Source organism: Mastacembelus armatus, chromosome 3 (genome assembly GCF_900324485.2).
Source record: "Mastacembelus armatus chromosome 3, fMasArm1.2, whole genome shotgun sequence".
NCBI classification, from domain to species: Eukaryota; Metazoa; Chordata; class Actinopteri; order Synbranchiformes; family Mastacembelidae; genus Mastacembelus; species Mastacembelus armatus.
In genome coordinates, this window is record NC_046635.1 from 27996078 (window position 1) to 28130073 (window position 133996).

General features: G+C 40.7%; 6 protein-coding genes across 10 annotated transcripts; all 6 read left to right on the forward strand.

Annotated features, from left to right (window-relative positions):
- Nucleotides 1-12456: 12456 nt before the first annotated feature.
- dok4 (docking protein 4) lies at nucleotides 12457-59777 on the forward strand. Its single transcript, XM_026293795.1, has 9 exons — nucleotides 12457-12691; nucleotides 35155-35527; nucleotides 51208-51315; nucleotides 52383-52497; nucleotides 53320-53439; nucleotides 54057-54246; nucleotides 55933-56071; nucleotides 56720-56837; nucleotides 57236-59777. Exons 2-9 carry the CDS (start codon nucleotides 35462-35464, stop codon nucleotides 57379-57381), a joined length of 1002 nt encoding a protein of 333 aa, XP_026149580.1. The 5' UTR covers nucleotides 12457-12691; nucleotides 35155-35461; the 3' UTR covers nucleotides 57382-59777.
- Nucleotides 59778-63234: 3457 nt separating this feature from the next.
- On the forward strand, nucleotides 63235-72858 carry nadsyn1 (NAD synthetase 1). 2 transcript variants are annotated; one of them, XM_026293232.1, is made up of 21 exons: nucleotides 63235-63451; nucleotides 64842-64902; nucleotides 65084-65200; nucleotides 65384-65437; nucleotides 65532-65621; nucleotides 66317-66368; nucleotides 66461-66549; nucleotides 66644-66761; nucleotides 67055-67186; nucleotides 67533-67604; nucleotides 67804-67928; nucleotides 68007-68055; nucleotides 68412-68514; nucleotides 68884-69052; nucleotides 69328-69463; nucleotides 69626-69732; nucleotides 70267-70398; nucleotides 70812-70881; nucleotides 71489-71617; nucleotides 71928-72104; nucleotides 72306-72858. In XM_026293232.1, the coding sequence occupies exons 1-21, from the start codon at nucleotides 63367-63369 to the stop codon at nucleotides 72336-72338; spliced, it is 2100 nt and encodes a 699-aa protein (XP_026149017.1). In that variant the 5' UTR covers nucleotides 63235-63366; the 3' UTR covers nucleotides 72339-72858. The 2 variants fall into 2 exon arrangements, with proteins under 2 accessions (XP_026149017.1, XP_026149018.1); XM_026293233.2 differs by having other exon boundaries at nucleotides 63309-63514.
- Nucleotides 72859-74127: 1269 nt separating this feature from the next.
- tpcn2 (two pore segment channel 2) lies at nucleotides 74128-91082 on the forward strand. 3 transcript variants are annotated; one of them, XM_026293229.2, is made up of 26 exons: nucleotides 74128-74469; nucleotides 75993-76089; nucleotides 77211-77266; nucleotides 77692-77768; nucleotides 77959-78136; nucleotides 78239-78355; nucleotides 78989-79095; nucleotides 80104-80176; nucleotides 81367-81466; nucleotides 81564-81629; nucleotides 81763-81827; nucleotides 82933-83024; nucleotides 83810-83891; nucleotides 84636-84725; nucleotides 84816-84935; nucleotides 85022-85081; nucleotides 85328-85456; nucleotides 85878-85927; nucleotides 86102-86201; nucleotides 87071-87142; nucleotides 87397-87470; nucleotides 87874-87979; nucleotides 88151-88233; nucleotides 88320-88401; nucleotides 88843-88934; nucleotides 89046-91082. In XM_026293229.2, exons 1-26 carry the CDS (start codon nucleotides 74371-74373, stop codon nucleotides 89122-89124), a joined length of 2346 nt encoding a protein of 781 aa, XP_026149014.1. In that variant the 5' UTR covers nucleotides 74128-74370; the 3' UTR covers nucleotides 89125-91082. The 3 variants fall into 3 exon arrangements, with proteins under 3 accessions (XP_026149014.1, XP_026149015.1, XP_026149016.1); XM_026293230.2 differs by having other exon boundaries at nucleotides 75996-76089; XM_026293231.2 differs by lacking the exon at nucleotides 75993-76089 and having other exon boundaries at nucleotides 74129-74469.
- pop4 (POP4 homolog, ribonuclease P/MRP subunit) lies at nucleotides 91080-98086 on the forward strand. Its single transcript, XM_026293234.1, has 8 exons — nucleotides 91080-91185; nucleotides 91890-92062; nucleotides 93223-93278; nucleotides 93793-94022; nucleotides 94160-94237; nucleotides 94341-94402; nucleotides 94833-94934; nucleotides 95942-98086. Exons 2-8 carry the CDS (start codon nucleotides 91912-91914, stop codon nucleotides 96076-96078), a joined length of 816 nt encoding a protein of 271 aa, XP_026149019.1. The 5' UTR covers nucleotides 91080-91185; nucleotides 91890-91911; the 3' UTR covers nucleotides 96079-98086.
- A 1433-nt stretch (nucleotides 98087-99519) lies between these two features.
- Nucleotides 99520-101314, forward strand: plekhf1 (pleckstrin homology domain containing, family F (with FYVE domain) member 1). Its single transcript, XM_026293731.1, has 2 exons — nucleotides 99520-99928; nucleotides 100361-101314. The coding sequence occupies exons 1-2, from the start codon at nucleotides 99682-99684 to the stop codon at nucleotides 100963-100965; spliced, it is 852 nt and encodes a 283-aa protein (XP_026149516.1). The 5' UTR covers nucleotides 99520-99681; the 3' UTR covers nucleotides 100966-101314.
- A 6160-nt stretch (nucleotides 101315-107474) lies between these two features.
- pcsk6 (proprotein convertase subtilisin/kexin type 6) lies at nucleotides 107475-119623 on the forward strand. Of its 2 annotated transcripts, XM_026294188.1 has the most exons (21): nucleotides 107475-107739; nucleotides 109520-109624; nucleotides 110256-110366; nucleotides 110464-110607; nucleotides 110702-110778; nucleotides 111550-111638; nucleotides 112032-112204; nucleotides 112307-112519; nucleotides 113422-113522; nucleotides 114317-114420; nucleotides 114581-114698; nucleotides 115361-115549; nucleotides 115762-115898; nucleotides 115985-116155; nucleotides 116304-116406; nucleotides 117236-117432; nucleotides 117831-117918; nucleotides 118003-118106; nucleotides 118264-118393; nucleotides 118517-118629; nucleotides 119012-119623. In XM_026294188.1, the coding sequence occupies exons 1-21, from the start codon at nucleotides 107581-107583 to the stop codon at nucleotides 119107-119109; spliced, it is 2724 nt and encodes a 907-aa protein (XP_026149973.1). In that variant the 5' UTR covers nucleotides 107475-107580; the 3' UTR covers nucleotides 119110-119623. The 2 variants fall into 2 exon arrangements, 1 of the variants encoding a protein (XP_026149973.1); XR_003294885.1 differs by lacking the exons at nucleotides 115762-115898; nucleotides 115985-116155; nucleotides 116304-116406; ... (4 more) ...; nucleotides 118517-118629; nucleotides 119012-119623 and having other exon boundaries at nucleotides 114317-114452; nucleotides 115361-115493.
- The last annotated feature ends 14373 nt before the right edge of the window (nucleotides 119624-133996 follow it).

Below are 133996 nucleotides of genomic sequence, written 5' to 3' on the forward strand. Positions count from 1 at the left end.
GTGTGTGTGTGTGTGTGTGTGTGTGTGTGTATGTGAGAGCGAGAGAGAGAGAGAGAGTGATCTGTGTGTGTAGCCATCAGTGCCAGTAAGTGGATATTGCTTTGCAGCCAAGAACCTCTTTAATACATAATGCTGCAGAAGTAGCTCTCCTCCTCTCCTGTCATCCATCATTTGTACACACACACACACACACACACACAGTTATAAATCACAGATGCGCTTATGATCACAAAGAAGAACCCTAGTCACACAGACTAACACTACTGACATAGACACAGCATGGAGGGCAAATACAGGAGTCTTGGGCCTGGCTTGCCGTCCAGACTTCTATTTATGTGGCTGATGAGCTGGGGTGAAATCTGCTCTATCAGGGTTGGCAGCAGCACAAGACTGAACATCAACACCTGCACTGGCAGTATGAAATATCCAGCAATATCTTCACACTTAGTGCTTCTCTCCACTTTCTGTGGGTTTCGATTTTTCAGTTTTTCAGATGCAGCTATCTAAGCAATAACTAACATTAGTGACGTACATTTTTGGGACATACTGTACCTTTTTTATTCTATTTTTTTTTTTTAGATTGATGTTTTTTCAGCATTGCTTTCCAACTTAATAAGGCTGTGGAGACAAATCCTCTTTGACTTTCTATTGGAGGCATAGATGAGATGATTGACAACCCTGTTGTGTCTGTGTCAAGTACAGAGCTGATCAGTTGAGCTTAGCATAAAATGAGGAAGTAATGGGGAAGCTTGGCTCTTTAAGATGTACCTATGGCTAAATAGATACAGTGCCTTACTCTTGCATAATAATGAGATGCTTTTACGCTTCTGTTTGTGTACAGATTAAATATGTTAGTGAATTTTAGAAGTGTTGTTAGATATAGTGTTGGACTTAAGCCAAAGCAAGGCTAACTGTTTCCCAAACTATAATTATTGTTTTAAGGCAAGGAGAAGATTTTAAAGTGCATTAAATAAACATCTAATTACTTCCTGCATTGGCTCAGCAATCGTCTCCATGAATAACTGACCGACAAACTGACACTGACATATAGAAACATACCACTAGCTTGGCCAAAGTCTAAATGGACAGTTTGGGTAAGATGCTGTTTTCAGGCTCTGTTCCTACTGTTTTGTTTACTTCCATGCTTATTTGGAGGAGAGTACAAAGGTAAAACCATGAAAGAACGTCACAGGCTTATCTTATTTCTTGTTGTGTCCCTTTATTTGCTGCTTCAGTGACCCAGTTTCTTTAAATGGACCATTAAAGTTTCATCCTCTGTTAAACAGTATTAGAGAAGAAGACTGAAACAAAACAGAAATTATAAAAGACATGAAACACTATGGTAAGAATAAAGTTGTACTTTTAACAGATTATGGAAACTAGAAATATCTATAAGTGGGCACTTTTTACCTAAATGCCTAATATCCATGATTTTGGGCCCTGGGAAGAACCTCATAATTGGCCCTGTGTTTATTTGTGCTGTCACCACCAGCAAGAGCTTACAGGGGGCAGCCACCGGCTATGTGAAGATAAAAATATCTCATGAAACATTTTTGTAAGTTTTGTACTGAAATAATCTACTGAAAAGAAATATATGAAATATATGCAGCTTTGTAGAGTTGTATTTATTTTCTGTAAAAATAATGCATCAGCAAGGAGTTTGTAGGAGATCTGTAAGGGTTCCACTTTTCTGCTCAGCTGAGTCTTTGGTGTGTTCATTTGTTTATCTGTCGCCACTCTTAAATTATTCTCCCTCAATCTCATGGTCCAACAAACACAGCAAATAGAGTCAGTCGGGATTTTGAGGATAATATCATGGACGGAAACAAAAGCAAAAACATTACATTTAATACATAATGTTTGGGATGTTCCTATGCTTTGTCTGTTCATAGGATGAAGGTATTTTCAAACAATATCCAAAAGTTACTGGTTCAACAGTTTGAGAGAAAGACTTGTTTTTTATTTTTGGAACAGTTATATGGGAAGATCTGTATCAATCAATGTTTGAGCAGTTAGCCTAGCTTAGCATGAAGACTGCAATCAAGAAAACCCAGTTAGCCTGGCTCTGTCTAAAGTTCAGAAATACTCTGTCTCTACAGCTGACTGTAGCTTACTAATGGATTGTTGGTGCTGTGTCAGGGGCAGTTCATTTCTTTTATTCCTTTCTTTTTCAGTGTCTTCCTAGACGCTTATCACACACCGTAATCGTGTCTGTACTGAAAGCTATAATGAGAAAAATGTATGTGACCTCTTTGGCACGGCCTGGTTTATTAATTTGTCATAAAAATATGACTATTACAAATCACAAGTTTAGACAAACACAGTGTGTTTAAGCTAATAGCACATGGGCAATTATAATATTTAGTTTCTTTACTGAAAACACACATTTAACATATCTCTGCATAAAGTAAGTGATCCCTTGTATTTAATAACTGGCTGAACCTCCTTTGGCAGCAATAACCTCAAACCAGCTCTTCCAGTAGCTGCAGATCAGACCTGCACAACATGTAGGAGGAATTTTTCCTCACACAACTGCTTCATCTGAGCCTTATTCTTAGGACGTCTGGTGTGAATGTCTCTCTGAGCTTATTTCACATCATCTCTATAGGGTTAAATTCTGGGCTCTGAGTTGGTCAGTGCACAAGGAGGATTTTCATTATTTGAAGTCAGTCTGTAGTAGATTTAATCTAATGCTGAGGGTCATGTCCTGCTGCATCACCCAACTTCTACTGAGCTTCAGCTGGTTGCCACCATCCCTGACATTATCCTGTAGGATACCATGATAAACCTGGGAATTCATTTTTCCAGCCTCCAAATGATCATACAGTTCTCTACAGTTCACTTTCATGAAGGAGCATTTACTATGGTGCACCTAATAAACTACTGTTATATCTGTTATAATGAACTAACAGATATTTATTATAGTAATTAAAATGACATCATATGACAACGGTTAGCACCCAATAATTCTTGTCCTGACTAACACTGAAAACTCACAACTGTTACTTTCTAATCTTTCAGAGAATATTGCAGTGATTTTAGTTTAGCTTTATCTTATTCCAGGATGTGTTTTGTTTTTTTTCTATCTAAAAACCTAAAAATGAGTATTAGAAGATGCTGAATCAGTTTTTTAGCTCCTGTGGCGTCAGAAAAACAATGGTGTCTGTAAGGCTTCACAGTTTTTTCAGCCACTGCTTACACTGCAAGAACTGTCCATTTTAAAAGAACAGCTCTCCTCACAATGAAAATACAGTCATTATCTACTCCCCGAATGCCAGATGAAATTCCTTTGAAGTGGATAGGACAGCAAGTTTATACCCACGAGTCCATTTTCTTTTTCCCAAACTACAGTAGTTAACAAGGCCATTTCCCACAGTGACAAGAAAGGAAAAATATCCATCAAATTAATGTAAACAGCTTGTGCAGCATAATTCAACTATTTTGTGTCCACAAAGTCATTCTTTCCTGTAGGGGTCTTTACTCACTGTTGTTGTTTACTTGCTGTGGGCTCTAACAGAAATGAGCTTAAGGCAGTAAACACTCCTTATATGAGATGTAACACAATAATATTAGATTAATAATTAGCAAAATGCTAATCGTATCTTGATACAAGGGAAATCTTCATTTAAAATGGACCCAGCCTATTTATTGACCAGGAGTTTTATAACTTTGGTCTTGACTTTTAAAAGCAGGAAAGAGAAATTTCACTGAATGCTGTCGATCACAATCAGAGTATAAGTTGTAAGTTGTGCTGATGCACGATATTATTAAGACTGTCCGTCGAGGTAAAATACGGTTAAATATCATTCTCTCTCATATACATGCTCTGCCTCTCACCTGTAGCTTCACATCTTTTCTGTCTCATCTTTGCTCTTGTCTCGTGTCCCTCAGCCTCAGGCTGCCAGGTTCACTGTGCCTATTGTTTGTTAGCTCCTCTAAAAGTTCAGTTTCCTCTTAGAGATCCACACAAATGATTTAAAGGCATATTGTCATTGTTCTCATATGGAATTTTTTTTTTCTCATCTCAAACAGACATTAGGTAGGTTACTTTTACTTTTGATTTCAGTGTTAAACTGAGCATTTTAACCCAATCAACAAGTAGGTTTAGTGTGTGTTTGTCATTGTAAGTCCAGCACCAAAAGTACTGGGCAAAGTATCAGTATTTTCTATTGTGGTTGTTGGTTAATAAACTAACCACAAACAGTAACATCATTGGTGCCTGGTTAAATTGTCAGATTACTAAAGTTAATCTCTACTTTTCAATCAGTCACAACCCACAGTGTTAAACATTTGTGAGTTATAAGAATACAAAGCTGCATCCGGGAATAGACAGTTAATTTACTAAGAACAGCTCAGTGCCATTCCTAAAAAAATGAACTGTCATGAATGCAGATGTGTGACTTTTACTTCAATTTTATTTTTTAATTTTATTTTTATTTTTCAATTTTACCTTTTTACTTTTACAACTTTTACTTCTTCTTCTCCTTCTTTATCTCTTCTGGATGCCTGAAATAGCTTCTTCACACCTCTAAGTTGGGCTAAAAAGCTTTAAATGGTGAGAAATGATTAAGACAATGAACGTGCTGTTCAGAAATTAGACAGTAATGTTTCTTTTAATGTAAGCTTGAATATTTGCTTTCCTGCCTGAATCTCCATTATGAAGGCCACATCTGAACCTTTTAACCTGCAGAGCACCAACCCTCCTGGACATCCAGCCTTTACTGTGAATGTGAAGACTAAGAGGGAGTATCATGTGGAGGTAGAGAGGTAGGAGACCAGCAAAACTGACTATACAAATATCACATTCACAATTCATCTCTTGAAAGATTGAGTTGGCATAGCTGCTGATATAAATTGGATTGATATCCAACAGTGCTCCTGGAATCTATATCTCTCAGCTTTTCATTTACAAAAGCCCCTGATAGGCAAATGAGACTGATAGAATGTGCCAGTTTGTTTTCTTCTCTCTGGTGTTGTTGGCTGAGCCTGTAATTGTTAGCTGATGTGTTTGCACCTTTATATGTCCCTGTGTGTTGGTAAAAGATGGTAGTGATGTGGGGTAGTGCCTGGGACCCCCTGGTTTCTGTCAGCTAATATTACTTCAAAAATCTGTTTATTACAAGAAACACATTTAGAATTAGACCAAAAAGTAAAAATGAGCTTTTCTTCTCAAGCTAAAATCAATGAACAGAATTTTATTCAAAATGTGAGTGAGTTCACTTTCAAATCACTTGCTTCTTAGCAGATCAGAGCGACTCAGCCACTGTGCAAACAAATAAACAGCTGTACCAACTGTACACGACAAAGATGGTAACAGGTGTAGCTTCAACATGCTTACAAGACACAAACTTTAAAAATGTAGTATAAAAATCACAAAACTAAACTAAGGGACTAAAATTAGAATACAGTTACTGTCCAATTTAGTCATATGACTGGAACTAAATCAAATTCAGATTCAGTCAAAGTTTTAATATATGGATATATACAAAAGCAAAAACCTAATAGTGCTTGAATGTCATTAAATCCTGGAGACAACAAGGCTGTGCTCATGGTGAAAGAAGAACTAAACATACACAATGCAGGGCATTTCCCAGGTGAGGAGTAGTTTTTATTCTGCTGTGTGTGTGTGTTTTCTCTAAAATACTGTCCATTAACTGGGGGGTGTAGGAGTGCCTGTGCTGAATGGAGGCTTTTGTTCTGCAGGCATGTTCAACAACGAAAGCTAACTCTGAATGAAATAACCTTGCTAATGAGATGCCGCATACAAGCACAAATTGCCCTCTGTTCTACTTTATGGTTGTTATTTCAACTGTGTGTGTGTGTGTGTCCCTGTGTGTGTGTGTGTGTGCGCGCGCGCGCGCGCGTGTGTGTGTGTGTATGTGGTATTTATTTTCAGAGAGAGACTCTAAGATGTAATGTTCTAGATTAGATTATTGCGAGACTCTGTGTCCCATTTGCCATAAGACACAGCTGAAGGTGACCTGATTTGAATCATCATATCACAAACATTAAGTTCAGACGCAATTTACCTATTTCAATCAGACCCGTTCCTTCCTTCCTACCTCTCAGGTTATGAGGTGCTGAAGGAATAAGAGTGATGGTGTGACAAGGATTACAACATGCTGGTGCAGTCAACCAAATAGAAAACTCCTTTCTGAGAGGATGCAGTTACATTTCATATTTGAAATGTCAAATATTCTCATGGCAGTGGCCACTGGTTCAGAGTGGCCTGACATTGAGTGTAAAAATATATTTCCCTGTCAGGGTGGAAAAAACTTTGAAAACAATATTTTCATCGAGGTACTGTAGTGCGTAAGGAAAAGGCAACAGCCATTACCTCTTTGTGAACTATATCACTGAATTTACTTTGAAAAGCATCTGGGCAGGATATGTCTGTCATGTGAATTTTAGGCAGATTAAATGGTTTGATCACATGACCGACACAGTAAAATCCTTCCACTGAAAACTTTCTGCTCACGGACTGTTCCTTTATCAGTAAATGAAAGAAAGTTCACCTGGCAGTCGCACAGTACTGATCATACTCTTCTATTCAGACTCAGGGAATTTCACCTTGCATGATTTTGTGCAGACCTGTCCAGGGTGTGCTCCACCTCTCACCGTGTGTTAGCTGGGATCAGGTAATGGGTGGACGGATGACTGTGCAAGATGGACCACTGAAGTGTTTTACAGTCTGTCTATATTTATTTCAGACAGCCATCAAAACAACTGCACTGTATGGGTAGACATTAGCCAGCCAATTCCAATATTATCCCCCCCATTACCAGAATGTCATCAGTTGTTATTACACCGGTAATTATGTTTTAATAGTCACAAACTGCATCTCCCAGGACACCAGACAGTCCATATTAACCTTAGGCTAGTGTTATAATTAGGTGACCTTGAGAGACTGTAGTAATTGTAACAGGAGGAGGTCAGGGTGGATCAGTAGGTAACAAATTTGAAATAGGAGACAACTGTTCATTTCAATTCAAATAGAAAGCAGAGCTTAGAAGGCAATAGAAGGAGAATCTTGCAGTTAAATATCCCAAAATTACAGGTTGGTTTACTAGTGAGGAACATGGTCAAAGGGCCAGTAGCTTTGATGTTCTGTGTCTGAACATTTCTGTAGCCCTCTGAAACCAATGATCCAATATTTACACCCAGTTTATTGGCAGGCTCTGCAGAGGTGAGAAGAGGTTTTATATGAACAATTAAGTACAACAGCATCGCTTTGAAACTGTGCACCATTATCCACATATTTAAGCTGTCTAGTCTGTTTGAGGCAGGTGAAATAGAAAGCTAAAGTTTACTTTAAAGCACACAGGTGGTCATTTCAACCAAGATTAGGTGGGCCAAGAAAAGCAGCTGGAAATATATGGCAGTAGCTTAATATACAATCTGACACAGAGTGTATGAGAATGGCCTGTAAATAAATAAACACCACAGAGCAGGTGGGAGTGGATGGATCTGAAATGACAGGAGCTGTCCCTCTTTTTATGGATAGGTCCTCATGTCCCACCAGGTCCGACCAGCTTGTTGTAGTCAAACTCTCTAATTAGGACTGGATCCAAAATTACCCAGAAGTGACCTTTAGATCTCATAGCTGACCAAGGACTGGACAGTGCTCCCATAATAGACTTTAACAGACACATGATGGTGAAGGCTGGGTCTCCTTTAATGAATGACAGGGTTGGGGGTCTGAGGGATGAAGTGGGGCTCCCCTCACTAGGAGACATGAAACATACTGTAGGTGCATGGGATCAGCTTGGACCAACTGGAGATAAAGAAGAGAACCGCACAGTGAGGTGCCAGATCCCTGAAGTAACGAGAAGTTGGAGTGTTGCGCCATTGATGCTTTTCTTGTAGTTGTCAGATGTGTAGAGATGAGCAGACTGGGTTCTCCACCAGGTGTAATAGCAGCAATAGACACTGGACAGAAAGGCCTCCCACTCTTTCAGAAGTCAGAGGTGATTTAAGGTCCTCTGCTAGAGATGTTGGTAGATATTTACCAAGGTTTCCATCCATCCATGTATCCATCCACCCACCGCTTAACCTGGAGCATCCAGGGTTGTGAAGGTGCTGCAGCCAATCCCAGCTGACACTGGGTATGAGGTGAGGTATACTACGGACAAACAGGAAGAACAACATGCAGGTGGGAAACATGTTGCAATTATATCTCAGTCTGTGTTTTTGACAGTGGACGAGTTGGGCAGAAGAATGAAATGAGCAAACTTGGAAAAACTGTCACACACAAAAGCATTAATTGCTTTTTTTTATTAGGTCACACCAAAAGGCGACTAGGCATGTTAGAGGCTTCTACTCATCCCCACCCTAATGTGCATGAGGTGAAGCTGGCACTGCCACTGGAGTCGAGGAATGCAGACAGTCTGGAAAGAGTGAATAAGACTGACCACTGTATATAACGAATGTTTGTCTCTCTCTAAGTGTCAGCCCTGTGATAGACTGTAATAGACTGGCAAACAGTCTATGGTGTAACCTGCCTCTCATCCAAGTCCACTGGGTTTGGCTACAGCCCCCGACCACCTGAACCCCTTTACAGGATAAGCAATATAGATGGTGGATGGATATTTATTCTTGGAATTGTATTGCGATTACATAAATGCATAACAGCAATTTAGGCTGTTTTTTGGCAGTTTTTTTGTCCGTCGTAATGGAAATAAAGCATATTCTGCTATAGACACGAAATACCTGAACAAAATAGTTAAATAATACTGAATCTGTTGTGAAAATGTAGAGACTGGCCTGAGTTAAACCCAATAATATAACTGTGTATCAGTCTGACCATACACCTGTTCTGTTTAGTATTCAGCCTGTTAGTATACTGTAGTAGAGTGAGTTAAATCTACACATACAGCACTCCCTGCTCGCTCTCCATACAATGTATTATTATCACTTTATACTCACCCACACCCTCTTTAATATCTTGCCTTTCTTCCACCCCTCCCCCATTTCTCTCCTTGTTTCTTCATCATGAGTGATAGTTATGCATTTCCTTTTTAATGATTACCATTTGACAACAAGCTGCATTAACACACAAACACCGTCTAGAGAAAAACATCTTTATCCCCACAGGAAATGGTAATATGTGAATGTGTGTGTTTGTGTGCCAGTTTATGTACAAATGAAACAAGTGGTGTGTGAAAGGTGAAGACAGGGGTGATATTTCTCCCAGACACACTCTGCCCAAGCTCTCCGACTTCACCATATGGAGCCCATTACACCCAGTTATGAACATTCTACATCGGCTGCACATACACACTGGTGATACACTGGTACTCACATACACACACACAGACACGTTTGATAGCACCACAGCGACGGCATAAAAGGAACATATGTCATGTAATAAATAAGAGTGTCAACATTTACCCCTACAGTCTGTTCACCGTGTGTGTGTGTATATGTGTGTGTGTGTCTCTGTGTGTGTGTGTTGCAGAGCTCTGTCAGTGTGATTTTTGTATCTGTGTTTTGTCCCATGCACCTCACTGTGTCAGTACTATCACACTGTTATCAGCTCACTGGCACCAAACCTCCCTTTCTCTTGCACACACCACACATACACACATTGGACTTTGTATGTTTGTGAGCTCACTGACATAATGCATTACGTAGCTCCTTATCCTTAACCTTAACTGTGATGACTTCCAAAAATGTCCTCGCAATGCAGAAATTGCCTTTCTCTTTTTATCACCTTGAATCCACTCCGTCTCTCTGAGGGATGATCCAGCTGCCATTTGCTGGTGGCCTACAGTGTTTTTATATTTGCATTTGTTTCGGGGTATTAGGTTAATGCCTAAAACTGTGTGTGCGTGTGGGTGGGTGGTTGGGTGCATGTGTGTGTGGGTGTTGGGTGTTTGGAGGGTTGTTTTCTCTGTTTCCTCTATGTACTTGTAAGACTCTGCTGCTCTGTTGCGCTTCAGTTCCTACATCTTTTGTGCCAAGTAGTCCCAATGCCAAGTTGTGTGTGTGTGTGAAGCTTCCCCTGTGTCATCAATGTAGAGTTCAACAAACAGGCATGCATGCACTTCACTGTGCATGAATGCAGGCACACACACAGGCACACAGTGTGTACACTGTAGAAATTAAGGTTTGTTATTAACCCTACCGTAATGCTTATAATACTGCTTCCCTTCAGTTAAAGCAGAACTGTTTGAAACTTTCCATGTTAATTTTAATCTTCTGGGTGAAAGCACACAGGTTACATTTTTATTTGATGTCATTCATAATTGAATGCCTCACCATTAAGAATGTAATGTGTCTTTAGTACCTTGCATACATACAATATTTACTGTAAATTATTATTCTTCAGATCGGTCACATGACCTGAACTCAAGTCAGATGTAAATCCTGACTCTGATGACTCTAGACTTGATTTGCCTGAATCCAAAACACCTTATAACTTCTCTGATGTTAACACGAACACACTGACTCCACTTGGACATGGAATGACTTGATATTCTCCCCAAGCACCAAAATCAATGAAAGTAGCATTAGGAGGTAAAAAATGTGTTAGTGAAGCCAGCAGATGAGACCAAATCTCATCTGAATCTGTGTGGTTGGATGACAAAAAACAAATTACTTTAACTGTAAAACTGTCAAAGTAAGCAGTCTGAATATAAAGCCCTTTTTCTGGACAGTCATGCTAACTTGTCAGTCTGCCTTCACACCAACAGATCACTGGAAACCTTTCCTAACTGGCCTGCTGTAAAGGTGAAACCTTAATAGTGACAGACTAGAGCTGTGCAGTGCACAGCAGGTGGGTGCACGTTCAGCATCACCAATCATCATGTTACTGGCTTGCAGTTTTCACTCACACCCTCACCTGATTGGCCAGTTATTTGATTGGCTGTCAGAGTGACTGATGGTGTTGTGCTCATATCCAACATACCCAAGGTAACTCACTGAGGCAACACCTGAAAGCTCCCCAATCAGCATTTCTCAGCGAGCAGAGTGAGCAGGAGAGTGAGGTGTTCATCTATCACCCTGATAATAACTGGTACAGCTCCTCTGATTCTCACAGTTGATCAGCTGTACAACTGATGTTAAAGCTTCTCTGACCCCCTTATGTAACCTAATGGAAATCCATAATGACCTGCCACACTGTCCCAATAATATTCCACATCTAGGATTTCATCAGCCATGAGTCTACGTGTAGTTGGATTTAGATATGACACAGTTTCAGCCAATATCCACTTTTCTCACCTTGATATGTTCCCTGACACTTTGGCATTTAAAGTGGAGATAATCTGTCTTTTCATTTGAGGTCTCAAACACTAAAATTGAGAATTTGTTCATCACACAAACAGCATAAACTCAAACTGTGTTGATCTTATACATTCAATACTTATACAACCCTAAGTGGCTAGCTCCATGGTCCTAAAGGTAGCTCCATGGTCCTAAAGGTAGCTCCATGGTCCTAAAGGTGGTGAAGCGAAGTTTGCTTGGGCAGTTCATCAATGTGATTGGTCGCTGAAACATTCTCCACCTGGGGCCTGTCTGCTTTTTATTACCTGCAGTCTTACAGCCACACATTTTTCTCTTTTCTTCACCTGCCTCTTCCAGTTCCCTTCTTGCTTTTCTCCTGAGCCCCTGACTGGATGTTGCTGTTTACAGTTTGTATGCTCAAATCTCATGCAGGTAGGGAAATAGGCTGCTTACAGGGTTTATCTAATCAATCCACTGGTCTAATTAGATATCTATTTTTAATTAATGTAATATCTGCATCACAGTGGATTGGTGGTTAGCACTGTTGCCTCACAGCAAGAAGGTTCCTGGTTTGAAACCCATCAGGGGCCTTTCTGTGTGGAGTTTGCATGTTCTCCCTGTGCCTGTGTGGGTTTTCTCCAGGTACTCTGGTTTCCTCCCACAGTCCAAAAACATGTATGTCAGGTTGATTGGTGACTCTAAATTGCCCATAGGAGTGAGTGTGAGTGTGTGAGGCTGTTTGTCTCTATGTGTGGCCCTGTGATGGACTGGGGACCTGTCCAGGGTGGACCCCTGCCCGTATCCCTAGAATGATAATGGAGCATTTTCTGTGTCAACCTGTTCAGTAAAAAGAGCAGTGCTGTTCTGTAGCTGGTTGCTGGTAAAATGATGAGCTTACATGGGAAGTACATGCTGAAACATGTAGGCCTGCTATCTCTTCACTCAAATCAGTTAAATCACTGTGCTGCGAATCCTGTTGATGTTGTTATCAGACTGACAAGGTGGTGAGCTGAGGCGCTTGGCTCTTTTCTTAGTATTACGGTAGAGGCGGGTCCTGTCGGAGCGTGGCTGCCGGCTGGGCGTGTTTTGTCTTTGTGTGTGTGTGTGTGTGTGGGTGTGTGTGTGTGTGTGTGTGTGTGTGTGTGTCTGTGCGCTCCTGCACTGTGCGGCTCAGCCCAGCACAGCGCCGGGACGAGGTTGCAGACAGACGGGCAGAGCGAGGGACGGTGAGCCGCATGAGCGGTGAGCGCTGTCACTGCGCGCTAAACAAACCATCCGTGTGTGAACACACCACTGCCAGGGTGTCCTGTCTGGATTTACTGTGGCGTCTGCTGCAGCTGCACGCAGGGAGACCAAAGCCGCTTAAACCACTGCAGCAGGAAGGTCAGGAGCGGCGGACTGAGTCAGCGGAGGGGACCCCGTCCGAACACCGGGACCCCACCCGGCGGTCGCAGCTGTCAACCAGGTAGGCAAACATCCATCCAGCACGTCTCTGGTAAAGAGTTGATGGTGACCGTGTAATTGTTCACCTGCACTGACCCGCGTCATTCCATAATATTGTTTATTCCACCTTCACGTTTGTTCATTCACTTAATTATCAGACTATTGGGCTGCTGCAGTTTGACACACCAGTAAGCTCTGCACGGTTTTGTGTTTCTTTGTCCTTTAAGTTTTTATCTCGCTTTGATCGCTGCTACAGTTCAGTTATTGGATCTATACTACTTACTTTAGAAAGTCTTCATGTCTGCTGACTTTATGAATATTTCTGAATTTACATTTGAAATTAATACGCTTTTAATTAAGCTTTTTTTATAGACAGTAGGGTAGTCAACAAGAAAACAAACAAAAACTAAATAAAAACCAGAAACAAACGTCAGACTTCTTCAGTATAGGCTCCACCACAAGCAAATATTTTCACTCTGTCTAATTTTAGGAACTCAGATAGTGCCTCAAGAGTTTGACAGTGTCCAAAGTGCATCTAAAAATGTCTGTATTGTCACTGATGTTATAATAAATAATATTCTTAGTGACTTCAGGTCATGCTCAGACAGCGACCTCTTATCACCTAAACTGTCTCTGGGGACATGATGACATACCAAAGACTCCCTGTGGGCTCTCATCCCTCCTTAGCCAATTCATTTTGTGCAGTTTTCATCATTATTATTTATTGGTTTAGTTTGTGTGTTGTGCAGCATTGTGATTTTATTATTTGGCATCTTTTGTCATATTTTGGTCCTATCTTTTATTTATTATCCCCCAGGACAGGATCATATTTTAATATTTCCTCAAGGGACTTCTCTCTGGTTGATGATGGAGCCCCTGTGTTGCTGCTGTTAATAACCGCTGCTCTCTGTTATCTCAGCAGCCATGAAGTGATCATGGTAATAAGTGAGTGTGATGATGCTGGAGAAGGTACTGGGGATAAAGGATGAGTCTTGAACACTGTTACCACTAGAATGTATAGTAACTAAGGACACATGAGGACAATGCATACCTGCCCGATTATTGCTATGGTAAGAATATTAGCAGTATGTGTGTGTGTGTTTTTGTGTGTGTGTGGCTACTTTGTGGACCCTGTGGAGGAAAGGCCACATCTCTTATGAACTGTAACTACACACACACACACACACACACACACACACACACACACACACACACCTACTGCTGAGTATACATTCTCTGCTAATGGATCAGTTGTTGCAGTTGTCATATGTGTGAAAACTATAGCACTAATGGTGCACACACTCACAGACACAGTCGTGGTGAACCCATCCAGTTGGTATGACAGCTCTACAGATGCACATGTATGCTCCACATTATGCTGCTTGGTGTTAGTCACATTGTGGGGACTTGGCCTTCCTTGTGGCTCCATGTAAATGACTGAATTTTAGCATAAAGGTTGGGTTAAGGGTTAGGGTTCGGTGAGTTTTGGTTACAGGTAAGGTTAAGGGTAAGTCTTCAGGAAATTAATGAAAATCAATTTAAGGTCCCCACAAGTAAAGAAATCAAGTGCATATGCCTGCATTTGCTCATGCATATTCAAATTTCAAGGTTGCGTCTGTGTCGATCATGCCGGTTCATGCAGGCTGTGTGTGTGTGGCTCAGTCTCTGGGTAAATGAAGGAGAGAAGGGAGTACAGTGGGGAGATGGAAGGAGGGAGGGAGGGAGGAGGAGGATGATGAGATGGGGGATGGAAGGTAAAGGCAGAAGGGTTAGTGAGGAGGAAGAGGAGGAGGAGGCTGCGAGGAGAATAAGGGAAGGATGGGGGCAGGACAGTGGAGGAGGGCCACTTCTCTCCACTGTTTTTTCTGCTTTAATTTGCTTTGACAGCAGCTCCATTGGCTCAGGCTCTGAACAAGCCTTTATGCTGGATAGGGGGGAAAGCGACACCATGTATTCCTACTGTCTCTCTAACATGGCTTAATTGGCGAGGCTGGTTCTCTAGTTTCACTACAGATATTCTGCAATAGTCTCTCCTCTTGCTAATTAAACAATACCTCTGATTTGTTTTAAATTATAATACGTGCATTGTTTTTTGTGACAGTAATTAGGACAGTAGGAGCTCATTATATTCAGTTTGCATTATTTTTTCCAGCCTGATTATCAATCTGCTTAAAAAATATACAATTCTAACCAATTTTTAAAACTGTTGAATTTGCATGTGATATTATTTCTATTTCCTAAGCTGTACCCACCACAAGACTACTGTGTTTACTGTGCTGCAAGTGTAACCTGGTTCTAGGATGAAACAAAGTGTTTTGAAACGAAATTCGTGTAAAGATTCATGTGATTCTTTTAGTGAAATGTAAAACAACAAAAGAGCAAATAAATGTGGTTTGTGTATCCATCTGCCATTAACTCCTGTGCAGTGTCAACTAGAGTAGTTGCCAAATATGATAAGCACCGTTGTTGTTATAGGTCTCTGTACAATACGAACTTGGCAGTCTTATTGTGATGACTCCAGAAAGCTACTGTGCCCAGCTGTTGTTAGCAGAGTCCCCATAAAACCACAACTGATGTTTACAATTCTGTTTGTGTGTGGATAAAACCAGATACACATGTAAATCATCAGCTTCAGAGGTGTCAGTACGTGTGTTGTTAGGTAGCTGTTTCCCCTCGCATCCGGTCCTTAGGCTGAGATGGACTAATTACTTCTCGTCTCCAGCTTTGCACTTAATAAATAGACATAGATTTATAGCCATCTCATCTCACCGTTAGAAAGACATTAATTCCACGTGTTTGCCAAAACGTTAAACTACTCATTTAAGTTGATGAATGTTTGATGATCATCATCTGAAAAATTAAACGCTACCCACAGTAAACTGTGACAGGCATCCACTTTTAAGTAGTCTGGTGTTTTTTTGCCATCCATCTCCACGCCAACATTTTATGAGCTTTAATCATAAATGAGCACCTTGAAGGATAAACCTGATGCCATTCAAAAATATTCTTTAAAGCACAAAAAGTAGAAAGTAGAACAGTGGAAATAAACTCCCCAAACCGACAGGCTCATTTAGTGTCTAAAGAACAGTAGGAGTCTTCGTTGGTTGTTGTAATCTGTTAATCAATGCATGAGCAGAGTATTGACACCAAAACAACCCTTGTGACCAAAATCAAAGAATGTGACCTCCCAGCAAAGATACGACACAAGCGTGTTTGTCTTCGTACTCCGTCCTCCCCACTATTATTTCAGCTTATTACAACTTCAAACCTGTTTTTACCTGCAGACAACGTGACAATTAGGCTTCAGACAGACTCTGGGTTATAATGTTTGCCAGACTTGTGGAACAAACACAAATTTGTGCACATACACACATTCTGGGAATAATCAAACCAGAGCTGTATGTGTGTGATAATTTGGTTTTGTTGTCTCCATTAGCTTCTGTTGGGCTGTTCTACCCACATATTTTCTAAAGTCAGAAAAAGTGTTTCACTCTATATGCACATGCAGCCTTTTGCAGCCAACACCTGGAGCAGGTGGGTTATAGCAGGTTGAGAGAAGGCACAGACAGGGAGATGGCAGCAGGTGAGAGAACGACAGAATATTATGACAGATAGCTACAGAACAGAGGATGTATGTCATATTGCAGCACCCTATGGGCAAAGTGCTGTATATCAGCTGTCACAGCAGTATGTACACTGTTCAACCTCCAAGCTGCAACTTTTTTTCCTTATCACACTGCAGAACTTTCTCATGGAAATTGGAGGCTAAATAGTAAAAAATATATGTGTTCAATCTAGTAAAATGAATGTTCAAATAAGAATTTTACAATACTTTAGTTTTGGAAAGAATCTTCAAAACCTCAGCTTCAGCTGAATTCCTGGTATCCAGTGACATGTATCATATAAGTGACAAGAAAATAAACATGACAGGTTTGTACTATGCCACTAAAATCACCATGATGATGAACTGTCATCATTACTTTGATAAAGATAAGTGTAATTAGACATATTTTAGTAACTCATCCCTCCATCATATCTTTATTGCATGTTTTTCTCATGTGTTTGTCCTGATTCATACAGTATGAAAACTGTATGGACTGCTGGACTGGACTGTGGCTGACTGCCCAGTTAAGCACCTCGTGTATCACTGTTGTTATCCTGAGTAATAATATTGGATTCACATATTGAAATTTGTGATGCGGGGAAACCTGGATTGGTAACAGGTTCATAATATTGGTAATTTAATAAATTCACCTTATTAACAAGCTCTAAAACAAGGCAGATTATTTTGTAAGTATCAAGAACATGTCTCTTAATTTACACGTCACTGTAAATTTGAAATTTGGTGACTTGCACCACATATTTCAGTTGATAATGTAGGTACCATCGATACTTTAGCTGATCAGTTTTGGACAAATCACTGATAAAAATCAATTCAGATTAGTCTCATAAATCAAATTCATACAATGCCAGTCTAATAATAGTCTCATAAGTGTCACTCTTCTTAAAGATTAACCACAGAGTCATAAAATAAATGGAAAATCTAGGAACATTTGAAGTTAATTGGCAGTACTTCTGATGGCAGAGGCTTCAAATCATATTAGAGCGAGGAAGCAGGGAGAATGTGGAGATTATAGGAAATTGAATGTGGCTGCAAAAAGCCCTTACAATGTTGCGTGTTGCATTTCCTGTTGAACATGCACATTGAGGCGTTATTACTAATATTCTGAGTGCACTTAGTTTTAGTTTTACGCCCAACAAGTCAGATTGCCTGCTTGTGCTGCTCTCCACTTTGGTTTCATAACCCACCCCAACCCTGTTCCCAGCTCTTAGCAGTTAGTTTGGTGAATACCCTGTTATCCTGACACATAGGAAGGAATCCAAAGCTATTTACATAAGACCCATAGTGCAGAGTTATCTTTTAAGTTTGTTTCATGATGCCCTTAACTTCTTTTCTATTTTTGCATCATCATTTCTGCTGAGTTCTTCCATGCCCTCATTGTGGTTTCGTTCAGTCCCTTTATTAATACTGTACATCAGTGCACAGGTTTAACAGGTTTTTGTATGTCCAAATCAATAAAGCGGTGGCTATTAAAAGTCAGTTCTGGTCAGCCTACTTACACTGACTCGCTGCTCTTTTATTCCTTGAATGTAGTTAGTTTGTGTGGAGGTTCCTCTAACTGCTTGTTTTCATTTTAGTCCCTCATCAAGTAAACTGGCTCAGCAACTTCATTAAATGAATGAATCTGTGGTTTTGTGTGAATGGATCATAATCGGTCGAGGCAGCTTCAAGTGCAGCAGCTGGAGCATTAGCATCATTGTGATTGTTTGTTTGTGTGTGCGTCTGTGTGTGTGTGTGTGTGTGTGTGCGTGTGTGTGTGTGTGTGTGTGTGTGTGTGAATCATTGGTACGGCCTGTTCTTGTGTCTGGGGACTGGAGCTTGGAGCAAAGGATTGTGGGTGCAGTCTGGTTCTGGTTGACTGGCCTTGACAGAGAGAGAAAGATGGTCTGTAATTAGTGCTCAAGGCCAACCAACTGCCACATTCCACATCTGTAAATGACAGAGTGCTTGGTGGACTCTCTCTCTCTCTGTCTCTGTGTGCCTGGCTATGTCTCTCGCCCTACTGTTCCAGTTTGGTCAGACAGACTCCAGTTGATTCCACAATATTGTATCCAAACTGCCAGAGGAGTGAGAAGAGGAAGGCGGTCGTCCTGGTTCTTCTCTTGGGCCTTTAGCCTTGCTCATCCTTTTCGTCTCCTCCTCCTTCTGCAACTCCATACCTGGATCTTATTCAGTCATTCTGTTCAGAATTCAGGTGACCATTCTGTCCGGTCCCTGTGCTGGAAACCAGATGGAGTCTAGTATGCACAGTGGCTGATAACTGATGACTGACAAATCCAAATGTTATTTCCATTCAATGCAACTATTCTAATTATTGTTCTGTGGAGCTTTGTGATCAGCAACATAAAATGCTTGTGCTCATGTTAAGTGAAGACCTAACATTATAATAAGCCTGTGAGCCTTGTGTTACATATTTTAAATGAAGGCTTTCCTAAAACAGCTGGTCAGTGTAGGTTTCATGGAATGTTACCTAAACAAAAGACAATAATCTATTTATTGTGGACACACAGATAAACACTGAAATATGTCAGTGTTTTTTTAGGTTGGTGTTAGGGATGTGCAGCTCTCCCTCTCACACTGTTGGAGCTAAATCTTATGTGTGACAATTTGATATAAAAACTAAAATTACAGTTTAATTTGCAACAATACTACACAGAGCAATTCAGAGTGATTTTTATTTGATTCAGTTTCCTCTGTTAGTTTAGCTTCTAATTGAGAAACTGTACAAAAAGTGTATGTGTTCAGGCTGGACAATTCTAAGGATATTTCAAGCTGTAAGAACTAAATGCATAACACATAATGTGTACTCTGCAGCAATAGTAAACAGTGGGCACTGGTGCACAGTAAAACTGCATCCAGTTTCTGCTACACCTTTCATACAGCGCTGTGATGCATTTTTTTCATTAAAATACTGCAGAATTGCATAACGTTCTTCAGCTTTCCGGTTGGTATCATTTGTGTAAATCCCACATTTTCAAAAATATCATTTGGACACCAGTAAATGAAACTGCCTCTACCTTCAGTTGCAGACTTCCACCAGGTAGACTTATCAGCTAATGTGCTCTGAAACCTGCATCAAGCTGACTGCACCCGCAGCTCTCAGTACTGTGACAGGTGGTGTTTTTTCCGTCTGATTCAACACTGTGTCAACTTCCTAAATTAGCAGAGAGGTTTGTGTTAGTCCTGGTAAATTCTCACACTGCAGTTGTTTTACTAAGAATCCCTTCATTGTTAGTTTCAGACTTAATGCGAGCTGGTGCGTCGGCCTCTGACATGTTTCTATCTTGTGGAAAACCTTGCAGCAGGCCAGTCAGTAACTATTTGAAAATGATCAGTTGTTTAGCCTTACAATGGATCCTGTTTGAGTAGGGCAAAACTGATGTAAGGAAGAGATTAAACTTTTAAAACTGAAGCAGATGGATCTGCTTTTGAAACTGGAAATTTGGCTGTTATGAAAGTAAGTGAGAATTTGTGTGCTGAGTAAACATTTCTATACACTGCACAGTACAGCAGCATTAATAAACATCTAGAAGAACATTATATGTATTGGAGTTTGTTCCTCCACATTTCATTTTTATCTCTTGTTAAGAGTCATGACACCAGTTGTGGGATAGTAAGTGTTTGTGTTTGAGCACCTGCAAGATGTCAGATAGATGAACATGCACAGCAGTTTTGAACTGAATAAAACACTTATGGCATACTAAAATATTGATAACAGTTTTTCAGCCACTCTACATCTGCTGCTTGCTGAAATAAGAATATACCCAAAATAATATAAACACTTCTGAATTCTATACTTTGTGATTTAAAATTGACAAGGATCTAAAGGGACTTACATGAAGTTTCTGTAAATGCACTTTGCATCAAAAATAAACAGAGTTTCCATATTGGTGCATGAGTGGGCTCTGCCTGTGATGCATTAACCTTTTAAAGGACATGTCAGATTGGCCGATAGGCCTCTCAGGCTGCAGCATCCATTTGTGGTAAATAACCTTTAATGTTTTTAATCATCGTTAAAAGAAGCCATGTGTTTTACATAAATGCAGCACAGACGTTTGATATATATATAGTGATAAAGTATCAGCATTTTTTTCATTAAAATTATTTCCAGTACAGCTATTCACATGAAATGAAGGCCAGATATCGATATTTAGTCAGTAAGTCATTAAATTACAGATGCACATTTACATACATAGATATTGCACATTAAATTGGAATGGCACAGAAAAAAAGTGAACCGGGTGATTCCAATAATTACTTCTCTTACCTGTGATAATTAGGTGCAGCAGGTTTAGTGCATGTGGATATAAGCAGTTCATCTATCTTATAAAGGGTTAGCAATCTGTGAATGCATCATATCTGTGCAAGCATTTCCTTTGGTGTGACTTTATTTTAATAATTCTGCCCTTTTGTTTTTGCATTTAAAATCCTTAGTATGTGATACAGTGATTAACATGAAATAAAAACAAATATATTTAGAATTAAGAAATAGGGAATAATACATTTAAATGGAAATATAGAAAACTGGCTGAAGCGGATATCAACAAATTAGATCAGGGAATCCTGCTGCTGCTGGAACAGCTACACAAGAAATCATGTAAGGAGAATTCAGACACCACACTGACAAGTGTTGATGCATAGATGCACAGAAATTGATTGCAAACAAAAATCAGTGGCAGCTTCATTCTTACTGTTTGCAACCCCTGATAAGAAAGTTGCTGTAACATCCTGCTAGTTCAAATACAAATAGGAACCTAAATGTTTCTCAGATATTTGTTTAGATTTGCAATAAATCAAACACAAAGATACTGGATTGTCTTAGGAAAGTGAGAGCACAACTTTTAGGGACATCCAATCAACACACAAGAGCAGCACAGTCTCCCTAGCATCTGTCCTCATTAGCTGTTCCCTGTTTCTTTGTGTAGTTGCGTATCAGATGTGTGTGGGCACATGCCCAGTTGAATTAGGTTTGATTCATCCTGCGTTTCAAACCCCAATAACAACTGTTTGGTTACTGTCAGTACTGCTGTGTCATGGCCTCTCACACACTCTGGGATGAGTGGGAGGTAGTTTGGCCTGTGTTTGTGTGTATGTGATCACTGACCTTTAGCTCTGAATCCTTTCACCTCCTGTGTGTTTGTGTTGCAGGGCTGAAAAACCAGTTTCTGTAATTCTCATCCTGCTTCTTTATCCTCTTTTGTCAATATGTTTGGATACAAGCCAGTGTTTAATTATGATGTTACCACGAGAAAGACCCACATGCAGAGTAGATATAGCATAACAGGCATGTTATATTCCTATAGCCATAATGCTGATGGGACGCCATTGATGCCTGCGTGATAAGGCAGCTGCTGCCTGTGTGTCTGAGTTTGTGTTGTAGCATGGCTGCAGATAAGGATTGGAATTTAAAGGAACATTCAGACATTTTAGGAAAGTCTGTATGCTTGTTATTTTAGTCTAGATGTGAAGATTAGTAACTGTTTGTTACTCTGCAGCAGGATGTGTTCAGCAATGTGCTGAGTGCAAAATAATACACCCTTCATTATTTATTGAAGATGGTTCATCCTCATTAATTTAATTGTTAGTGACTATAATTCATTTTGTCACCTTTCTTTGCAAATTCATGAAGTCCCTGTCTCATGCCAATGAAGCAACCAGTAATTTAAATTGAGACTGAGAGAGGGAGAGTGTGACATTTGGCATGATGTCAAAATCAATGTGGGTGTTATTAATAATTAAAATCTTTTTGTGTTAGGTGAAACTTATAAAAAGTTCTGGACAGAAAGGTGATCCGGGCTTGGGCAGAGACAGGGCAGTGTTTGTTGGAAATTGAAACTGGCAACCTTTGAATTTTTTTTTCAATCCAAAATGTTAATCCCTGTCACTGATAACATGAAGTCAACTACTGTTCAAACGCCTGCAGCTTAATGATCATGATGCTGCTGGTATCAGGGAGGTTTCTGATGTATGCATGCGTGTGTGTGTGTGTGTGTGTGTGTGTGTGTGTGTGTGTGTGTGTGTGTGTGTGTGTGTGTGTGTGTGAGAGAGAGAGAGAGAGAGAGAGAGAGAGAGAGACTGATGTACATAGAAAGAGACAGAGGAAGAGTCTCTGTCCTTTTCTTTGATCTCTATAGTCTTCTTTTATCTGCAGCTTTATTCGTGGTCTGGAAACAGATGATACTATGTTACTCATGCAGACACACACACACACACACATGTCTCTCCCTTTTGTGTGTAGCTTTTTGATGTGCATGCCCTGGATTGCTATGGAAACCCCGTGACTAGTTGCCTGTTTCCCACGTTGTTCAAAATCTTCTGTTCACAAGCCAATGTACAACACACACTTATGCTTTTGTGACTGACATAATGCATCCCCCTGCCCCTTACCCAAACCTTCATTATCACAATAAATGCCCAATCCTAACCTAATTCTAACCTTAACACTAAAACCAAGTCATAACCCTCAAACAGTGTAGTCACTTTCCCGAAATGTCCTCACCGTCACACTGGTCAGTGTAAAGTGTGTGTGTGTGTGTGTGTGTGTGTGTGTGTGTGTGTGTGTGTGTGGCTGCAGTTTAGCTTTAGAAAATAAATAGATATACGGAGACTGTTTTACACTTTTGCCTCTCAGGTTTGCATAAATAAAAGCTTTATATCATCCTATCCTCCTGTTAGTGTGGGAAATAGATGGTGTTCACTGACCAATGTCATTTCCCTCATTCTTACCAGGCAGTTTTAATTGATAGTACAGTAGCTGTGATGATCTACATTAATCATTGAATTCACTTGGATAAAAGGCCAAATAGTTGCTGGCTTTATATTTTTTTAAATGAGTGCAGAAATGATGGGTTTGTGATTTATTATTATTATTTTTTGGTTTTTATTCTCTCTTAAAAAATAATAGATGGGTTCATCTTAAAAATGATCAACAGATTAATAATTACTCAGTACTAATTATTAGTGGCAGCCCTGGTATTTGATGGAGGTGCTGGAGTCCATAGATGTGCGACAGAGCCACTTATCAAATTATTAGAGGGAAAGGCTGTAATAATACAGCTGTATCACAGAATGTGGAAAATCATTTCTGTGTGTGTGTGTGTGTGTGTGTGTGTGTGTGTGTGTGTGTGTGTGTGTGTGTGTGTGTGTGTGCACATTTGTGGGATTTAAAGAACTTGTTAGATGCCAAGGCCAACATACAGGCCCAGAAATGTGACTGTACCTGTGGGGTTTGAATTCATGTAAGTGGTGGATTTGTTGTTCACTACAACTAGTGAACATGAAGGCTACATTTTTACACTTGTAATCAAGGTTCTGGTCTCCTAAACCAATTTGCAGCAAATTAAGGTGATGTTGGATGAAGGCAGTCAAGTAGCTGAGGCTCAGCCTGCTGCTACACTCACTGTCAGTCACTCTACAAATGAGTGCCAAGGAAATGTCTATGAGTGGACAGTGCCCATTGAGTGCCACTGGCTTAGGGAGTTTTGGCAGAGGTGTCGCATTGTAGCAAGAGAAACATAATCTCTACAACATCCAACTCTAGCTAATAATTTACCAGGTTATTAGGTGCTTCATAGGTATAATTATTTAAAGGCTTGGCCTCTGTGTGTTTCTTCATTTATTTGTTCACCTCTAATGCATTTTGCCCAGCCTGTGTGTGAATTACTGGGAGTGGTGTTTTTGCTGAAAGTCAAGCAAACACAATCCAAATGCAGGCTGCTGTGCTACGTGGAAGTAGCTCTGTGGACGGACCTCTGTGGAAGTAGCTCTGTGGACGGACCTCTGTGGATGGACCTCTGTGGACGGACCTCTGTGGATGGACCTCTGTGGACGGACCTCTGTGGATGGACCTCTGTGGACGGACCTCTGTGGATGGACCTCTGTGGACGGACCTCTGTGGATGGACCTCTGTGGACGGACCCCTGTGGACGGACCTCTGTGGATGGACCTCTGTGGACGGACCTCTGTGGACGGACCTCTGTGGACGGACCTCTGTGGACGGACCTCTGTGGAGACTAACCTGGCGGCTGTGTTGTGTTCTCCGCCATTACTGCAGTGGTAGAATCCAGCTGAATGCTGCGTCAGCCTGTTTATGTGTGAATGATATTCTGTCCTGCTCATTGCCCTTGTCTGAAATTGTTATCAGCTTTGTGTATCTAGTATTGCCATTTTTTAAATTCACATTCAGTGGATGTCAAAGTACTGTGCTGTGATTTTGTAGTTAGCAGCCTTTATATTCTTCATATTCTTTATATTCTTCAAGACAGTTGGTAAATATCAATTTTCTAAAAATAATTAATTCAAAGAAAATTCAACACATGAACAATTTTTATTTGACATCTTTATCAGAAGGTCAGTGAGTCGCTTTGTCGCTTTGCATTTTGTTTAAAATATTTGCTGTTTGCCTGTACAGTTTTACTTCAGTGATTACTAATGTTGTCATTAAAGTAGAAGGCAGTGTACACTAATGCCACTAATGCATTCATTAGCATAGTTTCAAAATAATCCTGTTTATATGTGTGATGCATTCATTTTGATGTGATTATGTAATGTTGTACATTAAGCAGAACATTTGCAGTAATATACACGGCACCTGAGCAGGTAAAAACACCTCTATCACAGACCATGCAGTCACCTTGCTGTTGAGTCAGTGTTGCTGCACCTGTCGCAGAAAACAATAACAGGTCGGTAAAAACAAATAAAAGCCGCTGCTGCAAACTAATTCACACTAACACAGCTGAGGGGAGACATTTGCATCAGCCCAGACGGTTGCTCTGCGTCATACATTGCCTATTCATCCTACAGTATTTGTGTGTGTGTGTGTGTGTGTGTGTGTGTGTGTGTCAGTAGTGCATTAGTGCACCACCTGCATGTGAGGCTTTTGTGAAGGCAGAAACCCAAGCATAATGTTTTCTGCCAACATTACGCTGCAGCGCCCAATTTGCATTGACACATCGCTCTGGTCAGCTGGCCTGTCTGTTTCAGAACAAGCAATGTCAAGACAAGCTGTGAAATGAACATAATTGGCACTTTGCTGTCACAGTCACTGTACTGAATGAAAAGAAGCCTTCATGTAGTCCACCTCATTGTTGTAATATACACTGCCCATTTTTCTCATGGTGACTTACAGATTAACCAGAGTCTGTTGTTGGCCAAATGAAGTTGTGTTTTCTGTTTGGTTAAATTGCTCCAACCTGCTTTACATAAATTGATCCAAATATTCCACAAAGCCAAACAGCATCTGCTCTAAAACTCTGCAGGAGGCTCTTGGAACTGGGATGTGAAAAAGTGTGCCTGACAATTCACATGATCCTTGTGAGATAATCATGAGTGGTTATGTCTGCGTGAGTGTGTGTGTTTGTAGTGAATGCATACAATCATCTGATATGGGGCTGGAGACGGACTGTCTTGTCTGTCAGTGGCACAGCTGTCCAGAGACATGTTTGTGTGTGAGCGTGGGAGTGCACGTTTATGTGTGTGAGTGTGTGTTTATCCCCACTGTTATCTGTGACAGATAGTTATGAGCAGACAGACTGACGCTCTCCCAAGTGTTAGCCTTGGGGCGGCTTGGGGAGATGCATGAGTGTGTGTGCGTGAGAGAGAGAGAAAGAGAAAGGAGGGGATGAGCGGCTGAAATGCTCTGTTTCCTCCCCACCTCCCTTGGTTTTGTTTTCTTACCCTTTCTTTTCTTTCCATCACTGTGTGAAAAGAAAAAGTTTCTCATTGTGTGTCTGCTGCGACCACAGCAAGAAACATTGCTCTTCAAAAGTCATTCGCTCTCACATCCAATAGTAAAATTGTTTTTCTGTCTTAAAGTAACAAGTCCATCCAACAACAGCAACAATTCATTCAGCTTTGTGGTGGAGAGTAAGAGGAGAAAATCAACACCATTCTCTTTTCTGTCTGTTTTATAGGAGGCTTCAGTCCAGCAGCTGCTTAGCTTAGCTTAGCACAATGACAGAAAACAAAATCCACCTACCAACACTTTCAAAGCTCACTGATTAACATCTCATCTGTTATCTATCAGGTAAAGTGTATTTTATTACGTTAAAGGCCAGTCAGGTAGCCGGTTCTTTCATTTCCAGTCTTTATCCTAAACTAAGCAAAGTGGGTGCGGCTGTTTACAAGAAAACAACAAACTGTTTCTTAAAATGTCAGATCTTTTTTTTTACTTGAGGTGATCCCGAACATCCTACATTTTCTCTTTGTTATGTGGTTTTTGGGTGTTTCATGGTCAGACTGTAATGAGCATGTGCCCTGGGCGCAGTCTGGTATTTGAGCTTAGCAGCACAGGGCTGAGTCACCTACACACATCATGTATTGTATTATGTTGCAGTTTTGTTATTGTATTTATTTTTTTATTCACCTGAATTTCCCTTTGTGGATTAATAAATTTTATCTTATCTTCTAACTGTTTTGTAATGCATGAACTACACTTTCCTGCACAGTATAGATGCTTTAATGATGGAAACAGTGAAACATCATCCTACTAACCATGAAGGAGATTCATAAATGACACTCGTGGTGCACAGCTACAGCTACATAACAAAACACTAAATGGCAGTGAAAAATGTTGTAACAAAAGCTTTGAGGAGCCCCTGGAGCAGGTTAATCCAGTCATGGTTCCTTGCAGAAACTGGTCTCCATTCATTTCAGTGCTCAACGGAAATCTCCCTGCAGAGGCTTGAAACTTGCTTGAGTAATCCATCACAGTGAGCACTCAATTGGATTAGATTACACTTTGTCAGATTCCTCTGAAATTTGTCTTGCATCAAGATCTAAGCCTGTTTCAGTACAGATCATATGCCTGTGTAGTGTGAGAATTTGCTTTTAGTGAGAGCTCACGATTTTAGCCTCTTTTCATACACTGATTTGGATGTAAGTTGACATTTTGTTCAGTCTTGGTTCTCTCATAAATTTCATTATCCTCTAAAAAGCTCTCATAAATCCAGTGTACACGACCTGTCCAGAACCAAGGAGCAGACCGACACAGTGACCAGCATGTCGGAGCATTTAGATACAGAGGTTTCTTGGCCTCTTTGTTCAAATGGAAATTACAATATGAACATACAATATGCAAGTGACAATTCAATATGCAAAGTGAATTCAATACTCACTTCATTGTTAATTATTTGGATAAAAATTTTAAATGAAAGCAAAATCAACTGCATTTCATATTTCTTATGTAGTTTGGTCTCCTTATTCAAATGATAAGTCGTTTTGCAATTCGACGTGCAATCAAATGATCAATTTATATATTGAATCATCAACTGCAAAATGAATCCAGCTAAAGATTCAGATATATCCGTCAGGAGTTGGTGGAGACCAAGACCAGAACTAAAAGGTCTGAATGTTTGTTGTGTCTTCACATGAATTCTAATGTTGCTCTGTGTCTGCTGGATGTGCAAATAGGCAGCTGTTTGCTAGCACCTTAATCATGATGTTGGTTGGCATGTACAGGAAGTGTTGTTGGCAGCAGGTATAGCAGCAACAGCAGCCAAGTTGTGTCAGGTTGAGTTAAGTATGCAGGTCTGTAGTGCTAAAACAATCTCAGCATCGATGGTAAGCTCTGAGCAGGAAACACAATATTTACATGTGGCTATGCTCAGACTCATTCTTAACATTTTCATCGACACCATGCTAACATAACTAAACTAGGTTAAGCTAAAGTCAAAAAGCTGTAAACAGAACCTGGTTGGGTGATAAAGTAAAGTAAGGGTTAGTTGAAAAGTAAGTTTGTGCCTCTGTGTGTTTAAACGTGTGTAACATTGTGGAGAAATGTTTGCACTTGTGTGTCACAGGAACAGAATAAGACTATGAGGCGAAGACTAAGACTGTAATTGAGGGATTACCAGGATGAGAAGAGGAGAAATAGTAGGGAGCATAGGAGGCTTCTGTGTGTGAGGGAGTTTGTTGGAAGGTGTTGCAGGGTATAAACTGGGTTATAAAAGCTCAGTTCCTCATACAGTAAAGCCTGCTATCAATTATGCACAGACACACTGTAAAATGCCAGAAGGATTGGCAGTGGCCACAGTTTCATCATTGTTGATACAAAGAAATTCAATCAGCCAATCAAAGAATCATCTGAGTTACTTTGATTTTTCACCAGCTGTCTTCCTCTCTCCCTTTATTTTGGCATCCCTCTTTTCTCTCCATCTGTCTTTGTTTTCCTTGTTGTCTGTTTCTTTTTTCTGCAGCAGTTTGAGATGACATGTAATCACACGTGAGGCTTTTTCTCCCGATAAACAATAAGAACAATAGAAGCTTTGAAAATTCATGAAAAAATCTGAGAGAATTTTTGTAAATACACTTATTCCCCTTCTGTCTACGACTGAGATGAGAAGATCCATATCAAGCTGATTTCTTTGTGTAGTGCACAACTGGAGTCAGACATGGTTAACCTAGTTTAGCTTAAAGACTGAAGGAAGGGGGAAACATATGGACTCGTCTTTGTCCAAAGTTTCAAAGCTCTGTCTGTCACTGTTTAATACATTGAACCTTTTGGTTTAATTCATACACAGAGAGAAATATAAAAATTTCATCTGGTGTTTTTAAAACAAATTTCATGTTGAAACTATTTCTTGGCAAACAAGACTGTAACTTTGGGTTATGCTAATTTTGGGTCTGTATGTTTTCAGGTGCAGCACATCTTTCAGGCTATAATACGCCAGTTGTTAAGGAGTTGGTGTCATAGAGTAGACTGCTGTTCATTAACCAGCTGAATGTAACAACCTTCACCTTTAGTTGCTGCTGTTCCATCTCCCAGATGAACTGCCCCATAGATTTCTATTAGATGCTGTGTGCCAGTTACATGCTCAGAGACACATCTACATCACGTGTTTAAAACTGGGACATTGCAAATGGAGCTTGCTGACTGATTAGCAGTCAAAGTAGCTGCATAGATATGAGCACCAACTGTGAGTCCTTTGTCAGGATTTGTCCCAAAGCAGTGATGAGGTTGCAGAACATGAAAAAACTGAAGAAAAGGTGTTTCAAACCATAACATGGACATTCAGTAAGACATTCAGACAGACTAACACTCTACATATCTTCACCGTGACTCTCTAATCACCCCTCCTCTCTGACAGATTGATTGTCTGTATAACACGTTTAGATGTGGTCAGAAAACAGTGCATATGGATGAGCTTGTTTATACCTGATGCATTTGGCTGTTTCTTGCAGTTAATCTCTGAGGAAAATTTCAAGCCTTTGTAATCTCATTCAGTTCATGGTGGGTTTAGCAACAGTCAGCCAAAAGAAGACCAGTGTGAAATTCACTGCAGCGCAGTAATTCGCCTTCTGTGGCGTTTGGTGGGAGACTGGTGAACAGGCACAGTACAACCACATGAGACGGTTGCTGTCCTTCAGCAGTCCTACTCTGCAGCACCATCAGTGTAGATCCATCTTTCTGACTTCTGTGATCCCCTGACTTCTTGTCACCTTGACCCTCCTCTTTCATCATTAGGCACCATGTTTTACATGATCACGCAGACATTAATATGAACTGCTCTGCCTATGCGTAGTCCTGTTCCAGACAACAAGATACTTTACAATGTTCCTTTTATACGAGCACTAATAAAAATAATTTTGCTGCAGCTACAGTCCAATGACAGAGGAGTAAATAGTGCCATGAAAAAGACAAATGGAAAACAAATCACTGGATTTACATGATTGTATTGGCTCCTGTGTATGACAAACAGTGTCTGAGCCAGGATTTTAGACATGTACATAGATTTTCTCAAATGGAATGAGCAATTTAGAAAAGAGAGAAAACAGTGAGGGATGGAAAAATAAGAAGAGAGAAGGAGGGAAAAAATGAAAAGAAGAAAACAGGAGACAGGCATGAAGGAATAGGGGCTGATTGCCTGACTGATTTCATGAGTCACTTCTCTGTAGAGATAGGTGGCTGTGTGTGTCCTTCTGGCTCACTGTAATGTGTGTGTGTGTCTGTGTATGTGTGTGTGTGCGTGTGTGTCAGAGCACAGAGACAGTGACCAGACGTGATCTTTGATGTTCAGAAGTGTCAAGCTGAAAAGGAAAATACTCAGGAGAGGATAAAGGTCACTAGACACATAAACACAGTGTAGTGGTTGCCAGACATATTTGCAGGTTTTTACACACAAACAGCAAACTCATACACATGAATACACACCCACACAGCTTTAAAACACACGAGTCAGCTAACTCAGCTAATGTTATCATATTATTTGTGTTTATATATATATATAATATAATATGATGTTGCACCTTGCTGTTTGTACACCTAAAGGTGAGGCACACCTGATGAAGGGCTGAACACCTCCTAAGACTGGACATGCCACACGTAATGACTTTTTTTGTGGGATTGGAATTTCTGGTAACAGACAATCCTGCAAATCCCACAAGATAACACCAATTCTCCAGTGTCCATGTACGTAGACCAACACCAAACAGCAGCCTGCACTGTTTATATGCAGTGCAGTTTGTACTGAGAGACATGGACAACATGGACAGTATAACCTACAGACATCTATGGTTTGGTTTGATAGTTTAATGTTGTATAGACAGTAACATAGTCATTCTCCTGCCATAGTTCAGTCAGTTTTCCTCCATTTCACTTGTCACGTGCCCTTTAGGTTTTGCTCACTGTTAAAAACAATAAAAAGTAAAGCCCATATGTATACATTTTCCATCAGTAATATTAAGGAGAAACCATGACTGAAAATAGCTTAAGGATATTATGAACATTTTTTTTTAAATGAAACTGATTTACCACTTCAGTACGAAACACTGATGTAGTACTGAGTGCCAGGAAGTAGCACAGTACTAGACCCATCAGGCACTTAGATTAGCTTTGCATAAAGACTGGAGGGAGAAATGACTATTCTGGTTTGTCTGAAGATAACTGACTTGAAAGTGATATTGAGCTTCTGAATTAAGTCATTGGAAACTCCATTATTTTTAAATAATCCTTTATCCACCTATCTTCCACAGGTGCTCATGGTTTGTCTCTTTGTGTGGGAATGCCAACTGATGTGTGCTACAATATGTCCTTATAATAATGTCATTTTTCAAAGCCTCAAGCTCTGTCCACCTGTTGAGACTGTTCTTCTTTGAAACAACACGATTGTTGCTTCAAGGGCGACTCTTGATCTCTATCACCTGCAGTTTTGAGGATGGTGTGACAGATGGACACAGCTGAAGGTGTCTCCTGCTTTTCTTGCCCTGCTAGTTTCTGTGGTTGTGCTGTAGACTGTAAAGACCACACAGAACCAGGAAATACACAGAACCAGGCCACCCAACCTGTTCTCAGCAGCCACTGAGACGACAGAAGTGCAACTGATGCTTATGTGCAGTGACTGCAAACCTTTGCTGATATTCCATAGTTTATATGTGCCGGGTCACTAAAATGTTACTGTCTGTGTTTGTATAAAGTCCTGCCACTGAGTATTACTTATGACGGAGGATGCCATCCCTGTTGTTTGTGCTCGGTATAATATACCAGTGCATCACAGTTCGTTTGACATTGATATCCAGATGTTTAACACTTTATTCTGTGTGACTGAGGAAAGTTGGAGCTGAATGTGTTGTTGTCAGATCTATTCAGGGAATAGACTGTGAACACACTATTGATTCAGTGTCATCACACACACGCGCGCAGAAAGGACTGAAACAGGATCAATGGGTGTGCATGGGTGTGTTGTCTATGGGCTTATATGTAGTCTACCTTCTGTGCATGTTTTCATTAACTGATCACTATTCAAGCATGTGAATGACCAACCCATTGAGACTGATTCTGCACTTCAGTCTTTTTTTTTTACTCTATGTGCAATGGAGACACCTCCTCAGTTTTCATCCTTTGCATCTTTCACTTTTTTCTTGCATTGTTTGTAAACCTACTTCTATACGTCCATATAAAGGCTGATGATTGATTATTTCAAAACAGGAAATCAGTCCAATGGGGCTACATGTTCCTGTAACCTCTTTTGAAAAATGACTATAATGAAGTGACTGGTCACAGTGAAGTGCTGTAATCACCTCACTGAATCATGCATCTGTGTCAGCCCTGTGATAGACTGGTGATCTATCCAGGGTGTACTTGTCTCTCACTTAGCATCAGTCTCCAATGACCATAAACAGGATAAGCAGTACAGATAATGGATGGATGAAGTTAAATGAAACCAGAGACCAGAGAAAGCAGATTCTTCAGTCACATGACCAATAAACTAAGCTGTTGATATAGAAAAGGAAAGGAAGGACCCTTTAGGGAGAAGGACACTAAATACATTATATCAATCCAATGAAATTCACTGGTTTTGTTTCACTGGCCTTAATAGTGTCCCATCATGCAGATTTTTTCACTATGGCTTTCCACCACTGTGTCCCTGATCACATTGGTCTTTGGAAGGCTGAAGATGAATTATGTTCATATTAAAACCGTGATCCTTATCACAAATTAAATTAAATTATTGATATCTTAACAAGCTGTTAGAGGTGAGAGCAACCGTGACCATTTAACCAAATGGTGCCAGGCAGAAAATTGACCACACTGCAGCCGTGAAATTAAACTCTGTTTCCTGGATTATAAGAGCTAGTAGCCATATACCAGCTAGAGCTGGTTATATTGGAGCTTTTTTGTGAACTCAACCAAAGATGGTTTCCCTGAGGAAGAACAAGCACCAGTTGGAAGTGCATTGTATGGTTTTGCTGAACAGAATGGGAGTCCTTCTCATAATTTACAAAACAAAAACAAAAAAATGTGCTAACAACACCACAGCTTTTTGCAAAAGGTACTTTTGGTTTGCAGCTAGATTTGAGGAGCTAAGGACAGAAGGTGCTGTATGCTGTACAGATGGAAAAGCTCCTTGAGGATAAATTTGTGATTTATTGATTGTTTGTTATAGATTGTTCTTTAAATAGATTGTTATTAGTTCAGTGAGTGTTGAGTGAATGACTGACAGCTGGCTGATAGTAAACTGTGTTAAGAATGTCCCAGTTCAAGCTCTATGCACACCGTATTATTGTTTTAAATGTTTCACCTTAGAAAAGCTCCACATTCGCCTCTACGGGATTTGGGGCTTTGAAGTGGCTCTTCCATTGTCAGTTTTTGAAGCTAACACTTCCACAAGCTGCCACAGTGCAGAGCTCCGTGCTGCAGCTGGGAATAAGTTTGATAAGAGTGGTGAGACAGAACCAGCACAGTGAACTGAAAGATGTTAAAATGCCTCACAGCGCTGAGGGAAACTCCACAGTTGGTCGGTTCATCACTGTGAGTGACCTCTTTCATATTACACTGCCATTTGGTGGCAGTCAATGAAAAAAGAAGCGAATACCAGAAGCTGTTATTCTTTCAAGGAATGTGCTTCATTATTTATGGTGAACATGCTGATGTCCCCAAATGATTGTGTGAGCACTCTGTCACCTTCCTAAAAGTGGCAAACACATTATTGCATTTCTACATTTATTTTTAAATGTGCATGTTGTACCCATTGTCATCTTTATGTGTATTTGCATGATTGTGTTTTCTTCAATTTATTCATATTTGGTGTTTAATGTTAATAGTCTTTGTGCCTGAGCCACTTAACAAAACCAACATTGCCATAATGATAAGCCTGTCCGTGTCTCCTCTTTTACCAGCATGTGTGTGTGTGTGTGTGTGTGTGTGTGTGTGCCCCTGTGTATATATTAATGATCCCCTTGTTAAAGTTTAATGTCTCTGTTCCACTGTTGTCAGGGAGATTTACCACTGGGCCCTGTGGGAAATGTCTGCCCCACTGCTACTGGCCTGATGGCAAACGCACACGCACATTGTGCACACACTTTACACATCAGCTTGCACATGTGCATCTGCATGCACTGGGTGCCTAAATGGTTGTATAAGTCACATCGGCCCCTGTACAGTATATCAGTTTCAGTGCGATAAGTGAGTTAGTAAAGATGGCAAGTGTCCCTGCTCTCTGCTGAGGAAATGTGTGTCTGTCTCTGTGTTCATAATGTACTTCACACATGGCCTACTCCAGCACGAGGAGGCTCTCCATAGTAAAAATCTGTTCAAATATTCAGTTCAGTTTCACAATAAACACTTTTTAAGAGAGAAGAGAAAGAATATAAGAGTTCCTACTTCCCCTATAAAGTAGAAAAACATTATAAAAAACATCATAAACTACAGCTTATACAGAGTATAACGAAGACCTGGCATTTACATTTTGACTAATTCTATTTATCATAGAATTGGTCAGTGCTGCTCACCCAACTAACTGGAACTGATGGTAAATGGGCATCATTAGTATTACTGTTTAAGTATTCATTCAGATTTTTGGTCTGTCTGAATATGTTACCCCCATGCCAATATGTACAGTATACTGAAAAAGGGGAATACTGTCCATAAAGGTCATGGAGAGATCATTTCCTAACATGACCGAAATGGAAAGAAGGAAAATAACTGGATTTATGTGCATATAGGCATGTCAGTATTATAATAAAGCTCCCCTCTAGCCCAGTGTTTTGTTTATTGTTCCTTCTGTGTGATGTTTTAGCTATGGTAGAATCATGAGCATAAGTGCAGTTTGTTTTCACATTCATTCATCGAAGGGACAAAGTGTCACTGTGCTGTGTTGTGCTGGTTACCTGCAATACTCATAAAAAAGAACACATCACATAAAAGCTCTTAAGCTGCTCAAAGCAGAATATTCAGAATATTTGTATATTTTTAAACATGCCTGCATGTCATGTGAGAATGTCTGAAAGAATGTGAACCTTCGGTGGTTTAAGTGAAGTGATTTCTGTCATCCTGACATACTCACATTCACTTCACATTCAGTAAGACTAATGTTGTATTTCTCACTTATCTCTGTTTCCCTCTGTCTTACTGTTTGTCCTTTCCTTAGAGATGAAGAGTGAATGAAAGGACAGGGGAAAGGAACAACTCAAGAGAAGTGAGAGGCAAAGAGAAAGAGAAACACAGGAGAACAGAAGGAAGGAGGGTGCTGTGAGGAGCTCTGTGAAGGAGGAAGAAAACAGAAGAGTTAGCGAGAGGAGAACCAGCAAACAAGATTGGAAGTGAAAGAAAGGAAAGCCCAAAGAAACCAGAGCTTTGGAAAGGTAGGAAAGAAAAGCAAAGGGCTGGTTGGGGGAGGAAAGAAACATCTGGATGGTCTCCACAGCAACGACCAGCAGGTTATCCCCCGTCCAAAGATGGCCTCCAACTTCAATGACATTGTCAAACAGGGCTACGTTCGCATGCGCAGCCGCAAGCTGGGGGTGAGTACATACTGATGAATTGACATATATCGTACTACTTGATCAATATGAAAGTGACCAAAGCTTTTCTTCACACATCAAAACACTCAAACTGATCTCTAAACCAAGACACTTAAAAAACTCCAATTCTTTTGTGTAACCACTTGTCAAAGACTAATATGCAGAACTCACATTTTATATCGGTCATCACATCATAATGTCAAACTCACACAATTTCTGTTTGCATCTATGTGACTGTATTCTCTTATTAGACAACAATGTGAAGTTGGTCGTTATAGCTGCTTTAAGGTTGGCCACTGCAAACCCAGTCATCCCTACTTACCACAGCTTGTGTCACAATCAGTCGTAATTCTAAGCAAACAACATACACAAAACCTCCATAAACCTCAGAGATCCTCGTTAGAGGATCATCACATTTTTGTTTTCTTGTATATTAGAGTAATAATAGCTAGCAGCACATCCAGTGGTACAGAACATGGCAAACAGGAACTGCTAATAGTGAATTTGGTGTAAAATGTAAAAAACATAGGCCTGTTGGAGGTAAACTCACTGATTCTATGGAAACCTACTTTCTGTTCATTGTAGATGTTTAGTGTGTATCATTGCCATGTTACCATTATGTGTAACTCAGGTAAGCCAAGATGAGCATAACTCACTCGATTGAACAGTTGATTGGCAAATAATACTTTGTTGTTGGAGGAGGAGAGGATGTCTTTGATTGGATAGCAGATGGAGCAGGTTTACTCAGTGAAGCTGTGTTGTCTGTTTGTATCATGCATCCGTGGTTGTTGCTGTATTCTGGACCAATAGGTGAGCGACTCGAACATGGGCAATGAGTAATACTTTGGAGACTCCTGCTCTGGTGACAAGCAGCACAAATAAAGCCAAAGCTATCTGCAAGTGAGAAATGGAATGTATGTTTTTGTAATGATGATGATGATAAATTGATATTATTGTCTTGAAACAAGGCTGAATACAATCGCTCAGATGATCAATCAGATAAGTCCTCTTAGATTAGAGTAGAATTCAAGCAGATTGTGTTGGATGTCTTAGTTAAATGACCTCAAAGTGTATGACCTTTTTTATGACCTTATGTTAAACAGATTCAGTGTCTACACTGTCAGCCCTGTGTACATTTAGGCCTGTGGCTTGAGCTGCATAAACAGCATGGGGAATGCTAATTCACATGAGCGTGAGTCACATTCAGATGGTGTAGGCAGTGGAATTCAACTTTGCATGACTCATATTATGGAAACGAATCAATTTAAGTCAGGTTCTCTTCACCCTTTCACTTCAAATAATGGTCTCCTCCACTATCTCTGCTCACACAGCTGAATGAATGATGCTGTTCAGTGTTCTGGGGGAAATGACGAAATTCCCATCCCAGCATAAACTCAGGGTTTAGGATTTTAACAAACCGAAACGTCTTGCCCTCACTGTATGTTATAGCTCAGGTTGTGGCTTATGTAAAACATGACCTGTGAGAAAGAGAAGAATCACCTCAGCTCAGGCTTTGGATCAGCTCTGGAAACTGTCAGGCTGCGAAGCTGAGAACAGTCCTCTGAGAATAGAGCGAAACATGGTGTGTTGTGTCTGTGGTCAGATAGAAGTAGCTCAACAATTATTAGATGAATTGCCAAAGAGGTTTTTATAGAGAGTCATTGTCTCCAGAGGGTCGATCATGACTTCAGGGTATCAGGATGATCACCTGACATTTCCTCCAGCACCTCACCAAAGTTTAGTCATGATTTTTAGTGAATGTCCTGACAGCTAATATTGCCATGAAATTTTGAACAGCTACCCAAGCTCCTCAGAGGATGAATCCTACTTCGTTCAAAGGTTTTACCAGTGAAACATTTTACAAGGCAGTGAGCTTCATGCAAAAACCACTTGTACAAAGTCGATCTTGAGACTTTCATGTGTGTTGTTCATATGCCAACTTTCTAAGATATATGTAATGATGTGAAGGTCTGGCTCTGCAGTGACAGCTTGTTAGGGCCCTTAATACTGTAGCACCACTGGCACGGCTAAATTCGTCATGTTTTTTCTTGCTAATTTTGGTGATGATTCTGTGATTTTTCATCTCCCAGGCTGACATTAGTGTCTCACCAGCTGTGAGATGGATGGATGGTCGTGACATTTATGTTACCTCTCAGAATGAATGGTAGTAACTTTGGCAAGTGCTATGTTCAGGTCAAAGGTTTAATATGAATATCTGAATACCTGGAACACTAATCACATTCCCATCAGCTATAGTGTGAATAAATAAAATGTAATAGTATTACGGTGCAAACAGATTTACTTTTTCTGACACTGGTTTCAAAACTAAAATTATATTGTTATTTCCTTAACTTTCTAACTATTTACAGAATTTCAGTCTGAAACTTTTAGAAGTGAGACAACAGGAGAAATGTTTCCTCCCAGCTCTGCCTTGAGGCAGTAGTGCAGACCATAGCCAGGAACCTCAGTCTTCATTTGTGGAGCCCTGCTTATTATCTGGCAATGGGACACAGGACTGTGCTGGACCCTTGCGCTTCATCTTAAAGAAGCAGTGCTTTGATATAAAAAGATCAGACTGCAGAGTCAATGCAGATTATTTCCCAGCTGAGGTCTTGTGAGGGCAGAGCTCTACTTCCAGTCCATCGCCTCCTCAAACTGTGTCCTTTCCAGCTCAGCTCTTGCACCAGCTGTCTGGCTGTGATGCTTGTAATGATCCCCCATCAAGAAGCTGAGAGGTGGAGGATCTGTCTGCTTTTGTTCATTTGTTTAAATTGAATTTTAGCACTAATCACATGTTGATGTTTCAGGAGTTTTAATTGGCTGGCCCATAAGAACATGACAATTTTATTATTCCAGACAGTGTCAGATTTATCTGGAAATAATTCATAAACACTTTTGTAATTATAGAGTGTTTGAGCTGATAGTTAAGTCAAAATCTGGACCAAAGCAAATTTGGATTTTACAGTTTGTCTCTCTGGGAATCCTTTGTGTTTTGTTTTAAATACTAACTGCTCTCATTTTTTTTTATCCCTGAGTAATTTCTACCTCTTTCTCATGTTACCGTAGTCATTTAATTGCTCTGTGTCTTCTTTCTCCCTCTGCAGTTTTTTACCCAGAGCACTGATTATTCACATCTCATTTTTCCTTTTCTGCCTCATTATCTGTATCCCACCTCTACCTTTTTTTTTTTCATCTATCTCTCTCTCTCGTTTTGTCCTTTTTCATTTGCTGTCTTTATCCATCTTCTCCCTCTGCCAGTTCTGCCAGCAGTCTGTCCATATGTTATGATGTGTAGTGTGAAGCAGTGATAGTTCAGCATCAGTGGAATGAAGCTACTGTGCTCTGAGTGTGAAAAAGCTCTTCACTTGATTTACTGTGACAAAGAAATGAGTTCTAGTCACTACAGAAGACATTAACTGTAATGATAAAATAATAACATAATTAATTGCATTAATTGCTTTTTTTGTTAAAAGGGTTGACCAGCATGTTGCTTTTTATGACTCCTGTTTGGGCATGTAGTGTAAAATGGGTTTCCCAGAGCTTTTTCACTGAAACCATTTACCTGCTGCTGGATGTTAAGAGCAGTGAAACTGGATGAAACCAAAACAGTGAGCTGAAATATAACAAAATGCTCCCTAAAGCAGCGGAAGAATGTAGTGTTAGCTCTCTGTGGCTTCACCATGAGTGACACCTTTTACATTGTCATTTTATCCATTGTCAGTATAAAAACAATGATTAGCACAGCCTGACATTGGAACAGTCTGATCTTGTTTTTGGATTGGCGATGCGTTCAAATGTGGGATAGCATTAATAAAGTGCTATTAAACTGCAGATTTGTCTTAGTGAAACTTTTGCACACCCTGGAGCAGGGCGAGCAATTTCACTCAGTGAGTTAACACAGTGTTGAAGAAAACCCAGGGGAGAGACAGAGAGAGAGGAGGGCATGAATACAAAGAGAGGTAAAAGAGGGTTATCTGAGTTAGTCTCTCTGTCCTTGGGGCACAGAGGACTTGCACAGCTGAGGTCCTCCTCAAGGCTGGGCAGATAGACTACCAAAGTCACGCTTAATTTATTTCAGCAGGAACAACAAAGCCAAAGGAAAAGGCCCCAGACATGCAAATCCCAGTGCACACTGACTTAAACTAACCTGGCATGCAGTGATGTGCCCATAGAGCTCCAGTGTCTCCACACAGTGATCTGTGTTTCGTTTCCTGTTTTAGCATTACTACAGCCCCTCGAGAGTAATGAACTATTGTATTGATGAGATTAATATGGATTACCCTGTGGGCATGGAACAAACTCCTACACTCTCCTTGTCTAACCTTCCCCTGTTTAAACATGGAGTCAATGTATTCAGATAGTTAATAGGAACCAAGTCTAAAAGCATATGTGAGCTGTGTTTGCCCCATCTGTCCGTATGCTTAGGTGTGCCTTTTGGGTATGTGCAGTGTTTTCCCCACATTTTGTGTGTAACAATAAAATAGTTCCATCCTTTGAATCCATTTACACACTGACTGAAGTGCTGGATGGAGTCCAAACTTTGAGATTACTTGGGTAAACACTCTTTAGCTGAAACTCCTTAGCCTTTGAATATGAACTGAACTGTATTGAATGTATGAGAGGTGCATTTGAATAGTTTATGGACATAATTTCTAGCAATGACATATTCTAGGGTGGCTAGAGTACCCTAAATAATGCAACCATACACCAAGGGTCAACTATATTTTATGTTTCCAACATTTATCTTTGGTACACATGAAATCTCAGATGCTCCTCAGCAGATATATGTTATGTTAAAAAGAACAACTCTTCTGTTCACATAGATTAATAGAGGATGTAACCCTTATCTCGCTGCTCTGGAGACACACACTTAGAATTAATGTGTCATTGCCTGAGGCCTGAATAAACTTAGAGAGAGCACATACAAAAGTGAGAGGTGGTGGATCTCAAGGAGCTAACATGGAGGATATATCACTTCAGAGACCTGCACTGATCTCTGCTTATCCAGCACAGATATCTTTAAGACAAGAAGATGAGTTTCACAGTCATGCCAGGCAAGCATATTGGAGAGTTTTTCCATTAGAATCTCCTCAGCTGTTGGCACATGCACAGAATAAATGGATTGGTTTTAAAAGCTGCAGAGATGCATGTGGAAGCTTTAGTCTCTTTGGCTGCGTGTATACTGTACGAGATTAAACTTTCTTGCTGAATGTTTCCTCAGTTTTGGTCAGATTGACTTAGTACTACCCTGTGACAGATAAGATTGTTACATATTTATACTGCAGAACAATGCTCATGTATGTTCTCTTAATTCAATGTTCCTTAAATTTTTTACTATATTTCTATGGGGAAATGTGGTAAATTTCTTGTGGGAAAAATTTCTGTAGCATGATGCCGTTAAACAAAGCAATAAACAGACAATTAAATCAAAGATGCCCGCACCCATATAATTGAATTCAACTGTGATAAACTTAAAAACTGGCAAAGTGAAGTAATAATTGCACTGAGGAACCATATTGCAAAATATAAAATGTATTGCAAGAGTAAGGGACATATGTATTTGTACAAAAATCAGCAGGCACCTCCTGAAAAATAATAAAGTTTTTGTGCTTCTGGCTGTTTAATTCCCACCTTAAAGAAACAAATATTCTAATCTCGGTATGTTTGATGAACTAACATATTATTCTTGTTATCAGTAATCATTATTTTCTAACATGTGGTGATATGAATCCATGCACATAGCCAGAAAGGAGATGCTGTTCTGATGGATGATGAGAATCTGTTTGATATTCTATTAAAGAGAAAATAGACTGCTGTATGTGGGGATGCTGACCTTTATGGTAATCCCTTGATTGAAATGGCAGAAATTTCACTTTTTACATTTTGAATCTTAGGTACAGTGGTGACAGATACACGAGGAAAGCAACTAGAGTTGATGAGAGTGACTGAATATATGATAGGGTCACCTTTTGTTCTAATCAAAGTAAGACATTTCTGTGGTTTGTTCTCTGATAATCTTTCATTTTTTGAAGTGCTTCTGATTTTTTGAGTTTGTACTGTAGGTTAGTAATAGATCAAGGGGATAAATCAAAATAGATGAGTTTTTAAGAAACGTAAAGGTGAACAAAGTGAATGACTTCATGTACAACCATGCAGCATTATGATGCATAGTGCATGAATTACTTCCCTAAAAAGTTGGAAAAGCGGAGAAAAAAACATGTTACCCTGCAAGACAATGTGGTTCAACAAGGCTCTTGAAGACCTAAGAAAATATATATTATGTATAGGCCTGTGGTCAGTGTAGCCTGTACAAACAAAAAGCACAGTTGGTTGAGCACAGAGAGAAGAAGAAATTGAGTAAAGGGAACATGAAGTCTCAAGACCAAAAGCTGTTGATTGTAGCAAAGATAATCAATGCAGTTCAGTCCCGCTTGAAGACTTTTAAAGTATTTTAAAAAGCTGTCTCTGTGGAATGGACCAGTTTAATACTTACTTAAAAATGACCTTACTGGCAGTTTTAATAGAATAATAATAGTGGTGAAACACTTTTAAGTTGTATGTGTACAATGAAGACAGATTCTCTCAGTGCAAGGTTTTGTTCTGTGAGATGGACTACATCATCCGAGAAAATCAAACAGGGTTTAGAAAGGGCTACTCCATGATTGATCACATCTTTCTATTGAAAAAGCTTATTGATTGTTCTAAACAGAAAGTCATTACTGTTTCTTTCTTGATTATAGTAAATACTAAAAGCAGGTAGTAATCAGGAGATAATAGTGAATTTGTACAAAAAATATCAAATCATCAGTTTTTAACGAAGCTAAATCTGAGTTTTTGTTTAGCAGGAGGCAGGATGACAATCTATCAATCTGCCACCACTCAATTTAAAGAAACATCTGCTGCAGAACAGTTGTCGGCCTATTTGTTTTAGTGGCACTGTGATAGATGGTTAAATTCCAATTATGGTACTGATGTCCTCAACTAAACAAGGACAGCAGAAACCATTTGACCACATGTGTGAGAAATAGAAGTTAATGCTAAATATAAGGAGATAATGTTTTTGGCTCTAAAAGTTTAAAAACATAATTTGTATGTATATATTCATATGTATGACATATATACATGTATATGACATGTATTGTACTCATAATATGTACTGTAATCATAGTTAAATAAAATTAGTGAAAAATCTTAGTTGCTCATTTACACACCCAACAGAAATAGAGCAGCATACTTCATTTGGAGCTGTGTTTCTGATGTCCTGATGAAACATAAGATCAATATTCACTCTGTTAGCTCAAATGCTTTTCCCCCACAGACTCTGTTATGTTCAGCAACTAGTCGCCAGCTTTTTCCCTATTCTGTCAAAGCTTTTTCACTAAAAATAGCTGCCTGCCTAAAATCAAAGTTAATGAGAGCAGTAAGACTGAACAAAAACAGTAAAATCGTGGGCTATAAAACCAAAGCAATGAGCTGCAAAAATCTGAAATGCTATGTAAAGCTAAGAGGAGCTGCAGAGTTGGGTGGTGAAACCTCAGTGGGTTTGTCACTACATGCAATACTTTTCACATTAGAGCCATTTGATTTACTAATAAAGAACACAGTGTAGCTTTAATATTAGGCTTAGGGTCAAATTAAAACATTTAACAGACTAATATCACCATCTATCATACCTTCATGCTACCCAGATAAAGCGTTATGTGGGTTTCTATCAGTCTGTACACAGAGAAAAATAAATAAAATAAGTACACAGTGAACTTTTTACAGTCCGGTGCCATCCAACATGGACCCTGTTCATTCACCTTTTCTCTGTTCATTCCCAAGAACCTGTAAATGTGTTTTATTTGCCTTGAAGGTGTATTTCTATAGAGGCCGAGATGCTTGATCTGGTGTTCAGCTTCCCCCCCTCCTCTGGGAGCTGCTCTGGCTGCAGGAGTTTTGACCTCCATTCCTCCGCCACAAACAATATCCTCCTCCGCTCCTGCCAAGCACACTGCTGCTGCTTCTCCTCGTCCGAGCTTTGTAGAGACTATGAATATCAGGAGGCAAATTCAGGTCACTCAGTTTGGACAGATGGAAACTTCAGACTTTAATATGAGGCACAGTAGGTCTGTAAAAATACAGCATCCTCACTGGTTTTTTACCTGAATGTACTTATCATCCTTTATCATTTTACTACTTTTTGCAGAAATCCATCTGTAATAGTTTATGTAGAAATCACATAAACCTGGTAAAAAACACATTTTGTTATTTTTCTTCTGCCAGCAAAGCATGACCATTATTCAGCAACCTGCAGCCAACCATGATGAAATTATCAGACATAGTGAAATGTCTCTGAAAGTGTTCTCCACCTTCCTTTTGCTAATTCAAATGCCCAGATGATCATTCAGAGTTTTACAGAACCAGTGTTGCTGAAAGGAGTCATACACTGCCAGGGGCAGACTGGGGCTGAAAAGCAGCCGGGGCTTATGACCCAGCCTGGCAAAGCCTAACACAGGCATTAGAGTTTATTAGAGGAGCACGGACCAAACGCATTTGTCCTGTCACGGTGTGTCATCCTCTGTTGGCTTGGAGTGAGAAACTATCTTAAAAGACGATGATAAATCATAATAAAGAAAACTTTCCCATTCTGTGATTCTCCAGACTCAACAGATGACCAGTCCACCTCTGTATACTGCAGCAAGAGGTGGCAGCCTACAGGTTAATAAAGCAGGTGAGGTAAGATAGGATCAAATCAAAATTTAATGATGTTCCTTTGGGGACACTGAGTAGAGAGGGACACAGCATGTGCAGAGGCTTTGCAACACTAGACCGATCTGCCCTGCTCAAAGCTGATTGTGCTGCAGGGAACAGATATGTTGAACCTGATAGCAGCCGGTCATACTTGTTTGTAGAGTTTGCCTCACTGAGTGAGAATTGAACCCTCATCTCCAGTGCGACTGACCAGGAGGGAGATGCTTTTGTTTGCGTCAAATACTACTATCAAGATGCACTGGAGGAAGTCACCTAACCAGAAACAAGTGACTCTGCAGAGGGGGAGGTTCCCGCTGATGAATGTGAGGAAGCAGTTAAACAGCAGGCTGTTGCTGTAAAGGGCATGCATCCTCAGCAAACCTTTTTGCACTCAGCGGCAGGATCTGGTGATAGGTGTGAGGGATTTAATTGGCTGTCTTTGAGTACTAGAGGACATTTTTATAGGTTTTTATGACTTATTCATATATATTTTGGTTAATTCACTTTAGTTGTACCTGTTTTTACATAGAATTCACTATAGTTACAATATTTTAGTCTTTTAATGTATAGATGGCACAGGGCACCACCAAGTGGAGGAGTGTCAGAGAAGACAGTGAAATATTCTGTGATTAGTTTAAGATGCCCAATGAAACCGATGCCCAGTGCAGCCTGTACAGTACATTATTAAAAAGATCAAACAAAAATGACACTAAACAGATGATGCTGAGAGAAAACTGCAAAATGAATTTGGAGTGAATTAACTTCTATCCCATGTTATGTTCAGGCTGTAGTTTGAGTGTGTGTAGTTTTTTGTGGCATCATCTCTCAGTTGTTTAATTTGTCCAGTATTTTGGTTCAGCAGGCTCAGCCGCTCTTTGTGTTTATTGCTGACTGGAAAATGTTAGTGTGCTAACACACCAAACTAAGATGGTTAACGATGGTAAACGTTACACCCACTGAACATCAGCATGTTAACATTATCGCATTAGCACACTGTGACCTGACATCAGCATTTCAGTTTCTTTTAAAGGTCAAAAGACAGCAATTAGATATTGCTCACTAGCTGTTTGCCCTGGTGCTTTGTTAAATTTTCAGAGCACCATATGTTGCACACAGCAGGCAGGAGGGACGTGGTCATCAGCCCAGTGAGCGTGATTATATTTTGCAGTCATGCAAATGAAGACACGTGTTTTTCTAACACATCAAATCTGCTGTTTCTGTTTGTTGTGGCTCACACATCACCATCTGCACCACCAGACCAGAGCCCATGTTACCTTCCGAGGTAATGTCTGCTCACTTAAAGGCACATGTCATATGTTGCACCTTGGATTATTGAACAAAACACAGTGTGCTTCGGCTGCAGGGGTGCAGTTAGTACAGGGTTTTTCGCAGCTTGTCTGTGGAAAAATGGCTTAGTCGTCAAACAAACTCAGAGAAGCATTTCGGATGTATCTCCAAAAACATGCTTTTAGCAGTAAACTTTAAAATTACTGTGAAGATGACGTTCGTGATTTTAGTTAATGTTTGCGTGTGTTAAGCACCCCACTTTGTCCATGTCACATGGACTGTGGAAGAAATACAGACTCAGCAGGATTGTGATGCTGTGGCAGTGGGATGGTTTGGTTACCATAGCAGCATAAGGAGGCGGGTGGTTACTTTTGCAGCACGGGGGAGGGAGGTGACTTATTGCTCTCTTGGGAAACAGCAGCTAGTCAGGAGTTGATTATCTGACCATGGGTTTCTGGTTGACACGTTATTGTTATTTGTTGCATTTTAATATTTAAAAGATTTTCAGCGAACACTGCATGTGGTGCATCTACAGCTATTTGATGCTGGAGTTTTTTTACAGTCTGCAGCAACATTTAATTAAGATCCACAATAAAAACATTTAGACTATGGATCCATTATGAAAATCTGCATACTGTGTTCCAACATGGCGTCCCATTAATTCCACTGAAAGTTGCTCACTGTGTGCATACACCACGGTAGAGAGTTAATCTGAACAATCCAGTTATTGTCCTGCTGGGTCACAGTAATGGTATGAAAAGAATTTACTGATACAGCTTTTGACCTCCCAAGCTTTACTGGAAGCTCCAAATGGATCAAACTATTATAAAACACAGAGACACTTTGCAGATGTTTGTTTTGAATGATTGTGTATGGGGAAAAATATGTCTTTATGGTGAGTTATGCATCATTTGACATGACAACAGAGACTGTACACACTGAGTACAGCTGTTTTAATGTCTGACTGTGAGCCAGATGTGTTTGAATGGCAGTTTTACTTAACGAGGCTTCAGCAGAATTAGATGCTGCCCCGAGGCTGAGGCTGAGATACGACAGGCCTTCCTGTCCATGTGTCCACCAAGTTCTAGATTACAGAAAGTGACACAATATCCATTGACTCTATATTTTTATTTTAACCACTGCTCTTAAAAGTTGCATTTGACCATTCAGTGCTAAACTTCCTCCTCCCCTTTATCCCTGTTAACCTAAAGAATCTCTGTCACATCTTGCAAAAGTGATGTATTTTGTTTTTTTCAATTAATTGATTAAAGTGTTTGGAACATTCTATTTTTATATTTTATTGGTTTTCCGGTTTCATCTGATAAAGTGAAAACATTTGGGCTGATGTTCATTTCTCCCACCTTTTTACCCTGACCACTGCCATCTTCTTTGTCATTTCTCCTTCTCAGTCTCATCTCTCCTTCTCCCTCCACCCTGCTTTCTAACCTTGTATAAGTGCACACCATTTAGTATTCATGCATCCTTCCTTCATTGTCACTTCATTTTCTCTTCCTGCTGTCCTGTGTTCGGTCTCTTCCTTCCTCCCTGCAGCCCTTCTGTATTTTGTTTGACAAAATTTAATGGGCTTTTTAATTGTAAGTCATTTTACTAATGCTAATTATATTGTCTTTCTTTGTGTATGAGTGTGTGTAATTTAGCTGCTGTGTTTTTGACTCTTATTTCAAAAGTAATAGCATTGAAATATACAGTACTCCAATTACAATAACTAAAAGTACTTGTTATGCAGAATGGTCCATTTTACTATAATTTTTATTATTGGATTGTAACAAATGCTCCATTATTGTGTTCATCGTTTTAATGATACATTTGATAAATGTGGGGATCAATACATTTGCATCCCACATTACGCTCCAATAATATATCATCATTTATTTGTTGATTATATTTTGTATCATTAAAACCCATTGATGAACCTTCAGAAAGTCAGTGGGAACGTTAAAAATGTGCTCGGGTGCATCAGAGGGTTAATTTGAATGTAACTTGTAACTAAAGTTCTAAAATAATTCTAGTGGAGTAAAAAGTGCAACTCTAAGTGCAGTATATTTAAAATATTTAAAGTGCCAGAAAATGCCACTGTTTATTTAAGTAAAGTACCACAGAGTTTGACTTAAGCAGAAAACTTGAATAAAAGAACTTTCCACCACTGGCAGTTACACTAATGTTGTAATGTGTAAAAATCATACGTGGAAACAACACAACTTTCAGCTTTACACAAAGCACAATAAGCTAATAAGCTTTAGTAGTCATCACTGCAAAAACAAAATCAAAGAGGCGACATCACAGTCAGTGTGTGTTTTTTTCAGGAGCAGATGTGACACGTTCTGCTCCAATCACATGAAGTATTAAACAGTAAACAGTGTGATTCATGTGAGAGTTTGCACAGCGTATGCTCGTCTGTGTAAATGCATTAAACAGGAAACCTGTTAACAGAGGATTATTTATTCTGCTGGATTTACACTGTTTGTGACCATCAGTTTTTCAGGTAGAACTTTCTGTCTTTCTTTCTTTCTTTTAAGACATCCATAATGTGTCTGCTTTAATCCCCCATGAATGTATTTATTGGCTCTTAATCCTTTGATGATGGCATATCTTGAAGATAAAATAGTCTTAGTGTTTTCAAACGTAGCGAGAGTAAATGTTTTGTGATCAGGATCACTACATTGTCATTTCCTTCCTGTGTTTAGTCATCTCACAATATCCTGCTGCTGAGTGCATGTTGAGATGCAGTTCTTAGAAAATCAGGTACTGAATTCAAATGGATTTCACTGTGTGTTTTAATCTTTAGTAAGGATTTTATGATTGAAGCAGGTTGCCTCATGGCAGGTGCCTTCACACTGGCATTCATGAGGCTGAAACAAGCGATTTAGAAGAAGTTTGTGCAGAGTTTGGTGCATTTTGCAGAAGCCGATGTTACAGCAGACGTCAGATTTAGGGGAATAATAAAATTTTGTAGCTCAAACCCAGTGTGATATTGATGCAGTGGATATGTAGTTATCAGGTGCGACAGTAATCAACTGTGACCACTTGAGTAAAGTCTTTCCACCTAAAGAGACACAGACACAAACTAAACCAACATACTTAAGGAGGGTTGGCAGTCATTGTCCGTCACAGTGTTCATTTAACGAGTCCTGTTAGTAGCAGAATGTCTCCTCTTCTCTTTCTCTCCCTCTCTGGCGTCTGTTTATTCTGGGCCATTATGACTCCAGTTTATGGACATATGGAGACATGAGATAAAAAAGAGAACCAGCTGGCGTTAAGGTTCTAGGTTTTAAGTTCGGAGACATGTTAGAGGCTGACATTCACATAAACACAAACACACTCCACTCACTCCATGTGCAGCCCTGCTGATCTCCCTTTGTCCATCCTCAGCATCATCCATCTTCCTCCTCCCCTTTATCCCTGTTTTCACTGTCTCCACATCCAGTGTTTGAAGTTACTGGGTCTTAGCAGACAATCTCGCTGTGAGGAGTGCTAAGTGAAGGTAAAGAGAAGAGAAGGGAGAAGATGTGAGAGAGGGGGAAGATCGAAAGTGCTAATTGCTCCCTTCTCACAGCTTCAAAGATGAAACTGATGCAAAGCAGTTTGGAGTTACTGTAATTTCAGAGGACCTTGCTCACATGAAAGCTCAAGAAAATGATGTTGTTACAGCAGGCGTGGTATTAGTGCTGCGTCAGCAATACGTGGATCACAGGCATTTTGAAAAATGGCCAGTGGTTTTTCTTTTCATCATACGTTTGTCCTTCAGGTCAGCTCAGTTCACTAGTCAAGAAATTTTGAAATTGTTTGCATCTTTGTTAGGACATTGAGAAAAAAACAGAAAGCAGGCTGAACGAAGAGAAATAAGGTATTTATAAAGGGGAAGTATGATACTGCCATGCTAATAAAAGTGTTATTTTATTTCTTTCTATATCTCTTAACACCCCTGCATCCTTTCGTATTCTACTGACAGGACAAGGAAAAATTGTGCAAATTATTTATGATGTTGCCTCTTATTAATCAAACCTTTGCAGCCAGAGGTTATGCGGTGCTTCCTTCATCACAGCTGGTCTTTCTAAACTCACAAAAAATCCAAAGCTGAAAGAAACTGAAGTAGAAACAGAGAATAGTTTAAAGTGACAGTTATTAATCAGTGTATCTATCAGAAAGCACATCATCAAAACACCATCAGACAAGTTGTAAACAAAGGAGATGTTGAAAACATCGCCCAAACTGTGTCCATTGCAGACTAGACAGACTATTTCATTCAGCTTTGCAGTTCACCTACTCCACTCGCTGTGGTCGTGTGCACACAGTTTTCCTGTGCAATAATGGATCAGGGCTTGTCAGAAAGTACTTTGGCAGATACAGTGTTATCATAACTGAATTGATGGCCAGAGCAACAACCATACAACTCGAGTTGTAATAAAACATAGCAGGTCCCAAAGCAGACATGCACCTTCAGGGGCAGCTCTGTCCCATATGCTCAAACCCACACAACATCCAGTTCAATCCATCAGTAATTATCTCTGGTCCAACTGTCCTCAGGTAAGTCTCTGAATTGCCATCTGCTCAATTATTGCAGACAACTGTGGATAACAGTGGCACCTGAACACCATAATTGTGATTACAGAAGATAGCAATATCATTTTTATAGATCATTGTATCGTGGAAATGTGAGCAGGAGTGTTTGAAAGAGTCTGCTTAGTGAAACTCTCCTGTATCAATTCTAATTTCAAAAAGCAGAATCTGTGGACTATTGTGCTCAAATGGCCTTTCAGAGGAGATACAGGTGGGAAGGTATTGATATTCCATACTTGTTCAATAGAGATTGTGCCTGAGCTTCTCATTGTCTCTCCCTTCCCCACCCTCAGGACTGAACTAAGCTTTTGTAAACAACAGAGAGACTAAGGGGGAGAGAAAAATCTGGGAGGGCTGGACAAGATTTGCATACAAATTTATGTGTGTGTGCTGGTCTGTTTACAAATTTCATATTGATTTGCAAAGGTTAAGTAGGTGGCTTCTGGTGACATTTTTGGGGTTAAACTCACAACTCACTCCTGAGGGCTCAACAGACTGCAACTTAGAAAGCACATAGACAAAACACAAACGAACGAAGAAAACTACATCCTTCCCGTCCCTCACAGTGATTAAACTGTCATAACTGATCAGTTGTCTCATAACTGATTGAACTGATGGCTCACACAACAAAATTAAAAGCAAATTTATAACAAACCATGGATTTTCTTCACAGTGTGTGTGTTCAGATTTTGATGTGGCTTTTTGAATCTGAGAGAGGTATTAGTTGTTCATCATTGTAGCTTGGTTGACAATTTGTCTTGTCTAACTCAGTATCATTTAAATAACTAAATACTTTGAATAAAATGAGTTCTCTCCTCCTACGTGCTGTTTCTATCAGTATGTCTGTCCTTTTCACTCTCTCTCTTCCAAACTCTGTCTACATGATACACAGCAGGATGAACATTACACACTACAATATATTTGTACAATACTTTTTTGGCACATAAGGTTTCTCAAGGTTACTCACTGTTTCTGAACATATTAAATGGCATTGATCCTATTTCTGTGTGTGTGTGTGTGTGTGTGTGTGTGCGTGCGTGCGTGCGTGCGTGCGTGCGTGCGTGTGTGTGTGTGTGTGACAGATCTATCGGCGTTGCTGGCTGGTTTTTAAGAAGTCATCCAGTAAAGGACCTCGTCGTCTGGAGAAATACCCAGATGAGAAGTCTGCATACATCAGAGCCTGTCCCAAGGTAAGTGTGTGTGTGTGTGTTCTTCACTGTCTTTGTGAGGTCCAGTTTGAGTTTTAATCTTTGGAGTGTGTGTATGGGTTTGTATTATTCATGTTGTGAGGACGTAACTCTGTGTACACATTTACATTTTGCATTTATGGGGACAAAGAAGGTAAATCATTACATTTTAGAGCGACCTCTTGTGTAAGGTTAGGGTAAAGTTATCCCTGGTGCTGGGACCAGGCTGTATCTGTTACTAAAATGGGACCTGCTGCTGCTGTTGCAGAGCATGGCACATTTGGCTTTGCAAAGACACCAAATGGCTAAAACTGCATTGCTGTACTTCATTTACTCCGCATCACATTTAGTAAGGCTGTTTGTTTTTCAGAGTGACTCATTATTATAAGGCTGTTTCAATTTCAGTTTGACTTTTTTGAAATTCCAAAAAAAAAAAAGCCTAGTGTTTGAAGGGTTCAAGGTCAGAGTTACGTTAAGTTGTGGATAAGAAAAAGTCCCCATGAAATGAACGTAAGTCAATGTAAAGTCCCCACAAGGGATTGGAAAGAAAGGTTGTGCATGTGTGACAGGTAACAGGTATACTCTGTTCTGCAGGAGAAAACCAAAGATAAAGAGCTGACAGACACTCACACACACTGACAGTGATGAAAGCAGTCAACCTTCACATAAAAGTCTGATTCTTTTACTCCTGAGCTCAGGGAGAGTCAACAGTCCTTGTGCTCTCTTGTTCTTCACACACACTCTCTCTCAGAAGTCAGTTATCTTTCAGGCTTCATCATCATCACCTCTCCTTCACCTGAACATCTTTCTCTACATTCACACTCCTTCGCAGCATCTTTCAACGTGCCACTGGACTTAAAATGAAGTTGTAGCATATGTGACCTTGTTAATAACAAACAGTGTTACTCATCACAAATTAATGAATTAGCCAAAGCTTTTTCATAAATCTGATAAAATATGGCAATGAAAGTCTTGTTACCTTGTATTATTTGTGCAAATTTGACAGCCGGAGAGAAAATAAACAAGTCGTTTATTTCCACCATACTTAACACAGTCAATTTGTTTCCTAGGTGACAGAAATTAGCAACGTGAAGAATGTCACACGGTTGCCTCGGGATACCAAGCGACAGGCCGTGGCCATTGTGTTCACAGATGACACCTCACGCACCTTCACCTGTGACTCAGGTAACATACGGACACACAAACACAGATATGTTCAGCTCCAGAGTCGCCGCTTCGTATCGTCAGGGCTCGACTCTAAACTTGTGATGGTTTTCACATTAATGCAGATGTTGTTCAACACACAGAGAGTCCATTTATTTTCAGTTAATCAAAATACACTTGCCAAACATCTGTAAAGCTCATTATTGTGTCTAGGTTGTTTAATCCATCATAAATAGATGCTAGTGTGAAAACCCAAAGGGGTGAATGAGAGTGTGAGTGTGTCAGCCCTGTGATACACTGGTGATCTGTCCAGTGTGGACATCGCCTCTCACCCACTGCATGCTGGGATGGCTCCAGCTGCCCCCAAGACCCTTGAGAGAATAGGTGGTATAGAGAGAGGGTTGGCAGATGTAGTTGCTGAGCACAGCTTTTTAATAGAGGCTTTCTTGGAGCCATGATAGCTTCATACCTGGCAACCTCACTGTGATAAGACCACTTTAGGAGGAGTCAGTTCATCCAGCTAATGTTCACAAAGAAATAGTTCCAACATGTAACTGAGATGAGATTTTTTTTGTCAAACTACTATTTCCAAAGTCAGGAAAGTGAAGAACATTTGCTAAAAATGAAAACATGACAATCTTCACACAGTTAAGATGCATCATCATTACTAATCCAACAGTACCTGCTACTAAAATAGCAGTTCAAGCCTCTGGCCATGAACTAAACATCGATTTGTGCACCTGTGCTGTGCAGAGACAACCCAGAGCAACCAGTTCATGACAATACAAGCAAAAGATAGATTGTTTTCAGTGTACCCTGTTAATGATGTGTTTCTCTCCACAGAGCTGGAGGCAGAGGACTGGTTCAAGATGCTGTCAATTGAGTGTCTGGGCACCCGGCTCAATGACATCAGTATGGGAGAGCCTGACCTGCTGGCTGCTGGGGTGCAGTGTGAACACACGGGTAAGTCGCAAACTTTCAAAATGAAAGATGCAAAGTTAATGTTTCTGTCCTGGTGGGTTGTTGAAGCTTCGTCTCCACCACCAGAGATCTGTAGTTTTAGTTAGGAGCTTCAATCTCAGATCCATTCAAGACAATTAGTTGTGTTCATTGGGGGGGGGCAGTGAGGGATTGTGTCCTTGTTTGTTCCTGAATGGTGAAATAAAGCCCAGAGGAGACATCTACCTCTACATCCTCCATTCTTGAAATGGAGCTGGTAGTTCTGAATTCAACTCTGTCTGCTGTAAGACTCTCATTAGCTACAGACAATTCAGTTAAAGTCCCATGGGTGCTGAATATGTTAAACGTATCACTGTTAGAGGGTTTTCAAATGTCACTAAGCAGTACTGTAGAGCAACTTTAAAACCCATTTGGTTTTGATATTGAGTTTGAATATGTCGTTTCAGAAAAACTGAAAATGTAAATCTCTTGATAAGAAATTATGATGTGCAGTAAGAGCTAGTGCAGTAAAGCTGGCCTGCAGCAGGGCTTATCCTCTCTGTTAACACGTAACTGAAGCAACTCAAACCACAGTGGAAACAAGTCCCTGGTATCGTTCATGTCATTCCTTGTCTCCTCAGAACGTTTCAACGTGTTTCTTCTCCCCTGCCCCAACCTGGACATCTATGGGGAGTGCATGATGCAGATCACCCATGAGAACATTTACCTGTGGGACATTCATAACCCTCGCACCAAGCTGGTCACCTGGCCGCTCTGCTCCCTGCGGCGCTATGGACGCGACGCCACCCGCTTCACCTTCGAAGCTGGACGGTGAGATCAGGAGTGGGATGGCTGTAGCAGGCGGGAGGGTGTTTGCTTGCTGACAGTCCCCAAATACATACAGGTCACTAACATCACAGGCCACACACACAATGTTTGTGTTGACCCAGGAGCAACACATTCTTCCTGTATTGTGTTTTTAAGTTCAAGCTTGCAACTGTTATTGAAAATCATAACCAAAGTGTGTGTGTGTGTGTTTGTTCTTGTTTGTCCGTCATCTTACGATCAGTTCAAGGATCCCATTCTTTGTTGCCTACTCTGTTTTATTCACTTTCACACACACACACACAACAGGTTGGTTGTGTTGAGCTGAGCCCCACTGACAGATTGATTGAATAGATTAGACGATGAATCAATGCTGGGCCAGACCTCCTTATCTCTTTCTCTTTGATAAAACCTGACGAGCTATGATTGGGTCAGCATGCAGATAATAGGGTGTATGGGAGTGTGTGTGTGTATATGTGTGTGTGTGTGTGTGTGTGTGTGTGTGTGTGTGTGTGTGTGTGTGTGTGTGTGTGTGTGTGTGTGAGGGTGTGTGTGTGTGTGTGTGTGTGTGTGTGTGTGTGTGTCTGAGACAAACCAAAAGAGACAAAGAGAGCCCTCTAGTTGTAGCTGTGTTGTACTGCATCACTGCCATGGACCATGAGTCTTAGGTCATGTGTTCATTTATAACTAGTTTACTGCCATTTCATTTCAATCTGCTACTGTAACGTTAGGATATGGAAAGAGTAATATGTAAAATCTAAAATAAAAGCAGACTATTTTTAGTGTGCTCATCAATAATTTAACTCATCATTCCTGACAACATATTGACTGTGGTGAAACGACAGGATCTGGTCTATAGCAGACACTGAGGGAGGCAAAGAAAAAAAATTTGATCCTATGAAAATTTTAAATATTTACATATTAAAATATGAAATATATTTCATTTCATACATGTACTTACACCTCTCAGGGTTAGCATTCTCTCAGCTGTCGACACAGGAATAAAGCTAAGGAAATCTACTCTGAAAATGAGGCTTCAGAACTTGCCTGAGAATGATCAAGTTTCTAACTTTTCTTCAGTATCAAAGTAATAAAAAGATGGATTTCTGCACATCCACAGCCAATTGGTAATTCAGCATACTTTTAATGGGGATAAGTTGACTAAATCTAAAAAAAAATACAGGACTCCAGAGAGAATAGCAGTACCTACCTTTAGCTGACATTACAACAGCACATTTGATGAGCTTTTATGGCGTCTTTTACTCTCCTGATGGCTTTAAGACAAAAGAAGAAGTTCACAATGTGCCGATAAAAAATGTAGGACAAGCAGAGCTTCATGAGAAAAAAAAATCTGAGACCCATTTAAAAATTCAATGATATCCCTGTAGACTGGATTTAAATTACAAGAGGAGCAGCCAGTTCACAGAACAACAGTTGTGGCTGTAATTATGTAATTATTACTGGGCTGGGAGTGAAAAAGGATCCATATACTCGCTGCAGATGGGATTAAAATCACCACATCACCCTGAGAGAAATAAATCCAGTCCCAGTGTGGCTTCACTTGTTACTCTTAGGTGTAGTTGGAGTCATGAAGGCGCAGCGAGGCCGGCCTTACTGCAGGTTGTTGCACTGACCAGTATGTTAGCCGGTGCTGTTTTGTACTCGAGCTTCATAGTGAGTTGATGTGTTTAGGATGTGTGACAGTGGTGAAGGCCTCTACACCTTCCAGACCAGAGAGGGGGAGCAGATCTATCAGAGGGTTCACTCCTCTACACTGGCCATCGCTGAGCAGCACAAGAAGGTCCTGCTGGAGATGGAGAAAAACAGCAGGGTGAGATCCTTGCTAACACCCACACATACAACGCATCTTATTTCATATTTATTTCATCAAGTAATAGAATAACCTCAAGTTTAAGTCTCAAGTTTATTGTCAGTGTCCAGTGCAGATAATGCAGACCCCCAGAGTCCCCTGTTCCCTGGATGCACCTGTGTGAAATCTAGTTATTTATTTTATCAATTATTTATTGTGGTACACATTTCTGAATAGGACTAAAGCTGCATGCTCTACAGAGCTGAGCAGCAACTACAGACTGCTGTTTGCATTGGTTAACAGGGATCCACCAGCAATTTTTTCCCAAGGCCCAAAACAGGTTAATCTAATCATAACTGGACAGGCTAGTGTGCAATGTAGTGAAAAGCTTCTGCTTTTTTAAAAGACACACAATAAAATGTTAAAAATAAAAGGATGGGGACTTTGCACCCTTTCTCCCATGAGTGATAAAACCTCATCCAGTTTTGGCAGCTCCCTGTCAGTGATCCATGATACGTTTAAACTCCTTGTAATAAAAAATCAGTAGTGCAAATTTTTTGTGGACATTATTAATCATGGCACTTTCTTAAAATTACTTATCGACAAAGCTCTTTTTTTCTCTGATGCTTTATCAATGAATTGTTGATAGCTTGTGTGCATGACTCACAGTTGATGTCCAAGGGTTCAGAGCCTGGCTCCTACCCCTGCACCCCCACCGCCATCCTGCCCCGATCTGCTTATTGGCACCACATCACCGGAAACCAGACTGGCATGGATCCTGGCAGTGGTAGGCCACACACTCGCTATACATTTTTGTCTATTTTTCTCTTCTCTTGGGAATTCTGCTGTATAGCATGTTCCTCCAGTGGTTTGCTTTAAAACCTCAAACTCCAAATTAGAATAAAACTTTTGTATTGTATTTTGTAGGTTGTGTCTAAATTGATATCTAATGTCATTGTCCGTGTTAAGAGAATAATTCAGTACTACTACTACTACAGTACTACTACAGTACTTCTACTGACTTTCTTTCTGAGTCTGATAAGTCTCATATATGTGTGTTCAGGTAGGAAGCTGGAGTTAGGACATGGTTAGCCTGTGTAGCTCAACTTAGCAGCGGGAAGAGTAAGGCTTATTAATGAACATGTGTCTGCTGTGCTTCAGTGACAGCTTCTGCTCTGTCTGCAGGTGATGCTGCAGACGACGAACTGATGTCTACCCGCCTGCCTCCTGACCGCCATGCCACGCTGCCCCTGGCCAACACACACGCACAGTCCCAGCCACACATACATACATACTCCCCGACACACTATCCCACCTACCCTGGACAGTGACACACACACCCACACACACACAAAACATGGACTCAGAAAAGGATGCAATCATACACATACCCACATGCATGCAAACACACACAAACACACTCTCCTTATATCTGTCTTACAGCCCAACGTCACACCTCACAGGACGTGTTGGAGGTCAGCTAACACTGACCAACAGAACATCTTGACTGCAGGAAGCATGTTGGGAAAACAAAATACTGCAAAGACTGCAAGGAGACTGGGCTTTCTTACAAGACTGCAGCTCCCACAGAAACACAGTAGACGGGGATATTTGACGTTTTCCCACACTCAGGCTGAGAAAGTCTGTCTGGCAGATTGGCATATGTTGCCTGCTGTTTAAAGTAAGGTTGTAAGGAAAGCTGGCAGTGCTTTATACCATCTAGGCTGTTGTCCAACTTCATCTGAAGCCTAAAGTTTATAGCTATTCTTAATGACCACCCTCAAAGGTAGGCTGAAAGCCGAATATTTCTTGCAAAATTTCCACCACAGGTTCTTATTGAAATTGTGATTCAAATTGATGTTTGGCATTGTGAGATGCTGTACTGCCGAGGCACCTGCCCAGTGGTTCTGGTTCTGCTGGTCACACCAAAGCTCAATTCCTCATATTCATATGTATATGAATATCTATTTCCATCCTCATCAGTGCCACATTATCACAGAGAGCCGTATTTCTCAATGTTAAATGTGACCATGGTCAGCAGCTCTCCCTTATGCAACGTCACATACGATTTCTGAGGAAGATGGGAAAATAGATGCCACTGTAGTGTACAGTTAGTACATCATTTATTTTTTTAATGAATAATAATATTGATGTTGAAACCTGGTTCAACCCCATTTTGGGAGTGACTGTCGAAAGTGTGCGTTGTTATCCTGGTTTACATGATTAATCACATCAAGTGTACAAAGAGATGACAGACTTCTCACCCCACCTTTGTTTGTGCCCATTCAGAACAGTTATAACACTTTTGCAGCGTGTTGGACAACACACTCTGTTGGGAACACGTTTATGTGTAGCATATTAAGGCCTTTACTGACAAACATATCTTGTTAAATAGATACCTGGGTAGTTTTGGTAGTTTTATAGTGCAAAATCTATGAAATGCTGAGTTTTGCTCACATTTAAAACGTTTTTGTTTTTAATATTTATGTGTACAGTAGGACTAGCAATGCTGGATCTGATGTACTGGTTTGAGTTTCTCACCTCAAGAATGACACAAGACCTATGAGGCTGCCGTGGGATTAACGTCAGTGAGGCCCAGAGGTCTATGTAAATACTACATGGATTGGGACTGCATGGTGCCTTAATAGCACCACGTGGACTGTACTATCATTGGCAATAAACTGACTTGCCAATGAATTCCAGTATGGAAAGATTCAGTGTACCAGTGCCAGGTGACACACTTAAAATTACACTGTATGTCTGGATCGATGCCTTTGATTTTGCTGATGTAAATTGATGTGACTTTGCGGTTACTGGATGTGTTTGCTGTGCTGAGGTTCTGAGCTGATCTGAACTGTGGAATGAAACTGTGATTGGATTCATTTTTATGGATTGGCTCCTGTACTGAACTGGATCTTCATGCTTAGAGCTTCAGACTTTCTCTGGGATGTATGCTACCACACCTCCTAGTAGCCACATGCTTCTATTGAGCTATATTTGCACAACCCTGTTATTTTCTTAGGTTAGTCAAAGGTCAGGACTGGAAGAGGTGCTTGCATTGTAGAGTTCGGTAGATATGGATATTGAAAGTCAATACTAATGACACAGTTGGACTTAACCTGTCAATAACTGATATTCATTAGCGTCATTTCTGCCCTGATGTCTGGGCATCATGTGAGCTAGAGGTCAGGACATCACCCGGACAATGGACATAAAAATGGATTTTCCTTCCAGAAGTCAACTCACTGTGTATGTCTTTTAAACAGTATTAAAAGATAATTGTAGTTTATTACAACTTGAGTTTCCTCTATCACTTCTCTCAGTATTTATATCACTGTAGTCAGAGAGGTAAAGAATGACGTCTGAAGAACTCACCTAGAACATCACTCAGATGTCTAACAGGGCATGAGAGTTGTCAGGCAGGATTTAGACAAGACCCCAGTTTGGCCAAACTTATTTTGAAGGGGATATTAAGATGCACTAAAAGTCATTACCTGAACTCTTTAACTTTGAGCTACCATACTTCTGCTACCTGACCTTAACCTTTCCAGTTCTGGTACAGTATCAGGTTTGCGGCTCGAGTCTGGTTTTGCTAAAATGATTTTTTTTTCTTTAAATTGAACAAACAAAATTGGTTCAGTCTAAAAGATGTATGTGAGGGCTCAGTGTTAGGTCAAGTCATAACTCTACTTTAGTTTTCCATACAGAGTCTTCCTGACAAATGAGAAATTATTAGCAACAATTCAGGTGGTTTCACTTTCAGTTTTACATTCAAAGAATATATTTTAGATAATCTAACTTCTGGCTTGTCAACAGTCTGTCTGATCAAGTACACAGAGGCTTTTTTTTGGCTTTGGTGACCCCTGATTAATGAAAAAACTTCAAACATGGCCCTCAGTCTGAGCATAAGAGCCAAGTTGTAAGGAAGTAGAATTCCCTATCAATAACATCCTCATTCACCAGGAGGTGTATTGTTATTCACATCCTTCAAAGTCAAAGTTTTCCCATAAAAGTTGTGTTGATCAACTCTCTTATCATCAAAGTGTTTAATAATCAGGGGAGGACACTGACCCGCGTCTGTCACATGGATGAAACTAGTACAAATCTGCCTACATTTCTTGTGAGACACCATCTTCGATGATTCATGGAGCAATTTATTTGCAGTTTTACCATCATAACCTTAAGCTTTCCTCCCACCTGCTTCTCACCACCAGCCTTGCGATCACCCTGTGTGTTTGGCCAGTTAAGTATGCTGACAAAGGAGACAGACAGAAACTAAGATTTTGTTGTCTTTCTTCGAGACCTTGACATACTGCCTACATGTTGCCTTTCCCTGGTCCTTTAGGGAAAATAGTGTGTGAGATCATCTTTTGATTGCTGCATTTTAATTCAACCACAACGACATGACATCTGGGAACACACCGGCCACCTTTACACTATTATAAACGCCTCGTATCTGGATTGTGTCAAATCTGATTTTGCTGGATTTATGCTGGAATCCTTGTTTATGATTTATACATCTTTTTAACATGACAGGGCTAAGCATTCTGTGGGCTGTTTACATTATATGAGTTGTATTGTGTATAGATATGTGTTTGTGTACTTACATACTGTTTAACCAGAGTTTGCCATCCTTGAGTGAATCTTGTACATACAGATATTTATTTTATGGGAAATGTGCGTGTGTGTCTGTGTGTGTGTGTGTGTGTGTGTGTGTGTGTGTGAGAGAGAGAGATTATTGAAACATGTTTCTGTTTGTTTTGATGTTGAACAAGCACATGGTAGCTGGTCCGCACTTAGTCAAGGTGGCTCTTCCCACATAAATCTGCACCTGACACACCAAACACATTTACCATCTTGTTTTCTGCACCGTCGTCCCTCACAGTGTGAAGCTTTTTGGCCTCAGATTAATCACGACCATATTTTCTCCTTTAATGCCTGTGCCAGACTGCTGTTTTTTTTTTCTTTCTTTTTTAGAAGGAAACTGCAGCAAGAGGAAGCCTTCAGAGGGGTGTTTCATAAAGAATACTCAGAAAAGCAGAACATGTTGTACAACATAGAGATCAGAATATTATTTCAAATCTAGTTTAACACAAACTCATTAATTTCTTTGAAACAAACCTGAAACACTGACCAACTAAAGAAAATACGTTTAAAGAAAAAAAAAAAGACTGATGGCAACAGAGCAGCACATTTAAGTCATAGATTAAGATGCAAATGGGCAGCCTGCTTAACTAACAGCTGGGAAATCAGACTCAGCTCCAGTTGCTCTGCTTGTATTCATGTCATCTTTGAAACTGGAGTTTATTTGCATTACAAGGGTAGACAATAAGTGTAAAATACTATTTTGATGTGATAATAGAGCTCAAAGTAACAAATATGTCTGATTCTATTATAATAATAATAATAATAATTTTATTTCATGGCGCCTTTCAAAGTCTCAAGGTCACCTTACAGGGAAGTAAAAACATACTACTTTACCTGGATTGTACAAGTGACATACCAGCCTTCATGTAGTGGAAACACTTGTTAAGTAGAAAGACCACATACTGTAGTTCTGCGTATCTTTTCTGTCTGTGTTGTTTTTAAAGTGGTTCTTTTACTAAAGCAAATGTATTACCTTTCATTTGATTTGACTACTCAATGACTACAAAAAACAAGAGTGAAATCTAATACTAAAAGCACAGTGCTGCTTTGAGTTGATATAATGTCAGTATGTTTTAGGACACACAACTGTGTGAACTTGTTAATGGAAATTAATCTGGAGCAACAACCCCCCAAACCTTCTTCATGGCACTGAAGAAATAAGCTTGATTTACTATGTCTGGAGTTCCTGGTGGTATTGCTTTATGAAACACCCCTCTGTCATGTAAATGGCATAACACAGTGCTCAGTGGAAAAGAAGACAGAGGCAAACAGGATGGAAATGACAGCACTGACAGTTTTCCTCCAGTTAGGTTTAAAAGCACCGGACAGCTGTAGTGTGTGTTTGTGATTGTAGTTTTATCACAATGACAGCGTCAGCTCTCACCAATGGTTACGACCTCCCCTTAGCATTGTAACCAATGAAAAAATGTTGTTTTCACCCATTTACAGTGTCTACACCAAGTGCATGTTTTGGAAAAAAATAAAGTCCATTACTTATTAACTGGGTCACACTCCGTTAATGCTTTGCTGTGTTATTCATTTTTCTTTCTGCCTCATGCAAACTATGTGGCATGGAGTTGAAAGATAACTTAGAGTGGATTATGGGTGTGTATTATGTGGATCAGCAGCAGAAAGTTGGACTATGTGTAATATCAGGCTGTAGGACGATGTACAGGTTTATTTAAAACAACTCCAACACAGAAATGAGGATACATCTGCCAATGAATAACTGGTGTGACCTCCAGAGTCTCAGGTTTGAGGTCGGGGCTCAGTGGGCAACACAAGATCAAACACCAACCACAGCAGGTTTTGCTAGAAAAGGAGCACACATACAATACATGATTATATTGATGGCTGGGACAGTTAAATTCAGATGCATCAAAGAAAATTCTTAACTGACCCTCAGCCCTGAACAGTCATACAACCAACATTATATACAGTGGAGTTAATATGATGGGACTCAGCACATAGTGGGAGGGGAGGGACAGAAAGGGAACTAGCAAATATGGTTGAGAAGGAAGCCACAAAAAATTCCCTAGTTGACCTGGACCCTTCTGTCTGAGGGTTGCATGTTTTCCTTATGTCTGTGCGAGTTTCCCCCAGGTACTCCAGCTTCAGCCTCCAGCTTCTTCAGCTTACAGTGGTGAAATCAACAGCATTATTAAGCAAACTGAAGGAAAAGGTGGCAAAAGCAGAGGAGGAGAAATATGTATTTAAAACTGTAGGTGAAATGAAACAGCAGAGAGAAGACAATAAGACTGAGATGGTTTGGCCATACAGGATTAAATACAACATAACACAGGAGGATGTGATTATGGATGAGAAACAATCTTTTTTTTTAGAAACATGAAACCTCAGAAAGATAGAAGTAAACTTCGATGTTATCATTCATTGTTCGTTTCTTTATATAAGTGGAGAAGTGATGGACAGGATGCTGATCCTTACTCCTCACAGTTGGTGGCAGTAACGCACCAATGTGTTGTTTGCCAGGCGCCACGTTAACAGCATGAAGAAGAAGAATAACCCCCCAGGCTACTTTCAGGTCAGGCTCAGTGTGCTGTCACTGACGGACTTCCGGGTGATCCTTGTGTCTGGCCAATCTTCATTTCTGTCACATTTGCGTCGTTTACGCAGCGCAATCCCTGTTTCAGCCGCAAACCGCTAAGGACATGGGACGAAAAGTGACTCTTGCAACCTGCTCGTTGAATCAGTGGGCTTTGGACTTTGAAGGCAACTTGGACAGAATACTGGAGAGTGAGTGGGACCTTGTGCTTGAATCTGTTTCAGCCGAAAAGTAAAAGTCATCACTTCTCGGCTGTAAGTGCTGCGATGTCCGGGGGACCGTGAAGTTCCTTTTTTGCTGAACCTCTGTTGAATAATAGACATGGGCTGCATCACACTTCCTTCATTTTATTGTGTCTCGGTTTCCTCTCGACCCGGTGTTGTGCCCGAACGTGAATACCCCAGAATATGAGACAGCCGCGGGAGCGCGCACATCATGTTAAACGGGAAGCTGGTCCGGTTTTTATGAGGATCAGATCCTAATAAAGTTAGAAAATAGACAGTGTTCCCGTGTAGTAGGAAGATGCGTGTTTAACCATACAGACTTGGATACTCGACAATAAAATAATTGTTGTGGGCTAGATTAAATAAAAAATAAATAAAAGAACCCCACTTTGAAACCATTACTGACTCTTGGCATTTTTGTGCTGTAGACTTTAAACCATCCAGTCTTTTCCACCACTTCAAGTGCCTCATGTGATCCAGTATAACCGGTCAAATACATTATGCTTCTTGTCAAAAAGTGATTTATTTCATCCTTTTGGATAATAGTTCTAGGATTATAAATCATCCAGTACCTTTGAACCAGTTTAGGAACCTGTTTTACAGTGTAAACACTCAGTAAAATACTGTATTCTCCTTGCCAAAAAGTGATTATAGCTATTATGTTGTTGCTGTAATTAGTTTGTTACTCAGACTACATTTATTTCATCTTTGTGGATAATAAACCATGCAGTGCCTTAGAACCAGTTTGGGTACATGGAAAAACCTGTATGACCAATAAAATACAGTTTTCCTTGCCAACAAGTAATTATAGTGATATGTTGATACTGAAAGGGGTTTTCTGTCGTAATCAGTTTCTGGCAGTCACTTATCGTCAGAAAATGTGAAGTCATCCTGGTTCACCAAGATAAAGGATGTCCCCGAGCTCTTATTTCTGCTCTCTGACGAGGCTTCCAGGAGGAGCCGTGGGTGTCATCAGTTTGTCATTGGATACTTCACATAAAGGATCAGAGGAAAGGAAGTCTCATGACTCTTAAAACGTGTTTCTTCAAGTCCTCTCTCCTTAACCAACACAGGAGCATCCCCACAGTTTACTACAGTGTGGTGCTGCAGACACTGTGCATTACCAGGGGGTGGTGTGTTTATGATGATGTGCAGTGTAACAGTCCCCCATTCCACCTCTCAGGATTAAAAGTCAAGTTATTGCTTCCTCTGCTGCTTTGATTTTTAACTTTTTTAATGTGTGTAAAAAGTCTCCTAACTCTGTGTTTATCTGACTGAACCACTGTAGAAGCCATTTTAACTAAAAGAACTGAATTTTGCCTCCAGCCAGTAATACCGCCTGTTTGTTTCTCTGCAGGTATTGAGATTTCTAAAAATCATGGAGCCAAATACAGACTGGGCCCAGAACTGGAGATATGGTATGATGGGAAAAACGTTCATTACTTTCCACGATACTTGTTGATTTCAAACTGACATGAGTATATTCAAGCTAAAATTGTCTTCTAGCATTACAATATCATTCATTTCCTAAAAGCTCAGAGCTTCTACAACGTGCTGACATTTAAATTCCTATTTTTCTGATACACTACATTATTACAGCGGGTATGGTTGTGCAGACCACTTCTACGAGTCGGACACATTGCTCCACAGCTTTCAGGTCCTGAGGAAACTCCTGGAATCTCCTATCACCGAGGATATCATCTGTGATGTGGGAATGTGGGTATTATCTCCACACATTCGGAGCAGACCGCTGTCCTCTTCATGTACAGTGGTTATCTATGATGAACATAAGGGGACTGCTCATCCGTAACTGGTTGTTTCCTTTGGAGACATGCTTTTATATAACAGGTGTCACTTTGTATAGGTTTTCATATTTAACATGGTTTCTGTTCTCCTCAGGCCCATCATGCACCATAACGTGCGCTACAACTGCCGGGTCCTGTTCCTCAACAGGTACATCATCACACCAGAACGTGCTGTTCTGTTTTTCTACTTTTGAATAACTGGACTGAAACTTTCTACTCTGGGTGTTTCTTCTGTCCTGTAGAAAGATTCTGCTGATCAGACCTAAGATGCTGATGGCCAACTATGGGAACTACAGGGAGATGCGCTGGTTCTCACCTTGGAACCAGTTAAGGTTGGTCACATATACACATACTGAGAGACACTGACACTTTCAGTCTTTCTTATTGCTCTCTCTATCTTTATGACACGAATTGAAATATTAAATGTATTAGTAAGTAATTGAATGGATTTGTTATGGTAAAGTTTCCAGGTTACTTTTATTGCCTCTTCTAACCTCTATTGTCTCACAGTGAGGAAATTGCCACATAAAATCACATTTTCTTCCACAGTGAATTTGTCACTTGATATTTTATTCATTTAGTACTGTGTGTCCCTTTATTAAACACTACAAATTTCCCTTGCATTTTATTGAGTTGCGTAAAACCAGTAAAGGCTGTACTGCAGATAAATAATATCGCATTCCGAGAAATTGAGGGAATTGGTTAAAGTCCCTCGACAGCTGCTTCACAAAGGGATGAAATGTGTTCAGCTAAAGTCAACATGTGGTGACTTTTAGTTCTTAGTTCAGGTCAATTTCCTGAAACTCTGGATCAGTCAACATAGAATGTGCTTCTGTAGCTTCATGTAAGAAAACCAGCACAAGTGTTTGCAGATTTTAATGTTTTTATATACAGTATTTTGGGTTTAGCATTAAAGCCTGGTGCAGTTTTATTTACCACCAATGTTAGCACTATGCTCTATTTCTTTCACCATTGCAAATGACAGGGAAAATAGTAAAGTATATCCATTTTTGTTTGTTTCCTTAAGAAAAGTGGAGGAGTACTTCCTGCCCAGAATGATCCAGGAGGTAACAGGGCAGGTAAAAAAAAACCTTTGCATCTTATGTGTAATTAAAACTTTTGATCAACAAAAAGATCAGGCTTTTTATTCCTGCGTTTATGTGTTCATCAGGATACAGTCCCATTTGGTGACTGTGTGCTGTCCACAAAGGACACCTGTATTGGGACCGAGATATGCGCAGAGCTCTGGAACCCCAGAAGGTAAAGCTTCAGAGGATCATACAGTAATTGTATAGGTGCTGTAGGTTTGTGTCCAAACTCCTCCTAATAACTGAATACATTCTCCTTTCTTCAGCCCACACATTCAGATGGGACTGGACGGTGTTGAAATCTTTACTAATTCTTCTGCGAGTCACCATGAGCTCCGTAAAGCTGACCAAAGAGTCAACCTGATCAAGTCAGCCACCACTAAGGTATCCTTTAACCAGAAATCCTCAAACATGTGGTTTATCAGCAAAAATCCCATTTTTGTCTAATATTGCAAATAATATATATGTGTACTATGCAGCTCGTTCAGCCTGTTTCCAGGGCACTTCAGTGTGCAGTGTGTTGACTTTTGTCAGCATTCTCTGTCAGCTTCGTCTTTGTCAAGCAGAGACAAGCAGAGGGCAGTGTGGGCCATAACTTCCTGTGCCACCATAACATGCTGTGTTTCTGGAAATATTTTGTCAGTGCTGTGTTCATTGTGCTGCCGGTGTTATTCCAGACTGGAGGTATCTATCTGTACGCCAACCAGAGGGGCTGTGATGGAGACCGTGTCTACTACGATGGCTGTGCCATGGTGGCCATTAATGGGGACATTGTGGCACGGGGAGCACAGTTCTCCCTGAATGATGTGGTATGTACCTGAAAATTACTTTCTACATAAATACATAAGTGATTGATGTGAAGTGTCATTATACATTGTACATTAACTGAATGCATTTTTTGGAAACTCACTTGCTTTAAATTACATTTTGAAATGAATTTCATTACTGAAGATGTGGCCAAGTATTGTGTTTACTGAAGGAAACCTAATCAGTTATGCAGTGCTGTGTGAAAGGTATTTGTCAGCATTCCTGAACCTATAGACAAATGTCAAGTGTAAGTGTGTGTGTGTGTGTGTGTGTGTGTGTGTGTGTGTGTGTGCGCGCGCGCGCACGTGCGTGCGTGCGTGTGCGTGCGTGCGTGTGTGTGCGCTGTAGGAGGTGATTACAGCCACAGTTGACCTTGAGGATGTGCGTAGCTACAGAGGAGAAATGTGCCAGCCACACATGGTGAGACAGCACTACCGCCCTATCATTGATTATTGTTGTTTTTACTTATTATTGCGCTCCATCATTTCTTAAACTCACCAATCACCAAGGCCTCACCATATTAAATCCACTGCTTTGGTTTACGACCAAATATCTGCAAAACTAATGACAAAGCAGCCGAATCTTTGGTTCATATTACTGTCATACTTCTCTGTTGTAGGAATGTGAGCCTGAACTTTGTCACAGGGTGAAGGTTAATTTCTCTTTATCCACTGGTGATGATGTCTACCTCCCAACCCACCAGCCAATAACATGGAACTTTCATACACCAGAAGAAGAGATCAGGTACAAAATACATTACCATATTTTAGGAATAGAAAATAAAATAACACCTGGGCAGCAGTTGACAGATGTTTTCTTCAGCCTAGGGCCGGCTTGCTGGCTGTGGGACTACCTGAGGAGGAGTGGACAGGTGAGGAAGGACACACACACAATCAGGTGCATGTCATGTGGAAATTAAATGCTCATGGATGTCAGAACAGAAATTGAGGACAAGTGCAGAAACAAAAGAATTGCAGAATAAACATCTTTAAATTAAAAATTAAAGCGATGATTTTCACTTTGCTCAGTAGTGAATTAGTTGAGCTTGGCCATGTCCTGAAAGTTGCTGTGTGGCCGTGTTTCAGTGAAAATAAACATGTAGCCGTTCTTCATTTCACGGTGGTTAGTCCTTTTACTCTACCCGTCTGCAGAAGATCTCCAGATGTAATTAGATTCTTGCTCTGTGAACATTTTCTGTGTTAGTGATGGTTGTGATTTGTGTTGCAGGCTGGTTTTCTGTTGCCGCTCAGTGGAGGCGTTGACAGCTCCTCCACTGCTTGTATTGTCCACTCTATGTGTGTGCTGCTCTGTCGGGCTGTACAGGATGACAGTGAGTATTATTCAGTTTAGTTTCATTGCAATCAGAGATGTTGTCAATGTGACAGATGTTCCTGTAAAAGAGGATGTTATTAATGTTCTGTGTTTTCTACATCCTCAGCAAATACTTTGTGCAGACCAGTGGGCTTGAGTCTGAGAGCCACAGATGTAGGGAAGTTGTGAAAATACTGAGAGATGGAAACTGTTAGCATGATAAATGGAGATAGCAGGAACTCTGCCTGAGAACCTTATCTTGAATCTTTGGTTCCATGTCATCCTCCTTAGTCTCCTCAGCTTCCTGTCTCTCCTCACTCTGACAAAACAAAAGTTTCAAAAAGTCCATGTTTCTCTCTGTTTCCTTCCCTTCTTCTCTGTCTCTCAGACAGGCAGGTACTGGAGGATATTCGCAGGGTGGTTAGGGATGAGTCCTACTGTCCTCAGCATCCAAAGGAGCTGTGTGGTCGCATCTTCACCACCTGCTACATGGCCACCGAAAACTCCTCAGAGGACACATGCAACAGGGCCAGAGACCTGGCCAATCAGATCGGCAGGTAGGCAGGATTCAGCTTAAAGTGCTTTTGTTACAGAGATTGTACATCAGTATGTGCTCTGTAACTGAAAAGAAAAGACCATTTTAGACAAAACTGATCTTGAAACCAAATTAAATTTAGAAGGAAGATAGGAAAGAATAATTTAATCATATACAAATATCTCCTGCCTGTTTCTGTTGCTGGAGGATGAACTATTGTTTCTGGAGATTTATTCTTCTTTGAGTTGCTTTGGAAAAAACATTTTCATCATTTCTCATGTATTTCTTTCTTTGCAGCACACACATGAATATTAACATAGACATGGCAGTGAAAGGCATTCTGGGTATCTTCTCAGTGGTTACTGGAAGGTGGCCTAAATTTCACGCAAATGGAGGAAGCGACAGAGAAAACCTGGCTCTGCAGAATGTACAGGTCAGACACTAACTCACATTTCTTCACCTCTCAACTCTGCCTGTTTACTTTCTGTCGCTGTCTTCACACCTTTTGCAGTTAAACAAGTTGTACTAGTTGAACCACAGCCTCTGTGGACCACTGTGATTGTTTTGTATTTTCATCATGTGTGTGTGTTTCCAGGCTCGGGTCAGAATGGTCCTGGCCTACCTCTTTGCCCAGCTGAGTTTGTGGGCCCGGGGGAAGCCAGGTGGATTGCTGGTGCTGGGCTCAGCCAATGTAGATGAGAGGTATTACTGGAGTTATCACTTCACCACAGACATGTCTAAAACTTTGTATTTCTTTCTAAAATAAAACCTCCAATTGCTGTCCTGTGACGTCTCAGTAATACGACCTCCGTGAGACAGACTAATGCCCCTTTACACTGCACAATTTGCAGAGATTTGAGACACGACAGAAATGTGGTGCTTAAACCTCCCGAAAATAGTGACAGTCATTCCACAAAGCATGAAGCCGTTTTTCAGATTTTGTAATGTAAAATTATTTAAATGTTCAAACTAAATTCATCCTCAGATTAGTTTCCATGACAGATATATTCATCCCTCCTGTGTAGCTCTGTGTTGGATTAGTTAGTAGGACACGTTCTGCCTCTGAGTAGTTCTGATTGGAAATTCTGCTTTTCATGTTTCTGACCAAAGCACTGTTGCTAGAAAGGATGAACAACTTTACTATGTTGCAAATATGGTGCAGCTACTAACATAATAATCCTTTTGGGGAATATTTACAACTGAAACTTCCTCCCATTAAACCACTTTCCTGTTAAGCCTGACAGGATATTTCACCAAGTATGACTGCTCCAGTGCTGACATCAACCCAATAGGAGGCATCAGCAAGACAGACCTGAAGAACTTCCTGATTTATTGTGTTGAGCAGTTCCAGCTCACTGCTCTCAGACGGTAAGTTAGATAACATACCTGCAAGTACTGAGAACAGGTGTGGAGAGATTCAGCAAAATTACTCCCAGTACATTAATCTCCTCACTAAAGCCAAACGTCAGGTACTTTAAATTTTAAAAACATCAGGCTTCATGGTCATCCATCCACACTCAAGCTCAATATGTGCAATTTAATCAGTAATTAGACTAATTCCAAACTGCATGTCTTTGCACTGTGGGAGGAGAAAACCAACACAGAACACGCAAACCCCAGACAGCGAGGCCCTGGTAGGCTGCAAGTTTAAATGCAGAACCTTCTTGATGTGAGGCGACAGTGCTAACCACTGCAGCACCATGCTGCCCTGCATATTCTATGTATGACATATAGAAATAGTCTTGTCTTCAGTTTGCCGGTGGTTTTGGTTTCCTCTGCAGCATCCTGGCCGCTCCGCCCACAGCTGAACTGGAGCCACTCACAGACGGACAGGTGTCGCAGACAGACGAGGTAAGAAATAAAGAAATATATATGTAATGTTAGCACATCGCTCCTGCTCAATGTTTCCAAAGTCCCAAATTAAACAAAACACCAAGGCACGAAACATACTTTTTTTATTAATGCATTCAGAATTAAATAATATTTTTACCTCTAATAGGGAAATAAAATACTATGATCATATTGCAATATGTGTTATATCTTTATTTCCATGTCATGTATTATCTTTAAAGGGTGATCCTTATGACGTGCAGCCTATTTCCCTCTTTGAAGCACTAGAGCTTCATGGTTTAAGATGAGTGAATGACCAGAGCTAATGTTAATTAACTGTGTTGAACTGGTAAAATGTGCTGTCAGCACTTCTGTGAACTCAAGGACACAATGACAAATTCAGGACAGATTGAAAACGTGATATTATAACCACACTTCCCTTAGAGAAATACAGTATATCTTGCCTAAATCAGACTAAGTTGCAGGCTAAGTCACAAACTACTTAAAGATTTATCTGGACTATGAACTCACCTCTGTTAGTCTGGACATGGCATTGTGACAGAGTGTACTCTGTCTATCTTTTTTTTTCACATATTTCTGTAATGGCCACCACTTCCTGCTTCCTCAGGCGGATATGGGGATGACCTACTCAGAATTATCAGCGATTGGTCGACTGAGGAAGATCTCAAAGTGTGGCCCCTTCAGCATGTTTTGTAAACTCATTCACCTGTGGAAGGATGTTCTCTCACCCATGGAGGTCAGTCAGCTCCTTCACAGTGTGCCTTTCTGCTAGAGTTTCAATAAATCTGTCACTTTGAATAGATTTAATAAATGAATTAGTTGATTTCCCCTGATTGTAATAAGAGTCCACCATATAATATGCACTTTTCTTGAATGTGGAAATTCTGCTTTTAATACGAAAGTACATACTGTAATATGTATTTACAGTATTTATTGTTGTTTTTGTTAATACAGAATACTGTGTATATATTGTGCATGGAGCAGTGGCTACCATCACACACCTATAAATAAGACCAGAATAAAAGCTGAAAATGGTTTTTCTTCAGGTGGCCCAGAAGGTGAAGCACTTCTTCAGGATGTACTCCATGAACCGCCACAAGATGACTACGGTGACGCCGTCCTACCACGCTGAGAGCTACAGTCCTGACGACAACCGCTTTGACCTCCGACCTTTCCTCTATAACACACGCTGGACATGGCAGTTCAGGTGCATCGACAACCAGGTAGCAGTCAGTGCTTAAAGGCAGGACTGTTGTTTCATTTGCGTGTTAGAAAATGAATTAAATCTGTCAGAGCGGAGGACAAGAACATAGAGGTAAAACAATGAATGTGAATAAGGACGGTCAGCATGGTCATTTCCAGTATTAACAGTATTTGGTAGAAGTGGATGCAAAAACATCTGTGGCTGATTTTCTTTCCTACAGGTGTCCCAGTTGGCGGCAAACACCCCAAAGTAATAAGATCCCGAGGTCTTCAGTGTCCAGTGAAAGTCCATCAGAAGTGAGACAGGTCAAAAAGATCAAATCGAATAAAAATAACAAACTGTACATGAAATCTTTGTTCTGCCTCAGTGAAGTGGATTAAAAAAATAAAACTAAGGGAAATTGTCACATTTACAATCATGGCCAAAACTACTAGCACCACTGCATCTGTCAGGTAACACACCACTTCTCCCAGAAAACTGCTGTGGTGACAAATTCTTTGTTGCTCTCATGTTTATATCATTTTATTTTACTTTATTTTTGTTTGCGTTGGAACGACACAAAAAAGCCAAATCTGAGACCTTCCACACTGCACACAGGATCTGGACCATCTGAAGTGACCCTGCATACAGGCCCTTTACAGTGATGAAAGTACTCAGATCACTTACTTAAGCATAGTGTAGTAATATTAAGTTACAAGTAAAAGTCCTGCATTCAAAATGTTACTTGAGTAAAAGTACAAAAGTATCAGCATTAAAAATATTTTTTATCCGCATGAATGTATATGATATTACTGGTTTATTATTATTGATGCATTATAGTGGTCACTATAATGTTGCAGCTGGTGAAGGTGGAGCTAATGTTAACTACCTTATATACTTCTAATTTGAAGTACTTTTTATACCACTGGGTAGTATGAGAATTTGGTGCATCCTGATGGGAGTAACATCTCTTCTATGTTCACCAAAATGTTGTGTAGTGCAGCCTGTACAGCAGTGCAGCCTGTGTAGCCTGTGCAGTGCAGCCTGTACTGTGTGTAGTGCAGCCTGTACTGTGTACTGTGTGTAGTGCAGCCTGTGTAGTGCAGCCTGTACTGTGTACTGTGTGTAGTGCAGCCTGTACTGTGTACTGTGTGTAGTGCAGCCTGTACTGTGTACTGTGTACTGTGTGTAGTGCAGCCTGTACTGTGTGTAGTGCAGCCTGTACTGTGTACTGTGTGTAGTGCAGCCTGTACTGTGTACTGTCTGTAGTGCAGCCTGTACTGTCTGTAGTGCAGCCTGTGCAGTGTGTAGTGCAGCCTGTACTGTGTGTAGTGCAGCCTGTGCAGTGTGTAGTGCAGCCTGTACTGTGTGTAGTGCAGCCTGTGCAGTGTGTAGTGCAGCCTGTACTGTGTGTAGTGCAGCCTGTACTGTGTGTAGTGCAGCCTGTACTGTGTGTAGTGCAGCCTGTGCAGTGTGTAGTGCAGCCTGTACTGTGTGTAGTGCAGCCTGTACTGTGTGTAGTGCAGCCTGTACTGTCTGTAGTGCAGCCTGTACTGTGTGTAGTGCAGCCTGTGCAGTGTGTAGTGCAGCCTGTACTGTGTGTAGTGCAGCCTGTACTGTGTGTAGTGCAGCCTGTACTGTGTGTAGTGCAGCCTGTACTGTGTGTAGTGCAGCCTGTACTGTCTGTAGTGCAGCCTGTACTGTGTGTAGTGCAGCCTGTGCAGTGTGTAGTGCAGCCTGTACTGTGTGTAGTGCAGCCTGTACTGTGTGTAGTGCAGCCTGTACTGTCTGTAGTGCAGCCTGTACTGTGTGTAGTGCAGCCTGTACTGTGTGTAGTGCAGCCTGTACTGTGTGTAGTGCAGCCTGTACTGTGTGTAGTGCAGCCTGTACTGTGTGTAGTGCAGCCTGTACTGTCTGTAGTGCAGCCTGTACTGTGTGTAGTGCAGCCTGTACTGTGTGTAGTGCAGCCTGTACTGTGTGTAGTGCAGCCTGTACTGTGTACAGTAGGTGGAGTTGGTGTTTTCAAAGTCAGTGTAAAGTGATAGTCGAGGACGGGAGGGGAAGGGAGGGCGCAGCAGAGCAGGAGCCACTTCCTAAAAACATATTGCGATATGTTTTGAGTGCTGAGCTTGTGTCTGAAGCTCTGCCGGTTAGTGCAGTGGCTGTGAAGGACTAAACTCCGCTGAGCTGGAGCTGATTCCAGTCTCCTTCCCGCCCAGAGGAGCCACTACAGATCAAACTGTCGCTTTCCAGGATGGAAACGGACAGACTCTTGGCCGACACTGTGAACACTAACCCCTCGGATTATGGCTCATCGACAGGCGTGGAGCCCGCAGGGGCCTCGGGCAACAGACGGATGTCGTACTCTGTCGCCGGGGAGTCGTGCAGTGTCGGGGGGGAGACAGGTGAGTAGGGTGAGGGTAGGTCACTGCTCTGTCTGAGCGTTAGTCACAGTAGAGCCTGGAGTAAAAGTAGGGACAGTCGCCCTCAGAAATAAATCATATCAGTGTGTCTTCAGGCCCCTGATGACAACAGCACAATAACGTCTGCTTGTTTATGAGCCTTCAACTAAACACATAAAACAGATTTACAGTGGGACATAAAAGCCTAAATGATCGCATATGAACTAATTATTGGGCCTTTGTGACATTGATTTCAGCTGATGGTTTAGTTTATATGTTATAGTCTCAAAGTCAACACATAGTTGGTTTGAAGCGATGGGTCAGTTTTATACTTTGTGTGGCGCATGGTCTAAATGCTGTCGGTCTTCTGTTAATTATGCTGCAGTCTTATTACTCATGCATTATTGTGTGAGCAGTTTGTAAGACCATCATGCTCTGTAAACATCTGTGGAGCTGGTTGTAACTTCCAGATGTTCAGCTGTCAGATGACTGTGGACATATAAAGTGCCATTAAAAAAAAAATCAAAGTTATATGAACACTTTCAATATGATCTTAATACAAATAATAATGTGTCCTGGAACATCACAGTAACTAGAGTAACTGTGTTGGCAGCTTCTATTAGGGTGATCTGGTCACCTCTTATCTGTGATAATAGGGCCACTGTGATAATATGGGGCAGGACTCCCTTTGTCCCCAGAACAGCCTGAATTCTTGATGTTTTAGATTGGAAGCAGCTTAGAGATTCTGCTCCATGTTGACATGACTGCATCACATGGTTGCTGCAGATTTGTGATCTGCATGTCAGCATCCACCTCACAATTTCCCCAAACCGAAGGTGAGGTCTTCTAATTTCTAGATTTGTCCAACAACTTTAATGCGAACGACTATTATTTTATACTGTTTACTCAAAAAACAAACACACACACACAATGGAGTGTGTTTTGGGTAATGATACTGTACACTACGCCTCTGCATTGTTTGTTACTGTTGTGAAATTAAACCACCTTTGCAACATCCCAATACAGTTTGCAATGGCACAGACAGAAATTAATAGGTAGGCATCCCAGGTGGACTTTCAACCAATTAGTAAATAAGAGAAACAGAAATGATCAAACCCTGTGAGCCCCATTTTCGATGACTTGCAAACATCTAGACCTTGTGCACTCTCAGGTATTAGAAAGCAGAACAAAGCAGCAAAATTAAGTGTTTTTAAACAGCTGCATCAGGAGCTACACCTTGTGCCAGCATGTGTGAGTCTTTCCTGACATGTCAAAATAAAGGCATCGTGAAGAATTACAGGCAGACGACCATCACTTTAATAGATGGAGACTTATTCCATTTTAGATTTACCTAAGGAAACAGTATAATATTGTTTTCTGGCTGAAAATCGTGCTAGTCCAGCATTTCTCTGATAGTTTCTTTTTTGTTCCTGAACGTCTCATTACTGCTGCTGAAATGAGTGTGAAAAGTGAAGTTCACACTTGTTTCTCCATTGTGGTGTGTGTGTGTGGCATGCGTGTTTCAGCAGTGTTATAGCCGTTGTCCCATCTGTGACCACCACCACCACCAACACGCTGTGACACATCCTGCTGTGATGCATCAACTTGGCAGCATTGAAGAAAGTATGTTTAGTCAAAACTGAGTCATCGTGTGTGTGTGTGTGTGTGTGTGTAACTGCTGAATGGAAAAGTTGCTCATCATGATCATCTGACAGCTGTGGAACAAACTGACCCTCTGATAGATTTGACTTCTGATCTTTTCAGTGCACTGCAGCTCTCCTTTGAATTCAGCTTTAGCATTAAGCCATTTCACCTTTGCCTGGATTGTAAAATGTAAAATTTGAATTCTGCTTTTTGCATCAACTACTGTTTAAGGCCCAGGTCAGATCTCATTCATCATTCATTCATTCTAATAGAAGATACTGATCCAGCACATGTTAAAAAACTTTCCTTTGGAGAAAACATAACCTGATGGGTATTTTGTTTGTTTGTTTGTTTAAGGGTCAAAAGGCTCCGAATTAAATGAAATTATTTTAGAAAAGCAGAGTACACACAGTAATAATCAGAACCTTGTGAAGTGCTGGTTTAATCTCTTCCATAATGTTCTAAAGTATGTTGAGCCTGAGTGAAACATCAATAACATGAATATGCACTGTATAGTAGAGACGAGTGAAGTATGTCAAGAACCTTAAGCAGGTCCAGATTATTGAACTGTTGTGCTGACATTAGTGTTTTCTACAGCTGACCATTCTCTTGATCCATCATCAGACCAAATTTTCACTTTACATTTGAGCTGACAGGGTTGTAATAATAGCAAAGTCAACAAAGTGCTTTATATGTTCAAGTGATAAAGATTTCAGTCTTTAGTTTCCACTAACATGGCTTTGGTTGTCCTACGTGGACATTAGTATTTTAGTATATACCTTTACAACAGCAGTGGTATTTCAGTAGTAGTAATAGTAGTATTTTAGTAGTATTTCAGCTTCTGTGTTTCCAGGTTTTGCTTTGAGAAAATAGCTTGTCATTTCAGCCCCTAACCCAACCACTTCTGCAGACAGCAATTTCTCAGAGACACTTTCTGTTGTTTGTTTGAGTCAGAGAACACGACGTGTACGTTCAGTGGAACAGGATCCATATCACGATATTCAGTGATGACTGGGGACAGTGATAGCCTGCACTCAGGGCAGCTCTGGGTTATGTACAAATGTGTGTTGCCAGTTTTGATTTTGGGTTACTCTCCACAGGTGATAGGGAACTCTACACCCAACAAGCTGTTGTATTCATTGAGGATGCCATACAGGTAAGTACAGGAAATTTCTTTACTTTCTTTATTTCCTTTGTAAATAATAAGGAAATAAAGAGATAAAGGCATTAACAAAATAGTATTTTTGTTAGGTTTGGACTGTTTTTTTTTTTTTTCTAAACCTTTCCTCAGCGTAAAGATTTGCAAAAAGCTATTCATTATTTTATTACATCACATTTCAACTACTGAAACTCTTGTAAATCATCTCAGTCCAGAGGTCTAACCCTGATTCAGTTACACTATCTTTAGTTTTTCTGTTTTAGTTCTGCTCTGTACACATCTCCACATATGCAGAAGGAAAGAAATCAGATTAGTGAATCTGGAAATATCCTGCATTTTCCTTGGCTTTTCATGGTTTGTACCTTTTGTCTCCTTAACTGTATTTACTGCATCAATTTTCTTTAATATTTGCTTGCTGACAGTACCGGTCCATCAACCACCGGGTGGATGCCAGTTCACTCCGTATGTATCGATGGTACTACTCCAGAATATGCCAGTGGTAAGTTCAGACTTTTTAAGACCTGCTCACATCACGGCTCATATAATTCAAAAATGTGCCTGAGTTTACGAGCAAGTTATAGTGCCAGAGAAATAGGAACACTAGGAAAATCACAGCAGCTGCAGAAGTAATGTCAAGCAAACATCCTGCGTCTATTGTCTGTTCACTCACAAGTCTTTCCTGCCATCAGGGGCTTGGGCCTGACCATTGTCGTGGTGTTGTTGCTGGCCTTCGTCGAGCGTCCGTCCTCCCTGTCTGTCTCCTCGGATCCCCGGCATCGGTCTCCATCCTGGGAGCCTCCCTGCGGGTTTACCGAGAGCATCGAGATGGTCTGCCTCCTTATCTTCTGTCTTGACCTTGCTGTCAAGGTAAATACATCTGATACATCTCTGGTTACAAAATGACATGTGTAATGTTTTTGAAGCATGTATTTGTTGAAACACTCCTCACACCATCCGCTTTGTCCTCAGAGCTATTTGATTGGCTGGGAGGAATTCAGGAAGAACAAATGGCTGATTGGCTACTCTGTCATCATTTCAGTCTCTGTTATTGACTGGGTCTTGTCTGTCAGCATGGTGTGTGATGAGGTGAGACTCACTTGTCCCATGATTCTCTGAGTTTGTTGTGCTCAAATGTTATTGAATCAAACAGCAGTAATTTCGTAGAGAACAGAATCAGTGCTCAAACATAAAACCTTAGTTGCAGAAACACAGCATTGGAGAAACATTTGTCATCCTGAGTTTGTAACAGGAAATAATCCCACGAAGAGACCAAAACCAATTTATCTTTTACTCTAACTGCTTGATACCTTATGCCTCAGTGCCTCCAAGCTGTAAACTCGAATGTGCACTCTATTAACAAGACTAAGAGTTTACAATCATGCCACTGGCTGGTTGTGTTCAGGCCCTGCTAACATTATCTTAAATCCTACCACTTTTTTGTTTAGCATGTAATCATGCTAACATGCTAACATGTTCTAATTACCACAAAACAACTAAGGATGATGGGATGCATTTAGATTTGCTGTTATCATTTCTTTAGTTTAATAGTTTGGTCATAACCAAAATATTAGACATCAATTATTATTATTATCATTATTATTATTATTATTATTAATAAAATAGAACGATTTCTCTGTGGATACATACTGTATATTGGTCCAATGAATTCAAGTGACTTATGTGTGACTCATATGTCCTTGTCTTTTGATTAATAATCAGAAACTCAGAGTACGGCGACTCCTCCGGCCGTTCTTCCTCCTGCAAAACTCCTCCCTAATGAAAAAGACACTGAAGTGCATCAAGAGGACTCTGCCGGAGATTGCCAGGTATCTGACTCCTCTGTACCGTCAGGCCTGTCTAGGATCTACTGCCTCATTGTTGCTCACACTATTCAACATAAATCATAAATGTGGAAAAGTGTGAGCTGAGAGCAGGTAGCTCAGTTTACAAGGTGAACTGACCAAAACCTGCATTTGGCTTAGATCGCCTCAATTTTATTTCAGCTCTGAACAAATAAAAAAAGTGCTGCTATTGACTCTGGAGCACTTTCACTTGTGTCAATGGGTCGCTGCTTTCCTGTAATGAAACCACAGACTGATGATGATATAGTCACTTCTTTAACACTGCTCAACGATCTGTTCTCTGGTCATGCAGCCCAAAAATATTACAATTTTCAAAACATGAGCAGCGATGGGGAAAGTTTGGTGGTTCTGTTTCGCGCTATTGATTTGTTTATTGTTCACTTTTATGGGGAATAGTGTTCGTTAATCAAGATTTAGCAACATCAGTGTAAACATGCTGGGGCTCAAGTGTGGTGAAATTAAATCAAAAAGAGGAGGGAATAGAAGTAAGATGAAATATATCTGTCTTAAACCAATCAGCAGGTAGAAATCACAAACAATTCAATACAAAACCATAAGGGGAAGCTGCATTTGTGAATTTATTTCAGACACTGATGTAAAAAGACTATGTTAGGTGAGAGAACTCCCAGGGAATATATGCTTATATATAATATATATAAGCTTTGAAATCTGTGGTATAACCCTCTAACAGTGAATACAAATCTATACTTTGCTAAAACTTGATTAATGAATTGACAGTTCATGTTAATATATAATGTCAAGAGATTCCTTTATATTGAGAAACACTGATTATATCATTAAAATAAAACCTTCAGATAGGAAGTGACTCTTGATACCAATGTGTCTCTAGAACCAGATGGGGTGTAACTTAAATGAATACGGCACCTGAAAGATTTGTATTCTATTATGACTCCCAGGGCTTTTCCACCCCACCCTGAGTGTGTGTGTGTGTGTGTGTTTCTGTCTCTGCAGCGTGATCCTGCTGCTGGCGCTCCACCTCTGCCTCTTCACCATGATCGGCATGTTGCTGTTTGCTAAAACTGAGGTGAGTTCAGGTCACACCCTGTATTACCTGTAGTCTGTACTGTTCTGCTCACACTTAAGCTTGTGTGGATGGGTGTGTGTCAGCAGCCTAGGGTCCCTGTCACAAAAGAAATTCAGTTAAACATGAGGAAACTTAACACCCATCAGTGATGTGATGTTCATCAAGAACACCCGTCGACATTCACAATTCTGCAAACAATCACGATTTCTGAATTTGCCTCATCCTCTTCATGTTTAGACATGTTCTGATCAGCAGTGATTGTTGTCTCTGTAGTCAGACTTCAGCATGATGATGCAGATTCACCAAGTGTAAAACCAGGGCTCATGTTCCAGGTGTGGCCCAGCACCCGGCACTTTAGGGGATTTCTAGGGCACTGAATGACAGTCCATCTGAGACACTAAAACACCATCCTGATGCCCTAATTACTCACTTCTGCACCAGATTTCTGTAAATCCCAAACTGCAAATATTCTCCAGCAAATAAACTGTTTCCTCTTAATACAAAGACTGGCTCTTAAATTAAGTTTTATTTCACTTTTGTTAAAGTCGTGAACAGTTTAAATTGTAATATCAAGTGCTGCAGGATGAACAGTAGGAAATCCAGAGGAAATTAGTGAGAGACTGTGGTGAATGTGAGTGTGAGTGTGTGAGGTTGTTTGTCTCTATGTGGCCCTGTGATGGACTGGTGGCCTGTCCAGGGTGGACCCCTGCCTTTCACCCAAAGAGAGCTGGGATAGTCTCCAGCTGATCCCTGGGACCCTGGTTAGGAATAAGGGGGTGTGGATGATGGATGGATGGAGTGTGGTGAATAACAAAAGCTAGAACAACAGTTAGCCTAGAGGGGATGTCTTCAGCTCATTGTTCAACATTATTTTCCTTTATGTTACATCTTAAACTAATGACTGCCACTGACTCTTTTTATTATGAATTTATCCACTGATTTGACTGGGTTTTGTTTCTGAAATATCAAACTGAATGTTAAATGCCTCTTATATATTCTCTGACAGTAGGTTCATGTCTTTACATAGAAAAACAATCCAGACTTTAAATAGATTTGGTTTACAAAGATAAGAAAAACAGCACATTTGCATTTTGAGGAGCTGGAACCAATTGTCAGAAATGTTCAGTGCTGTATGAAAGATTGCAGTAGGCACTTTAACGCCACCCGGTCACCTCTGTGTTTCTGTTCAGGATACGAAGAAGAACGGCGAGTGGGAGTTACATTTCAGAAACCTGCCTAATTCCCTTACCTCTCTCCTGGTGCTGCTCACCACAGCCAACAACCCAGATGGTACACAATCAGTCACCTGATAAACCAGACGTTTGTTGATTACCGCTGATTGTTCCTTTGACTGAAGCATCTGATTATCTCTTCTATATTTCTTCAGTGATGATCCCTGCCTACTCCCTGAACAGAGGCTACTCCATTTTCTTTGTTGCCTTCAGTGTAATTGGTAAGCCTTGATCATTATTAGCTGTGTCAGCACAGTAGCTTTAAGTGACTTGAAGTGATAACAGGTACTGATCTCAAAGCAAAATAAACATGTTTGATTAAATGTTCAACAACTTTGTTTTGTGTCCTGGCAGGAACCTACTGTCTGATGAACTTACTGACAGCCATCATCTATAACCAGTTCAGGGGATATTTACTGGTGAGTCACATGGGCAGTCTTTTTTATCTTGGGAATTATCTTGGAGTCATCCAGTACAAAGTCTTTTACTGATGACCACTGAGCATTATGCTTAAATCATGTTTTGAACCTGCCTGTGATGTGAGAGGGTTTAATTTTTTACTTAACAAGCCATCACAGCTGCCCTCAGAAGTAAACGCAGGTGTGTCAGTAGACCTGTGACTTGTGAGAGGTAGTCAGGAGGAATCACGTGTCTTTTCATGTCGTCACCTACAGCCAGCACTGAAAAATAAAGTAGGATTTTATGCTCACTACGCTACTACCGCTACTACTGCTGCTACTACTACTACTACTATTACTACTACTTGAAGGATAAAAGCGGTAGAAGCCAAGATATCCTGAATTTTAATGTCTCTGAAAGAAGAGCAAGAATAGGATGGTGAGCCGTGACTGCCACCTGCTGGCACAACTGGATTATAACATAATGTGACAGTCAGTCTTATGTCTGTGCATTCTTTACAGAGCAGCAGTCAGGAAGGTTGGTGTCTGTAAAGTCTAATTAAGACTAATTAACACAGAATAAACTGATCTAAAAGAGACATTAAAACAGTTTTAGGGCAAGTGAGATGCTGCAGTGGTCTCTGGAAGAACAAAAGGTTCTGAGCAGCATCAGATTGCCAGATACTGTCAGGATCGTACTCTTGGAAAGGAGTTTCTATGATAAACATTACGGATAAGTGTTGTTATTCATATACTGTGACAGCTCAGTGACAATACATCTGGTTTAGAAGGAAAAATCACTTCATTCATGGCTTATTACTGTGTCTGAATTTAAGCTTGTCTCAAAACTGGTTTGATCTATTTCATGAATGAATATCTGTGCATTAAAACAGAAAATGGAAATATGAACAAATGAATGAAAACAGATGATGTTGTGTTTTCTGTTCATTCAAACCAATTCAGTAAATGGAATTAAATTGTTCGGGGACAGCATCCATGGTTGGTGATGTTTCAGTGAATCGTGTAATGTTTGAAAATCCTAGCAGAGAACCCTGAGCACCAAAATAAAAGGTTCTTCAGATTATACAACAACAAATCAGGAAATCTTTCTGTTTTTTTGTTCCAGATGTCGGTTCAAACATCCATCATCAGGAGACGACTGGGGATCCGAGCTGCTTTCCAAGTCCTCAGCTGCCTGGGACCCGGAGAGGCTACTGAGTAAGAGACATACATACTCACACACACATACAGAGAGAGAGAGAGAGAGAGAGACATAGAACTACTACAGTGAAGCAAACGGGTTTAAAATATTTCCAAAGATCAGGTATCCTGCCACACAGCCAAGCACCTGACACCTGTTTATCTGTTTATGTCACTTCCAAAATGAAACTTTTGAAACACAAGAATAGAACCATTGTACATATGATATATTAAAATAATATTGTAATAATACAATACTACTGTAGCATGATGGAATAAGAAGTAATCCCATTCCTGAAAACTCATAGGCATGATTTGTTTTAGTTTTTGTAGTTTTGTATCATGTATTTTTTGAAATGTCCACTGACTAATAATCAATGAATTATTTTCACCAGATAAATAACTTATGACAATAAACATTAGTAGCAGCGCTAATAGTGTCCATTAGGCCTAAAAACTGTCCTCAAACACAAATGACAAATATACTTTGTTGTGTGACACACCTCAGTTTCTCAGTTCAAAGCACCCGGGGCACAAAGACCCTGCCTGCAGACGTACCTGGTGTTTCAGCATTTGTTTGAATTCTGTGTTTTCAGTGCAAACTTTACTGCAGGGCTTAAAACATGCTGATCAAATGCTCCTCACACATTGGACCTCATAAACACAACACAGTTGTTTTGTATTTCCATACCAGTTACGTTTTAGTGCATGATTTGGAGCTGAATTTTAACCCGCATGGTTAAACAGAATTTTTTACTTGTACAAAATCATTATTTTATTGGTCGTATTGTTTCCTGTGTCAGGGAGTGTGTGCATGTTGATGCCGTGCTGGAGGTGATGTCCAGAGTCAAGATGAAGAGCTACTATAGAGCAGCCATCACCAAGGTCAGCACTGACACAGCACTATGCTGTGCACACACATGACCACTCAAAGAGCCTCAAAAGCTATTTCCAACATTTTGACATGTCACAGTAGGAAAGGCCCAGGAATAAATGTCAGATCTATGATAGATGAATTGTCTTTAGCTGCTTCAGGTTCATGCTCTCTGTCACACTGTCTGGGACACTTTGGACTGTCATTGTTAATGCTACAGTTTCTCATGTAAGACTGGCCTTTACACAGCAAGTAGTGTCTTACTCTTTTATCTCTTATCACTTTTAACTTAGAGCTTCTTCTTCTTCTTGAAGTTTCTGGACATAACTTGTGATGCAAAGACGATAACAATGGCTGTGATTTTGTACGTGTTTGTTATTTTCCATAAATCCAGTTTTTTAGAGACTAAAACCAAGACTGAAATCTGTGTACTTACTGTAATGAGCTTAGCTTATTAGTCTGTAAACCTCAACAACCTCCACTGCCCAAAAACTATTAAACACACAGCAGTGAGCCACACCACGGTTGGTTTTAGTCTCTGTATGGGCCTTGTGGAAACTAACAAAAAGATTGACAATCTGATCATTGAACTGCTCCAGACATTTCAGTTTATGTTGATCATAATACTCTAATATAAACAAGGGGTTTTCAGTATTAGAGCAACTTATTCTTGCTGGGTTTCTACACCAAGGGCAGTGAACCAAAACTTCCTCCTGGTATACTGCAATTCATTTCTGCTTTATTGTTCATGTCAGGAGGTGCAGCACTATGCAGATGTTGGCTACATGGATTGTGAGCAGTTCAGGAAGATATTTGATGAGCTGGATAAAGATCGCATCAAGGAGGTAGAGCTGTGCCCTGTTCACTCAGCATGACACTGCACTTTGACACGTGCTTCATGTTTCTGACTCTGTGTATGTGTGTGGTCCTCCCAGCACCCCCCTCTGCCTCAGTACAGCTCTCCAGTGCTGCAGAGACTCCAGGTGATCTTCAGTCACTACTACCTCACTGTACTTGGCAACGCAGTGGCACTGGCCAATGTCATATGCATATGTGTAAGTGGCACACACATACAGACACACACAGGCACACTGACCAAACTGGCCGGTATATTGTGACATAACCTTTGTGTGTGTTTCAGACTGTCCTGGTGTTGAACTCTGAAAAGTCCACGACAGAAAGAGACAACTATGTCTTGGAGGTGAGCACAATTTCTCCCCAGCTCAGTGTTGTAGTTTTAAATTGTAAATATGTTTAGTTTTTTAAACATTAATAAGCAGTGTATGTGTCATGAACGCACCTTTAAGACAAACCTTAAGTCTTGAAAATGGTTGGTCATTAGTTTCATCCAGCAATTTTTCTGGTGTCAAAAAAACACTGTAACCTTGAAACCATTAACACAACCTACTTCAGAAGTAAACTCAGTCTTCCACTGTCCCACTGTCAGATCATCAACCTGTGCTTCATCCTCTACTACCTGTTGGAAATGTCTGTGAAGATCTTTGCTTTCAGCTGGAGGGGGTACCTCTCCTATAGGAACAACATCTTTGATGGTTTCCTCACCATCCTGCTACTGGTAACACTGCTCTCTCTACACACATATATACACACACACACACACACACACACATATATATATATATATATATATATATATATATAATACTGTAAGGACCTAATCTTACTGTGTAAATAACATTGCACTGGTTTAGTTGTGATTTGGCATTATATAATTACATTTGCAGTATATGAATACATTGATTTGAATTAAGGGTGAAAACACAACACAGAGTGGATTTACAGCAGTAAGTCATAGTTTTCAAACAAAGCATGCATTAAATATGAGCTTATAAACAGTATAACTGAAAACTGACTAATAGAAAGGAAAACTAAGAAAAATAATGGAATCTGCCATTTATTGTCATCTTAACTGAAATGTGATGTGTAAATATTGATTCTCAACACTGAACTTTTTTTTCTGTTGTTGTTCCTATTAGGTCCTACAGATCACAATTTATATCACCTACAGGCATCCACATTCACAGTGGTGGGTTTGCATTTCCTTCCATTGGGTTTGAAAGGAATGTTTGAATATTTAGCTGCAGTCATGTTATCATTTTTATATTTCTGCAGACGTTGGAGCACAGCACTTCTTGTTTCATATCTTACCATGAGCATTATCTGGTGTTTACAGCTGTGTTTTGTGTGTGCGTGACAACAGGGACCCTTCGTCTCACGAAGTCTTGTCTCTGTGGGAGATGATTCGATTGGTCAACATGCTGATTGTCTTCCGCTTCCTGCGCATCATCCCAGATATCAAGGTGGACAGCAGGCAGCTGTAAAATGATGCTTGGATAATTTAACTTTAACTTTATGCCAGAATTTGTTAAATCAGATCAGAAGAGTCAAATTACACAGACGTCGTACACATACTGTTGGAATCCGCACAACGTTGTCTTTCTTGTGACAGTGAGGGTAAAATCATCTGAACAGATTTTTTTTACTTCATAATCAGCTAATTTACTGTTATCATCAGTAATCTGGTGATTATTGTATGTTAAAAAAGCAGTGCTCATTTGCTCTATAGCGCCTCAGAGTCTTTCATATTAAATATACAAATAATTAAGAAATAAATAATGACTGGATTAAACTGAGTGACATATCAAATCAAAACAGTCATTTCTGAAGTTCTCAAGGAAATGACTAAAACTCAGTTTATTTTGATGTGTTACTTCATTGGTATCTTGATCATAACTGTTTAGTAACAGATGTTTTGGATGTCTTTTTTTACCATCTTAACTTTTTCCCACTATTACTACAGCAGCAGTCTGTAGCTGATTGTGCGACTGCAGCCTCTAAACTGCTGATAATAACAACATGTATGTCAAACCAGGCTGAGACACTGGACATGGACCATGTGATACGTCTGTAAATAAGCAGACTGAAAACTGGGCTGTAATTAAGGGTTTGACCGTAGTAACAACTGCAAGAAAAGCAAAAGTGGGATTGTAGTAGGAATAACATGCAGTAAGACATGACACTGTCAATGAAACTCTGTTGTGTATAGCCATGATAACTGTGCACACAATCCCAGTATTACACTTTTCCTCACAACACAAAGCTTTGCAACACATCTTTGTGCTCCTTGTGTTTCTTTTGGTCTTTTATTCATTTCATTTTGTTTTTCCAGCTCATGGCTTTGGTTGCAAGCACATTACTGGACCTGGTGAAAAACCTCAGGGCGTTTGCAGGGATACTGGTGGTGAGTAATATCAGCATACACCAGTGAACCAGCTGACCTGCAGTTAGTATTTCCTTTAAAAATATATGATTGAAATCAATAATCTCATGATTTATTGGTAGAAACATTATGTTCAGTCCAAGCTAGAACAAGATTATTTTTGTCAGTATTCAACACTACAGCTGTAGCAAACAATTACAGAAATGACATCAGCCTCTTTGCATTTACATGCTGTAAGTCTAAAGTTAGGGTTGCTCTTCATGCTCTCGTTGCAGGTGGTGTACTATGTGTTTGCTGTGTTTGGGATCTGGCTGTTTGAAGGAGCCATTAAACCTCCTCCAGAGATGAGGTACTTTCAAAAGTCCTCTGGAGAAAAACCACATGATAACATGACAACATGAGAAATAGTACAAAGCTAATGAGATAATGAGAAATGTCTCCTACCTGGCAGCAAGAGATATAAAATGCTGATGTACAGTATAATTGACACATTGGGATAACTGATTCAAATATGCAGATCATATTTTTGCCAGCTATTGCTCTTAACACTGGAGTTCCTGAATCCTGCGCTGTCACATGTGCATGTGTTTCTGGGTAATGGAAATAGCTACTGTGCATGTAAAAATAGTAGAAACCCCGTAGAGTCTCCATTGCTGTGTGATGTCTGGTAAAGATGAAGTGAAACGTTTTTAGTGAGTCACCTCTGATAGTTAACATGTGTGTGTGTGTGTGTGTGTGTGTGTGTTCTCCAGTGTGCACTCCAATAGCTCCATGGAGAACATCACCTCAAACTTCAGCATGGAGTGTGGCACGTATGAACAGCTGGGCTACTGGCCGAACAACTTTGATGACTTTGCTGTGAGTAACGAGCCATCAGGGCTTCACTCGTCTTCTTTGGATTCAGTTAGTTGCGGTGAAGTCTTGTGCTTTTTATTTAATTCCATTTCATCTGTGATGATTATTAAATGAGCCCCAGCAACACTGAAAGCCTGATGTCTCAATCTGAAAATCTTTGCTATCCTCTCTCAGGCATCCATCATTTTGCTGTATGACGTCATGATAGTCAACAACTGGCAGGCCTTTATGGAGGCATACAGCAGGTACACCACCAGGTAAGAGAAGGCACAGTCTCCATGCACGGTGGCTAAGGCTGAAGATGATGATGATGATGACGATGAAAGTGTTTTATTTTTTCCAGCTGGGCCAAGATCTACTTTGTGTGTTGGTGGTTCACCTCCTCCGTCATGTGGGTCAACTTGTTTGTGGCGCTCATCTTAGAGGTCAGTCCACTCAGACCCAGACTCTTCCGTTCATTTATCACGGCCAAAGGCAAAGAGTCAGCAGTTGAACTCCTGCTTGACATGAGTGCACGAGGCATGGTAAACCACAGGGGAGCATAGAAACACAGTTTCAACTTCACAAAATGTGTTAGATCAACAGCAAAATAATTAGTGAGGAAAACTTTTTTTCCCCTTGTGTTAAGTGGCCGTGACATATCGCCCCTAACATCACAGCGTTCTCTGTGTCTTATGTTGTTGCACCTTTTCGAAAGTTCAGCCACTTGTTTCTGTCGCCCTCACATGCATGTGACAAAACAGATGTATTTTGGTTTGTGTGACTGAAACATGAAAATACAAAATGTATTTATTTTCTATTACAGAGTAAACTGCATGGTAAACATGCTGACACCACAGATGTCTTTGTTCTTTGTTTTCTAATAGAACTTCATCTACAAGTGGGACCGCAGTCACAAATGTTCTGTCACAGATGTGGAGAGGATCAGATATGAAACTTCTGTTCAGCTCATTTTCAAGTAAGTTGACGCTGCCATTGTGTTGTGATTTATAAAAACTTAAACTGTTCAGTCTTTGCTAACTCCTCCAGTTCTTCGTTTATTCCATGATTTGCCAATGTATCTCTGCAGAGGGCAGATCCAGGAGCCAACAGAAGAGGAATTACTTTGTCAACTACACCAACACCCACACCTACACCTACACTGGTGACACACACACACACACACACACACACACAGCACCAGCAGTAACAAATCATGACACTGCTGCTAAATGAGTTCACAATGTGGTGGAAGCACTGAGAGGTCAATATTATAGTTAGTTTATTTGAAGGTCATTTTATGTAATATCAAACTGCTGCTACTGAAACCAGTAGGACGAAAATTTTTATTATTTGTAATGTTGTTCACTGCTGAAAATTTGTGGATGGACCTAAAGAACAAGTTACAATCTGTCCATAGTAAAAGTATCTATTAGTGTAGAATGTAGAATTTAACCTGTGACTACGAAAAGTTTCTGTCAATTTCATATTTGAAAACTGCACATTGAGAAACTTTCAAATGTCAACAAGTATCTTTTTTGTTTTCAGTCTGTGGCAGCAGCTTCTGTATTTCCCAAGACTGAAAAAACTGACTTGGCATCAGTATTAATTGGGTTTTGGAGCGCCCCCAGCACAGTCTTTCACACTTAGTAGTTTGCATTGCAGTTAGTCAGCCATAAACATCCAGGTGGACTGAACAACTGTGAGTGCCCTCTCTACCTTTGCACAGCTGCTGTTGTAGTTACATTGGGGACCATGCTGAAATTACCAGCTATGCTAATATAACTGGGATAAAGTAAGAACCTTCTTCTGAGCAGTGCTCATGGAGGGAGTGAGGAGTCTGTGGGATTGAACCTAACAAAAACAGCAGATACCCAGCATTAGTTACTAATAATTTGCTTCTGAATCCAGCCTCCTCTGTTTTCATAATCTGGCAAAATGACTTTTTCAGACACCTACAGGCTCACAGGGTCAGTGCAGCTCAGGTTAAAGTAACAAATGTTCATTTTGGCACAGTGCACCTCATACATCATGACAGGATAGCTAATGGAGGTGGTGCACACACAAGCAGTTTTCCACACTAATTCGTGTTAATGATGGTGGGAGTTTTTCAGTTTGCTACCAAAGCTCCTACATCAGTCACACTAAGGAAAACAGTTTTGCTGGTGTTTTTGTTTTTGTTGTTTTTTTTTACTGAGTACCCTGAACTCCACACGTCCTCACCAGAAACTGCAACATCAGCTGGAACTGGATTGTCCGGTCTGGTAAATAGATCACCAGTCCATCACCAGGTTGACACATAAAATTGGACAAATATTCTCTCTCACAAGTATGAGCCAGCAGGAATTATGGGGAAAACCCACAGAATGACCCCCACCAGCTGCCATCATGACCAGTTTTCAGCATCTAACAGTCCCCATGCCGCTTCAGAAAAAGATGTCAAAGATAGGTTTAGGTGTTAATTAATAATTTTTTTTTTTTTTTTAGCTTGGCATTTTCATTCTGTGCTTGTAGAAGGTGCTTAACACATGAGGAGGATGTTTGTTGTGTTTCACACACTACAGGAAACAGGAAGTTCATCTTTTTTCTATAGCATTCAGAATTCATGCTGTACTCCAGCAAGGCATTCCCACACTCAGGGAGCGGGAGGGGGCCCTTTTTGGTCTTTGCACATTACTGTCAGCTGCACAATCATCAAATATGTGTGCCAGATGTGTTTTCAGTTTACGTATGTGCAATAATTCATGCAGTTCATTCAAGGACGTGTTCAAAATGTTCTTGTCTCAGAGTTGTCAGATTTACTTTTCTCCTGGATCTGTCAAACATAGATCCAGATTAAGTTCAGGGATAAAAAGGGATAAGTTCTGACTGACTCCCTCTGTTTTTTTGAATGGAGATTTTTTTTAATAGGACACAATGTGCCTTGGTATTTTTATAAATACAATTCAAATACATTTTATTTGGGAAAAAGAATTTTATATAAAGAAATTTAAAATGTGTAAGAAAGGTAGACTGCAATTTTCTGATATTTGAATTAACTAGAGAGACTTGTGTTTAAGTATGGATTTTGGGAACTGTTCATACAAAATGACAAATTCATAAAATAAACATTTTGTGAACATTTAAAGACGTATTGTGTGGTTTAACTGATTGAATTAGGGAGAAGCACTTGTGGCCCTCAGTGCTGCTGTGTGGAGCAGTCTTTGGATTGGTGCGGCCTACTTCTCCAGGTAAATGTGGATGGTACAGGTGAAGGCTTGGATTCAGCTCTTACATTTAAGAGTAGCTCCAATTGTCTAGTAAGCCTAAAACTGGATTATCAAGTGGGCCTAAAATCCACTGTGGCCCCTGAAGCTCCAGGTTCACTCCACATTTGTTGGCTCTAATGTCATTAATAACATTAGAGGCAACAAATGAGCCTAACAATTGTTAGGAATTTAAAGCAGAGTGTAAAGTACCATGGGTTGTCTGTCCTGTGGGCCTGATGTTATAGAGGGACTCTCTGTTATTCATTTTGTGTATATACTTTGCTTTAGTTATAAAGTTGTATTTTATCTAATTATCACAGATTTTAATCTTAATATAGCCCTTTAGGGCTACATAGACTGACTTTAAGCAATATCACATTTTATTATATTATTAATGGATTCATGTTATTTTTTACTAGATTCAGTAAAATTAAGTATAAAAAGTATTTATTTTATACTAAATTACATCTGAATGAAATTAATTTGATCAGAAACTTGTGCAATTTAACTCATTGCTCTTTGAGTCACACAGTAACTAACCTGGGGTGATATCCATCACTGCCTTTTTGACCTTTATTTTAGTTTTTAACCTTTTTTTTTGACTCATACAATCAAATTTCAGTAATTATGCCAGCAACTTAATTTGAGACCACCCAAGTGTCTGCCCCTGGTACCTGTGTTTTCAGTGACGGCCTGGGGAGGGCAGCAATGCGCCATCGATGCGTGAAGCCTGTCGGAAATAGAGAAAGAAGAAGGAGGAGGCAGGAAGCAGGAAGTGAGCTTGAGTTCAAAACACACGTGTGTTGTTGTGTTTCTGTTTTCTGCTGCTGCCGAAGGGTCTGTTCTGCAAAAATGGACGGTGAGTTTAGTTTTCGAAGACGGAAGGAAAGTTTAAATGACAAGCTCGTGATTGGACACGCGACTTGCCAACGATGAGCCATTATTTAATATATATAATGGATGTCTGAACAAATCTGTGGTCGGATGCTGAGCCATTCTTCACAAATGAGTCTTACCTGTCAGGTGTCACTGCTTTCAAGTCACAGATAGACTTTATTGACCAGGTCACAGTTAAACCTTTAACCTTATAATCATCAGGCTGGACTGTATTTGTCCTGTGTGTGTGTGTGTGTGTGTGTGTCTGTGTGTGTGTCTGTCTGTCTGTCTGTGTCTGTGTCTGTGTGTCTGTGTCGTCATGTGTGGAGTCACTATTGTTGCAGCGGTCACAGATTCAGTATAAAGTGAACACATGACAAGTCTTCATACTCTTAGTTTGGTTCCCCTGAGTTTGTACTTTATGTCCATTTACCTTTATTGTGTCCACAAAATATACATTAATGCATAATACAGAACAAGTGAGAGTGAAAATCGATTCAGTCGTGTTGCAGTAAAAGTCCCCATTTTCAAAAATGAGGAACGAATTTCTTTTTGTGTAAATAGGGAATTTCCTGGACGGCCATTGATCATGGTTTACCTGGCTTTGAAACGTTTGTACTTTCCATGCACCTACAGTATATCTCCTTAAATCTGTCTGCAGGATTAAAAGGTAGAGTGAGGTCGGAACATAGATATAGATATTTATGAGTTATGACCATAATTCTTTGATTTTATTTGTTTATTGTGACCAGGATGCATATTGTGTCTAAATGACCTCAGATTTAGTTTTGCATTTCTCTTCTGCTGTTTCTTGTTACTTTTGAGGTTAAACAACCAATATATCAGCAATAATCAATCATCAGCCGGTATGTCAACAATATCATCAGAGCATAGTCAGAACTGTGACAAGACCACAAAATATTTTACAGATGTGCTCACAGCAGCTGATTCTTAGTCTTAATTGTAGTTGAAAGTTGTAGGATGGGGGCAGAAAATAAGAGAATTTCAAAAATCATCTGGAGGCAGATGATGTTTAGCAGATGTTAGGTGCAGATTTTTTATAGTGTGTAGCTGCTTGTCTCTGCAGTAGCATCATAATTAGGTGATCAGTGACAGCAACACTGTTTTTTGTCTATTCAACAGAAGCACTTGTTCGAACTAGGATTCCTCAGGACCTGGAGAAAGTCCTTGGTGTTGAGGTAAAGTGAACTGTGTAGCTTTGTAATCTCTCCTGCAGAAAAGACAGTGACAGGATTTGTCAACAGCAAATTAATCTGCAGCTGTTTTGATCATCATTTAATTGCTGGTTCCACCTTCTCAAACATGAGGGTTTCATGCTTTCACTGAGTAAATGAATATACAGTTTACAGTTTTAAGGAAAACCAACACACAGCTGTCTACAAAACAGATTCTGGATAAAATTAACAATTTAGAGTGATTTAGTGACACAAAGGTTACAGTTAAACACTTGTTGCTGATGTTTGATAGTAAAGTTTATTGCTAAACTGTAACATATCTGCCTCAGTACATAAATGTTTACTATATACACACAGAATTATAAAGAAGGAACAACAGCTGAATATCATCAGTTAATATCATTCAGAGTTATTATCAATGTAAAGCCCATTAGACAGGCTCTGCTAAACCACTTTCACATGGACTTTGATTTACAGGAAAAAAGACATTTCACGCCACGTCTTGTCTTGTTTCCAGTCTCAGACCAATGCTAAAGCAGCGGCCTTCACTAAGGCGTTCCTGAAGAAGAGCATTCAGCAGAATTCACGCCATGATCTGGACGGCATGTTGAGTCACAAGGCTGTGATCTTGGGCTACAGCAGGCCCAAGAAGGACAAGGTGAAGAGGAACAGCAAGAGAGCCAAAGGACTGAATGCTCGCCAGAAGAGGGCGATGAAGGTCTTTCAGATCAAGCCTGAACACCAGAGGTTGGTCAGATGAAAACAATGTATTTTAAGCCTTGATGTGCATTTGCTCTTGTTCTTCCAATAGTTAATAGTTTTCAATTCACCCACTTGTTTTCAAGCTCTGCCTCTGTGCCCTGCTTTTATCATTGTCATTGTAGATACGAACTGTTCCTGCCTCTACATGAGCTCTGGAAACAGTACATTATTGACTTGTGCAATGGGTTGAAGCCAACCAGGTAAATCAGTTTGGAGTGCGAAAGATTGCCACCCTGGTGTTTTTCATGAGTTGAAGTTATTGCACAAACTGCATGTTCTCATAATCTTGGGTTGTTTTTACAGCAGCCCACAGTTTGTGCAGCAGAAGCTTCTGAAGGCCGACTTCCACGGTGCCATCATTACAGGTAGATTTGTATTTGCAGTCTGTAACAATCATCTGGCAGCTGATACAGGATCACAGCTTTTGAAGTTTCTAGAATAACTAATCAGAGATCAATGACAACCCAGTGTGTGTTATATTTGTCCAATCAAAAGAGGCGTGTTGGCATCTCTCCTTAAAATGTGAGCTACATACAGTGTTACTGTTCGAACATGTTAACCACAGTAAAAACCCAACAAGTGCCTGTTGTCCATATACACATATGTAATGATAATGTGTTTTCTCATGCGCTGTGGTAAAGAGTGGTCTGCTTTATGATACGAGCAGATCCTGCTTTAATACCCTGGTGTGAATCGATTTGTTTCACATTGTTTGGCAAAGATGCAGCTATGACATATTGTAGTAGCAGGTTTTTTTGTTTGTATATTTACATTTTTTTTATTTCACTCTCACAGTGGTCCGATCTAAATGTCCATCATATGTGGGGACTACAGGGATTCTAGTCCAAGAGTTCAAACACGTCTTCAAAATCATCACCAAAGAGGATAAACTGAAAGGTTAGAAACAACTGGATGTGTGTCACTCGCTGACACTCACCTTTAACTGTTCATCTCCTTCTCCTGACCATCCACAGCTCTGTTGTTCAAATTAATGACTCTGACCAAGCTGTAATTACAAACTGACAGTGTCTTCTATCATTTAGTTTTACAGTTGATCATGACAGTAGATCTTCGTCTCAGCAGCATCTGTGACATTAAAACAACTGCATTGCATTTAGCTGAGCTTGTCCCAAGCTTCCTGTTTACAAGCAACTGATGATGTGCACACACACACACACCCACACCCACATTAGGATAGAAAACAACATGTCATAATAGCTTATATAGGAACAGTTTCAGTATTCATGACAGCTTAAACAGCTGCTAGAAACCAGGAAAATGACTTATTAGAAATTCATGTGCGTGCAATACACATCCGTTTAATTTTTTTTTTTTTTTTTTAACCACAAACTACCTTGGATGTTCATCTGTCACTCTGGCCGCTAACATGACACATATCCCAATGAGAAACAGCAGCTAGTAGCAGTGCCAATGCTAAATGGGGCTAAAAGGGGAAAAATGATCTGTGTGTCCAAAAACATCAAATTACAGAAAAACTCACAGAATTAATGCTTGAAAAAACTTGGAACATGTCTGAAAAACCTGCTGTTTCCTAAAAATATACCAAACACGGGATATCTGCCAGATGTGCCTCATTAATGCGAAAACATGTTATAATACTTTACTAATCCCACAGGATTAATTCTTAATGTGGGTCATCTCTATTTATGTGACAGCATTTATGTTTTTTACAGTTTGTGCTTGAAAGATCATTATGGTAGAAAGTTAAACCAGTTTTGTAAAACTTTAGAGTAGTGCCAGGATTGTGTTAACTTAAGATCAAATCTCTGCCTTGGTTGGTGTTGCCTCCACAGCCCAGTTGGATGAATTGTTAGTGATTAATGCATTATCAAACTTGTCATTTCTCAGCATTTGTTCCTGTGTTTTTATTTGCTGTCTGACAGTGATTCCTAAGAGGAACAGTGTGTTTGCAGTGGAGGTCAACGGCTTCGTCTCACACATCTATGGAAGCAGGTTTGAGCAGCGAGCCAGTGAACGTTCGGCTAAGAAGTTTAAAGTGAGAGGAACCATCGACCTGTGAGAGGACGCTGCGTCAACAAGGTAGACATTGCAGACCTTGGCTGTCCTTTGTGGGCCATAAGAAGGAACTGCAGCAAATAAAACAAAGACAAAATGCTTCACACTGGTTGAGTTCTCTTTTCTGAAGATGGACCACTTTCAACCACAGCTGTCCGCTTATTTAAATTGGAGTTTCACCAGTTTTCTTCAATCTGTTTACTACATACCATGGGCAGCACTAAACAGGTGTGACATCTGTGGAGCTTTGTCTGGAAAAAATTACCCTGACGATCTGATGAGAGTAGACATCCAAAACAGAAAGACTACATGGAAACTTGAGGTGGGCAGTTTGAAAAATGTGTTTTTACTGGGCACAGACAAGATTGGAAAAATAAGTTAGGATGTCCCTTCCTCTTCTGCCCCAGTTTTAATGATTCTGTTTATAATCCAGTGTGCCTTTAAGGAGTAACTGTAGGAAACATTGAGAAAGCGTTTTGCTTCAGGTGTGTGTTGTTTATCGGGGTAAAAAGGAGGAGTGAAAAGCAGGGGCAGGACTCTTACGTAAAAGCTGTTTCTGATTAGTTTCTTTTCCAAATGTTCTGAGAATGCTGGAAACAAAATACTTCTTGTTTCAGACTGACCTGAATAATTCTGTGTCACCCCTGCTGTTGACTTCCTGGCCATACTTTTAGGTGTTCTCATAGTTTAGGATCAGTTGTGTCCAGATTGAATTCATACTTACTGGTCGTTTTAAACTGCTCTGGCCTTTGTGTGACTGTTTCAAAATGAAACCTTGATGAATCTGAGACATTTCTTTTATGTCCTCCTATTTTTATTTATATATGTATATTCATTGTCAAATGTGCTTTTTAGCAAACCATGCTAATATTCCTATTGTTTTGGTACTAGTCAGTAGTTATGAACTTTTCAGTTTCAAACAGAAGAGTTGTGATAAAACTGTTGCTTACCAATGATATTCTTAAGTTTTTCAGTGGTGATGTATAGAGGATGAGACCCACCTGTCCAAGAATAAGCAGGATAGCCAATGGGTGATGGACAACATTGAACTGAAGCTATGGTGTTTACAAAACCTCTGTTAACATGTTTAATTATATAGTGTATATTGCACAATAGAGACAAAGCTTCTTTAACTTCATGCATGTCTGCATCCCCTTTTTCTTTATTGGGCAACATTGTGCAGAACTTCCTTGTTCCTTTATGTAACAGAACGTGTGAGCTCTGGTTGAAACCAAATATAGTGTCAATGTTGAGTAACAACACTTTGTCTGTAATATTTTGAACCTGTTCACCTGCTCCTGGGGGTGTTTGAGCAGCTCGCCTTTCACACAGTCCTGCTCTGCAGAGCGCCTTGTATAACTCACTTGGAGAGAAAAGGTGTTTTCCCACTTATTGACACCAAGTCAATAATAATCAGGTCTTTTTGTTATTTATTTATTTTTTTTGCTACATCTTATTAAACCCAGGGGGTATGCACATAATGTTCAGTGCTCATTAGTGAGGCCTCCAGGTTAAACCTGATCTGGAACTTCATAGTTAAAAAGTTATTTATTCATATTTAAAATGCATTTCAGAAAGCCCAGCTGCACAGCCAGGATTAACTGTTGGTGTTTAATGTGTAACCATTAGAGACTGGAGACTCCCCCCCTCACCCACCAAGAGTGGAATAAATGACTTTAATCAATTTCAAAGTTAAAGTGATCACACTATGGCTTTATAAAACGTGTTTTATTTCTCAGTATTATGAGATTTGAACATTTCATTGTCGTTGTTCAGCTTTGACTATGTGGATGTTCCCTCTCAGCCAGTTGTCACTGAATGGAGAAGTTGTGTGTCATGACAGGATATATGGTGCAAACTACTCTGAAAACATGATTTTCAGAATTTTGGGGGGTTTCTAAAATATGCTGTTTTTGCCATTTTCCATAAAACCAGGTTTATCGATGTATGAGTCAAGCATGAGCGTGATCCATGACTAAATCCTTTTAATAAATATACCAGCAGGAAACATGCAATTCTTGCCAGCCCTCTCTTTTAGACGTGTAAACAACTGAGCTTTCCTTCTCACCTTTGTACAGCATAAAGTAAAACAGGTAACAAATGGATGAAACATAACACCCAGTACTGTAGTGTACATTAGTAAAACAGTCTCTTTCTCTTCTCTGTAATGCCAAAATATGCACAGCACCTTACTCTTCATCCGTTTTCTCATTGTTCATATTCTTATTAATAAAAATAATCAAGATTTAGCTAAATCACAAGATTTTTTTTTTTTATTTCAGAGGCTGATATAATTAAAAAAGTGGTCAGAATCTTTAGGGATCTCACAATTTGTTTGAATTCATCCGGTAAGTGGAAATGGGACAGTATTTCAGACTCTGGTACGTGTGTGCCACACCATTTTTTTTTTTTTTTTCAGTTCACTGAACTGTGAAAAGAAACCTGAATGGCAGGGGCTGGTTTTGGTGAGAGTTTTCCCCTGATTCAAAAGAAAAAAGAGATCATGCAGGCTAAATGTTGCTTTGTGTGTGTTTTATAGTAAAGAACTACTGTGTATATACTGGACTCCAAACCTCAAAAGTCAAAACAGTATGTCATAGTAGTTTATATAGGAGTTAAAGAGGCAAAATGTGTTTTCTGGTTGACTGAAATGAATTTTTATAATATAGGGAAGAGTTAATTTTGGACTCAGGTACTTTTTGATGACTTGTTTTGTTTTTAGCTTCTGCTTCCTCCAAGTATCCACAGACTCGATTATGCAGCTTTAAATTATTCTTGTGGCAAGTCAGAAAGAACCTCCAGAGTGTTTTACCTGCCCTCTCTTGTGTTTAACACTTACTGTAACTAATTACCACTGCACCTGTTTGTGGGTAATTCACACAGCCAGATGCTGAGGGAACGTTTAGTCAAGTTGCATCAACGCAGAAGAATGTCCAGATTAGAAATGACAAGGAAAAGATGCCAGTAACTGCTGAGCTGCTCAACCGGTCTGACAAGATAATATCCGTCTGTGAAACATGAGCTCTTGTCAGGTCAGTTTCAATCAGTGGTTTGTAGTTACAATGGAAAAGGTTTCTCTTGAATTCTCATTTTCTGTTGTCCACATTAATTCTGTGGCCACTATAATAATATAATGTCTCAGGTGCAGGCTGCTGGTAGTGATGGTGAAATGCAAATATACATTCATGAGTTCATACATCCATAAACTGGAAATAGTTGAAACCGCATGTACATCACTATAGACCCAGCGGACAGTCAAGTACACACACCAGTGAGAGCCTCAGTCAACAGACATAATTCATGAGTTTAAAAAAAAAAAAAAAAGAGTGAAGTGTAAATGTTAAACACCTGAAGTTTCCCTTCTGTAATTGCTGATGATTCCTCCTTCAGAAATTCTTTCGAAATTTTCTGGTCTGGTCTTATTTCCCGCCCATTTCCTTGCTGAAGGTGGTTGTCTTAAAGCTGCACTTACTTCGGAAATACCCATTGCGTCACTAAGAGCCACAGCTTAAAAGCGTCTGCACACAACAAGCACAGCAGCATCTCACATTTACAGAGGTGTAGAACTATCAGACCCTGCGCTAAAACACCTGTCGATTTGTGAATCATGGTGGACCAGCTGACATTTGCTCATGAGAACCAGGAGCGTATCCATGCTGTTGAAAACTCATTTGGGCCACTGGGGAAGCCCTTATGGCAGCCAGGCCGGGTTCTGATCGGAGAGGGACGGCTAAAGAAGCAGAGCCGCCGGGGGCCACAGCCAAAAGTCTTCTTCCTCTTCAACGATGTGCTGGTGTATGGCAGTATTATTCTGAATGGCCGCTGGCACAAAAAGCAGCAGATCATCCCTCTAGGTGAGCATCTCATCTGCTTCTTCAGAACTCTTGATCCAACTGCATAGTTTAGGGATAGGATTTAATAATATCACTTTAGGATTTTAAAATACTTTGATGGCTAAAAGTGAACCTTTGACTCAAAACAACAAAGACCTCTGACAAAAGGAAGCATGTTCACACTGCAAGTTGTTTGGTTGTAGGCAGGATCTTAAGTCCATATCAGTCTGGTTTTGCTGCAGGCATTTTCTGTACAGCCACATTGTTTAGATGACTCGTAGTTTTCTGGAGCTACTCCAACAGCAATAAAAAGAAAATTGGGATTACAGTGTCAAAGGATGCCTCTGATGCAAACGCTTCCAACAAGACATTTTGATAGAAAGGGTCCCTGTAGTCTTTTGAAAACACCCAACCTTGAACTTGTATTAACATGCAACATTTTCATAATTTCAGAGGACATCCAGCTGGAAGACCTCGAGGACAGTATTAACATGAAGAACCAGTGGTTAATTCGCACACCACGCAAGTCCTTCTACGTGGCAGCCTCTTCATATGAGGAGAAGCAAGCCTGGATGAAGCACTTGGAGGACTGCCAGTCCAGACTGCTGAAGAATGGCATTTGCAGACCCAGGTCCTCCTTTGCAGTCACCTGGATCCCTGATCAGGCCTCAGCCATCTGCATGCGCTGCTCCAATAAGTTCACTGTGACCCAACGCCGACACCACTGCAGAAAATGTGGCTTCGTGGTGTGTGGTTCGTGCTCCAAGAAGCGAGCAGTGATCAAACACATTCATCCAACTAAGCAGTTGAGGGTCTGCAACATGTGTCACTCAAGCCTGAAGATGGAGGCAGAGGGCAAAGACATAACTCGTCTGAGGGGGAACAGCACCGGGAAGCTAGGCTTGGATGAAGATGAAGTTGATGGAGGACAGTACAGTGAAGAAGAGGAGGCAGAAGAACAGATGGAGGACCATGACCCCAGCAGGTGGACAGTCTCCCAGATGGACTCCTGGTCCCCGTATGTCTACCTAAAACCCGAGCACATGATGCCCCAGTAAGCACGTGGTCGCTCAGACAGAACCTTGTGTTGGACTGGTCTTTTTTTTAAAGTGGACTCAGTGTTGATACAGTTCTTTGCTGTTAAAATTTATTCTGATTCAGGCATAAGCACAGCAAGAGAATAACAATTAAGCATTTTTGTAAATACTGTATTTATTAACGTGAATGTCACTGCTATTTTCTATTACCCAGTTTGAGAAGTTGTCACTTTATTTTCTCTGACACTTGAGGTACGCCTCACTCTGCATTACTACATTTTTTAAGTATGATGTGTATAAATCAGTGTTTGTGGATATGGGAGCATTTCTCTTTGAAATGAACTGTGAACAATAAAGCTCTCACAAAACATTTAAAAGATTTGTCTGTTGTCATTTCTGAGTTCTTTGGCTGACCAGGGTTATGTTACAGATTGAGCCGCTTGGGCTGTCGGGAAATAACAACTCAGACAAATAAATACAAAGTAATAATCACCACAGACATTATGAAGGAAAACCTTTTTGGGTTCTGCTTTATATGTTGTTCCGTCTTTATACAGATTCCAATCTTAGCAAGGACATGCCAGTGTGTTGCTCTCTCAATCAATCTCATCACTTGTTCAGAGATTTGGTTGAGATTTAGTGGTTAAAGGTCAGAGCATATACTTTATATCATATTCATACTTATGAAGCCATTCGCATAACCCTTGTTTCTGATCTTAGAACTTTATCCTTGGTGGGAAATTCACAAGTAAAATGTAAATTCTTTAGATTTGAAGTGTATAAGGTAGTTAACATTAGCTCCACGTTTACCAGCGATGAACAGAGTAATGCATCAATAACTACAATCCAGTAACATCATAGACACTACCAGTCAAACGTTTGGACACACTTTACTGCTGAACTGAATGAGAAAGTGTCCAAACTTTTGACTGCTACTGTACATTAATGTGAAATGTGCTCTTTTACCTTTGGTGGCTAATACAATTGTACTTTTCCTTAAGACATTTACTTGTAGCAGAGTAATTTTACACTGTGTTTGAAAGTAGAGTTCTGAGTACCTCTTCCACCACTGTACAGTGTATGTGTACAGTATTTGATATTACGATCTGTTTACATACTCACACTGGAGAGACTGTCTCCCTTGTGTCTCTGGTCACCACCTGTAAATTATTATGATATTCTAATATTATTACCATGTTTGCTTGATTTAAGGTTAGGGTTAGTCAAGTAGTGGTTATGGTTGAGGTGGTGCACTACTGAATAATCTCTTTCTTTCTTGTGCCTAATATTTTAAACATTAGTGAGGTGAAGCAGGTATGATGGTTTACAGTAGAAGATTGTGGCATTTGCATTGCACCAAAACTCCAGTAAATTAAATTAAAGCATGAAAACCTTAACATGTACCTGAAGTATAAAAACCTCCCTGACCTCTGTGCAGACATTCCACACCCTTCAGCCTACGTACAGACGCAGCTCAAGCTTCATATTTTTTCCACCTTGCAAATGTTTGATAAGGCAAACTATTGTTTACCTGGGTTTCACCCCAGCTGGGGAAAGCTGTGGCAGAGAGCCTTGCTGTGACTGTGGTGTCAAACCTGTCTGACTACCTTACTACCAGAAAGGTTCACTACACAAAATGAGGAAGTGCCCAGTGACTGTAAGGAGGCACATTGGGGCAGGGCTATGAACAATGTTTGGCAAGTTACCCAGGAAGTTTAATAAGTTAATCTTTGTTTATTTCTCCCTTAAAATAATAGTATTCCTTCTACTCAGGATAATGAGTAACAGGTTACTTGAAGCGTCATATTAATACCAGCCTGACAGAAAGGGTGCTCTTCATATATAAGTCATGTTTTGATTGACAACAGCTACAAGAAATTAATCAATTAGAGCAACAATCTGCAAAGTTTGCAGACACAGGCAGAACCTGATGGACTACAGCTGAAACATATCCATATATGTGTACGTCACCTTTACTGTCTCTCCTGGGGCGTTTATTTACTCTGTAATTCCAGTTGATTTTATTCAGCTCTTTATTTGCCTTAGTAAGAAATCAGCCTAAACAAAGAGAGGTTCAGAGGTTTCAGAATAAAGTGACTGTGACAGCTGAAAGGCCATCAAGTGTCCTTGACCTGAGGACTCAAACGGTCAGTATCACCCCATCCTCATGTAGCCCCCACCTCTCTCTCTACATGTTTAAATTGTCTGCTTTCAACTGAACCAATGTTTGATGGACTGATATGAAACTTGGTTCAGACTTTCAACATTCATGTTCCCAAAACTTTTCATCTAGCACCATCTTCAGGTCAGGACCTTTATCGTCTCTGTGACCAAATACCTATGAACCTAATGACTGTCCCGTGTGCCTCAGCTCTAAATTGTATTTAGTGCTACCAGGCACAGATGGTGAACATGCTAATCTGCATACATCAGTAATGTTTGCATTGCCATTATGAGTGTGTGTCACCCCTTTAAGACCTCAGACTAAAAGTGGCTTGTTGTAACATAGTGATACATTGTGCTACCATCAATTCAGCTTTCAATATTTTGATCTTATAGAACTTTACTTTTTAATCCATGAAGCTGCGTAGACGTAAAAAACACATTTTTCATATTTATACTGAGTCAAACTTGAAGTAACACAGATCCAAACAACCTCAACTTTGAAAAATGATCAAACTGATATCTTATTTGAGTTTCAGATTGTGTCCTGTCTAGAGGAGATGAAGCTGTCTCCGTAGGTTGGCTGTGATAATCAAAGTAGCAGTTCTTTACCAGCTACACACAGGTTTGCGTTGGGAGAAGAGGTCTGTACTGTGGAAGAGGTTGAGGTTTATTGTCCATGGCCAGAGGCTGTCTCAGCTTGTGCTGGCGAAGAGTTGGATTGGGTGGCTATCCTCTGGTTGGCTCTGACACATTGAAAAATTATATATAAATACATAGATATTGCCTCCATGTATAGACTGCTCTAAATATTACACATTGAACCTTTAAATCATGTCCCATCGCCCATATTTGAAAAGTGTAATGTAAAACTGTCACCATCCCCAACCTCACGTCAGCCTGTACAACCACAGTGCAAGTCACAGAGAGGAAATCCTTATGGAAAATGTCTCTTGTTGGCTTAACTTGAACAATCAAGACGTGAACACATTGCAAAATAAAGACCAATGCTATGTTCTCATCAGTGTCTACCCTTAGCACATGTACCCATGTTATCGGAGAAAGTTGACTCTGGGTCAGAGGAATTACCTGCATCCTCCTGGCTGCTGCAAACTGATTAGACAAAGGAAAGAAAGCTCATCCATCTCAGGCCACCTCAGCCAAACCACCAGGCACAGCTATCCAATCCAAGATTGCTTCCAGACATAAATTCTGGGGTTTTTTTCTGACTTATAAACACCCCAGCTCTGTTCATTCCAGCGGAAAATGTTTGTCTTCTATGAAAAATCCAGTCACATTTTGCACTATGATTTGTTTTCAAAAGACACACAGCCTTTAAAAATCTAGTTGCTTTTTGAAAGAATGCAACGTTTGGAGCCCAAAAGTGCTTCACTGGGCATGTTAATCACCAGGGGGAGTGAGTTTATAGGAAATAATAAGTACGTTTTTCTGCTGTATATGCACATTCAACACTTGGTATCAAACAATAGGAGAGTGTGTATATTATGGGATTTAACAGTAGCGTGAACATAATGTAATCCAGGAGAAGAGAGCAGTTATAAAGTCTACTGTCTATAGGGTTGGCATTGTTATTCATAACCTGCACCTGCATTACAAATATATTTTTCCTATGTGTATGACAACTGCAGCTGGGTTGGCAGTCTTTCCAAGCACAGCAATGTTCAGGCAACCCTGAACCATCCCTTAGTTATGCTGCTATAGGCCTAGACTGCCTGAGGACCATCGGTGCACTGAGCTCCCCTACCCTAACCCCCCCTTCCCTTCCCCTCCCCTCTCTCCTCTCCTCCCACCTCATGTATATTCCACCACTGAATGTCACTAACCTTGTGCTCTCTCTCTCCCCTAGTTTGTGCTCTCTCCCTCTCTCTCTGTACCTTCTGCAGGTGTCCCTGGTCCTGGAGCTGTATATCACTGATGTGCAGTTACTGGTCCCACCAACCTGCAGTGTCTATTTGTTGTTTATTGTTGCTGTTCTTTTCTCTCTGCTCTATCCACTCACCCCAACCGGTCGAGGCAGGTGGCCGCCCAAACTGAGCCCGGTTCTGCTGGAGGTTTTTTCTTCCGTTAAAGGGAGTTTTTCCTCTCCACTGTCGCCAAGTGCTTGCTCATAAGGGAATTGTTGGGTTTTTAGTTTTAGTTTTTGTAAAGTGCCTTGAGATGATTTGTATTGTGATTTGGCACTATACAAATTGAATTGAATTGAATTGAATTGAATTGAATTGTGTGTATCTAGTAGTTTTGATGACACAACTACTAATTCCTTGTAAACAGACTTGGACTGCGCTCTTAGGCTTGTCTCGAGTAGATGGCAGCAGTGTCGAAACAACGCCAGTGGCTTCTCTGAGCTGTCAGAGTTTTCATTGTGACATTGCTATGGTTTCTCTAGAAGATAAAGATGTCTCAGGGTCATGAAAAGATGCTCAGACTTCCATTCACATAAGCATCAGAGACGTATTCTAAAATGTTTCAACCCTACAGCAGATAATGAACCTTTACAGGAGCCTTGGTGATGACATCCATGCACAACATTTGTAGAACTGAGTGATTTTTTTTGGTCAGTGTCACACAGTCTGCCTGAAAATTGAAAAAACACAACCCAGTTGGTCTGCCAGCACACAGTGGCCTCTGCCAGGACAAAGACCGGCACAGTGTGCTCATACTAACTTCAGAGGAAGAAACTCACACAGACAAGTGTGAAACTTTCCACAATAGTGAATAAAAGCTTCCAGCAACATCTGAAAGTGGTGGACTTCCCTCCGAGCTCATCCAAATACACTTGCACTCTAAACTGATTGAAAACAGATGTCATGTCCTATTACAAGACAACTAAATGAATTAATAAAGCAACAATCTCTGATTTATCCAGAATCATTATTTTTTGTATTTATACAGTGTGATTCAGCTTTGAGCTCTGTAGTTTGTAAAATGCTTATCCTTTGATGCCATTTTGTCCTGGGCCGATATGTATTTCAACACTGGCATGTTTGTTAAAAGGGACTTCCTCCATACAGTCAATGAGCAGAACCAAAACAATGAGCTGTCAGTGCCCAAAAGCAGAATTTAGTTTTATTTCTCTTTGTGCAACAACAAAACAAACAAAACAATTTTCAGTTCCACTAACCAGCACCGACACGTGTTCATGAGTTTTTCAAATATATCATTAAACAACACACAGAGTTTTCAGCCAGGCCAGCAGCTCAGTGAATATCTGAAGTTAATTTTGTGGTGATTCATGCAGAAGATGCCAAACTATTTCAGTCTGAGCCAGAGTGGTGGACAGAGGCCATCGGGGGGTCCCTCATGAGCAAAATACTAATAAAACTGGTCTCTTCCATGTTGGATGGTTTATCATGTGTTTATTTAGATATCTGAATAATATTTGTGTGGTGTGTTTTTTGATTTTTCACTCTGCACATGCCTGTTTCTGTATATAAAGGAAACTGATCTTAACAGATACTGTCAGCTTTAATTTAATTAGCGGATTGTTTGTCTGCACATATTTTTCTTCTTCCTTCACTGTGATGTTTGAGCTTCATTGTGCAGAATGATGTCTGTAACTGGGCTTTAAAACAGATAAGCTGTTATTTATTATACAGAACATTGTACGAAGAGTTTTTGAGCCACTATATTGATACTCTTACTGCTGCTACTCTGAGGTCAGATCACGGCTCCTTGGTGTGGACATAGTTTTCAACCATTTGTGAAGCCAGAAAAGCCAAAAAGTGCCACCCGACAAACTGCCAAACTGCTTTTTATGGGATCACACGCTGTCAAAAACAGCATGCAGTAGTGAAAACCAATGTGTTTTAAAGGTGGGGAGAAAAAAAAAGAAAACCTAAAACCACTTTTCTATTATATGATAATAATCTCCACCCTGTGGTTTTACAGCCGATATATTCAAAATGTATTCAGCCAATCAGGGATGAACCAGCACAGAGCAGATGGTTGGCCTCAGTCTACCCACAAGACTCTGACTAGTAAATTACTTTTTATTGGAATAAAATACTTTTTTCTTTGCCCTTTTCATTTTCTTTAACAAATACCAGTCAGTGCTACAGGATGAGAACTAATGGGTGTCATGTTTTTGCAGAGCAGTTCAGTGTTGATTTAATCTGGTCTGTCCTGGTCCATCACTGATTGGCTGAACAGAGGTTGAAAACAGGTTACTGTCCTAAACTTTTTATGTAGTCCTGGAGGCTGCGCAAAATACTCCATACTCTGTTCATGCTAGGAAAATACTTGTACTATAAAAATACTTGTGACGTACTAATCAGCCTCCTTGGCAGCTTTTTTTTCCTGGGTTGTTCAGGCGGCGTTTTTGGCATGTTTGACCCGCCATACTAGCGCACAGTGAATTTGATGATGGACCCAATGACGGGCTTCACTGCAGGCTGCGCTGCTCACTGAACAAAAACTGCAACACGGCTCTGAGTGTCCAACTTTGAAGAGAGGATGAATTTATTTCTGCTTTTCATGCTGCTCACAGTCCATCAGCCTGCGGCCACTGGACGCGGGGACGTTTTTACGAACCACTGGGCGGTTCGGATTCCAGGTGGTCCGGACCAGGCTGACCAAGTCGCAGAAAAATATGGATATTTGAACCTGGGACAGGTAATGACACGTTATTTCTGTCTTGCACATATTATCAGCAACATGAAGAGACTAAACCTGAAAACAACTGGACAAATGTAAAGACTGTCTTTGTGTTAGAAACTAAGCAGAATTCATTAATTGGGCCCATATTTTGCAATAATCCACAACCCACACGACATCGCATTGATTTTCTCTAACTTTAATCTATATGAAAGAATTATTAACTTAAAACAAACAGAATAGTAGTCAGAAGTTACAATAGCCTAAATTTTGAAATTCCTGTGGACGTTGTGACTTGTTTTTAGTTTGACAGAGAAAAGTGACAACCAAATTTGCTCCAGCTTACATAAATATGTCAAAACTTTATAAGGGTTTTTTAAAGTGTTGAGTTTATTTATTGTTGACTTATTTAGCTACAAAAATAAGTGGTCAGGTCTTCATCTAAGTGCTAAATCCTGGTCCTCGAGGGCCACTGTCCTGCTTGTTTTCCAACTATCCCTGCCCTACCCACTGCTCATTACCTGGACCAGGTGTGTTCAGTCCGTTAGAATTTGGAAGGTACCATCTCAGATGAGGGTGGAAGTGACGGAAGACCAAGTGAAATGGTATACCCCAGCTTCTGACTGGCTGAACACACCTGATGCAGGTGATCAGCAGTGGGTAGGGCAGGGATAGTTGGAAAACAAGCAGGACAGTGGATCTCGATGACCAGGATTGGGCACCCGGGTTTAATAACACACAAATCATTGTATTTTTTTTTTTAATATTGAATACTTCAGTCAAATATTCACAGTTTAGGTTGGGAAAAGTGTGCAAACCTCTTAGATAATGGAATATACATGAGTGAAACATCAGAGTGTGGGTTAGATTTACTTAAAACTCTCAAACATTTTGGGTTTGGTGTTAACAAAGAGTATCTGAACCATTCCTCACAAAAAAGAGAAGACAAGAATTATGATCAAGAGTTGTTGATTTGTATAAACCTGGAAATGGTTACCAACTAATCTCACAGAGTTAAGATATTCATCAGCCCATCAGTGAGACAAACAGATGGAAATTGTTTAGTTCAGATTGCAGAATGTTCAGTGAGGTAAAAGAAGAAGTCCAGAGTAACAACGAAAGGCTCAGTGGCATCTTTGGACCTGGGTAATAATTCTGTTCGCTTTAGGGTGCACGGTTACACAGAGCAGGGTGTCTATGGCCAAAAGAGACGACCATGGAAGATGATACATGATTCAAAGGGGAATTCAATATAAAACTGTTGTAAAAGTGCCAAAACATGGATTGTAGAGTGGTGTGAAGTGCATCATTTTGGGAAAATTGCTGTTTACTGTGCTGTTTTCACTATAAACTACCGTATATTGTGTACCCTTATTAGTCTATAGAACAGAAAGTCACTTCTTTTAGGCAGTAAATAAGCCTGTAAAAGAGAATCTACGAGGGAGGGAGGCAGAGGATGAAGACAGATGTAGTTTGAGGAATGGTTTGAGTCAGAGGAGGCTGTAGTGTGCCAGCAGCACACATGTGCTGAGACTCCTGCTCTCATTTTTGGGGCAAACTCAAGATAAAATCTGCCTTTTTATTAAGTGACAGAATATATAGAAATGTCCAAATGTGTTTTAAATTTTGAAAACTTTGTAGAATCATGGCTATAGTATTTTTTTTTTTTAAAGTCAGACCACATCAGTGTGAAAGTCATTTAGATAATAGCATCTAAGTTTTACAAGCAGATGATTGAATTCAAAATTCTCTGTGTTTCAGTGTAATATTTGTAACTCTCTTGGATGTGTTCGATCAGATCGGAAGTCTGGAGGATCATTACCATTTCCACCACAGCAGAGTGGTTCGCAGAGCTGCGTACGCCTTGAAGGGTCCTCACAGCTTCATCCATATGGATCCCATGGTGAGACTCGGATTGGTTTCTTTCAAGCAGAGACTAAATGTACAACAGAGCAGAAACACATTTTTCCTCCGAGCAGACCTGCCAAAGCTGGGCATGGTTTAGAGTACCACACTGGCAGCACTTCACATATTTCTGTCAAATTCCATTTCATCAGTTCATCAGTGGTATGAACATGCTACATAACTATTGTGTTTTAAGGGGATTGACCAGAATTTTTTTTTCCATGTAAATAATAAGAAAGTTCCATAATTCTGTGAGGTTAATGAGTTCGTAGGGAGAAATATGTTCATTTCTCATGGACTCTTACAGTTTCAGTTCAGAGAAAGAGTTTGAGAGTTTGGTTGTTTTCCCCCCAGTACAGATTCACTCCACTCCAGTGCTGATTGAAATAGACCTACCATGTGAGAGTCATTTGGGTGAACTGGATTTAGAAATAATTCTATATTTTGGTGCTGTTTGAGCATATGAAGCAGCAGTAGAGTGTCTGAGGACACATCATCCAGCAAAACTGCAGCTAAAGAATCAAAAATAAAAATATAATAATATAATTGTGCAGTTCTACCATGATCCATCTTTTTGAGCTTCTGTTAACCCATTAATAATAGTCTTGCTTCTTCTTTTCTTTCCCTAGGTGGACTGGGCCCAGCAGCAGTTGGTCAAACCAAGAGTGAAGCGGTTTACCTGGAGTGACCCAAACTTCATTCATTTCAATGACCCTAAGTGGTCCAACATGTGGTACATTGTATGTACCGTAGACTATCATTCATTCTGCCACCTCCACATTGATGAGAAGAAACAAACTAAGATGTTGAGTCTTTTTAATCTGTCTCTGTCTTCAGCACTGCAATGATAAGAGCAGCCGTTGTCGCTCAGAGATGAACATTTTATCGGCGTGGCAGAGGGGCTACACCGGCAAAAACGTGGTGGTCACCATATTGGATGACGGCATCGAGAGGAATCACCCCGATCTGGCTCAGAACTACGTATGTGTTCTATTTATGAGGTAAATTTTCAGTCAGTTTCTTTGTCTGACCTGCTTGAGCTAATTTCCTCTTTGTTTTATTTTGATTTCTATAGGACCATCTAGCAAGTTATGATGTGAACGGGAATGACCATGACCCAACACCACGTTATGACTCACGCAATGAGAATATGTAAGAAAGAAAACTACCCTGACACACTCAAATAAAACCCCTGATCTGTTCCCGGTCCATCCCTCTGCTCTCTGACCAAGACCCTATCCTAGTAGGAGTGCAGTGCACCATAGGATGGTTGGATGGTTAATTGCTTTTGTAGCAGTCTGAGCAGTGACACCAGCTTCACACAGTCACTGGTCTCCTCTCTCAAATTCACTTTCTTATTTTAGTACAACTACTTCTGCAAACGAGTGTCACACTGTGCATGTGTTAGCAGACAGACACATGGTATTAAGTAAGACTACAGTGCACATAAACAATTACTGGAATGCACTGAACATTGGTACTGGAGGCATAAATAGTTTTGAAAGTTCGTAATAATTTTGTCTGTTGCTTGTAAGAGTAGATTGGCTGCAGGAGAGAGTTTGTTGGTTTCCACAATGTTTCCATTATCTGTAGGCAACGCAGGGTGGCATCTATTCTCAGGAGTGTTAGCTCTCTATAAAAGAAGGCTGGTAGGGAAGGGAAGGTGTCGGTCTGAGTAATGAGTCCCCTGCTGAGCCAGTAAATTGAGGAATAACTTAAATCTCCTTAGGTGGTGTGGTGCTGTCTTTTCTTTGAACAATATAAAAGGAATATTGGTGTGCTCTAGAACATAAGGCCCCTCAGCAGTGTTTAGGCTACTCTCAGGTTATTATTTCCTGAAAATGTGCTCTTGAATTCAGCACTGATGCAGAGAATCTGTATGTCAACATGTCATTTCAGTGTCTGTCCTCTGTTTACATACAGACATGGAACTCGATGTGCAGGTGAAGTTGCAGCAGTGGCCAATAACTCCCACTGCATCGTAGGGGTCGCCTACAACGCTCACATTGGAGGTAGAGTTCTCTAAATTATTAATCAATCAATATTTTGTTTTTACAATGTAAGCTACAGTCTTTCTGAATATGAGGGGTAGGCAGCAACAATATGCTGCTGATTTAATATAAACTACTGTGAGACATTTTAATGTTCAGGTTACATTTGAGTGTATAATAAAGTCATTTTAATAACTGCAGCAGTCAGATAAATGTGGTGGAGTAAAACATGGACACTTTATTGTATGTGTCATTTGTGCTGTATGTTTCAAAGTTAGATCATTATTATTCATCTGTATTATACTGTGTAGCTGCTTCTGTTAGTCCTGTATTTTTATACACCCATCCTCAGTGTTATGTGATGAAGATGATGAAGAATAGGTGCCCTTCATTCTAATGTTTCCTTGAACCCAGGGATTCGAATGCTGGATGGGGATGTCACTGATATTGTAGAGGCAAAGTCCTTGGGAGTCCGACCTGACTACATCGATATCTACAGCGCCAGCTGGGGGCCAAAAGATGACGGCAAGAGTGTGGATGGCCCAGGGCCACTAACCAGGCAGGCTTTTGAGCAAGGCATCAAGAAGGTTGGATCAGTCACAAAGAAATCTCTCAAAAATTCTCTGAGCAGAATTATGTACGATTGATGTTTGGGTGGAATTGCAGCACCAGTTATTTATGTCACACAGGGCCGCAAAGGCCTGGGGTCCATTTTTGTGTGGGCGTCAGGTAACGGTGGTCGGCAGGGTGACCACTGTTCATGTGATGGCTACACCAGCAGTATATACACCATCTCCATCTCCAGCACCACAGAGAATGGAAACAAGCCATGGTATCTCGAGATCTGCAGCTCCATCATAGCCACGACCTACAGCAGTGGAGAGTACAACGAGAGGAAGATTGTGAGTACTGAATAAATGGCTAGTTCATCAGGTTAATAAATAACTGTAGTCTAGTAAAAAGTACAATATTTGTCTCTGAACCAAACATGTAATGTAAATACTATTATTCAGCCTAAAGTTCAAACAACCTGCCTCTATGTGTTTTATAAACTTTTCCAAGCAAAAACTCTTATAAACTCCATATATGTTGATTTTTAGACAGATACATACATTATACACGCTAATGGACACACAGTATTTCCTCACATTGGTTTGTAGTATCATTCCTCACTCTAATTATCTAAACACCAGCTTGTAAGTCTATGAAGGTTGTTATCAAATAGTTAGAAACCCTTTTTGTTTTGTTTTGTTTGGGAAGCACATTTATCATGTACTTCAGTACAATTTGAAGTAGTACTTTCCATTTTTACTTTTTTCTACTTGTAAAAGCTGTGTCTGGTTATTTTCCTCTTATATTATAGTATATAAAAATAACGTTTCCCCCCAAACCTCTAAAGTTGTTTCATTTCAGTAACTGTTCTGGTCTGAAGAGGTAAAACGATCCTATGTTTTAGAGTAAAGACAAAAAAAAATGAGCATAGAAATGTGTTTACAAGAACTTCTTTATATTCTTTCTTCTCCTGATAATAATCTGATCCTGTCAGATAGACTCAGATATCAGGAGGCATTTTACTACTGATAATATCTATATGAAGCTAATAATAATTTACTTACTTGAATGATTTTAAATTCAAGACTTTAACTTATTTTTACATTCCTATGTTCATTCTTTTATTTCCACCAGTCCCATCTTTCTGCAGGCAACCGAAACGCCACTGATTGAGCAGAAGAAATCCATATGAAGTCCGATCAATAAGGAGTTCAACAGATGAATGCTGAACTGTGTTTGTCCTCCTGTGCAGGTGACCACTGATCTCCGGCACCGCTGCACTGATAGTCACACTGGCACTTCTGTCTCTGCTCCCATTGTGGCTGGGATCATAGCTCTCGCCCTGGAGGCCAAGTCAGTCAAGTTTTTTTGTGTTGTTGTTTACTCATAATCATCTCATTACTCTGTTCTCTTGTTCTGTCTTCATCCAATACTGTGTCAAAATACTCTTCACTACATCCTGCTAGTTACACATCCAAAAGTTTCCATTTTTTCTCAAAACAGCTTTTCCCACAAGATTTGGACACATTACTCAACGAAGAAATTATGATTATGCGTGGGATTATTTTCAGTTGAGGTTCTGTAGACATGTTGTTGACAGGTCAATGTTTTTGGAGATCTGTGGAAAAAGAAGACGCTAAATCAGGCTTTGGATAATTTTGGTTAGTTCAACATGTTCATTATTGTTTTGGTTGTTTTCATATGATTTTTAGACACATTGATTAGGTGGTTAGCCATTAGGTGTTGCCTCACTGTAAGAAGTATCTGGGTGTGAATCCTGTGCAATCCTGGTGTCTTTCTGTGTGGAGGTTGCATGTTCTCCCCATGTGTGTGGGGGTTTTCTCTGACTTCTATCCAATGGACTGTCTCTGTGTCAGCCCTGGTATAGACTGCATGTTCCCCACCTGTCACCCACCGTCAGCTGGTATTTGCTGCAACGTCCCCTGTCTGTATCTTTGTTCCTGTATGTGTGAACACACTGTAAACGGACCAAAGGAGCTATCTGCCAAAAAACATGGCACATTTCTTCAGACCTTGACCAAACCATGGTTAAAATATGGACAGTGAGTTGTCGTAACAGAGCTACCAATCATGGGACCATCTGTTTGACCCAATGAGATGAGCTGTGTCTAGTTTGTTTTCTCCAGCCTTCTGCTGACATGGAGGGATGTGCAGCATCTTCTGGTGAAGACATCCAGACCTGTGCACCTGAAAGCTGATGACTGGAAGACCAATGCTGCTGGACACAGAGGCACTCTGCATTCTACTTCTAATACTAACATAGTACATTAACTGTTTTATACTTGAAATACTTTAAAACCTGAAAAGCATCTTGTTGAAGTTTGAGATACTCACATGCATCTCTTGACGTCGCACTTTGCTCCGTAATCAGTGTGTTCTCTCCCTCGCAGTCAGCCACCTGTACGGGTTTGGCCTAGTGGATGCAGAGGCCATGGTGCTGGAGGCTAAAAAATGGAGAACTGTTCCTCCTCAGCACACATGCAGTCAGATGCCTGAGCGACGCATCAGGTGAGGAGAGCTGCAAGCAGGTGCAGGATACAGCTGACTGAACACTTTCTCTAGAAATTCAACCCAATAGAAAACACAAGCAAAGAAAACAGCCAGTACTTTAAACTTCTACTGTACTAGTGACAGGAACTCTGCTTTTAAGAGAGCTCTCCCTGCTATATGATGACCCCTGATATATGTCATGAGAATCAGATGGTTCAGTACAATTGCTGATGCAAATTCACACACAAACACAAATTGATTTACATTGAGAATTGCCCTAAATGTAACCTTAACCTTAACCTTAAACCTTACAGCTGTCACCCCCCCCCCCCCCCCGTGTCTAATACAAGATAGACACACTCACACAGTGTCAGTTTCATTTCCGTTTGCTTTGCTTGGGGTGAGATTGAATTGATTGCTGTGTTAATCTCAGTCTGTCCAACTGAATGGAACTTATTTTGTCAGTGAAATCACTATTGACTGCATCTATGTGTGTGTGAAAACATACTACATCTATCTGTTGTTTATCTGCTGCTGTTCAGCAAACAGAAGACTTAATTTACTTCTTTTCTTAATAAAACCATGAAACATGTGCACCCATGGCTCATGTGCTTTACTGGAGATGTGCAATTTATTATTGGCAGTTGATTATTGTATAAAGATTATGATTATGGTTCCAGGTACATCCATGTTGGCCAAGGCCTGAACAGCAGCATTACCACCTCTGGGTGTTCAGAACAGCCTGAGCAACACGTGGATTACCTGGAGCATGTAGTGGTCAAGGTGCTGATTGGCCACCCACGGCGAGGAGACCTGGAGATCAACCTCATCTCCCCTTCTGGGACAAGATCCCAGCTGTTGGCCAAGAGGTGAGAACTAGGCTGAACATACCAACACATACTGCAGGTATTTTAAATTTTAAGGTAGGTAAGGCAAGTATTTTTAAATTTTAAGATCCCCTTAATTTAAATCATCAGCCAGTTAATGCAGTAATGTAAAAATTCCTAAGCCTAATAACTTTAGCTTTAATCTGCTAAACATCACAGTTATCACAGCTCACTTCAGCTCACGGTGTGTACAGGTTGTTTGACAGTTCCAAAGAGGGCTTTAGGAACTGGGAGTTTATGACGGTTCATTTTTGGGGTGAGAGGGCAGAGGGCACGTGGACTCTGGAGATTGTTGACTCACCGTCAAAGCCACGCAACCCTGAGGTGTTGGGTACGATGCAGCAACACATACATTTAGATTTAGCTTTAGGTTTGGAACGACATACAAAAAAATTGTTATATTATTAATTGATACAGGAAACCTAAAAGAATGGACGCTGATCCTTTATGGCACATCTCAGAACCCTTACCAGCCCTACAACATTCAGCATTCCCGTTCAAGGATGTTGGAGATCCCAGCCCCGGATGAGGTCCTGGAGGAGCCAGAGCTCCAGGAAAAGGAGGAGGGGGAGGAAGAGGAGTACAGTGGTGAGAGAATCCATTCATTTTATTTCATCAAAGTGAGATTAGAAAAAAAACATAGTAATTTCTTGTCCAAGATAATAAAATAATCAACATAAGATGTTTGTGATGGTGGTGGTAGTGGTCTTATTCATAATCAGTGTGGTTCCCGTAGGACCGTGCCACAGTGAATGTGGTGACCAAGGCTGTGATGGACCAGATGTTGACCACTGCCTCAACTGTGTCCACTTCAGCTTAGGCAGCTTGAAAAGTGGCAGGTATGAAGGAAACAGAACCAGAAGAGGTGGCTGCGAAATCACACAGCTTCTGTGTTAATCATCGCTTCAGGCAGCAGAGATCCTTTTGTGAGGATTTTGGCAGGCAGAACTAACTGGGCTAGGCCATGAAGCTGCATTAGTATTTGAATATTAACAGTGTGGTGTTGTTTCATTAGTGACATGATCACCAACTCCTCAGTTTCTTTCATTTTCATATGGTCTTTTAGCTTCTTTTAGCTCTTTGTTTTAGTTTTCCTTGTCCACAGTCTTATTGTCACAAGTTGTTTTCTTGTTACTCAGTGTCAGATAGACACTGAGTAACTGGTGAACATGGTGGAGCATTTAGCAGCTAAAGAGCCAGTGACAGTGTTAACACAGGGTGGACATGAACATATAACGCAGCTTTGTTGTGCTGCTCTGTAACTGCCAAACAACTCTAATTGAAACTGCAGGTCTAACAATTGTGATGTGATAGTAAATTATGAGTAGTTTCAAAGTCCTTGAATTTCACCTTTAGCGACTGTAAATGATTCTTTTGTCTGTGATGTGTAATTTCCTTGATGGAGTCAAAATCATTGTTTTTCGTTTTTAATTTAGCCACTTAAAACTTGCCAGTGCAATAATATCTCCCCCTGAACACTTCTGACAGTGTTTTATAATCATCAGGCTGGACTGTATTTGTCCTGTGTGTGTGTGTGTGTGTGTGTGTGTGTGTGTGTGTGTGTGTGTGTGTGTGTGTGTGTGTGTGTGTGTGTGTGTGTGTGTGTGTGTGTGTGTGTGTGTGTGCGTGCGTGCGTGCGTGCGTGCGTGCGTGCGTGCGTGTGTACAGAACCTGTGTGAGCCACTGTCCACTGGGACACTATGAGGACACTGCATCTCGCCGCTGTAGACGATGCTATAAAGGATGTGAGAGATGTGTTGGCCTATCAGTCGGAGACTGTCTGTCCTGTCGAAGAGGCCTTTATTTCAACCCAGTCAACTCCAGCTGCACTGACACCTGCCCATCAGGTTACTTTGCTGACAAGAGTAAGTCACCACGTCCATAGTGTAGACTGAGCTCTGAACTCTGAGACTGAAAATGTCTGAAATCGTTTAACTAAATGTGGGTAACTTCAAGATAATCTGTTGTTTTTCACCACTAGTAGGAACATTGTTTTTTTTTTTTAATTGTCCTGTGGTTTTTAGCTTAATGCTCTTCTGCTGATTCACAGCTGATGGTTATAATGTGTCACTGAAAAGGCAGAGAAGAAGACATGAATGTAAAGAGTACAGTTTTCAAAATCTGATTTGTAGATAAGGAAGGAAACTTCCACAGGTTACCTTTATGTGTATCACTGGTCTCCAATTAAATCATTGTGTTAATTCTAAACATACACTGTGTCCTAATGTAGTTACTTCCAGCACTGTGTTTATGTGTTTGACAGATCAGAAACGTTGTGTGAAGTGTCATGACACCTGTATGAGATGCCTGAGGTATGCAGACAGGTGCAGTGCCTGCAGTGAAGGCTACAGGTATATAAAGAAAGATACACCACTAATCATATTTGTCCTTTAATTGGAGACAAACCCTTTTAATGTCTGGGTTTTTGTGTGTAGTCTGGCAGGGATGACTTGTGTTCCTGAATGTACTAATGGAACCTTTTTCCATCTGGAGGAGATGAAGTGCAGCCCATGTCATTCCTCTTGTAAGACTTGTACAGGTCAGTGTGCAGTTTCTGTAGTGCATTCACATGAAGAACAATCGGAGAAGCAGAAGTAAAACCTTTTAACTTATCAGGAAAATGCTGAAATGCTGCACAGAAACAAAAGTTAATGAAGCTTTTACATGATTTTAAGTTTCAAATCTGTGCTTGCCAGGGCCAGGTGAGGAGGAGTGTATCCAGTGTGCTGAGGGCTACCTGCAGCAGGAGTGGAGGTGTGTGCAAACCTGTAGTCCTGGCTACTTCTCTGGAGAAGCAGCAGGAGTCCCTCATAAGATGTGTCACAGGTGAGAGTGTAATGTCATTTTTTTCAGTGTTACATTTGAATAATACCCCTGTGTTCTCTGTGTAAATGCACACGTTTCTGTTGAGAGTATGTTGCTGCTGGTTTTATGTGACTGTGTCTCCAGGTGTGAGGAAAACTGTCTGAGCTGCAAAGACCCCGGAACAACCTGCACCAAATGCAACGAGGGTTACAGTCTGGTCAGCTGGATTTGTATTGTGAATGCATCATGTAGTAATGGTGAGTTTGAAATTATAACCCACATCAGCTTCATTCAAAGTGTAATGTAGTACACCTCCACTGGAAAGCTAAAATGAAAGCCCTGTATACTGTAGCAGCATACTGAAGTTTATACTGGGGTCTGAGCAAAGTACAGACAGAACAAATACTCTAATTAATACCAGATTTAAGGGGCCCTGTCTCCATTATACAGATGTTAATGTTTCAGGAATGAATGTGAATGCCAGAAATTTCTGTGCACTTCTAAAGTAGGGCTGTAAAATATGTGACCTCTTAAATCACATTTCATCAACGGTTCAGGAAAGATCTATTACAAAGCAGAGCTGAGAGCAGGCGATAAAGTCTTCGTTTATTAAACAGATGCTTTTCTCTCTTCTGTCAGCTGACGAGGTCTTTTGTGACATGGTGAGATCCAACCGTCTGTGTGAGAAGAAGCTCTACCGTCAGTTCTGCTGCCGTACCTGTCTGATGAACGGATGAGGAGCCAAACACTCCCGTCGCTCTCACTCAGTTAGTGTTAAAACACAACTGAATATCATCATATGGTCAAACCAGAGTTAGTTCCATTCGTTTAGAAAGAACTAAATGTACACTATTCATCACACTGTAACAGGGCATTAACCTTTTTACAATACACTTTGGAACAAGCTCTTCAGTTGTTGTTCTTCAGGGTGCTGAAGACACCCAGTGATTTTTATAGGACTTTTATTTAAAACATACACTTTTTACAAATTGCAGTATGTGGAGCATCTATTGTACTAAACATGTTCAAAACTGTAACGAATATGCTTTGATTTACTGTTAAAACCACTTTTTTACTCAAATATAGGGACCGATGGAGCTGACACTTACTATACAATAGATTATTTTATTTCAGTTTTATCAAATTTGTTTTTCTTTCTATACAATTTCATGAAGTCATATTAAGGTCCTGGACTACTGACCAGTTTCCTGCCATATGTCTCGACCAGTTTCAGCTCAGTTAAAGTGTAAATAATAAACCACACTGGTTTTAAAAGTCAGCTGCCTCTGTCTTTTTTACACAGACTGACCACAGCTTTATTACAACAGGATGCTGCAGTTTAATTATTTCTCCACCCTTAAGCTCACTCTCAGAAACATATGATGGCCAGTAAATTGAATTTGACGCATAGTGTAGAAGTAACTCGTTTCTACCGAGCCCCTTAAACATCAGGTGGAAATTGTATAACAAAAGTTGTGCGCGTTGCCTCGCAAAACGTTTTGCGTCCGCTCACAATACTTTTGCATTACTATGCAAATCTTTTTGCGGGGCAACGCAAAACAAAGTCTAAAAAACTAATTTGCCATTTATACTTAAGGTGCTCCGTATGTTTCTCAACATTCAGCGTGAATCACTTTTCATTGCGTCAACACTAAATGCTTTCAAATCACATCTTTGCAAATACGAATAGTCAAGCTCAGCCGGCTCAAATTCTTATCTTATACTCCAATTTACACATTTTCCACGCTCTTAGAAAACTTACATTTAGCTTTTAAATCTAATAGAGCTGTAAATTAGACTGACTTTCTTTGTATTCTGCTCCATCTGCATCTAAATGGACATGAAATTGAGATTACTGACAACAGCTGATTCCCTTTTCCCTATGATGCTTCTTGTTTTCATGTAAAAGCAAAACATTTTTCTCAGTAAACATGGACCCAACCAGACACAGAGTTTCTGTAGATAATATAAATCTACCAAAATACGTAAACGTGGTGTATTAGTTAAAGACAGTGGCATCTTAATTTAGCACATTTCGTTATTCACTTCCATCTGATCTCTCCTTATCAAAATAGATTTAAAGACCACATTTTTTTTGTATAGTGTTGTAAAACTGTAAAATTTACTTTCTAAAGATTACATACCATGAAACATATAAGTTATGAACTAAAAAAACAATTGAGAGCTTGTTTTCAACCCTTGTTGAATTATCAGTCGTGTTGCCAGGACCTCCAGGCCATCCCATGATGGTGTGTCACTGTCCTTCTACCTTATTCATTTCTCAGCTGCAGAGGCTTTTCCTCATGGAGGTAGAAAGTTTGTGATCTCGGATGTGATGAATCTTGGATGTGTAGATGTGTCTGCTGAAAGGAGGTGTGATGTTGCTGCACTTCTTTCTTTTATCGGTGACATATCCGTAGGGTAGCAGAGTATTTTATTTTGCAGCCACCCGAAGCTGTCACCCAGGGGTCTGAGCATCAGTTAAAGTCTCTGAATATTATGGATTTTACTATTACAATAAATAACGTAAAAATCCAGCCAGGTCTTGAGGATGATGGAGAGGGAAGGCACAGGCTAGTGAAGGCTTGCACTCATTCAGACAGATCGCAGCTTTCAGTGACCCATAGAACGTGTTTTAGAGGGAAACATGACAGATTGAGTGAGTGACCGGAGGTTTAAATTCTTGAGAACCAGCTGGCGCATGTTATTTTTACATCAGAACATTTTGTGTCCTCTAAGGGTTGATGTTTCTGGTGTTGAAGATGAACAGATGCATTGGTTTTGTTTTCTGTGGGACCGTTCTGTTAGTGTGTGTTGATCAGCAGGACACCAATTAATTTCATTATAAACAAATCTGTCAGTGGGGATCCATTCAGTAAGTAAACATGTAAACTGAATAAAGATGTACTTTGCCCTGTAAGTTTATTGCAGCTTGGCACAATACTTGGTTTGGTTGTGACTTAAATGTTCCAGTATTTCCAATGCATCCAGCTGTGAGCCTTTAGTGTTCATTTGTGTGGTTGTTCCTGCTGATTTCTGGCTTTGGAAAGTGCATGAGATATTCCTGCAGGCTAACTGAACTTTGTGATGACAAATTAATGAAGGGAGAAATAGGACAATCACTTGTGTCTGAGAATGTGAAAGTACATATTCAGCATCTAGTTTGTCCTAACTGGTTCTGCTTTCTGCCTGTAAGCTACAGCTGTGGACTACACCTTTTGAAAAATAGTAATCTTTACATCAGCCCAAGGAATTATAGACCCAGACCTATCAATGCTACAAATAGAAGTAGTTAGGATTATATATATTTAAGACCGGTTTGTTTTTTTAAAGGTAAATACGAAAACTATTTTTTTTTAGAGATGATGCACATCTTTAAAAATACCATTTGAACGTTAGTCTATCGCTTACGGCCATACCACCCTGAACATGCCCGATCTCGTCTGATCTCACTACTAGATGGAAAATTAAACTAACACACCCAAGGCATGGTGGTGTTCAACAGCAAGTGCTTGTTGGACGCTGGGTTCTTCAGTCTCAAGGAAACCAGGCTTCAGATTTGGTTGGTGCTCATCACTGCACATGCACCCAGAAGATCCTTTAAATATCTAGTGCAACATCATTTTCTTAACTGGAATTTTATCCAGAAAATCAACTAACATGGTTAATGTTGGATAAAAACCAGGCTCCCCAGAGCTGTCACAAGCAACAACTGACACGAGCAGGTTAGGTTTTAGCTTAGGCCGTCACTCACCTCCCAGGATCGGTTTTCATGGTCCTTCGGAATCTAGATGTGGTCAACCTGGAAGCTTCATATGGCAATCTTTAGAAGAGGCATCCCCCCCCCCCCTTCAAGAACAAAGATTATGGATCTCTGTCCCACCATCCAGCAGCCAATATGGCCTGTTTGTGTTTGTGCCGGCGAGGGAGGAAAGGTTCGAGCTCTGGTTCTACGTCCTAAGCTGCCTGCGTGTTTCTGCGGTGGACTGGACTAACACCTGAGAACCTGGCGCTCAGAGTTTAAAAGGCGGTGAATGACGGCTACGCCCACTTCGACCGGCCTCTGGTTGATGATCGGCTCAGCCTTTTTCATAGGTCATTTCCTTTTCCCGTGTTATTCGTCGATTATAAATAAATCCCAAGGTTGAGAAGAAAATAAAATGCATTGGGTTTTTTTTTTTTTCACATTTGCTGCACATTTTGTCATCTAATGTGGATTGTGAATTCAATTAATCATGGACAGATAGATAAGAAACTCTACTTTATTTGTCCCACAACGGGGAAATTGCATTGTCGCAACAGCAAAGTACAAGTACACAGCAGAGTGCCAGAGGTAGCAAAGATGGGAGATAAATAAGAAATGAAAAATATTAAAAAAGTACTAAGTGGCTATGGGTGTGCACAGTTTATGGGCATCGATGGATAAATAAATAAATATCAGGTAAAGTGACTACAGTATATTGCACTGGTGTGATTTACCTTATACTACAGTATTGCACATGTTCACAGCAGATGGATGACAAATGTACAGTGTTAGTCATGTTCATTGTAGAGTCTGACAGCGGCAGGAAGGAAAGACCTGCAGAATCTCTCCTGCTTCACACAGCGAGGGCGGATCAGTCTGTCACTGAAGTTGCTCTCCGGGGCAGACAGGGCCTCCTGCAGAGGCAGAGGGTGAGACTCATGGACCAGCATAGATGTTAGTTTAGCCAGGACCCTTCTGTCCCCCACCTCCCTCACTGAGTCCAGAGGACAGCCCAGGACAGAGCTGGACTTCCTTAGTTAGACACATTCATTTATTATACTTTATAACATCATTACAATTATTTGTGATACATATTTGTCACTTGCAAGTGTTTACAACCCTGACATATGCACATAGAAAAAATTAAAATACAGCCAGGATGTTGCTGATGGTCCTGAAATGCTGCGCTTGATAGTGAACATGTAATATACTAATATAGAATAACAGAGTCATTGCTATTATTGGTACCTGAGAAGGCCAAAGGGGCTGCATTTTGCATTGAGGATATTATAACAATGAATTCAAGCCTGTTTTGGAAGTTTTGCACTGCACCTGCCACTAGATGGAAGCAAACTATGTCATGATTATGTTACTGGTATGTGGCTTCATAATGCAGAAATGTGATACCAATCTTCTAATATCAAACGCACTGTCATCTGTGTGTAGTGCTTCCTTTGATTCTGCTTTTTTCCTATCCGTTCCCATCTGAAATTAGCATAAATATTTGACCAGTTACACCATTCACAGCCAGACCAGCGTTATGTAGTGACTGGTATTAATTTAAACTGGTCATAGTTGGTTTATGCATATTTTCACAGCAGGAGGAGCATTGTGTTAATAGTGACATTAGCCAAGTGTCCACTCTCAGTAAGTAGCCTAGTAAGCCCTTAAGAACCATTAATATTAGCTGGGAAAAAACGAAAGCGAATGCATCATCAGTGGTACCTGAGCTTTTCCTAAATCCAAATGCCTGCTGTAAAAGAGTCCCTTATCTTAGAGGTCCGAAACTAGCTACTCCGCAATTTATCAGTCACATGCACATGGATGTCAGCGACTCACTAAGCTAACCTGCCTGAGCGATCCAGCGCAACTTTGAACCTCCAAAAAAGAAAAAAAAAGATCGGGAGTTGTCAACCTCTGCCATCCTCCTCCATCGGGACCGGGATATACGCGATCCGGAGCATCCGCGAACACCCGTTAAAGCCCCCAATCCTGGGTGGGGCCGGGATACGCGCGCGCCCTACAACCGTAGCCCAATGGAGGAGGCGGCAGCGGCGAGCCCACAACTCACCAACAGACAAGATGGCCTCCAGTTCTATTTATGGGCTATCGCGGCCCACCCGGTCACACTGACGGTGCCCGTTTTTTTCCTCTGAGCGTTCACATGCCTCAAACACTCGCCCTATGATAGTCACCTGGCAGGTGCTGTTTTCGGATTCACAATTGCTTTTATTGTTAGTAAATCAGCTTGCTTTTACTTGATCACTCTGCCCCTTGGAATTATGGGTATTTTCAGAACGTCACAGTTCAATCGAATGGACGCTATTCAACGTGCCCAAGACGTAAACAAGGAAACGAACCTTTAGCACTTATACGCTGATTGCTGAGGCGGCTGTAAAGACAAACTATGTTTTTTCTGAGCGAAGCTGCCTTTGCAGCTGTTCCTTTGTTTTTTCTCCTGCAAATATGAGCCATCAGATCCTCTTATATTTATGTCACGGTTTCAATAGCACCGCTGTGCGCGGGGATCGATCCCTCTCCCACACAGCGCTACGAGGAGCCAGAGGACATTGAGCTGCAATACTATTTTCAGGCACGGCAAAAAGCTAACGGGCTCGGTGGCGTCCTCCCAACATTTACAGTGGCCTGATGGTAAAACCCTGTTTTGGACAAAGCGGGTCCCACGTGTAACTATCCTCATCAGTCAATCTACCAACTTTTTTTTGATTATTCCCTTAATCTCACAGTTTTCCTATTCATCTGGGCCTCAAAAACATCATTTTTCTAATTAGTTGGTTATTCTGCTAACAATGTCCACTGCATTTCTTCCAGAAAGGCTATTTATTGCATTTATCTTTTCTTTTTTTACATGAAATATGTGAATCACGGAGCCTTTCCAAACTCCTGTCTAATGACACTGACAGACGTGATCAACCTCATTCATCTTTACTGAATAAATCTCTACTTTGGGGTCATTAGATAAAAGTTTGGAAAGGCCGAAACATTTCGTTTGGATTTGTAGGTCTAGTTAGTAGTCTGGCTGTAGCGTTAGTTTACGCTTCCGCTGAGTTCTTGTCTGAAACAGCAGACTCCACCCAGGCACGGACACCGACCAACAACCGAAAAAGAAAAACTCACCGACGTAGAAACTTACGCTGCTGTCACACAGTCCGACAACCTGGCTCCAAATCCTTTCGGATGAAATCTCCCTTTCAGCACACGTGGGAGAGGGAGCCGCCATTAACACCGACGATGAACGTATTGAGATGCAATCCACGCAAATCTACGTCCTGTCGTCACCGATTACGTCAAGGCGTCGTTCCGGCCATAAACGTGCTGTATTACATCGACGCTACTAAAGCTGAAGTAATCTCAAGTGTGATATGCACTGTTACTCCCCTGTGTTTTGACAAGGCCATGTCTAATACCGTCGAGTTTAGTTTCTTATTAAATGTATTTCTTAAATATAACAAACTATATCAGAAAAGCTGTTGTGTTGAACTCATGTGAGAATGCTGGTCTGGATTTCTGCACTTTTCTACCCTTAAAACCCTAAAGGTCACGCTGTACTTGATGACACTGAGCAGCAGAGCCATTTTCAGATACAGTGAAAAGCGAATGGGCTGATGTTTATCTAGTTTAATGAGATCTTACTTGTTTAATCTGTCTCACTTTCAGCACAGCCGGGAGAGGGACACCATGTTCGACGTTCAACAGCACAACAAGCAGCCTACTGGCCCAGGCTACAGTCACGTAGTCACTCTGCAATCATGCTGAGGTGGGGGAGCTGAAGCTTCCTGCCCTAAAACATGTCAGCATTTGTTTTCTCCTTGAGCAGGATCATAGCAGCACGCCACAGTCGGCCGATTCACAAAATCAGAGGGATCCTTGTCCGGTTTTGGAAACTGCACAACCACGGCACACGACTCAAACCAGGAGTTATTCTGCAGCATCAACTAAACCTCCAATCGTCTGACACCTGATTCCCTTTATCTTCTGCTTCTCTGATCCATCACTGGATTAAACCTGTTTGATACTAACTGGTCTCAGCTCAACTGTTGGAAGTAGCATTTGTGAACACACCAACATCAACGCTGATGTTAACACTGACAATACTTCAACATGGTGTTAACCTGTACATTTAAAGGGGATCAGCTCTTTAGAATAATTGCTGTCATCATCACCACTAGATGGAAAATTAAACTAACACACACAAGGCATGGTGGTGTTCAACAGCAAGTGCTTGCTGGACGCTGGGTTCTTCAGTCTCAAGGAAACCAGGCTTCAGATTTGGTTAGTGCTCATCACTGCACATGCACCCAGAAGATCCTTTAAATATTTAGTGCAACATCATTTTCTTAACTGGAATTTTATCCAGAAAATCAACTAACATGGTTAATGTTGGATAAAAACCAGGCTCCCCAGAGCTGTCACAAGCAACAACTGACACGAGCAGGTTAGGTTTTAGCTTAGGCCGTCACTCACCTCCCAGGATCGGTTTTCACGGTCCTTCGGAATCTAGATGTGGTCAACCTGGAAGCTTCATATGGCAATCTTTAGAAGAGGCATTCCCCCCCCCCCCTTCAAGAACAAAGATTATGGATCTCTGTCCCACCATCCAGCAGCCAATATGGCCTGTTTGTGTTTGTGCCGGCGAGGGAGGAAAGGTTCGAGCTCTGGTTCTACGTCCTAAGCTGCCTGCGTGTTTCTGCGGTGGACTGGACTAACACCTGAGAACCTGGCGCTCAGAGTTTAAAGGCGGTGAATGACGGCTACGCCCACTTCGACCGGCCTCTGGTTGATGATCGGCTCAGCCTTTTTCATAGGTCATTTCCTTTTCCCGTGTTATTCGTCGATTATAAATAAATCCCAAGGTTGAGAAGAAAATAAAATGCATTGGGTTTTTTTTTTTTTTCACATTTGCTGCACATTTTGTCATCTAATGTGGATTGTGAATTCAATTAATCATGGACAGATAGATAAGAAACTCTACTTTATTTGTCCCACAACGGGGAAATTGCATTGTCGCAACAGCAAAGTACAAGTACACAGCAGAGTGCCAGAGGTAGCAAAGATGTGAGATAAATAAGAAATGAAAAATATTAAAAAAGTACTAAGTGGCTATGGGTGTGCACAGTTTATGGGCATCGATGGATAAATAAATAAATATCAGGTAAAGTGACTACAGTATATTGCACTGGTGTGATTTACCTTATACTACAGTATTGCACATGTTCACAGCAGATGGATGACAAATGTACAGTGTTAGTCATGTTCATTGTAGAGTCTGACAGCAGCAGGAAGGAAAGACCTGCAGAATCTCTCCTGCTTCACACAGCGAGGGCGGATCAGTCTGTCACTGAAGTTGCTCTCCGGGGCAGACAGGGCCTCCTGCAGAGGCAGAGGGTGAGACTCATGGACCAGCATAGATGTTAGTTTAGCCAGGACCCTTCTGTCCCCCACCTCCCTCACTGAGTCCAGAGGACAGCCCAGGACAGAGCTGGACTTCCTTAGTTAGACACATTAATTATTATACCTTATAACATCATTACAATTATTTGTGATACATATTTGTCACTTGCAAGTGTTTACAACCCTGACATATACACATAGAAAAAATTAAAATACAGCCAGGATGTTGCTGATGGTCCTGAAATGCTGCGCTTGATAGTGAACATGTAATATACTAATATAGAATAACAGAGTCATTGCTATTATTGGTACCTGAGAAGGCCAAAGGGGCTGCATTTTGCATTGAGGATATTATAACAATGAATTCAAGCCTGTTTTGGATGTTTTGCACTGCACCTGCCACTAGATGGAAGCAAACTATGTCATGATTATGTTACTGGTATGTGGCTTTATAATGCAGAAATGTGATACCAACCTTCTTATATCAAACGCACTGTCATCTGTGTGTAGTGCTTCCTTTGATTCTGTTTTTTTTCCTATCCGTTCCCATCTGAAATTAGCATAAATATTTGACCAGTTACACCATTCACAGCCAGGCCAGCGTTATGCAGTGACTGGTATTAATTGAAATTGGTCATAGTTGGTTTATGCATATTTTCACAGCAGGAGAAGCACTGTGTTAATAGTGACATTAGCCAAGTGTCCACTCTCAGTAAGTAGCCTAGTAAGCCCTTAAGAACCATTAATATTAGCTGGGAAAAAACGAAAGGGAATGCATCGTCAGTGGTACCTGAGCTTTTCCTAAATCCAAATGCCTGCTGTAAAAGAGTCCCTTATCTTAGAGGTCCGAAACTAGCTACTCCGCAGTTTATCAGTCACGTGCACATGGATGTCAGCGACTCACTAAGCTAACCTGCCTGAGCGATCCAGCGCAACTTTGAACCGCCAAAAAAGAAAAAAAAAGATCGGGAGTTGTCAACCTCTGCCATCCTCCTCCATCGGGACCGGGATATACGCGATCCGGAGCATCCGCGAACACCCGTTAAAGCCCCCAATCCTGGGTGGGGCCGGGATACGCGCGCGCCCTACAACCGTAGCCCAATGGAGGCGGCAGCGGCGAGCCCACAACTCACCAACAGACAAGATGGCCTCCAGTTCTATTTATGGGCTATCGCGGCCCACCCGGTCACACTCACGGTGCCCGTTTTTTTCCTCTGAGCGTTCACATGCCTCAAACACTCGCCCTATGATAGTCACCTGGCAGGTGCTGTTTTCGGATTCACAATTGCTTTTATTGTTAGTAAATCAGCTTGCTTTTACTTGATCACTCTGCCCCTTGGAATTATGGGTATTTTCCGAACGTCACAGTTCAATCGAATGGACGCTATTCAACGTGCCCAAGACGTAAACAAGGAAACGAACCTTTATCACTTATACGCTGATTGCTGAGGCGGCTGTAAAGACAAACTATGTTTTTTCTGAGCGAAGCTGCCTTTGCAGCTGTTCCTTTGTTTTTTCTCCTGTACATATGAGCCATCAGATCCTCTTATATTTATGTCACGGTTTCAATATCACCGCTGTGCGCGGGGATCGATCCCTCTCCCACACAGCGCTACGAGGAGCCAGAGGACATTGAGCTGCAATACTATTTTCAGGCACGGCAAAAAGCCAATGGGCTCGGCGGCGTCCTCCCAACATTTACAGTAGCCTGATGGTAAAACCCCGTTTTGGACAAAGCGGGTCCTACGTGTAACTATCCTCATCAGTCAATCTACCAACTTTTTTTTTGATTATTCCCTTAATCTCACAGTTTCCTATTAATCTGGGCCTAAACATCATTTTTCGAATTAGTTGGTTATTCTGCTAACAATGTCCACTGCATTTCTTCCGGAAAGGCTATTTGTTGCATTTATCTTTTCTTTTTTTACATGAAATATGTGAATCACGGAGCCTTTCCAAACTCCTGTCTAATGACACTGACAGACGTGATCAGCCTCATTCATCTTTACTGGATAAATCTCTACTTTGGGGTCATTAGATACAAGTTTGGAAAGGCCGAAACATTTCGTTTGCATTTGTAGGTCTAGGTCTAGTTAGTCTGGCTGTAGCGTTAGTTTACGCTTCCGCTGAGTTCTTGTCTGAAACAGCGGACTCCACCCAGGCACGGACACCGACCAACAACCGAAAAAGAAAAACTCACCGACGTAGAAACTTACGCTGCTGTCACACGGTCCGACAACCTGGCTCCAAATCCTTTCGGATGAAGTCTCCCTTTCAGCACACGTGGGAGAGGGAGCCGCCATTAACACCGACGATGAACGTATTGAGACGCAATCCACGCAAATCTACGTCCTGTCGTCACCGATTACGTCAAGGCGTCGTTCCGGCCATAAACGTGCTGTATTACATCGACGCTACTAAAGCTGAAGTAATCTCAAGTGTGATATGCACTGTTACTCCCCTGTGTTTTGACAAGGCCATGTCTAATACCGTCGAGTTTAGTTTCTTATTAAATGTATTTCTTAAATATAACAAACTATATCAGAAAAGCTGTTGTGTTGAACTCATGTGAAAATGCTGGTCTGGATTTCTGGACTTTTCTACTCTTAAAAACCCTAAAGGTCACGCTGTACTTGATGACACTGAGCAGCAGAGCCATTTTCAGATACAGTGAAAAGCGAATGGGCTGGTGTTTATCTAGTTTAATGAGATCTTACTTGTTTAATCTGTCTCACTTTCAACACAGCCGGGAGAGGGACACCATGTTCGATGTTCAACAGCACAACAAGCCTACTGGCCCGGGCTACAGTCACATAGTCACTCTGCATCATGCTGAGGTGGGGGAGCTGAAGCTTCCTGCCCTAAAACATGTCAGCATTTGTTTTCTCCTTGAGCAGGATCATAGCAGCACGCCACAGTCGGCCGATTCACAAAATCAGAGGGATCCTTGTCCGGTTTTGGAAACTGCACAACCACGGCACACGACTCAAACCAGGAGTTATTTCTGCAGCATCAACTGAACCTCCGATCGTCTGACACCTGATTCCCTTTATCTTCTGCTTCTCTGATCCATCAGTGGATTAAACCTGTTTGATACTAACTGGTCTCAGCTCAACTGTTGGAAGTAGCATTTGTGAACACACCAACATCAACGCTGATGTTAACACTGACAATACTTCAACATGGTGTTAACCTGTACATTTAAAGGGGATCAGCTCTTTAGAATAATTGCTGTCATCATCACCACTAGATGGAAAATTAAACTAACACACCCAAGGCATGGTGGTGTTCAACAGCAAGTGCTTGTTGGACGCTGGGTTCTTCAGTCTCAAGGAAACCAGGCTTCAGATTTGGTTGGTGCTCATCACTGCACATGCACCCAGAAGATCCTTTAAATATCTAGTGCAACATCATTTTCTTAACTGGAATTTTATCCAGAAAATCAACTAACATGGTTAATGTTGGATAAAAACCAGGCTCCCCAGAGCTGTCACAAGCAACAACTGACACGAGCAGGTTAGGTTTTAGCTTAGGCCGTCACTCACCTCCCAGGATCGGTTTTCACGGTCCTTCGGAATCTAGATGTGGTCAACCTGGAAGCTTCATATGGCAATCTTTAGAAGAGGCATCCCCCCCCCCCCCTTCAAGAACAAAGATTATGGATCTCTGTCCCACCATCCAGCAGCCAATATGGCCTGTTTGTGTTTGTGCCGGCGAGGGAGGAAAGGTTCGAGCTCTGGTTCTACGTCCTAAGCTGCCTGCGTGTTTCTGCGGTGGACTGGACTAACACCTGAGAACCTGGCGCTCAGAGTTTAAAAGGCGGTGAATGACGGCTACGCCCACTTCGACCGGCCTCTGGTTGATGATCGGCTCAGCCTTTTTCATAGGTCATTTCCTTTTCCCGTGTTATTCGTCGATTATAAATAAATCCCAAGGTTGAGAAGAAAATAAAATGCATTGGGTTTTTTTTTTTTTTCTTCACATTTGCTGCACATTTTGTCATCTAATGTGGATTGTGAATTCAATTAATCATGGACAGATAGATAAGAAACTCTACTTTATTTGTCCCACAACGGGGAAATTGCATTGTCGCAACAGCAAAGTACAAGTACACAGCAGAGTGCCAGAGGTAGCAAAGATGTGAGATAAATAAGAAATGAAAAATATTAAAAAAGTACTAAGTGGCTATGGGTGTGCACAGTTTATGGGCATCGATGGATAAATAAATAAATAAATAAATATCAGGTAAAGTGACTACAGTATATTGCACTGGTGTGATTTACCTTATACTACAGTATTGCACATGTTCACAGCAGATGGATGACAAATGTACAGTGTTAGTCATGTTCATTGTAGAGTCTGACAGCAGCAGGAAGGAAAGACCTGCAGAATCTCTCCTGCTTCACACAGCGAGGGCGGATCAGTCTGTCACTGAAGTTGCTCTCCGGGGCAGACAGGGCCTCCTGCAGAGGCAGAGGGTGAGACTCATGGACCAGCATAGATGTTAGTTTAGCCAGGACCCTTCTGTCCCCCACCTCCCTCACTGAGTCCAGAGGACAGCCCAGGACAGAGCTGGACTTCCTTAGTTAGACACATTAATTATTATACCTTATAACATCATTACAATTATTTGTGATACATATTTGTCACTTGCAAGTGTTTACAACCCTGACATATACACATAGAAAAAATTAAAATACAGCCAGGATGTTGCTGATGGTCCTGAAATGCTGCGCTTGATAGTGAACATGTAATATACTAATATAGAATAACAGAGTCATTGCTATTATTGGTACCTGAGAAGGCCAAAGGGGCTGCATTTTGCATTGAGGATATTATAACAATGAATTCAAGCCTGTTTTGGATGTTTTGCACTGCACCTGCCACTAGATGGAAGCAAACTATGTCATGATTATGTTACTGGTATGTGGCTTTATAATGCAGAAATGTGATACCAACCTTCTTATATCAAACGCACTGTCATCTGTGTGTAGTGCTTCCTTTGATTCTGTTTTTTTCCTATCCGTTCCCATCTGAAATTAGCATAAATATTTGACCAGTTACACCATTCACAGCCAGGCCAGCGTTATGCAGTGACTGGTATTAATTGAAATTGGTCATAGTTGGTTTATGCATATTTTCACAGCAGGAGAAGCACTGTGTTAATAGTGACATTAGCCAAGTGTCCACTCTCAGTAAGTAGCCTAGTAAGCCCTTAAGAACCATTAATATTAGCTGGGAAAAAACGAAAGGGAATGCATCGTCAGTGGTACCTGAGCTTTTCCTAAATCCAAATGCCTGCTGTAAAAGAGTCCCTTATCTTAGAGGGCCGAAACTAGCTACTCCGCAGTTTATCAGTCACGTGCACATGGATGTCAGCGACTCACTAAGCTAACCTGCCTGAGCGATCCAGCGCAACTTTGAACCGCCAAAAAAGAAAAAAAAAGATCGGGAGTTGTCAACCTCTGCCGTTCTCCATCGGGACCGGGATATACGCGATCCGGAGCATCCGCGAACACCCGTTAAAGCCCCCAATCCTGGGTGGGGCCGGGATACGCGCGCGCCCTACAACCGTAGCCCAATGGAGGCGGCAGCGGCGAGCCCACAACTCACCAACAGACAAGATGGCCTCCAGTTCTATTTATGGGCTATCGCGGCCCACCCGGTCACACTCACGGTGCCCGTTTTTTTCCTCTGAGCGTTCACATGCCTCAAACACTCGCCCTATGATAGTCACCTGGCAGGTGCTGTTTTCGGATTCACAATTGCTTTTATTGTTAGTAAATCAGCTTGCTTTCACTTGATCACTCTGCCCCTTGGAATTATGGGTATTTTCCGAACGTCACAGTTCAATCGAATGGACGCTATTCAACGTGCCCAAGACGTAAACAAGGAAACGAACCTTTATCACTTATACGCTGATTGCTGAGGCGGCTGTAAAGACAAACTATGTTTTTTTCTGAGCGAAGCTGCCTTTGCAGCTGTTCCTTTGTTTTTTCTCCTGTACATATGAGCCATCAGATCCTCTTATATTTATGTCACGGTTTCAATATCACCGCTGTGCGCGGGGATCGATCCCTCTCCCACACAGCGCTACGAGGAGCCAGAGGACATTGAGCTGCAATACTATTTTCAGGCACGGCAAAAAGCCAATGGGCTCGGCGGCGTCCTCCCAACATTTACAGTAGCCTGATGGTAAAACCCCGTTTTGGACAAAGCGGGTCCTACGTGTAACTATCCTCATCAGTCAATCTACCAACTTTTTTTTTGATTATTCCCTTAATCTCACAGTTTCCTATTAATCTGGGCCTAAACATCATTTTTCGAATTAGTTGGTTATTCTGCTAACAATGTCCACTGCATTTCTTCCGGAAAGGCTATTTATTGCATTTATCTTTTCTTTTTTTACATGAGATATGTGAATCACGGAGCCTTTCCAAACTCCTGTCTAATGACACTGACAGACG

Excerpts from the sequence above, each read along its gene's own strand:
- pop4 (XM_026293234.1), top strand. The coding sequence starts at position 91,912 with ATGCGCCATCGATGCGTGAAGCCTGTCGGAAATAGAGAAAGAAGAAGG. Across the intron at positions 92,063-93,222 it reads CTGTTCTGCAAAAATGGACG|AAGCACTTGTTCGAACTAGG; the intron begins GTGAGTTTAGTT and ends TCTATTCAACAG. Across the intron at positions 94,023-94,159 it reads ATCAAGCCTGAACACCAGAG|ATACGAACTGTTCCTGCCTC; the intron begins GTTGGTCAGATG and ends TTGTCATTGTAG.
- tpcn2 (XM_026293229.2), top strand. The coding sequence starts at position 74,371 with ATGGCTCATCGACAGGCGTGGAGCCCGCAGGGGCCTCGGGCAACAGAC. Across the intron at positions 74,470-75,992 it reads CAGTGTCGGGGGGGAGACAG|CAGTGTTATAGCCGTTGTCC; the intron begins GTGAGTAGGGTG and ends TGCGTGTTTCAG. Across the intron at positions 86,202-87,070 it reads GCATCATCCCAGATATCAAG|CTCATGGCTTTGGTTGCAAG; the intron begins GTGGACAGCAGG and ends TTGTTTTTCCAG.
- pcsk6 (XM_026294188.1), top strand. The coding sequence starts at position 107,581 with ATGAATTTATTTCTGCTTTTCATGCTGCTCACAGTCCATCAGCCTGCG. Across the intron at positions 112,520-113,421 it reads AGTACAACGAGAGGAAGATT|GTGACCACTGATCTCCGGCA; the intron begins GTGAGTACTGAA and ends CCTCCTGTGCAG. Across the intron at positions 118,107-118,263 it reads CTCTTGTAAGACTTGTACAG|GGCCAGGTGAGGAGGAGTGT; the intron begins GTCAGTGTGCAG and ends TGTGCTTGCCAG.
- nadsyn1 (XM_026293232.1), top strand. The coding sequence starts at position 63,367 with ATGGGACGAAAAGTGACTCTTGCAACCTGCTCGTTGAATCAGTGGGCT. Across the intron at positions 66,550-66,643 it reads GAGCTCTGGAACCCCAGAAG|CCCACACATTCAGATGGGAC; the intron begins GTAAAGCTTCAG and ends TCCTTTCTTCAG. Across the intron at positions 69,733-70,266 it reads TCAGCCAATGTAGATGAGAG|CCTGACAGGATATTTCACCA; the intron begins GTATTACTGGAG and ends TTTCCTGTTAAG.
- dok4 (XM_026293795.1), top strand. The coding sequence starts at position 35,462 with ATGGCCTCCAACTTCAATGACATTGTCAAACAGGGCTACGTTCGCATG. Across the intron at positions 35,528-51,207 it reads TGCGCAGCCGCAAGCTGGGG|ATCTATCGGCGTTGCTGGCT; the intron begins GTGAGTACATAC and ends TGTGTGTGACAG. Across the intron at positions 56,072-56,719 it reads AGATGGAGAAAAACAGCAGG|TTGATGTCCAAGGGTTCAGA; the intron begins GTGAGATCCTTG and ends CATGACTCACAG.
- plekhf1 (XM_026293731.1), top strand. The coding sequence starts at position 99,682 with ATGGTGGACCAGCTGACATTTGCTCATGAGAACCAGGAGCGTATCCAT. Across the intron at positions 99,929-100,360 it reads GCAGCAGATCATCCCTCTAG|AGGACATCCAGCTGGAAGAC; the intron begins GTGAGCATCTCA and ends TCATAATTTCAG.